The sequence below is a fragment of the Myxine glutinosa genome, chromosome 7 (genome assembly GCF_964187855.1).
Source record: "Myxine glutinosa chromosome 7, kmMyxGlut1.1, whole genome shotgun sequence".
NCBI classification, from domain to species: Eukaryota; Metazoa; Chordata; class Myxini; order Myxiniformes; family Myxinidae; genus Myxine; species Myxine glutinosa.
In genome coordinates this window covers 145,681,639-145,825,817 of record NC_136267.1, presented here as the reverse complement: position 1 = coordinate 145,825,817, position 144,179 = coordinate 145,681,639, and the positions used below count along the sequence as shown (strand labels likewise).

The following is a 144,179-nucleotide window of genomic DNA, read 5'->3' as shown; positions in this document are numbered from 1 at the left end:
ATCCAAATATATTAGACCGTGGTGAATATCTATCCGGTGTGGATCCAAATAGATCAGACCGTGGTGAATACTCATTGGACGTTTGTTTAAAAAAAATAATTAATAACTGTTTTGAATGAAATTCATTTTATCCCATTTGAAAACTGACATAATCACTGAGGAAATGTTTACTTTGTAGAAGCAAGACAACAGTGCCAATATCATGAAGTCAGCGGCAATTCACTCACTAGATTCAGAAGAGAGTAACTTCACTGCGGAACATTTTGCTTTGTCTGAAGAGCGAGACGAGCCCTCTACAAAAAAGGGTAAGCAATTCTTCCCATCACTTCACCCTCATTGATTCTCTGAAGCTCTTTTTTTGTCCCCCGTCGCACCGTGGAGCGAAAGGGGGACTATGGTTTTCCCCTCCGTCCGTGTGTCTGTGCGTGCGTGCGTCCGTGCGGGCGTGCGAACGTGTGTCCGTACATGTGTGCGTGCGTAAGCGAAGGACCGAATTCTAATTTGATGTGTGGGTGCAACCCACGTCAAAATCCAAGTTGGCCGCCGCCATGTATGTCTGATGCCATGTATGTCTGAACCTTGTGAGCATAATATCTTGAAAAATAAGCGAAGTACCAACTTCTAATCTGGTGTGTGGGTGTATCTGCGCATAAGGAAGAACGCTATTGAAAATTGGGTTGCCACATCAAAATCCAAGATGGCCGCCGCCATGTATGTCTGAACATTGTGAGCAGAATATCTTTTAAAATAAGCGAAGTACTAACTTCTAATCTGGTGTGTGGGTGTATCTAGGCATAAGGAAGAATGCTATTGAAAATTGGGTCGCCAGGTCAAAATCCAAGATGGCCGCCACCATATACATGTCTGAACCTTGTGAGCGAAATATCTTGAAAAATAAACGAACTACTTACTTCTAATCTGGTGCTTGGGTGTACCTACGCATGAGGAAGAACGCTATTGAAAATTGGGTCGCCACGTCAACATCCAAGATGGCCGCCTTGCGTCTTCCACTTTATCAACTCACATCACTTCACCGACGGGGGACCGAGGCGTGACACTTGTTTTTTCTTTTTGGATACAAGATCGAGGCTCGCGTAAGAGCTAACATTAATCACATTTAAAAAACGGACACACAAATCATAAGATAAAGGGAGCGGGAGACAAGATGGGGAGAGAGAGGTAAGAACACAAGTACAACAGCAGAGAACAGGGACATCGGGGGATCTGTGGGAGATGGGGGGCTTGGAGGGAGGAGGCATGGGAAGGGAGGGTGGGTCCATGAGCCTTGACTTTGTAGACAAAAATAAACGCCGAGTTTTTTGCAATTACTGTATGTCAGCATGTTAATTCCAGGTTGGTTTGACAAATAATTGGCCAATCGTGAGACAGCTTTAATTAACCGAGTAATTGCACACCACTACACCTTCACTGTTTTAAAAAATCTACCATGCTCTTGTATTTACAATTTATCTGTAGCCATTGCTGACTTGTGCATGGCAGCATTTTAAAACAATAAATAATCAGACTTTTGACCATTGTGCTTCTTTATTGCTTCATGTTCTTCTGCGGTTTTTCATTTGCCTTGTTCTTTTTCAGAGTCTGTGCTGCAACCTGTCCCAAAGGCCACAGACAAAAAAGAGGTTTGTCATACACATCTGCACACTGGACTGTTTTAACTTGTAATTAATAGTTACTACAGCTTTGTGTGGCTGCTCTCATTGGCTAAGTCACACATACTTGTTCTACCTCACACTTGAGGATATTGTTGATTTTTTCCCCCCACAAGCAACAGGAATGCTGTGCTAGGATGTAGTATGTGGCTGTCTATTTTGCATCATTGGAGTCGAGGCTTTCATATGCCTTCAGGTTAACATTCCCCAGGACATGTACGTAAGCAGTAAAGGGTATCATTGTTCAAATAATGAAGAACTAGTCTGGAAAATGGATGGTGTCAACATAACGTTGATCGAGGTATCCTAGCCGCCATTGGAAGCAAAGAGAACCTGACATTTTGTATGATAACTCTTCGTCGGAGCAAAAGGACCCAAAAGGGTTGTTGGAAAAATCACATGAGGATTGTATTGCTCCAACGAAGGGTTAATGCCCGAAGCATCAGCTTCTGATTGCTTCCCGTGATGGTGAGCATTCCTTGATCAACATTTTGTTGACTCTATCCATCATTCTTCGTCACCTTGTTCTTTCAAATCCTCCATTCCCCGAGGAGCTTTTCAACATGGATATCATTATTTGTCCCATTGTTCTTCACAACCCTCCAATCCCCAAAGAGATTTGCAACATGGATATCATTATTTGTCACCGTGTTCTTCACAACCCTCCAATCCCCAAGGAGCTTTTCAACACGGATATTATTATTTGTCCCATTGTTCTTCACAACCCTCCAATCCCCAAGGAGCTTTTCAACATGGATATCATTATTTGTCCCATTGTTCTTCACAACCCTCCAATCCCCAAGGAGGTTTTCAACACGGATATCAATATTTGTCCCATTGTTCTTCACAACCCTCCAATCCCCAAAGAGATTTGCAACATGGATATCATTATTTGTCACCGTGTTCTTCACAACCCTCCAATCCCCAAGGAGCTTTTCAACACGGATATTATTATTTGTCCCATTGTTCTTCACAACCCTCCAATCCCCAAGGAGGTTTTCAACACGGATATCCTTTGCACTTGGAAGGCAATCATCACCATACTGTGTGAATTTAAATGTACATAAATTTAAACAGGTTTCATGTTTTCGTTTACAAAACTTTCATAATTATTTGTTGTTCCTTCCCTCCATATTTTCTTCCTGCCAAAGCCACAAAATGCATGATTTTGGTTGAAAGAAAAGACATTCCATCAATCGGTAATCATTCATCCAAATATATTACTGTCGCTCATTTTTTAAAGCAAGAATTGTTTACATTCATCTCGAAAATGTGTTCAGCTGAAGTTGTCTTGATTGTCCGCTCATAAGCATGGCAGCGACATGAAAGCTTTTTTATAATCACAGGTCGCACTGGGAAAATAACCAGCAAGTTCAGTTTTAACAGTTCCTTTGGCTATACCAGCATTTAAATATTCCATGGGCATTTTTGATAATTCGGGGTGATTGTCACCAGCACTTTGGTCGCAATGCCAAAATTTGCCATAACTGGTCCAGAGAGTCCAAAGAAAACACCAACATGGCACCGCAAAGATTTTCATTGTCATGTGACAGATCAGATCAGACCGTGGTGAAAACTCATTGGACGTTTGTTAAAAATATAATTAACTGTTTTGAATGAAATTCATTTTATCCCATTTGAAAACTGACATAATCATTTGAGGAAATGTTTACTTTGTAGAAGCAAGACAACAGTGCCAATATCATGAAGTCAGCGTCAATTCACTCACTCGATTTAGAAGAGAGTAACTTCACTGCGGAACATTTTGCTTTGTCTGAAGAGCGAGACGAGCCCTCTACAAAAAAGGGTAAGCAATTCTTCCCATCACTTCACCCTCATTCATTCTCTCAAGCTTTTTTTTCTTTTTAACTCAACTGGACTATGTCCAGCTGAGTTTTTGTCGACACCCAGTGTCCGTCGTCCGTCGTCCGTCGTCCGTCTGTTGTCTGTCTGTCTGTTGTCTGTAAACAATTCGACGTCTATGCTCTAAAAGTCACAAATATTGATGAGATTTGATGAAACTTGTTATGCAGCATCTTTAAGACATAAACTAGTTTGGGATTGCATTTGGGCACGCCCAAAAATGGGCGCGGCAGGGCGGCCATATTGAAAAATAAATTTTTGTTAATCTGGTACTTCCTAATGTAGCTAGAAGGCTGAAACTTGGTGTGTAGACAGTATGTAACAAACCTCAACACATATATTACGGGTTTTGACGATGTCCGAAAAATGTCCTCGTCGTAACCTATGACATGACTTGACCCAGTTAAGTTCAGGTTCCCTGGAACCTCTAGTTAATTTTTGTATACAAGATCGAGGCTCATGTAAAAGCTAACAGAAATCACACAAAAAACGGACACACAAAACATAAGATAAAGGGAGCGGGAGACAAGATGGGGGAGAGAGAGAGGGAAGCACACAAGTACAACAGCAAAGAACATACACTGATTTCCTCTCTTCTCCGGATACTCAATTAACAAAACCTGGGATAAAATTCACTTCTGAGTTATATTTACGGGGGTAAATCTCACTTTCTTCCCACAACATTTCTTAGGGTTAGCAGGAATACCTCGTCGATACTCTGACTACCCAGATGCTTACTCAACACGAAATGTTTTATCTTCTATTGGGTCTATAATTTCATTTGCAGCAACAATTATTTTAATATTTATTATCTGAGAGGCTTTCTCTTCAAAACGAGAACCAAACACCTTGAGCTTACCTTTATACAACCCTGAATGAATATACGGAACACCTCCCACTTTCCATACATTTGAAAACCCATCATATCTTAAAATTATTTAAAAAGAAAGGAAGTGAACCTTCATCTGCTGGTTTCAAGCTAACCGCATAACCACTCTGTCACTTTTTTATCATAATAGTTGGACACTGCTAGTTAATACGAATAGTTTAATAGTTTAGTTGGACACTAATAGTTGAACACATGGATACTGCTAGGACTTCCAGAAAAGAAGTTGGTATTTCAAAAAAGTGGATCTGGGGTGAATTAACAGGGGAAAAGATCAGTGTTTTGGATGGGGGAAGATAAGAGATGGTGGTGAACAGCTGTTTTAAAGACCTGGAGGGAGGAGTGGGTTGCGGAGGATGCCCAGTCGGCGACTGGCTTTGGAGGCCAGCTTGGAAATGTGGTTTTCCCAGGAAAGATCATGGCAGATAATGAGACCCAAAAGCTTGAGTGACAGAACTTCTTGGAGAGGATTGTTGAGAAGGTAGATGGGAGGGTTGTCCAGTCGGTCTTTTCGGAGAGACATAGAAAATGTTTTTGATCATATTTTTTATTTGAAAAATAATTTTCCCAACACTGCATGGCATGAGTTTCTGTGGTTATTTCACTGTACAAAATTTGTTGTAACAATATTGTCAGGCGAAACCCTCGGTTAATACCGTAGGACCGTGGATGACTGAACGGCTTTACTTGATGCGACGATCAATTACGGATTCGACTATAAAAGCGCGGGCAGAAGAATGAAGAGGAAGAAGCGGCAAGCGCGTACCTGTAGCGATCCGATGGCAGCTCCAATCCTGGAGGAAATTAACTCAAAACGGACACAGGATTTTGGAATGAAAGAAAATAATGCAAGGGTTTATTTGCAATTATTAGTGGGGCAGGAAAATAACGCGCCGGTAAATAAATGTCCTAAATCGGGATGTCCCCATACCAGACTTGACAACAGGACAAAGGAGATGAATTAAATAAAAGAATCGTCGTGTATTTGTGTGAGATGTGGTGCGTCTTATCTGTCTGTATGGTGTGTCCGTCGTCCAACGCGGCTATGTCCGACTCCGATGCTGGCACGAAGAAGCCTCCGTCCGCCTCGCCCATGCTCTGCTCGGCCCCGAGCCACCCGCTCAGCGGCCTCGTCTGCTCGCCCCTCGTCGGTCGCACACGAGCTCCCGTTCGCTCACAGCACCGAGCCTCTCTCCGAGCACCAGCCTCGCTCCAAGCACCAAAAGCACCACGAAGAACCAAAAGCACCACAAAGGTTCAGGGAAGACGCCAACGACCAACAGGGAGGAACGCAGGGAAGAAGAACCAGTGAAGCCAATCCACCAACGCGTGAAGCACAAGCAAAGACACAGGACGAAGAGCCTCCAACGAAGAACAAAGAGCCTCCCACGAAGAACTCAGAACGAACAGACCAGCACGAACTGACTAAAATGCCCGCGAGCGTGACGTTTTGTCAACCCTGGTCTGACGTCAATTCTGGTGCGTTACCAATCCGTCCCTCTCATCTTTGTGATCTTTCCCGCCTTTTCACGTCACTCGCGCTTGTCCTCCAACTAGCGACCTGTTTCTAAATGGTCATTTGGCACCTTCTGCTCTGATTGGCCGAATGTTTGTGCCTTCCGCCTCAACCAATCACACGTTCCCTGGGCGTGGCTATAGCCTGCCCTGCCCAATGCTCGTAGCTCGGCCAGCTGGTGGTGTGGCTGGCTGCGGCCACATGCGGCGGTGCCCCGATCTGGCTTCCTGTATGTTTTCTTCCAAAGTCTTTTTGTAAGGGAGGGGATTTAATTAATGTGTGCACTAAGGGACCTATCTACAGTCACGTGAAAAAGTAAGTACACCCCATGTAAAGTTTTGACTTTTTCAATATATTTCAACATACATCTTTTTGATCTTCATTTCAACAATATTGATAGATAAAGGTGATATAATATAACAAATACCATGAAACATTTACATTTTGTAGTCCATTGTATAATTTCAATAAACATAAATGCAAATTTTGCATGTGGAAAAAGTAAGTACACCCTTGGCTCTAATCGGTGGTATTGCCCCCTTTGGCAGAAACAACCTCAAGTAGGCGTTTCTTATAACTGTCTACCAGTCTCTGACATCGACTGGGAGAAATTTTTGCCCATTCCTCCATGCAGAATTCTTTCAGCTGTGTGATGCTTGAGGGGTTTCGTGCATGCACAGGTCGTTTCAAATCCCCCCACAACATCTCGATGGGATTTAGATCCGGGCTTTGACTTGGCCATTCCAGAACCCTCCATTTCTTTCTTTTCAGCCATTCCTTGGTGGATTTCCTGGTATGTTTAGGGTCGTTTTCATGTTGCAAGGTCCACCTTTGGTTGAGCTTCAACATTCCGACAGATGGCCTCACATTATCCTCAAGCACCCTCTGGTACAATGAAGAATTCATAGTGGATTATATAAGGGTGACCCAAAAAAACCTCCCACATTTCGAAAGGCTGTAGCACTGGCAGTAGTGAGGTGGGAGGGGCGGGGCTAGGGTCTGTTGGTAGCCCAACCCCAACCGTCCTCAGTCGCCAACATGGTGTGGTCGGGAGTACACCGTGCGTTCGCTGTCGAAGCGTTCTTCACAAACAACCGTTCCGTGATCGCCGTGCAGAGGGCCTTTCGAAGACGTTTCAGTATTCCACGGAACCAAAACGTTCCAGATCGGAAAACCATCTTGCAGTGGGTTGGGAATTTCAGGGCAACAGGCTCAGCTTTAAAAAGAAAATCACCTGGTCGACCTAGGAGCGCTCGTACGCCTGAGAATATTGAAGCATTGAGGCGATCTGTTGTGCAGTCTCCGAGACGTTCTGCGTGAAAGCATGCTTTAGCTGTAGGGATATCCCGGGAAACTGCAAGGAGAATCTTACACAAAGACCTCCACTTCCAACCATACAAAATGACGGTTGTGAAAGAACTCAATGCGAGAGACTGGATAAGCCGCAGGGAGTTATGCGAGAACATTCTGCAACGTGTTCCGGAAGATGCTGTTCTCTTGTGCAGTGACGAAGCTCATTTTCATTTGAGTGGCTCTGTAAATAAACAAAATTTTAGCTATTGCTCTGAAGACAAGCCTCGCATGCTACACGAAAGACCGTTGCACTCCGATCGAGTGACTGTGTGGTGCGCTGTTGCTGATGTTGGCATCGTGGGTCCTTATTTCTTTGAAGAGGGTGGTGTAACTGTTACCATAACTTCTGACCGTTACATTGATATGCTCGAAAACTTTCTAAGGCCACAACTCGAACACCTTGACCTTGAAGAACTCGATGTGTGGTTTCAGCAAGATGGAGCTACGGCACACACAGCTCGAAGATCATTGCAAGTGCTGAGGGAAATGTTTCCGGATCAGGTGATGGATGTGGGAGGTTTTTTTGGGTCACCCTGTATGATGGTAAGCTGCCCAGGCCCTGATGCAGCAAAGCTGCCCCAAACCATAATATTTCCACCACCATGCTTTACAGTTGGTATCAGGTTCTTGTGGTCAAATGCTGTCTTTGGTTTTCGCCAAACATGTCTTTTGGTACTGTGGCCAAATAGCTCTACCTTTGACTCATCTGTCCAGAGCACATTGTTCCAGAAGTGCTGGTCTTTGCCTCGGTGTTCATTGGCAAACTTTAGTCTTGCCCTGATGTTCTTTCTGGAAAGGAAAGGTTTCCTCCTGGCACACCTCCCATGTAGATCAAATTTGTGCAGCCTCTTTCTAATGGTAGACTCGTGCACTTTGACATCAACAGTGGCAAGAGCTACCTGTAGGTCCCGTGATGACATTCTGGGGTTCTTAGAGACTTCTTTCAGCATCTTGCGGTTTGCTCTCAGGCTGAACTTGCTGGGGCAGCCTGGCCTGAACAAGTTGGCAATTCTTTGGAATCTTCTCCACTTGTAGATGATCTTCCCGACAGTCGAATGATTGATTTCAAATTGTTTGGACATCTTTTTAAATCCCTTCCCAGACTCGTAGGCATCTATAACCTTCTTTCTGAAGGCCTCAGAGACCTCTTTTGGTCGAGGCATGGTGATGCCGCACACTTCAACAACAAAGAGCAAACCAAACTAAATGTCTGAGGTTTAAATAAGACAGGTTCCTGCAAGATCCTCTCTAATGATGTTCTAATCATTTGCACCTGAGCTGGTGCACCTGATTCTAATTTTAGGTATTTGAAGTAGTGATACATGTGGGGGTGTACTTACTTTTTCCACATGCGAAATTTGCATTTATGTTTATTTAAATTATACAATGGACTACAAAATGTAAATGTTTCATGATATTTGTTATATTATATCACCTTTATCTGTCAATATTGTTGAAATGAAGATCAAATAGCTGTATGTTGAAATATGTTGAAAAAGTCAAAACTTTACACGGGGTGTACTTACTTTTTCACGTGACTGTAAGTGTCTATATGAGTGCTTTGCCATAATGGACACTGGATTGGCGACAGAGGGAATGACAAACAAAGGAATTTTATCCATAATCCCTGCACTACATTGCACACCCCACCCCCTCGTGAAGGGGACACAGATACGACTTTCACGGACATCCGGGCTGCACATAGAACTTATTTCAGGTAGATTCCCTATCACGACAATCGATCACCGACCTATTCGGACCTACCTGTCCCTAGATATTCCTCTATCCTCCACCTCCCCCCCCCCCCCCCCGACATAACAATATCATTTACAATTTATTTTGGAGCCTATCCTGGTCGTATCGTAATCTTCAAACTGCACCAGAATCGTGGCAATATCAATTTTATAAGATATTTCAGACAAGCCAAATCATTCTCTCACAAATTGTTGACTGCAGGCCGAGGAAGAGTGTTCCATCAGCTGAATTGGGAAAATAAAGCACTAACTGTCAGCAGAGGAAGACTAAACCACCTACAGTTCACAGATGACATTGTTTTAATATCGAAAATCCTTGTGGAAGAGTTAAATTTGGAGAATAGAAATAAAAATGGATACAGTGAAGACAAAAATAATGTTCACCCATTGTTCAAAAAAATAAACAAAAATAATTTAATCCCATCGTGGACTGCTAAGCCAGTCCATTTTCATGGGGGATATTTTCACACAAGCCTTAGTTTGAGTTTCTGGAGACCACTTTGGCCCACAGTACATAAATGGGCTGACCTCTAAGTTCCGAAGTTAAAAAAAATCTCAACTTCAGTTGGCCTTGGCACAGCTAATTGGCAAGCGAGCCAAACTAGTGCCTGTTGTTGTGAAAACTTGAGATCTGCCTTCAAGTCATTCCTTTTGCGAATGTTAGAGCGGGATTGAATCGGCAGCCATGTCAACAACAATATAAAACAGAAATCCTCGACACCCCTCAAGTACTTGCTCACTTGCTTTAGATCCCTATCCAAGCCTGACAACATATGGAGTCTCTTGAGGAACTTGCATCACTTTCGTCTGTCTTGGGCCCACTGACTGATTGCAGTCCAGGTGGTTTCTCGGTCCCTCAGCTCCTTCTCCACTGTATTCGATCAGGTCTGAGTACCGAACATCTGAGTATACCTACTCCCCCAAACCCTTCCTGTTACAATAAACATGGACCCTCGATTCATGATCTTGTCGACATCTCGTGTGCGCAAGTCATTGCACATGACATCATGATTGTTGTCTGCTGCAAGTAATCTCGCACTCCATGTTGTTCGTGTTGATTTTCAGTACGACTTGGAGGTAATACTCCTGGAGCCTATTTACTCTCTCTTGTGAACTTCCCTTGGTGACAGATAGCAAACAGACATCATTTGCAATGCTGAGTTCCTCCAGATGGTCACCCTGAGACCAGTCTGTGCCACATCTGGCATGTTCTGTAGTCCTCATTAATACCCAGTCCATTACAAGTTGAGACAGCATGCATCCCTGTCTGACTCCTGTACATCTTAGCACACTTAACAATTATTAACCCGTCCCCCCTCCCCCCACACAGCGGGAGACGAGGTTTGCAATTGTGTGTGTGTGTGTGTGTGTGTGTGTGTGTGGTGTGTGTGGTGTGTGTGGTGTGTGTGCGGTGTGTGTGGTGTGTGTGTGTCGAGGCCATAACCTTTTTTTACCATTTGAGTATTTGACATAATTTTTTTTAAACCTTTATTATGAGAATATGGAGAAAATAATAAAAATGATTTAAAAAATGGGTCAAAATGTCAAAGGGCAAGATGATCGTGACTATAAATAGCCTAATTAGCCCCGCCAGAGTGTGTCAAGTGTGAAATGCCCCATGTTTTTTTCATCGTTTGTGTTTCTTTATTTATTTACCATTGAGCATCAGTGAGACTGTGCAGGCCATAACCTTTTTTTAACCAATTGAGGTTTTGCCATCAAATCTTTCACAAAGCTTTATTATGAGAAGAGGAAGAACACAAATGAATAAAATGTACAAATTTTTTTCACTGTCGTTTTCATCAAGTTTAGTTTAAGTGCAAAGCGGAAACTTTAGGATGGCATTTTGAGATTATTTATAGTTCTGTATTTGCTGCTCCGTGCAAATGATGTGATACTGCACCTCACGTTATATTAGTGCCAGACAAGAGTTTGGTTCTGGGTTTGCTGGTTGGTAATTTTGATGAGTTGAACTTGGATGCATATTCATCCGCTTATCTCTTGCCAGTTGCGGGACACCCAGAAATGTTGCTTTTTTACAATTTTTTTCTCTTTCTTCGATGCAAAATCTAGTTTAATGCACACGATATTTCACTCTGCTTATGAGCAAGATCATGTGTCAAATCAATGAGTTTATGGTAAATTTATATTGTCTTCATTCACAGGTGAAAACGATATTCTGATTCATTGTGATGGCATTGATGGGGAAAAGCAGAAACTCCTCTTTGAGGGTATTTTGCATCATCGTGTTGAGTTGTTTACCCTCAAACGGAACACCATGCTACTGACTTGCCAGACTGCTGAAGGTAGGTGCTCCACCACAAATAGGTTTTTGGCAAATGTTTTCAAAAATGTTGTAAATTTTAATTTGTGTGCCCTATAAAATACTGCTCAAAAGAAAGCACCATTTCTTAATGATTTATATCTGAAACATTATTCTTTTTTGTATACCTAGTCGAGGCTCATGTAAGAGCTAACACATAGTAGTACCACCTTCAGAGGCCATTTTTCCCCGCAGAGCAGGGGGTTGGCCTTTTTCAGGCACCATGGTCCGCATTTTGAAGCAATGTTTTACAGCCGGATGCCCTTCCTGCCACCAACCCTGTTAGTCGCCTCTTGCGACACACAGGAATTACCAGTGAACTGGTACTCAATTTCCCGACATTGGAAGGATGACAGGCTGAGTCAACCCCCGTGGCATTAATTCAGCCGTAGACCGGGATTCGAACCCAGGATCCGAGGATCCCAAGCCAGCACCTTAACTGCTAAGCCAACACCAGCACCCGAACCGCACATAGAACATATAATAAAGAGTGCAGGAGACAAGAGGAGGAGAGAGGGGGTATTTGGTAGTTTTCCTGATTACACATTATTCACACCAAAGTTGCTCGGTACAGGCACGTCCGTTGTATTTTTCGTGTTAATTTTTTTGAAAATTTAAAATATTTTTTGTATAAGTTTAGCGTTGTACCTCATAAGTATATAATGTGCATAATATCTCCTGATAGCACTTTTGAAAACTTTTGCACATTCATTGTAAATGATAAAACATCAGCAAAACACGTGTGACTAATTTGTTTGTTGCATGCATGTTGAATCGTGAGTCAGTTAGCTACGAGTTTGCGCATATGTGCGCACACCATTCTCTCGTGTCCGCGGTTCTGCCACTGATGCCCTCTGGAGGTTAGTGCAGGAATTCCCATTTTAGCAATAACTCGTTCACAGACATCATGGGATATTTATTGTTCACCAACTGATCAGGTGGAATACCAACGAAGGATAGACAACTCAAAAGTATGTGCGCTACCTCTGCACCTTTTTGTCTTTACCCCCAATATGCAAATAAGACAATTTTAACATGTAATGAAAACTTCAGATGTGATCACTTGCTAAGCAAGCAGTTGTTATCGAGCATTATTTTGAAGGAACAGTTGTCCACAATTGGACAGTTATGGATGGATTCAGATGAAACTTGGTGGGTAGGTTGTGTGCGTGACAAGGACCAATTGGTTCCATGTTGGTGAGGATCCGGTTGCGAGATTTATATTTTCACGTGATTCTTCACCATTGATTGGGCCAAAAACGATAATATAGCACAGTATTTCAAATGTAGGTCAGTCCCATGGAGGCACGATAGTCCTTTGCTGAAGAGTCATGGCAGGTGAGAGAGGTGCCAACACCAAGCCAAGTGGCATGTTGACAATTGAAATCACCACATAGGAGGAAGAGATAGTTGGGATGAGTGGTTAAAAGTTTGTCCATGTCATTTGAGAGAGAGATAAAGATGGAGTCATCACTGTTGGAAGGACGTTGCAACACATAGACAAGCATGATTTGGGAAAAGAGGGGAAGTCGTAGCCAGAGGTACTCCTGGAATTTGGGAGGTGTAATAACAGTGCCCACGAGAGAACACGGGATAACAAGAGAGAACACGGGAGAACATGGGACACAAGAGAGAACATGAGAGAACACGAGAGAACAAGAGAGAACAAAAGACAACAAGTGAGAACAAGAGATAACACGTGAGAACAAGAGATAACAAGTGAGAACAAGCGAGAACAAGCTAAAACACGTGAGAACACGAGAGAATACATGCAACACCTTTGTTTTTTAATGTAACCTTTATTTGGGATCAAATGTTACAGTGGCTTGACGTTTACATCTAACATTGGTGAAGGCATATCTTTCAACGTGTCTGTGTCAAATTCTCTTTTCGAGTTAAAGTCTTTGGTATGACTCGTCCAGGATCGAAATCGAACCACCAACCTCACAGACTGAGTAAACCCTCTAACTACCACCTTTTTGCTGAAGGAAGCATGTGCTACTGCAAAATATCCTGAAGGTTAGGAGTATTCGCCTGGTGTTGGCTGAACAGTTAAGGTGGCTGGCTCAATATCATAAGGTCCTGAGTTCAAAACCACTATTGGAGTTCCTGATGAGTCATTAAACCTTTGATACATAAAAAGCTAGAACACTGTTCAATGTTCAAATAGTGTTGTATATTCTTCTTTTATTTCTCATTTTATTTTGCTTTGTTTCAGAAGTTAATACAATTCTAGCAACTGGCAAGTACAAGATTGATGGAAAGGAGCTTCACATTGAGGCTCGGAATGGGTCCAGCTTTGACATTGATGCTTATCATATGAAGCTGGAAGGTCTGGATGAAAACACACCATTAAAATTGGTTACATCGTTCATAGAACAGAGCAGTGGACGCAGTCACCTCGACTTTAATGTGGATTATGCGAAAAATGGGAAAGCAGCTATCATTACTTTTCTTCAACCTATTGGTGAGAAATATTGCACAGCACAACGCTTTGTATAAACTTTGCAGCAGACTTGGCATGTGATGTTTGTTTTGAAACGCTTTGCTGTTCTTTTTCCTGATTACTTGAAAATGTTTAAACTTCCACTTCCGGTTCCTCTGGTGAGGTCGTGTTCTTCCAAGCTCTCCACGTCATCGAAGTTAAATATTTTCCGTTTGTGTTTTTGCCAAATATCTACTGTTTATTTTTCTGTGTATGTGTCTCCTGTGTGTTTCTAGTTAGATCTCGGTTTGTAAATCGTGCATACCTGTGTGTAATAGTCGTTTTGTTAACGCCGCGTTTGGGGCCTGGTCCCTCGAAGCTTCCCTGTCTCCTCTGTGGTTTTTGTTGTTTATTTACGTTCATTCTTTCACTGTATTTCCTTTTTCTTTTCACCCCATACCTCCCCCCGAACATCTTAACCTTTGTTTAAAGTCTTAATACAAAAAAAAAAAAACTCAAAAAAAATCTTAATAATAATTTCCTTCTCTCCTCGTGGCTCCTCTGCCCAGACCGCGACCATTTGTTGTCTCACCTCGCCCATTTTCTCTCCTTCCTCCATATCTCAATCCTCTCCAGCCGATACCTTTCCAATTCTAGTTTTCACCATACTCCTTCAACCTATCTCATTCTTCCTCAAATCCACTTTCACCTAACCTTCAAAAAAAAAAATATATATATGTACAAAGAATTAAAAAAGTTGGCTCCTCCTCCCGTACTAATACAATTGCTTATACACCTCCCTATTCCTTCGTTCTCTGCTCACCTGGCTGTCAATCTTGTATTCTTCTGTTCCTCCTTCTGAACCTGTTCTGGAATCCTTCATCCACCTACGCCCTGACATCAGGGAATTTTCCCAGATAGTTTTCACGGTTTTGTTTAAAAATGTTTAAACTTTCCCCTGCAGTGTTGCATTCTGTTGCATATTATAACATGCTTTTCTTCTTCCTCTTTAAAAGGCTGTCTTCAATTTGCTCATCAAATCACTCCATTTCAAAAAAAATAATTCAATCTCTTACAGTTCTTCCTTTCTACATCTTACTATAATTCACCAAATGTCCGTCCGTCTGTCTGTCCATCCATCTGTCCGTCCGTTCGAAGGTACCGCATAAATGGCTGAACCGATCGCAACAATATTTTGTGTGGGTAATCCTGGGATCTCCAGGAGTAAAATAGGCTATATTGTTTTTCCAATTTCAGCTTTGCCTCCAGCATTTTCAGGTTTAGACTCCCGCATAACGTTATTTTCCTGGGTGCCGCATAAACGGCTGCACCAATCGCTGCACAGCTGCACCGGATCAGACTCCAACAACCGAATCGAATAGGATCGGATCAAATCGGACAAGGCAACAGATCGCTGTCTCCATCGATCTTGCCAAGGCCGTAACACCTATCGGCTCAAAATCCATTTAACTGTTGACTTGGTAGTTTTTACAATGAAGGATACACGCATCGGGAGTACATACGATATAGCGATTGTGAATGTGACAGCTCTGAGGCATCTTTCGCTTCGCATCGCAGTGACGGTGAGCACCAACATGGCGGCTGTAAGATTAAAATCTGGCTTCAAGCCCCCTCACCACCCAAAGCCTTCAACCAGACATACTAACATGCTCCTCCCCCTTCATTCCCGTTCTTCAAAGCAAAGCGGTAAAAATTGTTGTATCACCATTATATATAACGAGCAACGGTACCCGCCCTAAGGGCGGGGCTTCAATTGGGGGGCGCGATTTATAAAAACATCCGTTAAATATCACACGCAAATCATCAAAATCAAAACAGTATTTTTAGAATTTCAATTTTAAAAAAACCACATTGAAGTGTGGTGCTGCGCACACAACTTGCTTGCCAAAGAGGTAGGCCACAACGCGTTTGATAACCAAAATAGTCTTTATTAAGAAAGCTCAAACTGCAGCACTGGGCGGGCTCGAACTTGGAGCCCGCATATATGTGCCGAGGCCACGCCTAGTCCCCGGGCGTGGCCGATCGGTCGATAGGCGGGGTATGCCTTCCAGTTCCCCGCCTGGACGTTCGCGCCACCTGCTGGTGCGCTGAATTCGTGTCCCCTTGCTTGTGTCCGCCACACGCCCCCCCCCCCCCCCCCAGAATTCCCGCGCACCTGAAGGGTGAGTTTGCGGGGAAGCCGGATGACCCGGCCGAAACACCCCCTGGCGATGGGTGCTGGTCTGGGGGGTGGCGGGGCTGGGGGTCCGACCGCCGGGGGGCGGCCTCAACGCGGAGGCAGAGCCGCTGGCGGGGGGTGGTGCGGATCGAGGTGGGCCGGCTTGAGTCGGTCCACGGAAATGCGATCCGGGGCACCGCCGATGTAGACCGTGAAAAATTTGTCCCCGGTCTCTAACACCCTGAAGGGCCCGTCGTACGGGGGCCGTAGCGGTGCCCGGTGGGCGTCGTGCCGGATGAACACGTACTTTGCCGTGCGAAGCTCCGGGGCGACGTGGGAAGGCGGGCAACCGTGGTGTGCCATTGGCACCTGGCCGAACCTCCGGGCGGTCTCCTGAAGGGCGGAGCGCTGTTGTGCCGCGGACCAAGGAGCCGTGGAGTCGGGGATAAATTCACCCGGTACCCGCAGTGGTTGCCCAAAGACCAGCTCCGCCGCAGATGTCGCCGCCAATGGGACGGCCTTCAGCCACCGTGTGGTGTGGTCGACCATGGTGAGGAGGTGGGTGAACCCTCACGAGGGGGCAGAGGTCCCACCAAGTCGACGTGCACGTGGTCGAACCGCCGCTCGGGCACCGTGAACGGGGCCAACGGTGCCTGGGTGTGGCGGTGGACCTTTGCACGCTGGCACGCGAGGCACGTCCTGGCGCAGTCGCGGACGTCCTTCCGGAGGCCATGCCAGACTAACTTTGCCCCAACGAGTTTCTGGGATTCCCTCGCGCCAGGGTGGGACAGGTCGTGGATGGTGTCGAACACCGGGGGCTGCCAGCCAGCGGGCACGATGGGGCGAGGCCGGCCGAGGGAGACGTCGCATAGGAGGGCCGTGCCTTTTGGTGGAGAAAAAAATATAATGATGATGTCATTGGTCACGTGGTTAGGCCGCCATATTTGTTTTAACACAAAAGCCTTAAAAACCACTGAAGACATGTCCTGGCGAGGGTCTGCAATCTCCAATTGCTCTTTCTCGTTTATTGTATGTGTTATGGGTCCGTTCATGTTTTCGTGTGTAATGCGTTAGCTCTTACACGAGCCTCGACTCTGGATACAAAATATATATTAAAAAATTCGAAGATTTTTCAAGTGTATTGGATTTTTTCAAGTATTGTTTGCTTGTTTTTGTCTGTCTGTCAATCTGTCTGCTTGCTTGTTTGTCACTCACCACCAAGTCACAATTGTAAACCTATAATCATGAATAGCTACTAAGCTGTAGAGGTAGTCACAACTGAGAAGCTTACTGATTTTAGGTCAAAGGTCATCTTGAGATCAAATTTCTAAAATCGTTATTTTTCATCCGATGGACTTCAAAAATTTGAAACAGCATTTGCATATTGATTCACTGAATTGGGAAACCAATTATTTTTGAGGTCAAAAGGTCAAAGGTCAACTTATGGTTGAACTTCTAAAATCATACATTTTTGTCTGAAAAATTGTCAATTTTCATCCCTTTAACTTGAAATTAAACAGCAATTGCATAGTGCCTCACTGAATGGGGAAAGTAACTATTTTTGAGGCCAAAATGTCAAAGATCAATTCTCGGTCAAACGTCTAAAATCATCAATTTTCATCTGAAAAATTATTAATTTTCATACGGTTAAACCGAGCTTTGATTAAGATTGTCAACTTAAATCTTAATGAAATGGACACTTTGATGTATCCATGGCAACTTTGTTCAATGTCTGAGTATGACACTTAGTCCTCCTATCAAGTTTGGTTGAGATTGGATAAGTATCGACCGATTGTATCGCGGTCAAAAATCCTCAGAAAGACAGACTGAAAGACTGACGATTTTGACAATGTCTGACGATTTGGATTATGAAGACACCAAATTATGTATTTTGGTATTATTTACTATGAAGATGATTGGCAAACTGATAAGAATTGGTGTTGTGTTGATCCATGCCTGCACTTGTTTTCTCAGCATGGAAAGGTTTTCAAAAGGCCTGCTCAAGTAGAAAGCTCCATAATCGAGATATATTGGCGACTCCAATGCAAATGACAAAGTGGTTGTTTGTAGAAGGACTTCCAAGCAATATCACCATGGCAGCTCTACATCAATATTTCCAAAGAGAAGCAGAAATCTGTGGTGGAGATATTAACAACATCTTAATGACAAAGGACAATCAAATGGCATATCTGCAATTTGACAGCTCTGAAGGTAAATTTAAATCTCCAAATGTTATTAATATTTTGTTATGGGATGTTCAAATGTGAATTGAAACCTTCCACGAAACTCAATGAAAGAAACATTTTCCTTCCTCAATGAAGGAAACAAGTGTCGTGCTCTTAATTTTTCGAATCATCTTCTTGGCTTTATTCCTTTTGCTCTCAAGAACTGCAAGTTGCACACAAAAATCTTCCATACGAAACTTTTCCATTTCAGCTTTGTTTGTTTTTTCAGTTTATTACGACACTCATCATGCACTTCGTTTTAATTATTCAGAATCCCTTTCTACATGGAGCTGTAATTTTTATTTTTATGATAATTACCTCCACCACCGAAGGTTTACAGAGGTTATAAAAGGTGGACGAGGTTATATTTACCTTCTTACACCAAAGGTGGACAGAGGTTATGTTTTCACCTCTGTCTGTTTGTGTGTCTGTCTGTTTGCCTATGAGTAGGATATCTCAAAAGATTATGGATGGATTCAGACAAACTTTGGTGGACAGCTTGGTTAGCTGTGTGACAAGGACGAATTGGTTTGATGTTGGAGAAGATTCGGATCTGGATACGAGATCTGGATTCGGATCGGGAAGTGATTCTTCGCCATTGAAAGACACAAAAATGATATAATACTGTATAACACGATAGCTCAAGACATTATGGACAGATTCAGACGAAAATTGGTGGACACGTTGGGTGTCTGCCAATGACGAATTGATTCGATTTTGTTGAAGATCCGAATGCTATAATTTTTTAAGTGATTCTCGCCATTGAGAGCGAGGTCTAAAAACGATATAGAGCATGATATTTCAAAAAGTTATGGACGGATTCGGACAAAATGGACGAGTTGGTTAGGTGACAAGAACAAGTCGATAAGATTTTGGTTAAGGTCCGGATGCAGATCTCGCCGATTAGTGGGATACAAAACATCAACTGTTCAGCCCGTTGGGCAATACCTCTAGAACAGTGTTTGTCTGTCCGTATGTCCCCACAAGCGTACACCAATCAGAGCTGAGGATCTGGTCACATGATGGGGAAGCATTTTGTAACCATTACAGTTGCATATTTTACTAAAAGGAAATATAATAACCTTCTGTGGAACGTTTTGGGTTCCCAGCTGGTGTTGTAAAGTTGGTAGGAGGTTTCAGAAATTCCTCAATACAATTATGATTTTGAAATGCAATCGACACAGATCTTGCTCCAAAATCCGGAAGTGAACAGATTATGAAGGTTCGCTGGGTTTATAATATCTCAATGCAATCATGATTTAACATTGTATTTTGATATATTAATACTATCGTGCTAATTTGTGATTGGAATGATGAATGATGCTGTTTGGAATGAAAATATAGAGAACGTGCTGTCAATGCCTGACGTTCAACTGAAGGTGGCACAGGAACGTGGATTTTATCGGTTCATCGTTGGCCATTCACCCTTTTTTAACCGTCATTCACGAACCGGTTGTTGATGTCTGAAGTCAAAAAAACTCAAACTCCCCATACTGCTAACTGGTATACCCACCCAGGTCATCCTATCCTCTTGAACGAAAGTATGAAACAGACTCTGCTATGGACGGCATTGTTAGACTATCCATCCTGTTTTTAATGGATAACATTTAGAATCTATAATAAATAACATTTTAAAGCCATTTAGAATCTTAATCTTTCGCGGTTGCCGAAGACGATAAGAAGAGGCCATCACGTCGGGGTCACCAGTTTAGCTGTTGCCGAAGACGATAAGAAGAGGCCATTTCGTTGGGTACAAAAGGTTGTTTATTGCACAGAAATCTCCAGCAACTGCTAGCGAACGGAAGTCGTAACGGCTTATATAAAACCAAGAACCCTCTTCGGAGGGCGTGGCTCCAACAGCCGCGCGTGCGTCACGACGACACAATCAAACGCCCGTATGCGTGGGTTCGACCAAACCCATCGTAATGGTAACCGTCACATGCGGATAAGTTAACCGCGACAAGTGAATAAGGTAACCACTACATGCACCCCCCCCCCCCCCCCAGAAGGCACGCCACGAGCGTGTACGTAGTTCGCGGGTGGAACAGAGCCGGGCCGCGGGTGCTGAGCAGCGGTAGCCGTTGTAGTTGCAGCAGTAGGAATTGCGGGAGTGGCGAGCAGCAGTACGCGCGAAGGTAACGAAGCAGCCGTGCGTGCGCAAGAGATGAGCAGCGGTAGTAGCTGTAGTTGCAGGAGCATCAGCCTCGGGATCCGCCATAGGAGCAGTAGTAGGAGTGGCGAGCAGCAGTACTCGGCCTGTGTGCGCGGAGGCGACGAAGTAGCAGTACTCGGCCTGTGTGCGCGAAGGCGACGAGCAGCAGTACTCGGCCTGTGTGCGCGGAGGCGACGAGCAGCGGTGCTCGGCCTGTGTGCGCAAAGGCGACGAAGTAGCCGTGCCCGGCCTGTGTGTGCGGAGGTGACGAGCAGCAGTACTCGGCCTGTGTGCGCGAAGGCGACGAAGTAGCCGTGCCGCCAACGCCCCGTAACGGCGTTCCTTCGGAGGGTCCCGGAGCTGGTTCGCCCCTCTAGTCGTAGAGGAGGAACCGAGCGTGATGCGTGAACCACATGGCCGCTCGTCGTTGCTAAAACTCCGGCAGTTCGAGTTTAGGTGTTGTGGAAGAAATTGCGGTCGCAATCCTGCCGTGTTCATTTGGCCCCCGAATACGTTCGGGGGCAACGGGGTCACCAGTTTAGCGGTTGCCGAAGACGATAAGAAGAGGCCATCACGTCGGAGTCACCAGTTTAGCGGTTGCCGAAGACGATAAGAAGAGGCCATCACGTCGGAGTCACCAGTTTAGCGGTTGCCAAAGACGATAAGAAGAGGCCATTTCGTTGGGTACAAAAGGTTGTTTATTGTACAGAAATCTCCAGCAACTGCGAGCGAACGGAAGTCGTAACGGCTTATATAAAACCAAGAACCCTCTTCGGAGGGCGTGGCTCCAACAGCCGCGCGTGCGTCACGACGACACAACCAAACGCCTGTGTGCGTGGGTTAGACCAAACCCATTGTAATGGTAACCGTCACATGCGGATAAGTTAACCGTGACAAGTGAATAAGGTAACCACTACAAATCCATCATTGTTTCCTCATTTGAGTCTCATCCTTCCTATTTCATCGTCAGTCATCTGCAGTGATTATGCACTATAAAAGATCCAAATCATCCTGACAGCAAATTTGAAATTGACCAAGGGTTACATAATTAAGGTTGTAGTGCATTCATCAGCCCCCCTCCCCAAGGGGGTTTTCTTCCCCGAGCAGGTTTTCCCCGCCATTGCCGTCAATGGGTTGCGTGTTGAGGTGTATAGCCATATTAAGTTAGCTTTATCGTGACGTTTTTCCAAAGACGCTTTTAATAACAAAATTAATGATAATCGCATATTGTTAATGTTATTGCAAAACAATATGAATACTACTAATGTCCCACTTCCCTCAAGGCGTTTTCTGGTGAGTCAACATATATAAATAGCTTATTACGGCGTTTTCGTGGGAGCAATGGCCTCTACCAGAAGTAATGAACATTATTGAACAGTCATGAATATTATGAACCACAAACATGTATGATTAGCTTTTTAAACAGTCGCTAATGCTCTTTATAGCACTAAATAAAGAAATTTGGAGGAATCCTGACATGTGTGAGATCGTTCACTGAGTGAAGATCTCATGTACTCTGGGTACCCCATAAGTGTTGGGTTAATAACATGACCCTTCCTGGCGCTAACGTGGCGTTTTTCGTAGTGAACTTTTGAAACTTGCTCCTTCTGTTCAACACGGAACTGAAAGGGAGAAAGCTCGGGTTGTGCTCATTTACCAAGCAGCTAGCTTGTGCTTACCAAGCCAGCCGTTCCTTAACGGTTTTGAATGGAGTGCTTGCTCGAATGCTTAAACCACCTGGCGATCTCTCCACAAGGAACGTGGTCAATGGACACACACCCAAAGTTATTGAGACCCGACCATAGATCGTCTGTGAGCTATTTACCCCAAAGAGGAATGACCATTCCTGCCACTTCCATAGTGAGTGGTGTAAATGACAAAATTCATTTTAAAAGGCATTATAGCAAGTTCAATTTTTCTTCACAGTGTATGGAAATATGTCTATGGTGGTTTGACCTTGCAGTCTTTTACATGTTTGCATTAGTTATATCCCCCACCTGTGTGTATTGCAATATTTATCACTAACCCTGATTTGTATTTACCTTGCAGGTGCAAAGCAAGTTTTGGCGAAGAAACATTGCCTTGAGCAGACATCTCTACAGATGTATCGATACAACATAGAAGAAAATATTGTAGTTCGTGGATGTAGAACTGTAGATGTGGAGTTTCCAAAGAAAGTGACATGCCATATCGACCACAACATCTTGAAGTTGATGTTGAAGAACTCCGTCTTCACAGAATACATTGAAAGAAAATTTGGGAGCATTTCTGCACAATTGCTATTTTACCCGCCCACGTCAATTGATGTTATCCCAACATTTAATATTGGAACAATACCCTCTTTAAACCTTTCCCAGCACTGGAGGAGTGCTGTCCATAAAATACTTGAAGAAACTATGAGCAGATTTGGTGAAAAAACATTTGCTGTCAGTCATCCCGAGGTTTGGAGCAGAGCATGGGAAGAAATTGCACCATTAATGGATAATTCAAGAATCATCAGTTTCGATTTATCTTCACTGAATATACATTTGCATGGTGAAGTGAAGGATTTAAGGATTACTGGTGAGAAATTACAAAAGGCAGTTGAAAAAGCTCATCAAGATATTCAGCTTGATCCCAATTACATCGAAAGAATCCCACATCTGGAATTTTCAACACCAAATTTCAACACCAAAAAGAAAATCTCACGAAGTCGTAAAACAAAAGGTTTCATTTAAAAGTCTGAAATACAGCAAGCTACCAATGAGAGGTTCGAAGAGAATTCCATCACTGCATTCATCACTTGTTCAGATGAAGTTTTACTGCATTCAACATAAGATTGTTTGAAGATTGCAGAGACTTTCTTGGGAAAATTGCGATCTGTAAAGAATGTTAGAAAGTGCCTCATTCCAAATACGGAGAGAATATGCACATAGGAGCACACCTGGAGCAATATTCTCAAACTAGTGGGGTCACCCCACACACATATATACCGACACATACATGCATTCACACACATATATACATACACAGACACACACGTACAACCACACACATATATACATACACACACATACATACAACCACACACATATACACACACACACACACACACACACACACACACACACACACACACACACACACACGTACAACCACACGCATACACACACACACACACACACACACACACACACACACACACACACATACAACCACACACATATATACACACACACACACACACGTACAACCACACACATATATATACACAGACACACACACACAACCACACACATACACACACACACACACACACACACACACACACACACACACACACACACACACACACACAACCACACACACACACACACACACACAACCACACACATAAACACACACACACATATATATCCACACACACACACACACACACACACACACACACACACGTACACCCACACACATATAGACACACACACACACGTACACACATGTATACACACACACACACACACGTACACACGTACGCACACACATATATACACACACACACACACGTACAACCACACACATATACACACACACACACACACACAACCACACACATATACACACACACACACAACCACACACATATACACACACACACACACATACACACGTACACCCACACACATATAGACACACACACGTACACACATATATATACACACATACACACACACACATGTATACATACGCACACACACATATATACACACACATACATACACACACACCCACACGCATATATACACACTCACACATATATACACACGCACACATATATACACACACACACACACACACACACACCCACACACATATATACACACGCACACACATATATACACATAGGGCCGTCTTAAGAGCATTGTGGGCCCTGGGCGAAGCAATCCACTGGGGCCCCTTCCCACCCACCCACGGGAATAAAAATGTAAACGGTCAATAAAATGAAACCTATAGATTTATTGGTACTTTCAACAAAATCAATGTTTAAACATAAAAAAAACATGCAGTAAAGCGAGGATTAATCAACACAAACTTTTGAACAATATAACATAAGCCTTGAAAAAAAAAAACATTTCAACATAAAAATGATAATAATTGGTACACCGTACAGACGGAGATGGTACAGTACGAATTATTTATTATAATGCAAACGTTTACGAAATTTCTTTGCAGAGAATTGATTTATAATTGGCTTGGAGTCAATTGTCTTCAGGACGTCATTTTCCATGCACATGAGTGAAAGCCAGTTCAAACCGGCTGCCGCGTTGCGCTGCGAAGCTGATTCTTTGTAAGCTTCAATCTTGAAATTGAACGTTCCCCTGTACAGTTGGTCACCACCATGCACATGAACACTCTGAGTGCAATTTCAACATTGGGAAACACAGATTTCAAGTTGTCCGAAATTATTTTTCTGTACAACGCAGGGAGAGTCTCACAATTTTCATCAAGAACCATATAGTGCTTGAGTTGCTGGCATTCATTGAGAAGGTCACCATAATAAAGGTCTTTGTGATACACATTAGCCAAGTGTTCACACTTTTTGTTTAACTCATCAGAACCAATCGTTTTCAATTGACTGAAGAAGGAAAACAAGATTTCCAATCCATGTATAAGCATCTGCACCTTTTGTCAGGTCAGAGTTCAGAGAGTCCAGAACAGGAGGGAATGTTTCCACCATGAACTTTTCACTTTTGTTTAGAAGTATCTCTTCTTCTGATCCGTCATACATAGTAAGACGTACACTTAGCTTTCACACCCGTTTCTTCACATCGCTGTAATCCGAATCTGGACACCTACTCCTGGCCTTCAGTTCATATTCACTAAATTTGTCTCTAATTTCCTGAAGATTCGTTTTCAGAGACTCAAGAAGATTCATGGCAACAAGTAAGTCCACATCTTTTGACTGCAGGACCTTACTTGTTTTGCTCACTCTTTCGAGAATGTCGTTCCAAAGAATTGTCAGAAAAATCGTTTCCAGGTTCTCCATTTTCTCGCTCAATCTTTCTGCCTCTCGCCTTGTGTCCACTTCCTGGTCAGTGTCAGCTGATACCGAATCCAGTGCATGTTTAATTCTCTCAAAACCTCTATGCAGAGCATGGACAGCATCAAAATGTGACGACCATTTCGTGTCAGACAGACGCAAGACCCCAATATGATATTTTCCGAAAGATGATGCCAAAACAGCCGAGAAAAAGGAATACAGACGCTGAACAAAGTCAAATAATTTTACAATCTGTAGACAACACTCTGCCGCTTTTCGTCCCACTAAGTAGAGGCTGTGTCCAGCACAGGGGACGTAGATGGCGAACTCATTCAGTTGATGGATCCGTGCCTGCAATCCAGTATAGCGTCCAGACATATTTGAGGTATTGTCATACGACTGACCACGGCAGTTTGATAGCGGAATTTTGTTCCCATTCAGGAAATCCACAACAGTGTCTGCGAGATTCTTTGCTCCATGAGAAAAGATGGGGATGAACTTGATGAAACGCTCCACAGGCTCACATCCTCGAATGTACCGGACGGTAAATGTCAGTTGATCAATGTGTGAGATGTCTGGAGTGGAATCCACACTTATTGAATAATACTTTGACTCGTTTATTTCTTCCAGAATAGCACAAAGAACATGTTGACCCATTAATTCAATAAATTCCTCACAAATGTTTGCCGATAGATACGATGGGTTTCCCTTTCCAGCATTTCCATGCAGTTGGAGATGCTCTTCCAAAAAAGGGTCAAAATCACTCAACAGCTCTAGAATACCTAAAAAGTTTCCATTTTTGCTGACCCAATAGTTTGATTCTCTTCACGAAATGCCAAACCTCTGTAGGCAAGAAAGCGAATGACAGAAACCACACGTGTCAACACTTTATGCCAGTATTCCTGCTCTGAGCGCTGTTGTTTGATTAATAAAGAATCTACACATCCAGTTTCTTTATGCCGAATCAAATATGCCATCATGCACTTGCGATGTTCTTTTCCATTTTCATGTTCAACAATAAGATTACTGTGTTTCCAGTCATTTACACGTTTAAAACATGGGAATTCTTCCAGATTATTTGCGATAATTAGACTCTTAAACTCAACTTCAACAAGAAGTGCGTGACGTCATTCAACAAATGGCAATCGGGATGCACAGTGAAACTTGTTTCATATTTTACGCAGTGCATAAATGAGTGGAAATCTTAATGAAATAAGGTTAATGCATATTATACCATTTGCATATAAAATGAAATGTAATCTGCTACAGTCTTATTTCGTAACTTAATCCCAGGCCTTTCCAGCGAGAGGTCGAGTAATTATCCACTCTGCCAAGAGATCTCTCATGAACAATATGGTAGCATGGTGCCCCTAGAATCGTGGGGCCCCTGGGCAACTTGGGGCCCCTGGGCAACTGCCCTGTGTGCCCATGCCTTAAGACGGCCCTCTATACACACACATACATGAGAGCTAATGATGATGAAGAATTCTCAAAATGGTCACTGTCGGTTGGAAACGGGACTGCAGAAACAATTCCTGAATCAGATTTAATTCGACTGCCTGATCCGATCTGTGTGGAAGACAACATTTCTTCAGCAGAGGCTGTTTTCGGTAATTTTAACGAAATCCATTCAAACTATGATGCGCTGGCACAACGAGCCATGTTATGTCCAAATAATGAATCCACATTTGTGATCAACGATGAGATACTGGATGCATTTCCTGGGGAAGAAAAGACAAACTTCAGCGCTGATTCCATTGTCTGTGATGACCCTGAAGAGGCACTAAATTCTCCCATGGAATTCCTAAATCAATTGACTCCTTCTGGAATGCCATTGCACAAACTTCATCTCAAAGAAGGTGCTGTCATCATGTTAGTCCGTAACTTTGATCCGAAACAGGGACTGTGCAATGGTGCAAGATTGGTTGTTAAAAGATTTGTTGTCAAACATAATAGACGGAGAAATAATTGCTGGCAGTCACAAAGGAACACGCACATTTATACTCCAGGATTAGTATTGCACCTTCCGATACAACACCACCATTCGTACTCAAACGCCGTCAATTTCCAGTTCGTGTGGCATTCTCTTTCTCAATAAACAAGAGTCAAGGTCAAACATTACACAAAGTTGGGATTTACTAACCAGAGCCCGTCTTCAGCCAAGGCCAATTGTGCGTTGCATTGTCGCGAACTAAACGATTTGAGGATGTCAAGGTAAAGGTAGTCAGGAATGGCCAACATAACAGGGAAAAATTGATGATGGCCACAGTGGAATCTTCACCCGTAATGTTGTTCACCCGGAGGTCCTGCAGTGACACCATTCAGGCAACCAAAGGAGGGCACGAAGGAGAATAGTTAATTACTCCGACACATTTAGCTGCGGTGATTGAACAGACCATTGCTGCTGTTTTGATGGTTTCCACTGCTCTTTTGATGCTTTCCACTGCTGTTTTGATGCTTTTTACTGCTGTTTTGCCGTTTTATTTATATAAAATTCTCATTTCCCAAAATTGTTGTTGTTGTTGTTGTTGCATACAGGACCGAGGCTCGTGAAAGAGCTATCATTTATCACACAAAAAATCAAACAGACACACAAAACATATAATAAGGGTGGCGGGAGACAAGATGGGGAGCGAAGGGGAAGCACAAACACAACATTTGAGAGCAGGTACATCGGGAGATCTGTGGGAAGGAGATGGCTTGGGGGGAGGAGGCGTGGGAAGGGGGGGGGTGGGGGTGGGAAAATTATAAAACACAAGGACACTGCAAGGACTTCCAGGAAAGAAGAACTTAACATCCCTCTCCTCCAAATATGCCAGTAAATGGGACAGATGGCTTAACATCCCTCTCCTCCAAATATGCCAGTAAATGGGACAGCTGGCTTAACATCCCTCAACTCAAAATATGCGAGTAAATGGGACAGCTGGCTTAACATCCCTCAACTCAAAATATGCTAGTAAATGGGACAGCTAGCTTAACATCCCTCTCCTCCAAATATGCGAGTAAATGGGACGGCTGGCTTAACATCCCTCTCCTCCAAATATGCGAGTAAATGGGATGGCTGGCTTAACATCCCTCTCCTCCAAATATGCGAGTAAATGGGATGGCTGGCTTAACATCCCTCTCCTCCAAATATGCCAGTAAATGGGACGGCTGGCTTAACATCCCTCTCCTCCAAATATGCCAGTAAATGGGACAGCTGGCTTAACATCCCTCTCCTCCAAATATGCCAGTAAATGGGACAGCTGGCTGAACATCCCTCTCCTCCAAATATGCCAGTAAATGGTGCAGCTGGCTCAACATCCCTCTCCTCCAAATATGCCAGTAAATGGGACGGCTGGCTTAACATCCCTCTCCTCCAAATATGCGAGTAAATGGGACAGCTGGCTTAACATCCCTCTCCTCCAAATATGCCAGTAAATGGGACAGCTGGCTTAACATCCCTCTCCTCCAAATATGCCAGTAAATGGGACAGCTGGCTGAACATCCCTCTCCTCCAAATATGCCAGTAAATGGTGCAGCTGGCTCAACATCCCTCTCCTCCAAATATGCGAGTAAATGGGGCAGCTGGCTTAACATCCCCCTCCTCCAAATATGCCAGTAAATGGGACAGCTGGCTTAACATACCTCCACTCCCAATATTCGAGTAAATGGGACAGCTGGCTCAACATCCCTCTCCTCCAAATATGCGAGTAAATGGGACAGCTGGCTTAACATCCCTCTCCTCCAAATATGCGAGTAAATGGGACAGCTGGCTTAACATACCTCCACTCCCAATATTCGAGTAAATGGGACAGCTGGCTCAACATCCCTCTCCTCCAAATATGCGAGTAAATGGGACAGCTGGCTTAACATCCCTCTCCTCCAAATATGCCAGTAAATGGTGCAGCTGGCTCAACATCCCTCTCCTCCAAATATGCGAGTAAATGGGGCAGCTGGCTTAACATCCCCCTCCTCCAAATATGCCAGTAAATGGGACAGCTGGCTTAACATACCTCCACTCCCAATATTCGAGTAAATGGGACAGCTGGCTCAACATCCCTCTCCTCCAAATATGCGAGTAAATGGGACAGCTGGCTTAACATATGTACCTCCACTCCCAATATTCGAGTAAATGGGACAGCTGGCTCAACATCCCTCTCCTCCAAATATGCGAGTAAATGGGACAGCTGGCTTAACATCCCTCTCCTCCAATTATGCTTGGAAATGGGACAGCTGGCTTGACATCCCTCTCCTCCAATTATGCTTGGAAATGGGACAGCTGGCTTAACATCCCTCTCCTCCAAATATGCTTGTGAATGGGATAGCTGGCTTAACATCCTTCTCCTCCGAAAGGACGGTGTACACGGTGCAACGCCCCACATGCCAGCACAAGTTTGGAAATTGGTTTTGCAACACGAGCTCGAATGCAAATTGTGGTTTTCAACCCTAGCACAAGTGCGAAATGTGGTTTTGCAACACTAACACAAGTGCGAAGTGGTTTTCACCACTAACACAATTGCAGAAAGTTGTTTACAACAGTAACCAGAGTGCGGAAAGTGGTTTGCAACACGAACACAAGTGTGGAAAGTGGTTTTCAACATGAGCACATGTGCGATAAGTGGTTTTGCGACACTAGCTCAAGTGCGAAAAGTGGTTTTCAACACCAGCAGAAGTGCAAAAAGGTGTTTTCAATGCCAGCACACGTGTGGAAATTGGCTTTGCAAAACTAACACAAATGCGAGTTGTGGTTTTCAACACTAGCGCAAGTGCAAAAAGTGGTTTTGCTACACTAACACAAGTGCGAAAGTGGTTCTGCAACACTAGCTCAAGTGCGGAAAGTGGTATTCAAAGCCAGCACAAGTGTGGAAAGTGGTTTTGCACACTAACAGGAGCGCGAAAAGTGGTTTTGCAACACTAACACAAGTGCAACTAGAACGGGCACTCGGTAGAGCGCATACCTTCGCCGCAGCTACTGTTCTGTACTTGGCATGGGAGTGTAGGGAACAGAACAACAAAAATACGATTTTGACCTTTTCGTGACCTTGACCTTGACCTTTGACCCGATTGCTCCCAAAATCTAATCAAATGTGTCCCGTATAATAACCAATCATCCCACCAAATTTCATGCAATTCGGTTGAATACTTTTTGAGTTATGCGAATAACATACACACACACACACACACAGACATACAAATAAATACACAGCGATCAAAACATAACCTTCCGCTTTTGCGAAGGTAAAAAGTGGTTTTCAATGCCAGCACAAGTGTGAAAAGTGGTTCTGCAACACCAGCTCAAGTGCAGAAAGTGGTTTTCAATGCCAGCACAAGTGCAGAAAGTAGTTCTGCAACACTAGCTCAAGTGTGGAAAATGGTTTTGCAACAATAACACAAGTGGGAAAACTGGTTTTCAATGCCAGTACGAGTGTGGAAAGTGGTTTTTGCAAAAATAACAAGTGCGAAAAGTCGTTTTCAACACGAGCACAAGTGCGGTAAGTGGTTTCGCAACACAGGCACAAGTGTAGAACCTGGTTTTCAACATCATCGCAAGTGTGGAAAGTGGTTTTGCAACTCTAGCTCAAGTGCGGGGAGTGGTTTTGCAACACTAACACAAGTAAGACAAATGGTTTTGCAACACTAACACAAGTGTGATAAGTGGTTTTCAACGCCAGCATAAGTGCGATAAGTTGTTTTCAACACGAGAACGAGCGCGGAATGTGGTTTTTGCAACACTAACCCAATTTCGAAAAGTGGTTTTCAACATTAGCACGTTTGCGGAAAAGTGGTTTTCAACATTAGCACGTGTGCGGAAAGTAGTTTTTAATGCCAGCACAAGTGTGGAAATTGGTTTTGCAACACTAAGACAAGTGTGAAAAGTGGTTTTCAACACAAATACAATTGCAAAAAGTGGTTTTCGACACTAACCAAAGAGCGAAAAGTTGTTTTCAACGCCAGCACAAGTGCGATAAGTGGGTTTTCAACGCCAACCCATTTGCGAAAAGTCGTTTTCAACACAAGCACGAGTGTGGAAAGTGGTTTGCAACAATAACACAAGTGTGGAAAGTGGTTTTCAACACAAGCTCAAGTGCGATAAGTGGTTTTGCAACACCAACCCAATTGCGAAAAGTCGTTTTTAACACGAGCACGAGTGTGGAAAGTGTTTTTTGCAACAATAACACGAGTGCGAAAAGTGGTTTTGCAACAATAGCACAAGTGCGATAAGTGGAATTCAACACGAGCACGAGCGCGGAATGTGGTTTTTGCAACACTAACCCAATTGCGAAAAGTGGTTTTCAACATTAGCATGTGTGCGTAAAGTGGTTTTCAATGCCATCACAAGTGTGCAAATTGGTCTTGCAACACTAAGACAAGTGTGAAAAGTGGTTTTCAACACGAAAACAATTGCAAAAAGTGGTTTTCAACACGAACCAAAGTGCGAAAAATTGCTTTCAACACTAGCACAAGTGTGGAAAGTGGTTTTGCAACACAGGCACAAGTGCGGAGAGTGGTTTTCAACACCAGTGCAAGTGCGGAAAGTGGTTTGCAACACTAACACAAGGGTGGAAAGTGGTTGTCAACATGAGCACAAGTGCGATAAGTGGTTTTGCAACACTAACCCAATTGCGAAAAGTGGTTTTCAACACCAGCGCAAGTGCGGAAAGTGGTTTTCAACACCAGCGCATGTGCAAAAAGTGGTATTCAATACCAGCACAAGTGCGGAAAGTTGTTCTGCCTCACGAGCTCAAGTGCGGAAAGTGCTTTTCAACACAAGCACAAGTGCGAAAAGTGGTTTGGCAACACTAACACAAGTGTGGAAAGTCGTTTTCAACATGAACACAAGTGAAACAAATGGTTTTGCAACACTAACACAAGTGCAAAAAGTGGTTTTGAACACTAACAGGAGCGTGAAAAGTGGTTTTCAACACAAGCAGAAGTGCAAAAAGTTGTTTTCAACGCCAGCACAAGTGTCGGAAAGTGGTTTTTGCAATACTAGCACATGTTTGAAAAGTGGTTTTAAATGCCAGCATAAGTGTGGAAACTGGTTCTGCAACACTAGCTCAAGTGTGGAAAGTGGTTTTCAACACCAGCACAAGTGCGGAAAATGGTTTTGCAACACTAGCTCAAGTGGGGAAAGTGGTATTCAACGCCAGCACGAGTGAGGAACGTGGTTTTGCAACACTAACCCAATTGCTAAAAGTGGTTTTCAACACCAGGACAAGTGCGGAAAGTGGTTTTCAATGCCAGCACACATGTGGAAATTGGCTTTGCAAAACTAAGAGAAATGCGAGTTGTGGTTTTCAACACTAGCGCAAGTGCAAAAAGTGGTTTTGCTACACTAACACAAGTGCAAAAGTGGTTCTGCAACACTACCTCAAGTGCAGAAAGTAGTATTCAACGCCAGCACAAGTGTGGAAAGTGGTTTTGCAACACTAACACAAGTGCAAAAAGTGGTATTCAATACCAGCACAAGTGCGAAAGTGGTTCTGCAACACTAGCTCAAGTGCGGAAAGTGGTATTCAACGCCAGCACGAGTGCGGAACGTGGTTTTGCAACACTAATACAAGTGTGAAAAGTGGTTTTGCAACACTAACCCAATTGCTAAAAGTGGTTTTCAACACCAGCACAAGTGCGGAAAGTGGTTTTCAATGCCAGCACACATGTGGAAATTGGCTTTGCAAAACTAAGACAAATGCGAGTTGCGGTTTTCAACACTAGCGCAAGTGCAAAAAGTGGTTTTCCTACACTAACACAAGTGCGAAAGTGGTTCTGCAACACCAACACAAGTGCAAAAAGTGGTATTCAATACAAGCACAAGTGCGAAAGTGGTTCGGCAACACTAGCTCAAGTGTGGAAAGTGGTATTCAACGGCAGCACAAGTGTGGAAAGTGGTTTTGCAACACTAACACAAGTGCAAAAAGTGGTATTCAAAGCCAGCACAAGTGTGGAAAGTGGTTTTGCACACTAACAGGAGCACGAAAAGTGGTTTTCAACACCAGCAGAAGTGCAAAAAGTGGTTTTCAACGCCAGCACAAGTGCAGAAAATTGTTTTGCAATACGAGCAAATGTGGAAAAGTGGTTTTCAATACCAGCAGAAGTGTGGAGAGTTGTTTTGCAACACTAACACAAGTGCAAAAAGTGGTTTTCAATGCCAGCACAAGTGCAGAAAGTCGTTCTGCAACACTAGCTCAAGTGTGGAAAGTGGTTTTCAACACCAGCACAAGTGCGGAAAATGGTTTTGCAACAATAACGCAAGTGGGAAAAGTAGTTTTCAATGCCAGTACGAGTGTGGAAAGTGGTTTTTGCAAAAATAACAAGTGCGAAAAGTCGTTTTGCAACACCTACACAAGTTTGAAAAGTGGTTTTCAACACGAACCAAAGTGCAAAAAGTTGTTTTCAACACGAGCACAAGTGCGGTAAGTGGTTTCGTAACACAGGCACAAGTGTAGAACCTGGTTTTCAACATCATCGCAAGTGTGGAAAGTGGTTTTGCAACTCTAGCTCAAGTGCGGGGAGTGGTTTTGCAACACTAACACAAGTAAGACAAATGGTTTTGCAACACTAACACAAGTGTGATAAGTGGTTTTCAACGCCAGCATAAGTGCGATAAGTGGTTTTCAACACGAGAACGAGCGCGGAATGTGGTTTTTGCAACACTAACCCAATTTCGAAAAGTGGTTTTCAACATTAGCACGTGTGCGGAAAGTGGTTTTCAACATTAGCATGTGTGCGGAAAGTGGTTTTTAATGCCAGCACAAGTGTGGAAATTGGTTTTGCAACACTAAGACAAATGCGAATGGTGGTTTTCAACACAAGCGCAAGTGCGAAAAGTGGTTTTGCAAAACCAACACAAGTGTGAAAAGTGGTTTTCAACACAAATACAATTGCAAAAAGTGGTTTTCAACACTAACCAAAGAGCGAAAAGTTGTTTTCAACGCCAGCACAAGTGCGAAAAGTGGGTTTTCAACGCCAACCCAATAGCGAAAAGTCGTATTCAACACAAGCACGAGTGCGGAAAGTGGTTTGCAACAAAAACACAAGTGTGGAAAGTGGTTTTCAACACAAGCTCAAGTGCGATAAGTGGTTTTGCAACACCAACCCAATTGCGAAAAGTCATTTTTAATACGAGCACGAGTGTGGAAAGTGTTTTTTGCAACAATAACACGAGTGCGAAAAGTGGTTTTGCAACACCAACCCAATTGCGAAAAGTCGTTTTTAACATGAGCGCGAGTGTGGAAAGTGTTTTTTGCAACAATAACACGAGTGCGAAAAGTGTTTTTGCAACACTAACACAAGTGCGATAAGTGGTATTCAACACGAGCACGAGCGCGGAGTTTGTTCCAGAGGTGGGAGAAAAGAGGCATGAAAGAGTGAAGGTGAGCAGAGAGCCGAGATTTCGGCAGTTTAACCATCAGAGGGTGGCTGGCAGATCTTGTGCGACCTGTAGGAATATTTGAGGGACAGAGCACAGAGAGAGCTGGGGGAGCAAGGCCAGAGAGGAGTCGGTAGAAGACAGAAAGACCACCTACCTGCCTGCGGTGAGTGAGTGAAAGGCCCTCAGAGATAGCTTCATCGCGCGAGATTCCAATGATTCTGAAAGCTTTGGATTCAACAGCGTGAAGCCGAGCCAGGTGTGAGGCAGGAGCACCAGCCCATAGGGGAGAACAGTATTCCATTGAGCTGCGGATGAAAGCCTTGTATGTGGTGAGGAGCTCAGGTGTGCCTAGGAAGGACTTCGCACGACGGAGGATGCCCAGTCGGCGACTGGCTTTGAAGGCCAGCTTGGAAATGTGGTTTTCCCAAGAAAGATCATGGCAGATAGTTGTAAAGTACCTCGACAAACTGCGATCAATTGTCGTATGCGTTTATTCACTCTGCCGATCAAGGCCCGATTCACAGCAGCGCCATCCGAGGTCTGGCGTAGGGATACAACCCGGTCCCGGTGTAGGGATACAACGGTGAATATTTGCACTGCATACATGACATCCTCCCCTTTAAGTCCAAAATTACCACGAGCAATACGTGCTAGATTTCCAGAATTGACATTTCAAAAGCAACATTTCTAAAACATGTGAAAATATGTATGCAAACGGTTATGAGAATAATGAAAATACGTGAAAATAGAACATGTGTCAACGTGAAAAAAAAACATCTTCAAAGATTCAACTGGTCGGGTGCTTTTCTCTCACGCATTGAGCGTCGCGGTGTACCAGTGGATACAGAGTCCCAGGTGATTCCTTTGGGTCGCGGTGTACCAGTGGATACAGAGTCCGAGGTGATTCCTTTGGTCTCCACGAAGGGTGTAGCGTTTGCAGAGGTTTTCGGGGCATCCGAGCCGGCTGGAGCGGCCACGACGATCTCCGGCAGTGGCGGATCGAACTGTTTTCCTGACTGTGACGATGCTACAGGCTCCATCGACTCACAGTGACGGTAGGTTTTGTGGTCCTGATGTCGACGAATTTTGCGGCCGTCCTGCAGGCGAATCACACAGGACAGTGGACCTGGCTTCTCAATGATGTCCCCCGGTAGCCACGTCGCACCTGCACCAAAGTTTCCGGCAAACACTGGATCTCCAATGTTGATACATCGACTGTTGGACGTCTTATCATGCACCAACTTTTGATTAAGCTGGCTCTGATAAACATTTGATGATATGTCTGGTTTGAGATTGTCAAGTGTCGATCTCAAGTGTCGTTTCATCAATAACTCAGACGGAGCTGCACCGGTTGTTGATTGTGGCGTGATACGGTATTTGAACAGGAGACGAGACAGCTTTGTTTCCAGGGTTCCCTCCTGAAGTTTCTGCAATCCGGATTTGATGATTCCTACGGATCGTTCGGCCAAGCCATTTGAAGCCTGGTGATGTGGGCTGACAAACTTATGTTTGATGCCGTTCCGACGTGTGAACTTGGCAAACTCGGTACTGGAAAAACACGAACCGTTATCACTCACGATCATCCTGGGCAGACCATGAGTGGCGAAACAGCGTCTGAGTCTTTCGATGACAATGGCTGACGTAGTACCACGCGTCACATAGGCATCAATCCATTTTGTGTGCGCGTCCGTAATTATTAGAATCATGCTGCCGTTAATAGGCCCGGCATAATCGAGATGTAGGCGATGCCACGGTTCGCTGGGCCATTCCCAGGGATTCAGTGGCACTTTCGCAGGTGTATTCCGGGTGCTCTGGCAGGGGTAACAATGTCGAACATGATGTTCGATATCAGCATCAAGATTCGGCCACCACACATAGTTTCTGGCGAGTGACTTCATCTTCACAATCCCGGGGTGACAGTCATGGATTTCATCCATGACCCTGGAACGCAGATTTTTCAGGATCACGACACGACATCCCCAGAGTAGGCAACCATTTTCCACGCTGAGTTCGTTTTTATGTGCTTTAAAAGCCGCAAAATCTGGGTCACCCTCAGGTAGCAAATGCCATCCAAGCTGTACAGCCTGGACAGTTCTGGACAGAACGGGGTCTCGTCGAGTATGAGTGCGGATCTGGCCAGAATCGACAGCACAATCTTCCAGATGATCCATCAGTGCGATAATGGATCCTGGTGTAGGCGAATCATCAACGGATTCTGGAAGGGGTAACCGACTCATGGCATCTGCATTTGTGATAGACAAACCGGGCTTATAACATATGGTGTAGTCATAAGCAGCGAGAAACAGGGACCAGCGGATGATCCTGGGCGGTAGTGTGTCAGATGTCGCCTTAGTTGGACCAAACAGACTGATCAGCGGCTTGTGATCAGTGCGAATCGTGAAATGATGTCCAAGAAGGTACTGGCGAAATTTGCCAACGCCGAAAACGATTCCCAATCCTTCCTTGTCAAGTTGGGAATAGTTTTTCTCTGCCGGGGACAACGTTCTGGATGCAAATGCAACCGGTCTTTCCGTACCGTCAGGCATCACGTGTGATAATACACTCCCCACTCCATACCGACAGGCATCGCATGTCAGCACAAGATCCTTCTCTGGATCAAAATGAACGAGAACATTGGACGATTTGAGCAGATCCTTAGAGGTCTGGAATGCTGATTGTTCAGTAAACCCCCAGGTCCAGGAGACTCCTTTCCTCAAAAGCCGATAAAGGGGGCCCAAAACGTCGGTCACATTCGGGATGTAACGACCATAGAACTGAAGCAAACCGAGGTATGACTTCAATTCGGTCACATCTCGTGGAGCAGGAGCATCCTTGATAGCTCGGACTTTCTCATCTGTCGGGTGTAGACCCTCGGCATCAATCGTATGACCCAGGTACGTGACTGATGGCACCATAAACTTGCACTTGTCTCGACGCAAACGTAGGCCGGAGTCCGAAATCTTCTTCAGAACTCTCTCCAGGTTCTGTAGATGTTCCGCGTCCGTACGACCAGTAACCAGAATATCATCCTGGTAACAAACGACGTTGCGTTCGGCGGCAAACAAACTGTCCATGACACGCTGATAAATTCCAGGTGCAGATTTCACTCCAAAACTAAGTCGGTGGTACCTGTACAACCCACGATGCGTGTTGATGGTAAGATACTGTTTCGAATTCTCGTCCAAGCAGAGCTGTAGATAGGCGGATTTGAGATCGAGTTTCGTAAAAGTCTTGCCTCCCGTGAGACGAGCATAGAGGTCTTCGATCCTCAGGATTGGATATTTATCCAATGAAGAACACCTGTTCACGGTCATTTAATAATCTCCACATATGCGGATGGACTGGTCCGATTTTATGACCGGAACGATGGGCGCCGCCCATTCGGCATACTGGATTTGCTCGATGATCCCCAGATTTTCAAGATGGACCAGTTCCTTGTCAATCCGCTCACGCAGGGCGAAAGGGACTGGGCGAGCCCTGCAAAATATAGGATTGGCATCCCGGTCAACCCTGAGTTTAGCCGTATGTCCTTTCAAGGTTCCAAGCTCATCCTTGAAGACATCCGGGTACGTATCCAGCACATTTTTGAGTGTGTATGCTGCGGTAGGAGAAACGTTGGCTGCCCGGAGTTGATGAATGCTTTCCCACTTCAGTCGAATTATGCTCAACCAGTTCCTGCCGAGTAAGGAAGGGCCCTTTCCAGGAATGACGATCAGGGGTAGGTGAAACTCACGGTTATCATAGCCCACCATGACGTCACATGTACCACAGGGAACAATCTTCTCACCTGTATAGGTGGAGAGTCCATAGGTAGTAGGTTTCAGATGGGGTCGGTCAGCATCACTCCACAGGTTTGTGAAAACAGCATGGCTGATGAGCGAGACGGCCGCACCAGTGTCGACCTCCATTTGCAATGGTCGATTGTTGACGACAACATTGGCAAGAAGAGGGTCCCGCCTATGGTGAGAATCAATATGAAGCAGGTCATACGATTCTGAGTTGTCGGAAACAGAGCTCACCTGGTCAAGCTCGGGTTCCTCCGAACCGATAAACTGATGAATCTTGTCAGCAGCTTTTCCTTTTCCCGATTTGCGAGTGATGCAAGCTGGAGCAATATGGCCAGTTTTCGAACAGAAATGGCAGGTGGCATCTTTGAACCGACACGTCTCCGGAGGGTGCTTTCCGTTGCACCGAAAACAGTTGTTGTGGGTTTGAGACCACTGGCTTCTGACGAGGAGCCTTGTTCCAACGTTTTGGCTGAACATTATCCAACCGATTCACAGCAGGGCTGGTACCAGACGAGCGAGTGGCACCGATGCTTGTAGCGTTGCGTTCAGCACTTTCCATGGAAATGGCAGTGTCTCTGGCATTTTGGAACGTCAGTCTTCTCTCAGCAAGCAGGCGTCTACGAGTGCGGTCATCGGACATGCCAACCACCAGCAAATCACGAAGCATGTCATCGATCGTGTCCCCAAACTCACACAGATGTGACAGTTTTTTGAGGTGTGCAATGAAGTCTGCGATCGACTGACCTTGCTGCTGTCTGCACATGTAAAAATTAAACCGACACAGGATGACTGAAGGAGATGGGTTGCAATGTTCCTTCAAAGCGGCCTTGAGCTCTGCATACGTGAGCTCCTGGATTGTCCGAGGCCGAATCAGGTTTTTAACAAGTGTGAACGTCTCACCTCCTCAAACGGACAGGAAGACGGCCTTCATCCGGCCTTCGGTCGCGATGCCGTTCGCCTCGAAGTAGAAAGACAACCGCTCAGAATACGTGTCAAAATCCCCCTCATGAGGGTCGAATTCATCGATATGGCCGAAAGAAGTCATGGTCTAGATGTTTATCCTCGTCGCCATGTAAAGTATCTCGACAAACTGCGATCAATTGTCGTACGCGTTTATTCACTCTGCCGATCAAGGCCCGATTCACAGCAACGCCATCCGAGGTCTGGCGTAGGGATACAACCCGGTCCCGGTGTAGGGATACAACGGTGAATATTTGCACTGCATACATGACAATAGTGAGACCCAAAAGCTTGAGCGACAGAACTTCTTGGAGAGGATTGTTGAGAAAGTAGATGGGAGGGTTGTCCAGTCGATCTTTTCGGAGAGACATAGTAAGAGTGTGAGATTTGTCAGGATTGAAAGACATGTTCCACTTGTTTGACCAGTCTGTGATTTTGTCCAGGTCTTCAGAGAGTGAGGAGGCTGCAGACTGCCAATCTGAGGGAAGAGGCATGGAGCGGCAGAGAGTGGAGTCATCAGCAAAGAGATAGAGAGGATTTTCCAGAGAGTCGGAGAGATCATTGATAAAGACCAGAAAAAGCACAGGGCCCAGCACACTGCCTTGGGGAACTCCAGCCTGAACAGGAAGGGGAGATGAGAGAAATCCATTCAGGGCCACACGTTGACTATGACCAGAGAGGAAGTCCGCAAGCCATGCATGGAGATTTCCATGGATACCATAGGAGGAGAGTTTGGTGAGCAGAGCTGGGTGCCAGACCGTATCGAAGGCACGTGATATGTCAAGGGAGACAGCTCTGATTTCCTGTTTGGCATTGAGGACCTCCATCCATTGTTGAGACAGCAGAAGCAGCATGTCCAGAGTAGAGTGACCTGGTCTGAAACCAAATTGATGATCAGAGATCAAGCCATTGGAGAAGAGGAAAGATTTCATATCCGAAGCAATGATGGATTCCATGACTTTGCTGATAATTGGGAGCAGGCTGATTGGTCTGTCGTTGCAAGGATCTGTTTTTGCACCTTTTTTGTGTAAAGCGGTAATGTTTGCTGATTTCCAGGATGCTGGCAGATGACCTTAAGCAAAAGATAGGGTGAAAAGAACAGAGAGAGGGTGAGATAGAGCGGCAGAGCAGGATTTTAGGACCCGTGGGCTGATGCCGTCTGGTCCAGTTGCAGAATCAGAATCGAGGTTTGACAAAAACTCCTCCACCTTGTCAGGAGAGAAGGACACAGAGTCCAGGAGCAGTTGGGTTCGACTGGGAAGGGTGGGAACAGAGAGAGATGGGTTTGGGACTAAGGATTTTGAGGCAAACACAGAGTTGAGGCATTCGGCTTTGTCACGTGCGATGTCAACTGTGTGGCCATTTGAGGTAAGGGAGGGGATGGAGGGGGAACAAACACCAGAAACGGATTTGACCAGACGCCACCAGGATTTGGAGGAAGGAGACAGGTTTGAGAGTTCATTCTTGAGTGAGGAGAGATAGTGCTTCCTGGCACTCCTGAGGGTAGACACACACTTTTCTGAGCTTGGTGGAAGGAACTGAGATTGCCTTCAGTTGGATTAGCCTTCCAAGAGGCAAAGGCAAGTTGTTTCAGGGCAACTGCCTCACCACAAGATTCAGTGTACCATGGACGGGAGGAAGGGTAAGACAACTGAAGGTGAGATGGGATAAATCTGTGCATGAGAGAGATCAGTTTGCTTTGGAAGAATTCCCAGGAAGAATTGATGTCAGAGGCAGTGGAGATGGGAGACCAATCCAGACGATTGATGGCTGCTTGAAGACCGTCCCAGTCGGCCTGAATGAAGTGCCAGACTCGTCGATGCTGAGGAGGCTCTCTGAGAATGGCTAGAGAGATGTCCACTTTGACAAGCACATGATCAGAAGAACCGATTGGAGCAGAAGAAGAGCAGCAGACATTAGCAGGGAATTTGTCATAACCAAGTCTAGAAGAGAAGATACTCCATTGGCTGAGATCCGGGTCGGGAAATTGACAGATTGTGTCAATCCCAGTGAGTCACAGAAGTCCTTTGCTGAGGTGCCATGACTGGTGAGAGAGGAACCCACACCCAACCAGGTGGCATGATGACAGTTGAAGTCACCACATATGAGGAAGAGAGAGTTGGGATGAGTGGATAGAAGTTGGTCCATGTTGTCAGACAGTGAAATGTAGATGGAGTCATCACTGTTTGGGGGACGGTACAGAACACATTTGAACAAAAGGTGGGAGCAGAGAGGAAGCCGTAGCCAGAGGTACTCCTGGGGGTGAGGAGGAGAGAGGGCAGTGCAAGGAGAGTGAGGAAGAGAGTTTTTGATAAAGATAGCCACCCCACCACCAGGCCGAGGCTCAGGTCTATCATACCGGAGGAGGGAGTAACCAGGAAGAGATATTAAGGAATCAGAGACATCTTGAAGGAAGAAAGTCTCTGTTGAGCAGATCAAGTCTGGATTGTCAGAAGCAACCTGTATGGAGAGATCAGTCAGGTTTGAGCGAAGGCCCCGGATGTTTGAGGTCCATACCGTTAATGAAGAGAGAGGGGGAGCATCGGGTACAGGACAGGGGAGGGGAGGAGTAGGGTAAGATGAAGGATGAGAGGGGGAGGTAGGGAGAGCAGTTGATAGTGTGTCAGAGATTGCAGAAGAGTTCCAAGAAAGGGAAGGATGAGGAGGATGAAAGGTTTGATGGTGAAGGGAAGAGGCACAGTGAGGGGTTGTTTGAGGGGGGGGGGCAGAGGAAAGTAGAAGGTTGGGGGGGTGGAGGTATGAGATAGAAGGGAGACGAAGTGGGGAGGAGGCAGCTTTGAGGAGGAGGGGGGAGGAGGGAGAATTGGAGAGGAATGGTATGGGGGGAGATTTGAATGGGAGGGGTTGGGGGGGAGTTTTGAAGGGGAGGAGTGAGGGGGGAGTTTAGGAGGGGAGGGGAAAGGGGGGAGTTTAGGAGGGAAGGGGCAAGGGGGAAGTTTAGAAGTGGAGGGGCAAGGGGGGAGTTTAGGAGTGTAGGGGTGAGGGGGGGGGATTTGGAGGGGAGGGGCAAGGGGGGAGTTTAGGAGGGGAAGGGCAAGGGGGGAGTTCAGGAGTGGAGGGGCAAGGGGGGAGTTTAAGAGTGGAGGGGCAAGGGGGGAGTTTAGGAGTGTAGGTGCAAGGGGGGGGATTTGGATGGGAGGGGCAAGAGGGGAGTTTAGAAAGTGGATGATTAATGAAAGACGAACATTGAAAACAAATTGGGTTTGTTGTGATTTTCAAGTTAGCAATCCGATTCAGAACGATGGAGGAGGGATTGAATGAATGTGAATTTAGACCATTTAGACCATATTGAATTTCTTTTTTTTGAAGTGGAATGAGTTGGAGAGGAAAATGAGAAAAGCCTTTTAAATAGGAAGAAAAACAGAGTGTTGTAAAATACCACTGAGTAAAACACTGAAGGGGAAAGGTTAAACATATTTAAATAATATTTAAACAGAACCGTGAACAATCTTATATGCACAAAATACCAACGGGGGGAGAGCCGAGAGAGACCACCACGAGTCACGTGAACAGGGCAAACGGTGGATGGCATAAAACAATTAACAATAGACATGCAACAGTTTATCATAGCTTCCCTTTCTTACTCTCGAAGAACTTTAGGTTACATCATCACATGATCTCGTGTCCAGACTGTTGGTCTGCGAACTCTGGTATCCCGGCCGACCGGCACAGATTCTAAAGTGTCTTGAGCTGGTGGTGAGGTGATGTCAGGAAGGAGTGGTTGCTCGGCATCGTCTCTTTCATTCACTTGACAGGCAGATGCTAAATGAGAAGCATTCAGATCCGTCCATCGGACAGTTTGTACGTGTGAGATCCTCTTCGTTCCATAACTTGGAGAGGCGCTGAAAATGTAGATTGTCCCTTTCGGAGGATGCCAGGTTTCTTCAATCGGACGAAGGAGCCACATTCAAAGTTCACATCCTTTGCCCCCCTCCGTTTGTCGGTGTACGCATTTTGCTTGTTCTGCTTCTCTTGTACTGCGAGTGCTGTGGTTTTGCGTGACGGTGTGTGTTGGCCTTTGGCATCTGTAATCCAGATACATGAAGCTTGGTGTGCATCTCTCTCCCATGAAGCAGTTCAGCAGGTGATCGCTGTGTTGTGGCACGTTGGGTTGCCTGGTATGTTTGAAGAAAGTCCGTTGTAAATGTTTTCCAGTCTTTCCCCTCGATGTTAGCAGTGAGCAAGCTTTCTTTTAATCTTCGATTGAATCGTTCTATTTCTCCATTCGCTTGCAGGTAGTCGACTGCTGACTTTCTGTGTGTAATGTCTCTGTCTTTCAGAAAGGTTTCAAATTCCCGAGAGGTGAATTGTGAACCATTGTCGCAGATCAACTCTTTTGGGTCACCTTCTCTGCTGGACAGATGACAGGAACTTGATCACTGTAGTGGAAGTGACCTGGGAGGTGAAGGCAATTTCTGGCCATTTGCTGAAGTAATCGATGAGTGTGATAGCGAAACGACAGTCCAGTAGTGCAAAATCGAAGGGCCCCACTATATTGATTGCCAGTTTCTCCCAAGCTGCATCAGGATAAGGAACCAGTTGCAGTGGTGATGCGTGTGTTACAGTTGTCTTGTCGTGCTGCTGACAAGTAATGCAAGCTTTGTTTGCGGACTGTACCTGCGCGTCCATTCCCGGCCACAAGTACAGATCCCTTAAACGCTGCTTTGTCCTCACTATGCCCTGGTGAGTGTCGTGCGCTAATTTGATGAAATGTGGTTGTAGTGCATCCGGGACAAGAAGGCGGTGAGTACCTCTCATCACGCAGTCCTCTTGTAATGACAGTTCATTTTGCAATCTGAAGTAAGGAAGGGGATAAGGATCATGGCCTTTGGACGTTTTCGGCCAGCACTTTGTAAGCATTTCCCGCAGCTTTGCTTGAACAGGGCAGGAAATACAGGCAGTTTTGAATTCTTCAGCTGTCACAGCAGTGAGGGTCGATGTGAGCGCGACAACCTCAACATCATCCTCCAGGCTTGTCTCTGAAGCAGGCAGTGGCAGGCGAGACAAGCAATCAGCTGTTACATTTTCAGAGCCAGGCTTGTACTGAATGTCATAATTAAATGACAGAAGTCGAGCGGACCATCTGGCTACGCGCATTCCAGCTCTTCCCAATCCTTTTGTGGAAAGCAGTGTAGTGAGAGGACTGTGGTCAGTGCATAATGTGAAATGTCTGCCTCAGAGATAAGTCCTCCACTTCTCTGTCACCCACACGCATCCAAGTTCTTCCCTTTCCCCCGTGGAATATTTTCTTTCCTATTCAGTCAGCGTTCGGGATGAAAATGCGATGGTTTTCTCTGTTTTGTCAGCATGGATTTGCATCAGGACCGCTCCAAGACCATAATCAGAGGCATCAGTTGTCACTGTGGTGTATCGCTCAGGATCAAAAAGAGTGAGAGCTTGACTACTGATAATCAGTTCTTTCACTGAGTCAAAACTTTGCTGTGCCTTGACTGACCAGGAGAAGGTGTATGGTCCCCATAGTAACTCTCTCAGAGATTCCACAACTGATGCATAGTTAGGGATGAATTTTGCATACCATGACATGAGTCCGAGACAAGAGCGCAAACTCTGCACGTCTTTCGGTGTGGGTGCTTGTGACACTGCAACAACATGAGCAGGGTCAGGTTTCAGTCCCGCATGTGACACCACATGTCCTATAAATGACAACTCCATCTATCTGAAGTGGCATTTTGAAAGGTTCAGTTTCAGCCCAGCTGCATCGATACGTTGTGGGACCTCTCTGAGGTTTTTATCATGTGCTTCGGGAGTCCGTCCAAAAACTATTAAATTGTCGAGGTAACACCGAGCTCCGGACTGGTTTTTTTTTAAATGGCCGACATCATCCTCTGGAAACAACGGGGTGCTGAAGCGAGCCCGTAAGGGATTCATTTGTGGTGAAACAGTCCCTCGTGCGTAACGAAGGCAGTGAGGTTCCTGCTGTGCTCATGCAATACAACCTGGTGGTACGCACTTTGCAGATCCAGTGTGGAGAAAAGTGTGCTGCCTCGGCAAACATCTCCTCCATATGCGGAAGAGGATATCCTTCAATCACCACCGATTTATTTGGTTCTCTTAAATCCACACACAGGCGAATCCCTCCGTTTTTCATTGTCACTACAATTGGTGAAACCCACTCTGAAGATTCAATTGGCTCAATTACATCCAATTTAACGAGCTTTTTCATCTCCTGAGAAACAGCATCTCTCACAGAAAAAGGCAAGCGGCGCAGCTTTTGCTGGACTGGAGTCACATTGGGCCGTATTTTAACGGGATGAATAAACCCCTTTGCACAGCCCAGGGTGTCCTCCTTGCTGTCACCTGTAGCATTTGTGACTGTTGTTCGATTTGCCCTGTTTTGGGTGGTAGAAGCGATGCGACCATTCAGCAATTGCATGTCAAGTGCAGCAACCAGGTCTCTGCCCAGAATGGCAGTGCCGCTTTGCATTATGTAGAATTCAGCAGGTGCACAGTGATTCTCGAAAGTCACATCGGCATGCAGGCAACCCCGCACAGGAATCGGGTTTCTCAGGGAGCTAACCAGGTGTAGTTTTGGCTCAGTCAGTGACACATTATTGAAACATTGCATGTAGACAGATTCAGGAAGTATCGACACTGCCGAGCCTGTATCTAGCATTAGTTCAATGTCCACCGGCTCTCCCCCGGCAGCAGTAACATGTACATTGCACATTATCTTATCAGCATCTCGAATCCTATTGTCTACACTCGACACATTCACGACAGGCACAGTCACTTCGTGAACGTATTTTGAGCTCCGGCATACTTCAGCAATATGTCCTCTCTTTTTGCAGCTGTTGCACTGTGTGTGCGTCCTTTGCTGGGCATCCATAGTAATTAGCTGTGTGTTTTACAGAACAGCATCTATAACACATCTTCCCTTGAGCCGGTTGGGATCGCTGATCTGAAATACCTCTCCCAGCGAGTCTAAACGGTCTTTTGCTGCTCTGCGAATCCTGTGTCTGCACAGCGTGTATGGCCTGTATGGCGCTAGCAGTCCCTTGACCGATGATCTTGGCCTCCGCCATTGCCGACTCAGTCTGTCGAGCGATGGTTTTAGCTTTCTGTAATGTCAGTCCCGTTTCTAGCAGTAACGGCTCTCTAATCCGAGGTGAATTTGTTTTATCGACCAGCTGGTCCCGGATCATTTCGTCTGCCAGCTCTCCAAACTCACATGTGACGACCATCTCCCTTAATGAAGCAATGTGTTAAAGTTGCGGTGAACTTCTTCTTGAAGACATTTCTCAAGACGAGGATCAAGGAGGCGTCACCGCAGTTTCCACTCAGATTTATTCAAACATCGTATGGAGAGAAACCTAAATCTACACACTATACATTTAGATTTCCACGCACAGAAAGCACAGAACGCACAGAACGACGTGTCTTCACAGGCGATAGGGATTCTCTCCTCAAGCTTTGCACGATGTTCGTTATATAAGCCCCATCCCCGTTGATCTTATTCAGTTGGAATTTCGGGGTCACTTATGAAAGCTTGGCCGGGTCAATATTCTGGCGCCGGAGTCCATCTGGATTCTATCATGAAGCAACTCAGAAGTTTGCCCAAGATGACTATCACATGGGATGGAGAAAAAACCCATTGTTCTATCCGTTAAAGGTCAATCCTTTTGACCTGTTCACCCTCACTAATTGACTGCTGCATACCAACCCCGGGCTAAGTCAACTCTCTGTCTTTTACACATCCACAAAGGTCACAAGGTGATTCCAAACATGGGAATGTCTATTCTGTGCCACATACAATCTTCCCTTGCTCAGACTGCACACTTTCAGAACACATTTTAATTCTTAAATCCAAGAATGCAATTTGTGATGTTTGCGATATTCCGATAATTCGCCTACTCTTGCCTGGAGAAATCTTTATAACCCTACAAATGTATTGTGACGTAGACTCGCCGCCATTTTCCTGACCACTTTGCCGAAATTTATATCGTTCTGCCACGATATTAACTCTTGGGACAAAAAACTTCCTCAAGGCCGCAAGTGCAGTCTCATAGCTATTATCAGCTAATGTATAGAAGAGTTAATGTATAGAAGAGTCTCTGACCATCGGTGCAAAAGCAATGTATCAAAAGTGTGCGCTTTCTCGCATCAGTAAGTGTAGTCTCCTGTATCGCCAGCACGTAGTTTTCAAAGACACGAATCCAGGCCGTAAAAGGCATTGAAGGCATTGAAGGCTCACCCGGGTTCTGCAGAAAGGGTGTCGGTGGATTCAAGTTAAGTCCCATTCTCGTCGCCAGTTTGTTGTGTCGTAAAGTTCAGAAAGAAGAATTCAGTAAGGTCCAACTGTTTTATTCAATCCAACAACGAACGCACGTCCCGTTCCAATCCTCTCCACGCTCCGTCCTTTTTCCGGAACTCCTCCTCCTCTTGGCCACGCCCCCTCTAGCGTACCTTCTCTGCACAACACCACATGGGCTGATTGAGAAACACTTTCAATGCGCTATTCAAAGGTTACATCGACACCCCACTGTGCATTCTGATTGGCTTGATTAAACAATTAAACCTCACTGTTATTAACTGACATATGATTAATTTTTCAGGGTCCCTTATCGTCAATAACACTCGACCCAAACAAAGTCAATGTAAATCTGGCACAACAAACCCGGGCAGGGTATAATCAGCAGAGGTCTACAGGCCTAATGTGTTAGCTAGGCCCACCAGAAAACCAAGATGGTGGCCATATAATTTTGTCTTGGTGCTATGGTGGGTGGAGTCAAGTGAACAGATGTGGGTGTGGTCCGGCAGCTATCCGACCAATGCATGCACATTTCAAAAATTAACCCCCAACAAGAACCCCAACAACAAAAACAGCAACAACAACAACAATAACAACGGCAATGCAAAGCTTTTGCAGACCTGCCAAATGTCGAAGGTAAATAAAGACATCCACAACGTCATTTAACTCCTTTCCTGCCCATATTTGTTACTATTGCATGGACTATGTGCTTGTGTAGAATAGTTAATATTTACCTGTAACAAGGACTACTTTTTGTTCGGTTAAGTCGTCCTGTTTTTGTGTGAGGCTGACAGGTTAATATTGTGGCGGACACGAAAGCTCACTGGCGTGAGGGCATCATTCCACGCACCAAGTGGGCGGCGACCACGCCCGAGGGGTAAACGTGGCCGCGGGATATACACCGGGCGCGCAGCCCGGAGCGCTCCAGTGCGGATGAGTGAGCAATGAATAAAGAGCTCAATGATAACCAAAGCGTTGTGGCCTACCTTTGTTCAACGTGTGTGCTCCCGCACCACATTGGTGACCTCCGACTGGTTCAACCATAGTTGAACCCCCGAACGCGCAATGGCCATCAACGCGATCAAGCTGCCGGAGTTCTGGGAAGCGCAGGCCGACACCTGGTTTCTTCAAGCCGAGGCCCAATTCCAGCTCCGGGACGTCACGGCGGACGACACGAGGTACGTCTACGTGGTCGCTGCCCTTGGCTCCGGCACGGCCGCGCGCGTCGTGTCCTTCCTCCGGCACCCGCCGGACGAGGGCAAGTACACGGCGTTCAAGCAGCTGCTCCTCGATACGTTTGGCCTCCCAGAGGCCGACCGCGCCAACCGTCTTTTGCACCTTCCCGCCCTCGGCGACACACGCCCGTCCGCCCACATGGATTACATGCTAGCCCTGCTCGGCGACGACCGCGCGGATTTCCTGTTCCGTGCTCTCTTCCTCCGCGCGCTGCCTGTACAGGTGCGGCTCGCGTTGGCCGGGTCGACCATTACGGAACCGCAAGCCCTGGCCAGGGAGGCGGACAAGTACTTCGCAGCCCACGACGCGCGGCCGGCATATAGCATGGCCGTCGGCCGTCGTGGGTCCCGGCACCGCGCACGGCGCGGGTGGTTCGGCTCCTTCCGAGCACGGCGTAGGTTTTGCGGATCGCCATGTGGCATGGCGTTCGGATCCTCCCGAATACGGCGTAGGTTTGGCGGATCGCCGCGTGGCATGGCGTTCGGTTCCTTCTGAGCGCGGCGTAGGTTTGGCAGATCCGTGCGTGGCTGCCACCACGCCCCGCCCACCACCGTCGTCGCAACCTGTGCGGCGACCACCACCGGGCCAGACCTGGTGCCATTTCCATGCCAGGTTCGGCCACAAGGTCTGGTCCTGTCGCCCGCCTTGTACTTTTGGCAGGTCGGGAAACGACCAGGCCGGCGCTCGGTTCCTGCCATGAGCGTCGGCCATACTGGCAGCCTGTTGTTCATCACGGATACCTTATCCGGGCGCCGTTACCTGTGCGACACGGGAGCGCAGGTGAGTGTCATTCCCGCCGGTACGTCCGACAAGCAGTCCGCGGGCCGGGGCCCTGCGCTGCTTGCCGCAAACGGTACGTCCATTCGCACGTACGGAAAACGCTGCCTTTCTCTGCGGTTCAGAGGGCAGGTTTTCCGATGGTCGTTCGTCACTGCCGACGTGCCTATGGCACTGCTCGGCGCGGACTTCCTGTGTGCCAATGGTCTACTGGTGGACGTCAAGCACAGAAGGCTTGTCCAGGCTGAGACGTTCAGCTCGCTCGCTTGCGCGCTGCCCGCCTCGTTGAGCAGCTCCCGGAGCGGCTCATTGAGCGGCTCGCCGAGCGGCTTGCTGAGCGGGTCGGTAGGGGTAGGCATGGCCGCGGGAGCGAGGGGTAGGCGTGGTCGCGGGATATACACCGGGCGCGCAGCCCGGAGCGCTCCAGTGCGGATGAGTGAGCAATGAATAAAGAGCTCGATGATAACCAAAGCGTTGTGGCCTTCCTTTGTTCAACGTGTGTGCTCCCGCACCACAATATTCTGTGTCATAGACAGGTTAGCTTGGCGAATGGTGTCATGTGATCAGTCCATCTTGTCTGAACCTGCGAGTGCTAAACAATCAAGGTAAGGTGAAGGCCTCCACAATATGGTAATTCATATGAAGTCACCCCTGCATGGCACACCATTAAGTTCCCTCCCTTCTCTCCCCTCCCTCTGACGTCAGTGCGGGTCTGTGGATGTGACATGCTACCCCTGGGGCGTGGCCACCAGGAGGACCCTCTTGGTGCTGCAACTAAGCATGTGATATGGACCGGAGCCACTGACTAAGTGAAATGCCGCAATCGACTGGAGCCCAGGGCTGTGTCCTGATTGTTGGCTTTAGCAGCTGAGATGACACCCTTGCATGTGGCATCCTCACTACCCAGCTACTCACATGCTCCATTGCTCCATTACCTAATTAAAGAGTATTTGCCGAATATCTTGTTCCTACTGTCGTAGTATAACAAGAATGTTACCATGCGAAAGCCAATCATCGATTTAATGGGTTGCAAAGCTAATAATCGACTTAGTTGGAACAACTAGAACAATGCAATTGTGTCTCCAATATGCCTCCATATAGTCCCACAACAGGTAGATGCCCGCGTTCACTGTCCTAAAAATAAACAAGTTTGATTTAAATCCCTTCAGCTGTTTTCAAGTATCACATTTTCACCAGCCAGGACAGGTTTCACATCGATCGGTGAAGCAGTTTCAGATAAGGGATTTATTTTTTTAATATCGCCTTTCAAGCTAATATGGCTGCCACACCACATGACATATGACCTTAAAAATGTACACTCTGCATATGCATGAGTAAGGGATCATGTTTGTGAAGTTTTGGGTTGATCGGATAATTGCTTCATGTTTCTATCCAAGATGGCTGCCAAACCACGTGACCTACGACATAATTTTCAAACTATATGCAACAGTGGTGTTAGATTATACAAGAGAGATACCCGTGCTATGCACGGGTGGGAGGCCAGAAGCAAACAGACAAGGCAGATATGGCAAATGCTGAAGCATGAAACCAATAAATTCCACATTCCTGTAGCACCTTCAGTCGCACGTCAGACAAGGACAGCAAGTTCGTGAAAGACTTCCATGAAAAACGTACCCGTTCGCAAGCAAACGGGTACGTTCACGTATCGAAACATCGTTTGTGCGACCGTGGCGAATCTGCATATGGCGATGGCAAAATATCATAAATTGAAGGTTTTTCTTATTTTAAACGATTCATATAAACATCCGTTGAATCATATCACACGCAAATCATCAAAATCTAAACAGTATCTTGAGAATTTCAATAAAAGCTGCATCACTGTTCATATCGGTAAATATTATTCCATCGTGTTTCAAATCGTGATCGATACACTATGATCGTGATGATAGTGATCGAGAATCGTGATCGATAATCGTGTTCACAATCGCGATGTCGTATGTACTCCCGATACGTGTCCCAAATTCCCGATACATGTAACTGTACCAAATCAACAGTTAAAAGGATTTTGAGCCGATAGCTGTTACGGCCTTGGCAAGATTGATTTTGCGCATGCGCAAGATTGGAGGTCACGTTTTTCGAAGCTGTTCCATGCGCTCACGCTTTCGAAGCGAAGTAATTTTTTCACAATTGTGTTTTTGTCGAGACTGTATCTATCTTTCGGTGTGTGTACCCATAGCGTGTCTTTAGGAAGATTTTCGGTGTTAATTTTTCATACATGTATCCACAATCGTCGGTTGATTCGTGTCGCGTATTCTGAGGCCTAGTACGAGTACTAGTAGGCTTAGGCTACCGTCTCCGGCCTTGTGGTTTTGTTTTCTCTCAGCGGTTCATCGAATGCGCTGCAATTACTTTCGTTCTCTGTTTCGTCCCAGTCGTTCACCCCATACTTCCTTGTTTAATATCTCAACTCAAAAAAAAAACCCCAAAAAATATTTCCTTCTTAGTTCTTATTCGTTTATTTGTTGTTCTTATTTGTTCGTTCGTTCTTCATTCACGTTGTTCATGATCACACGATCACATGGTTAGAAAGGTTTAATCTTTCCCCTGAAGAACTGTCTTCTGTCAAATATTATAACACCTTTTTATTCTTCTCCTGTAAAAGGATGCTTTCGTCTTGCTCAACAAATCTATTCATTCCAAAAAAAATACCATCTCTTACAGTTCCTCTTTTCTACATTCCCGAAACTCTCCAGCACTCCATCCCTCCTTCAGCGTCCTCAAACGTATTTTTGACTCGAAGGTCTCAAACTCATTTTGCAAAAAATGTTCGTTTCCCATGAATCGTACACTTTTCAAAATCCAATCTCACCCCTCCCCTCCAAATCTTCCCCATCCCCCCTTCCCTCCAAAACTTCCCAATTACCCATCCCCTCCAAAACTTCCCTATCACCCCTCCCCTCCAAATCTACCCCCTTACCCCTCCCCTCCAAATCTTCCCCATCACCCATCTCTTTCAAATATTCCCCCTTGCCCCTCCCCTCCAAATCTTCCCCATCACCCCTTCCCTCCAAAACTTCCCCATCACCCCTCCCCTCCAAAACTTCCCCATCACCCCTCCCCTCCAAATTTACCCCCTTGCCCCTCCCCTCCAAATCTTCCCCATCACCCATCTCTTTCAAATCTTCCCCCTTGCCCCTCCCCTCCAAATCTTCCCCATCACCCATCCCTTTCAAATCTCCCCCCTTGCCCCTTCCCTCCCCTCCCTCCTAAACTCCCCCCACACCCCTCCCCTCCGAGACTCTCCCTCGCTCCTCCCCTCCTGGACTCCCCTCTCACCCCTCCTCCTCAAAGCGTCCTCCCTGCTTCTTCCCCCTTCCAACTTTCACCTTCATCTCCCCCAACCTTCTGCCTCGCTCTTCCCCCTTCTCAAATAACACCTCACTGTGCCTCACCCAATCTCCATCAAACCTTTTGTCCGCCCCATTCTTCCCTTTCTCCAAGCTATTCTGAAATCTCTGAAATCTCTGAAATCTCTGACACGCCTTCAACAGCTCTCCCTACCTCTTCCTCCTCTTCCACATCTTACCCTACCCCTCCCCCCCCCCCTGTTCTGTATCCTATGCTCCCCCTTCCTCTTCATTAACGGTATGGACCTCAAACATCCGAGGCCTTCGCTCAAACTTGACTGATCTCTCCATACAGGTTGCTTCTGACAAACCAGATGTGATCTGCTTAACAGAAACTTTCCTCCTTCATGATGTCTCTGATTCCTTGGTATCTCTCCCAGGTTACTCCCTCCTCCGGTATGATAGACCTGAGCCTCGTCCCAGAGGTGGGGTTGCTATCTTTATAAAAAAACTCTCTTCCTCACTCGCCCTCCACTGCCCTCTCTCCACCTCACCCCCAGGAATACCTTTGGCTACGGCTTCCCCTTCGCTCCCACCTTTTGTTCATATGTGTGTTGTACCGTCCACCAAACAGTGATGACTCCATCTACATCTCGCTGTCTGATAATATGGACCAACTTCTATCTACCTATCCCAACTCTCTCTTCCTCATATGTGGTGATTTCAGTTGTCACCATGCCAGTTGGCTGGGTGTGTGTACCGCTCTCACCAGCCATGGCTCTTCAGCAAAGGACTTCTGCGACTCACTGGGACTGACACAATCTGTCAATTTCCCGACCCGGATCTCAGTCAACGGAGCATCTTCTCTTCTGGACTTGGTTGTGACTAACTTCCCTGAAAATGTCTGCTGCTCTTCTTCTGCTCCAATCGGCTCATCTGATCATGTGCTTGTTAAAGTGAACATCTCTCTGACCATTCTCAGAGAGCCACCTCAGCGTCGACGAGTCTGGCATTTCACTCAGGCCAACTGGCACGGTCTTCAAGCAGCCATCAATCATCTGGACTGGTCTCCCATCTCTACCGCCTCTGACATCAACTCATCCTGGGAATTCTTCCAAAGTAAATTGCTCTCAGTTGTCATACCCTTCCTCCCGTCCATGGTACACGGAATCTTGTGGTGAGGCTGTTGCCCTGAAACAACTTGCTTTCGTCTCCTGGAAAGCAAATCCAACGGAAGGAAATCTCATTTCCTTTCACAAAGCCCGAAACAAGTGTGTGTCCACCCTCAGGAGAGCCAGGAAACAATATCTCTCCGTTCTGAAGACTGAACTCTCTTATCTGTCTCCCTCTTCCAAATCCTGGTCGCTTCTGGTCAAATCTGTTTCTGGTGTTTGTCCCCCCTCCATCCACTCCCTCACCTCAAACGGCTACACGGCTGATTCCGCACGTGAAAAAGCTGAATGTCTCAACTCTGTGTTTGCCTCTAAATCTGGTGTCCCAAACCCATCCCTCTCTGTACCCACCGTACCCAGTCATACCCAGCTGCTCCTGGACTCTGCATCCTTTCCTCCTGACAAGGTGGAAAAGTTTCTGTCAACCCTCGACTCTGATTCTGCAACTGGTCCTGATGGCATCAACCCACAGGTCCTAAAATCATGTTCTTCTGCTCTTTCACTCCCTCTCTCTGTTCTCTTCACCCTCTCTTTTGCTCATGGTCATCTGCCATCTGCTTAGAAATCAGCCAACATCACCGCTTTGCACAAAAAAGGTGCAAAAACAGATCCTAGCAACTACAGACCAATCAGCCTTCTCCCAATTATCAGCAAAGTCATGGAATCCATCATTGCTTAAGATATGAAATCTTTCCTCTTCTCCAATGGCTTGATCTCTGACCATCAGTTTGGTTTCAGACCTGGTCACTCTACTCTGGGCATGCTGCTTCTGCTTTCAAACAATGGATGGAGGTCCTCAACACCAAACAGGAAATTAGAGCTGTCTCCCTTGACATTTCACGTGCCTTCGACACGGTCTGGCACCCCGCTCTGCTTACCAAACCCTCCTCCTTTGGTATCCATGGAAATCTCCACGCATGGCTGGCGGACTTCCTCTCTCGTCATAGTCAACGTGTGGCCCTGAATGGGTTTCTCTCATCTCCTCTTCCTGTTCAGGCTGGAGTTCCCAAAGGCAGTGTTCTGGGCCCTGTGCTTTTTCTGGTCTTCATCATTGATCTCTCTGACTCTCTTGAAAATCATCTCTATCTCTTTGCTGACGACTCTACTCTCTGTCGCTCCATTCCTCATCCCTTAGATCGGCAGTCTGCAGCCTCCTCACTCTCTGCAGACCTGGACAAAATCACAGACTGGGCAAACAAGTGGAACATGTCTTTCAATCCTGACAAATCTCACACTCTTACGATGTCTCTCCGAAAAGACCGACTGGACAACCCTCCCATCCACTTTCTGAATAATCCTCTCCAAGAAGTTCTGTCACTCAAGCTTTTGGGTCTCACTATCTGCCATGATCTTTCCTGGGAAAACCACATTTCAAATCTGGCCTCCAAAGCCAGTCGCCGACTGGGCATCCTCCGTCGTGCGAAGTCCTTCCTTGGCACACCTGAGCTCCTCACCACATACAAGGCTTTCATCCGCAGCTCTATGGAATACTGCTCTCCCCTCTGGGCTGGTGCTCCTGCCTCACATCTTTCTTCGTCTTCATGCTGTTGAAACCAAAGCGTTCAGAATCATTGGAATCTCCCGCGATGAAGCTAAATCCAAGGGCCTCTCACTCACTCACCGCAGGCAGGTTGGTCGTCTTTCTGTCTTCTACCGACTCCTCTCTGGCCTTGCCCCCCCCCCCCCCAGCTCTCTCTGGGCTCTGTCCCGCAAATATTCCTACAGGTCGCACAAGATCTGCCTGCAACCCTCTTATGGTTAAACTGCCAAAATCAAGACTCTCTGCTCACCTTCACTCCTTCATTCTCTTTTCTCCCACCTCTGGAACAAACTCCCTCACTCTCTTCAATCCCACTCCACCCTCCAGGTCTTTAAAACAGCTGTTCACCACCATCTCTTATCTTCCCCCATCCAAAACCTTGATCTTTTCTACCCCCGCTAATTATACCCCAATTCCACTTTTTTGAAATACCAACTTCTGTCCTGGAAGTCCTTGGTGTCCTTGTGTTTCATACTTCTCCCACTCCCCACCCCTTCCCACGCCCCCTCCCCCCAAGCCCTCTCCCTCCCACACATCTTCCTGCTCTCAAATGTTGTGTTTGTGTGCTTCCCCTTCTCTCCCCATCTTGTCTTCCGCTCCCTCTTTTTATATATTTTGTTTGTCTGGTTGATTTGTGTGTGAAGTAAATGTCAGCTCTTTCACGAGCCTCGATTCAATATACAAATAATAATAATAATAATAGGGAATTCGATTAAAACATTTTTGGCTGGTATACCACTTCACCTATGATGTCATCATTGCCATGCTTTTGTTCCCCATTTGGTGTACTTGACAATGTGTTTCAAATTTTTCCATTCAGTGGTTTCTGAGAAATAATTTTTATTATTATTTGCGTATATTCCAAGATGGCTGCCATACCACGGGACCTATGACGTCATAATTATCACAAAAACATTGTGCATGGGTGCGACTCCTACCCTGAAAGTTTAGTCTCAATCGGACATTTGGTTTTTGCTGAGAAAAACGAGGTTTAGCCCATACGGACGGACGGACGGAGAGACGGACAACCCGAAAACATAATGCCTCCGGCCCCCTTCGGGGTGGAGGCATTAAAATTCGTGTCTCTTTAATCATAACGAATGGGGGGGGGGGGGGGGGGGGGTGGTGCCCATTGGTATATTGGACCAAATTTTACAGGTCTTCACTACCTTGCAGCGTACTTGCCTGCCGGATTTGGGGGTCTTTTGCATCCTTGAAGTCTTTTGGGTCTTTTGGGTCTTCTGGTTATTTTGGGTCCTCTGGGTCTTTTGGGTCTTCTGGTTCTTTTATGGCTTTTCAGTCTTCTGAGTCTTTTGGGTCCTCAGGGACTTTTGGGTCGTCTGCGTCTTTTGGGTCTTTGGGGTGTTTAGGGGTTTTTGGGGTATTGAGGATCTTAGGAATCTCAGAGTCTTCAAAGGTGGAAAGGGTCTCAGCAGTCTGAAGAGTTAAAAGGTATACATTTCAATAGTAGGTCATACGTAATTAATGAATAGACGTACGTAATTAATAAACACAAAAAGTAAGCCTCACACGCACGAACACACAACTCATCCATTTTATCGTCGAAGATGTCGATTTAAAAAGCACGTCTCTCCAGCTTTGAAGAAGAAGAAGCAGGAATGTTAGCATCATACAGCGTCACGTTCCCAGAAGGTAGGGGTATCAGGTATGTACCGGTAAACATAAATACGAGTTCCCTTATGTTGTGCAACAAGTGCCAGTGGCAAGTTCGTTGAATGGTCCCTGAACCTGTCGACTGTTCTAACCTTGGCCGAGTCAAACTACCACGGACAAACAATTGAACCATAGGTTGGGAATAACAGCGCAGGTTTTGATGGGCGTAATGTTTGTGACGTCACAATGTCGTTCTATTCATTTTGACGTCATTGGAAAGGGATTTGCTCAGGCTGTGTCCCGTTTTTGTGGCGTGGAAGGTTATTTTCGTGCTGCTGTGTACATTCCCCCGTGCTGTTTGAACGAAAGAGTACGAAGAGTACGAGCTACGAGGACCGTCGAGGAATCAAGAAACAAGATATTAACACGAGGTGAGGCCGAGAAGTAGCAGAGATGTACACAAAGTGTTAAACCACAAGGTGTTATCGGGGGTTAGTGATCGAGCCTGGTCACACAGATTTCTCAACACCATGAACTTCTAGGAAGTTGGAGTGAATTCATACTCGAGTTTCTCAAAGCAAAACAGTGTTTCGGCCAAGTAAAAAAAAAAAAATGTTTCTCGTCCCCGCCCGCTTCCGTTTTAGTCGCCGCCTACTTTTATTTCCTATTTAATACTTTTTTTTAAAATATATATTTGTTTAAAAAAAAATCGTTTTGCGAAGAAAGTCGGTGTAAAACTCGCCGTTTCTGGGCGTTTGCTGATCGTATCTTGTGCATTGATGATCTGAACTATGATGGATCGCGCCCTCTAACGGAACTTCCTGGTTAATACATGCTCGGCTTAACGCAGACTCGCAGACACTTTGTGCTGAAGACGGTCAATTCTCGCAGCGGCTGTGCACTGGGCAAGTGCAATTAACGTGTAAGAATCTTGCATTTCATACTTTTAATGGTACAAATTTGAGTGGGGAATATGACGATATTCGTGTGTGTAAGCATACGTTCGTCGCCAAAAGTTTTGAAGTCTTGGTTCGCGAGATCAGTTGTAGATGAGAAGCGAACGTTGAACGAGCTCTTCGCTAAATTTGCCAGTGGAGAATTTGACGATGGAGATGACATTGGTGATGGATACCAAACAACGAAAGTAAGTTGGCGTCGTGATATAGCGTAAATATTTAAGCCATATCAAGACATACATTTTCTGGTGTACTTGTTTTTAAATACTTGGTGCATTAAAAAATCCATATGTAGCTGTAACGCTATACTTGGATGGCCTAGTACTAGTTGTAGTTTCGTGTATTCTGAAGTGTGAATACTGTCAGGCCATAGTCCTACCCTATGATGTAGGTTTAATGGTGGGAGGTCGGAGTACAACACGGGTCTCTGGCCCTGTTGTAGTTAATAAAGTAGGCCTAGATTAGGCCTACTATATAAAGTAGGCCTGAAATTACAGGCCTTTCTCTAACAATCAACACTGGCATGTTTCACATTACATTGGACAAACTATAGAGTCTTTAAGTCAGCCACAGTGGTCATTCAATTCATGGCAGCCATCTTGGAAAAAAATAGCAAAAAAAAAGAAAATAGTAAATAGTAAGGGCCTCCCTCCTCCTTTTTCAAAAAAGTCCGGACGAGAAACATTTTTATTTTTTTACTTGGCCTTATCAAAAACCAAATAATAATAATAACATGAATTATCTTACAAGGAACGTCGACGCTGGAGCAGCCATTAAGACAATCAGTTTGCGCTATTGTTAACGACCTATAGTTGATGCTTATTACCAACATACCTGCTCGCCCCATTACCATTATCGAGTTTATGAACGTCTTCTCCATTTGAGCATACAGTGTTCTTCCGTCCTTCTGAACGTACGTCTGTCCGGCCGTCCGTACAGGCTAAACCTTGTTTTTTATCAGCAACTACATGTCCGATTGAGACGAAACTTTCAGGGTAGGAGCGACACCCATGCAGAATGTTTTTATGATAATTGTGATGTCATAGGTCAGGTGGTGTGGTAGCTATCTTGGATTAAACGCAAATAATTGAAAAATTATTTCTCGGAAACCGCTCAATGGAAAAATTTGAAACTTGGCACATTGTCAAGTACTCCAAATGGGGAACAAAAGCATCGTAATGATGATATCATCAGTGAAATGGTGTACCAGCCAAAAATATTTTAATCAAATTCCTTGTCCTAAAAATCTGAAATTGCATGCATGTGATTTATGACCCCATTGTATTGAAATATTAAATTGATGACATCATAGGTCACATGGTTTGGCAGCCATATTGGATTTAACCTAAAACTTCAAAAAAACATCTCCAAAACCACCAAATCGATTGACTCAAAACTTTACGTGTGTCATTGACTTGGCATGGCAATTAAAAGATTATCACAAAAACATCATTCGTCACATGGTGTGGCAGCCATATTGGATTGAAGGAAAATATTAAATAATCACATCATTGAAACGGTTACCCTATCGATGCGAAATTTTACAAATGTCATCGAACACCATTGTTGCATACAGTTTGAAAATGATGACACCGTCGGTCATGTGGTTTGGCAGCCATCTTGGATAGAAAAACGAACCTTATCCGATCAACACGAAACTTCACATACGTGATCCCCGAGCCATACATATGCAGAGTGTACATTTTAAGGTCATATGTCACGTGGTGTGGCAGCCATATTCGCTTGAAAGCATGAACGAGGGCGTATACCCATTGTGGGACAATACAGAGGCATATTGGTGGCACAGTTGCATTGCTCCAGTTTTTAACAAACAAGAAACAGCCACTCCCTTCAGGAACATTGGGTAGGGAGTGGGGAGAGGGGGGGGGGGGGGTATTTTTGTGCCCATGGCCTGACCCTGGGTACAACCAACAAGGATGCAAATTTGGTGGAGATTGGCCAAGCCCTGTTTTTTTTCTATGATTTTCAGATGTACATACATGCACACGTACATACATACATACATACACACACATAGGCACACATACATACATACCTAATACACACATACATACATACTTAATACACATATATACATACATACATACTCGATACATACATACATACATACATACATACATACATACATACATACGTACATACCACATACATACTGTTATGAGGCACCAGGGTTCGGGGGTGACCACAATGGTGTTCCTCGGATTTGCTCCCTGTCCTCCGGACCTGAGGCCACAAGGCCACGGATCGCTCTGTGGCCCAATGGGTTGTTAAGCAACTGGAGACGGACGTCAGTTAGGATAATCAGGTACAACAGTGTCCTCTCACCCTGTTGTCGTGTTGACCTTGGTGATCTGATGACCTCAGCTAAGGACGTGCCTTCAGCATTCACCCATCTTTCACAACTAATATTACCACGATGGCTGAGTGAACTGTCAGTGAATGCACAGGGTGATGTCTGGCAATCGAGGGGGTCAGCGCATATTGGGCGAACCTTGACCCATCCACCAGTCATGAAAAGTCTTGTTGAGCCATTTGTGGACCTGGAGACTCCCAGTGAGCAGGTGCGATTTCTTCTTGTGGGGCTTTCGTAAAGGCAAGGTTTACGCAACTCAACCAGTGAATATTCAAGATCTGCAAGAGTGGATTAAAGCAGCTTTTGGAGAAATTATTTGTCAGAATGCGACAGAAAATGGTCTTGGAGTATTGCAAAAGGATACACCCACTGCTTGAAAAATATGGAAATAACGTCGAAATTCATCACTAATTTTGTACACTTCTGAATTCAACAAAACAATATTTACCACAAAAACTTGAAATATGTACATATATCCTGTAAATATTTTGTTTGATTTTGTTTCTTAGCAACATATTTACAGGGGTTCAAAATTGGGAATAGATAAATGGCCCATCCTGTACAGCATGAGAGGGTGTGGCATGTGAGAGGGTATCAAATAAAGCCTCCAAACTCCAAAAGTGCAACCTAACGTCGTCTTATTACAGTGTATAAGGGGATGTATAAAACTAAACTCCCATCATTTTTTGACTCTCTTTAAAATCATTATTTTATTAAAATTGAAATGCAGTCGGACCCCAACATCTGCGTTTCAAACATGCGTGGGACGCCGTGTATTCACAGTTGATAAAATAAGACATGCTTCTTCATACGCAGCCCTGTTCCCCACGTATTCACGGTTTTTCATGGCGCAAAAAAACCCATCTCCCACCAGCTGCGCATATGACACTTCTAAAAGCATCTTCTGTGCCTCACGCATAAAACAACTTCCAGCTATACATAAACCATTTCCCACCAGCTGCACACGTCACAGTTCTAAAAGCATCTTCCATGCGTCACGTATAAAGCCACTGTGCATGCGTAACCACACGGTTTGACATTCTTTTCGTGGGTGTTTTGCGGGTTTTTTGCGAGTGTATTCACGATTTTTCTGATCTGCTCTGACATTCACAGCCCTGTGCTTCGTGTATTCTTGTTTTTTTTGTGGGCATATTCACGGTTTTTCTGACATGCTCTGACATCCACAGCCCTGTGCCTCACGTATTCTTGTTTTTTTGTGGGTGGGTGTATTCTCGGTTTTTCACGGGATTTTTGATTTTCCCTTATTTGTCACGAACTGCCAAGAACCTATTTATCCCCCATTTTCCCATTGAAACAGTGTCTCCACATTCACGGATTTGACATTTGCGGTATTTTCCAGGAACATATCCTCCACAAAACTGTATCGACCAGAACACTGCATGGGGTATCGTGTTCTATGAATTCTCTAGTTAATGCATGGAATGGTTTCCCTAGAAAGGTAGTGTCAGCAGAAAGAGTAGATAAGTTTAAATTTTGAGTAGATAGGTATCTGTATGCATTGGAGTACATGGATATTTGCAGGTTGTATGTGGATGGGTGTTGGCATCTGATGTTGGTGTAGCCCAGGAATGTTGGCCAAATGACCTCCTGTGCCAAAGTTCCTTGTCTGTCCTTGTATATTCCTATATATACCATCAGCACTGCACCATTTGGCATGTTATTATCCCAGTATAACATAAAAGATCCAATCCAAAGCACATGACCTTGTTGCGTTTGTGCCTCACCACATTGGAGTGGAAAGTAGAATTCTTATGTTGTTTGAGATGGTGTTTTCATTTGCCATGCACATTGGCAGGGTCTGTTAGAAGTTCCAGGGACGATGTCTTCTCCTGAACACGAGCTTCAACTCCAGTGGCCGAAAAATATCGGATATGGAGCTGGACTTGGTCAGGCGATGAAGGAGGCAAACAACAGCTACATCAGCGCTGTTCTTCAGTGTTTATTCCACACTCCATCTCTTGCAGTTTACTTCTTATCTCGTGAACATTCCAAAAACTGTGAGTGCCATCACTATTTCCAGACTTGTTTTGATTGTTTTAAACTGTCTGCAGCAGTAATTTAAAGTTTTGAAATCATCACAAGATTTCCACAGTCCATCCTTGATCCAAAATCACATGCATGACTTCAGAGATGGCCAAACAGCCAACTGAGGATAACATGGTAATGAGAAATAACTTTTTTCACTTCCTGCTTCATTGTGCATCTTTTTCATACATATATGCAAAGTGAAAGGTTTGACGATAAGACGGAATCATTCTTGGTTTTTGAAATATGGGCTTTCTCCTTTAAATGAGATTTAAGCAAATTAATGATGAAATCAATCAAGTCGTTTTCTTTCAAAGCACTTTTCATCTATCATATAAAACACAATGTCAGTTTGTGTTTGTACATATGTCCGTCCCCTTTCATAAGGATAGGTTTTATAGACCAATCTTTTAACATGAATGTGTGCTCACTACGGTCTATTTTTTGAGGATAAAAAAACTCGAAAAACAATTTCCATGAAAGAGCAATTATGTCTCTTCTATTGGAAATGTAGACGGTGGCTTGCAAACCGAGCATCAAGGGCGGTGTACAGAAGCGTTTTTTAAATAACAATAAATACAAGGCGCAGGGAGGTGAAATTCGCTGCACGTGATGTGCAACATGCGCAGAGTAAAACAAGTGTTCATTTAGATCTGTAGAAAGTCGAATAAAGAAAAAAGATAAAATGAACAGATGTTTGGAACTACAGAACTTTAAAATGCAATAAAACAAGCACGACATAATAAGAATATCCAAAGCTTTTGGTGCTGTATTCTTCAAGGTAAATCACAATAAGTTAAAGAAGGAAGTGAAAGAGTGTCCATATATGAACATGTCTATGTGAGATCGACACTGATTGGTTGTCCAGTCATGACTTAATTATTATCCGTACACCCATTGGTTGACTCAGGCACCACTATCTCTGGCTCAGATTGGCTGGAGCAGAGTTGAGAGTGGATGACTCACCATTTGTCATCGCTCATCTGGTGTGTTGAAGAATCATTGTATTGTATTAGGGCAAAAAACGATATATAGCACGACATCTCAAAAAGTTGTGGACGGATTCGGACAAAACTTGGTGGGCAGGTTGGGCGTGTGACATAGTCAGGGCCCTTAGGGATATTTTGGTTCAAATTCTTCCAAAAGCATCAAATTTGGCGCAGGTGTTGCCCATGCCATACTCTTTCGATTTTTGAATGGCGCCAAGGGCGGTATGATCCGGGGACCATACCGGTCCATCCCACCATGTCACCTGACCTATGACGTCATAATTAGGATATGCATCCAATCACATGGCGTACTATAAGTGGTCAAAGTTCAAAATGAATCGATCGAAAAATGAAGGCAGGGATCCATTTTTAAGGTTTTCATAAAATCCAATATGGCCGCCAGGTCACATGACCTATGACGTTATATTTATGACATGTATACAATCATGTATACATGAACCCGGATCATGTCGCACAAAAATTAAACACAAGGATATGGCATACAGTTCAAAACATCAAAATCCGTACCTTTGTAATTAGACTGATGAACTGCATATGCCTGAAAATTAGGAAACAGACATGTAAATATTTCCTCTAATTGTCAAAAATAAGGTCAGAGTTCGATTACCCAACCCAGAAACATAAAATGGTGAACCTCGTGTAAATCTTGACAAAAAACGCAAAAACCGACGTGTTTGACTCAAAAATGACCTTTAAGATGACCTTGAGAGTTGACCTTGACCTCGAATCATCAAAATAACATCATAATTGGATTCCTCGACCTCGAAAACCCCTGAAAAGTGGTATCATACATGATTCCAACCCTTTTGGTTATTTAACTGATTTTCCTCTAATCCGGGTGGCGGCCATTTAGTATTTCGCCAATATGGGGCCCCCGGAGGGGGGGGGGGGGGCGCCCGTCTTGGCGCCCGTCAAAAATCGAAAGAGTATGGCATGGGCAATATCTGGGCCAAATTTGATGCTTTTGGAAGAATTTGAACCAAACGGCCCCAAAATATCCCTAAGGGCCCTGACTAACAAGGATGTATTGATTCGATTTGGGTGAAGATTCGAATCCGGATCCAGACACGAGAATTCTTTTATTTTCTAAGTGATTCTTCACCATTGGGGTGGGGGGGCCGAAAACGATATAAAGCATGATATTTCAAAGGGTTCTGGATGCATTTTGACTAAACTTGGTGGATGAGTTGGTTAGACGACAAAAACAAGCCGATTAGATTTTGGTTCAGGTCCGAATCCAGATCTGGCATATCAGTGGTATACAAAACCTAAACTGGTCAGCCTGGCGGAGGTGTGCTCTTTACCGAGTGCGTCATAGTTTTCTTATGTTGTGCACTTATCAATATTCGGAATTGTGTTACTTTAAGAGCCTTCAACATCCACAAGGAAATGCTAGCATATGTGAAAGCCATGTTTACCTTCATCCCAAGCACAGTGCACTGTTTGAGCCAACAGCCTGTCCGTAAATCACCAGGTTGCCAGTTTAGAGTCAAGGCAAGAAATAAGTCAACACTAAGTTAAGGTGATTTTGCTTCCTCTGAGCTTTCCTGTCACTTCTCCAAATGGCACCTGTTGGAACATCTCTCTTGAAAGATGGCACTCCGTCATGGAAGGAAGACGTTTGGGTGATCCCACACTTGCCAGCCTGACAATTACTTTTGTGTTACTTGCATTTTCCTGATGGAACAAGGCCATCACAAACTTGATTATCCACATATAAATTGTCATACAGTGGTGGTGGAGAGGAAATAAGGGAGACATTCACGGTGTTTGGCAGGAAGTTAGAGGAGGCTTTCTGAGAGTTGTGAAATTTGAGTGAAAAGCTCAGAATAAACGTCATGTTCAAATGATCCATTTTGTATAACATCTTCTTTTGTCCTTTTTCAGGTGAACAAGGTGATTTGTGCACGATGAATTGCATGGAGGAGCTTGTTTGCAACATGTATAAAATCGGTTGCCGGGTCGTCTGTCCTTCATGGTTGATCAGAAAAATGTTTCGTAAGTTCAACTTTTTATCGTTGGCAATGGGCACCCTGCATATATAGGTTAAAACACATCAGTACGTAAAGTTTTCTGGGTACCTTGAAAACGAAAACACATAAGATAATAATGTGCATGTGTGTGAATAATTTGTTTAAAAAAATTAATAAAGTTTCTACTATGTATCAACCAACTGCACACATGCTGGGTGTGATGTATTCTTCAGGACAAGCATTGGACAAGCACGATGTGTGTACACATTATAGGCAACAAATGATATTATTAATTATATTATTATTATTAATTGTTATGAATTCTTATAATCAATTATATTATTTATTAATTATTATAGGCATTGTAGGCACTTTCTGCAACTGGATTGCAAATTTTTTCATGCAGCTGGATGAATCAAGTGGTCCCTTTGAAACCAAGAGACGTTAACTGCATTGAAAATACATTACTTCTTCATGCAGCTGCAGGAATCAAATTGCCCCCCCCTTTATATGAACTTTTCTAGAGCATTACTTGGTTCCTCCTCAGAACACAAGGGTAGTCCAGCATGCACATGAGATTTTTTGAATGTCCCTTATTTTCTATCGTTTGGTATTTTCCACAAGCTATGGAATGTCCCTTCTTTTCTATAGTTTGGTATTTTCGACAAGCTATGGAATGTCCCTTCTTTTCGAAAGTTTGGTATTTTCCACAAGCCTTGCAATGTCCCTTCTTTTCTATGGTTTGGTATTTTCCACAAGTATATGGAATGTCCCTTCTTTTCTATAGTTTGGTATTTTCCACAAGCTATGGAATGTCCCTTCTTTTCTATGGTTTGGTATTTTCCACAAGCGATGGAATGTCCCTTCTTTTCTATAGTTTGGTATTTTCCACAAGCTATGGAATGTCCTTTCTTTTCTATAGTTTGGTATTTTCCACAAGCTATGCAATGTGCCTTCTTTTCTGTAGTTTGGTATTTTCCACAAGCCATGGAATGTCCCTTCTTTTCTATAGTTTGGTATTTTCCACAAGCTATGGAATGTCCCTTCTTTTCTACAGTTTGGTATTTTCCACGAGCTATGGAATGTCCCTTATTTTCTATAGTTTGGTATTTTCCACGAGCCATGGAATGTCCCTTCTTTTCTATAGTTTGGTATTTTCCACAAGCTATGGAATGTCCCTTCTTTTCTACAGTTTGGTATTTTCCACGAGCTATGGAATGTCCCTTATTTTCTATAGTTTGGTATTTTCCACAAGCCATGGAATGTCCCTTTTCTCTCGTTTGGTATTTTCCACAAGCTATGGAATGTCCCTTCTTTTCTGTAGTTTGGTATTTTCCACAAGCTATGGAATGTCCCTTCTTTTCTCTCGTTTGGTATTTTCCACAAGCCATGGAATGTCCCTTCTTTTCTATAGTTTGGTATTTTCCACAAGCTATGGAATGTCCCTTATTTTCTATAGTTTGGTATTTTCCACAAGCTATGGAATGTCCCTTCTTTTCTGTAGTTTGGTATTTTCCACAAGCTATGGAATGTCCCTTCTTTTCTCTCGTTTGGTATTTTCCACAAGCCATGGAATGTCCCTTCTTTTCTATAGTTTGGTATTTTCCACAAGCTATGGAATGTCCCTTCTTTTCTACAGTTTGGTATTTTCCACAAGCTATGGAATGTCCCTTATTTTCTATAGTTTGGTATTTTCCACAAGCTATGGAATGTCCCTTCTTTTCTATAGTTTGGTATTTTCCACAAGCTATGGAATGTCCTTTCTTTTCTACAGTTTGGTATTTTCCACAAGCTATGGAATGTCCCTTCTTTTCTACAGTTTGGTATTTTCCACAAGCTATGGAATGTCCCTTATTTTCTATAGTTTGGTATTTTCCACAAGCTATGGAATGTCCCTTATTTTCTATAGTTTGGTATTTACCACAAGCTATGGAATGTCCCTTCTTTTCTGTAGTTTGGTATTTTCCACAAGCTATGGAATGTCCCTTATTTTCTACAGTTTGGTATTTTCCAGAAGCTATGGAATGTCCCTTCTTTTCTATAGTTTGGTATTTTCCACAAGCTATGGAATGTCCCTTCTTTTCTATGGTTTGGTATTTTCCACAAGCTATGGAATGTCCCTTATTTTCTACAGTTTGGTATTTTCCACAAGCTATGGAATGTCCCTTATTTTCTGTAGTTTGGTATTTTCCACAAGCTATGGAATGTCCCTTCTTTTCTATGGTTTTGGTATTTTCCACAAGCCATGGAATGTCCCTTCTTTTCTATAGTTTGGGATTTTCCACAAGCTATGGAATGTCCCTTCTTTTCTATAGTTTGGTATTTTCCACAAGCTATGGAATGTCCCTTCTTTTCTCTCGTTTGGTATTTTCCACAAGCTATGGAATGTCCCTTTTCTCTCGTTTGGTATTTTCCACAAGCTATGGAATGTCCCTTCTTTTCTGTAGTTTGGTATTTTCCACAAGCTATGGAATGTCCCTTCTTTTCTCTCGTTTGGTATTTTCCACAAGCTATGGAATGTCCCTTCTTTTCTCTCGTTTGGTATTTTCCACAAGCTATGGAATGTCCCTTCTTTTCTATGGTTTGGTATTTTCCACAAGCTATGGAATGTCCCTTCTTTTCTATGGTTTGGTATTTTCCACAAGCTATGGAATGTCCCTTCTTTTCTATAGTTTGGTATTTTCCACAAGCTATGGAATGTCCCTTCTTTTCTATGGTTTGGTATTTTCCACAAGCTATGGAATGTCCCTTCTTTTCTATGGTTTGGTATTTTCCACAAGCTATGGAATGTCCCTTCTTTTCTGTAGTTTGGTATTTTCCACCTGCTATGGAATGTCCCTTCTTTTCTATGGTTTGGTATTTTCCACAAGCTATGGAATGTCCCTTATTTTCTACAGTTTGGTATTTTCCACAAGCTATGGAATGTCCCTTCTTTTCTATAGTTTGGTATTTTCCACAAGGTATGGAATGTCCCTTATTTTCTGTAGTTTGGTATTTTCCACAAGCTATGGAATGTCCCTTCTTTTCTATGGTTTGGTATTTTCCACAAGCTATGGAATGTCCCTTCTTTTCTATAGTTTGGTATTTTCCACAAGCTATGGAATGTCCCTTCTTTTCTATGGTTTGGTATTTTCCACAAGCTATGGAATGTCCCTTATTTTCTACAGTTTGGTATTTTCCACAAGCTATGGAATGTCCCTTATTTTCTGTAGTTTGGTATTTTCCACAAGCTATGGAATGTCCCTTCTTTTCTATGGTTTGGTATTTTCCACAAGCTATGGAATGTCCCTTCTTTTCTATAGTTTGGTATTTTCCACAAGCCATGGAATGTCCCTTCTTTTCTATGGTTTGGTATTTTCCACAAGCTATGGAATGTCCCTTCTTTTCTCTCGTTTGGTATTTTCCACAAGCCATGGAATGTCCCTTCTTTTCTACAGTTTGGTATTTTCCACAAGCTATGGAATGTCCCTTCTTTTCTATGGTTTGGTATTTTCCACAAGCTATGGAATGTCCCTTCTTTTCTATAGTTTGGTATTTTCCACAAGCCATGGAATGTCCCTTCTTTTCTATGGTTTGGTATTTTCCACAAGCTATGGAATGTCCCTTCTTTTCTCTCGTTTGGTATTTTCCACAAGCTATGGAATGTCCCTTCTTTTCTATAGTTTGGTATTTTCCACAAGCCATGGAATGTCCCTTCTTTTCTATGGTTTGGTATTTTCCACAAGCTATGGAATGTCCCTTCTTTTCTCTCGTTTGGTATTTTCCACAAGCTATGGAATGTCCCTTCTTTTCTATGGTTTGGTATTTTCCACAAGCTATGGAATGTCCCTTCTTTTCTATAGTTTGGTATTTTCCACAAGCCATGGAATGTCCCTTCTTTTCTCTCGTTTGGTATTTTCCACAAGCTATGGAATGTCCCTTCTTTTCTCTCGTTTGGTATTTTCCACAAGCTATGGAATGTCCCTTCTTTTCTATAGCTTGGTATTTTCCACAAGCTATGGAATGTCCCTTCTTTTCTATGGTTTGGTATTTTCCACAAGCTCTGGAATGTCCCTTCTTTTCTCTCGTTTGGTATTTTCCACAAGCTATGGAATGTCCCTTCTTTTCTATAGTTTGGTATTTTCGACAAGCTATGGAATGTCCCTTCTTTTCGAAAGTTTGGTATTTTCCACAAGCCTTGCAATGTCCCTTCTTTTCTATGGTTTGGTATTTTCCACAAGTATATGGAATGTCCCTTCTTTTCTATAGTTTGGTATTTTCCACAAGCTATGGAATGTCCCTTCTTTTCTATGGTTTGGTATTTTCCACAAGCGATGGAATGTCCCTTCTTTTCTACAGTTTGGTATTTTCCACAAGCTATGGAATGTCCCTTCTTTTCTATGGTTTGGTATTTTCCACAAGCTATGGAATGTCCTTTCTTTTCTATAGTTTGGTATTTTCCACAAGCCATGGAATGTCCCTTCTTTTCTATAGCTTGGTATTTTCCACAAGCTATGCAATGTGCCTTCTTTTCTGTAGTTTGGTATTTTCCACAAGCCATGGAATGTCCCTTCTTTTCTATAGTTTGGTATTTTCCACAAGCTATGGAATGTCCCTTCTTTTCTACAGTTTGGTATTTTCCACGAGCTATGGAATGTCCCTTATTTTCTATAGTTTGGTATTTTCCACAAGCTATGGAATGTCCCTTCTTTTCTATAGTTTGGTATTTTCCACAAGCTATGGAATGTCCCTTCTTTTCTCTCATTTGGTATTTTCCACAAGCTATGGAATGTCCCTTTTCTCTCGTTTGGTATTTTCCACAAGCTATGGAATGTCCCTTCTTTTCTGTAGTTTGGTATTTTCCACAAGCTATGGAATGTCCCTTCTTTTCTCTCGTTTGGTATTTTCCACAAGCCATGGAATGTCCCTTCTTTTCTATAGTTTGGTATTTTCCACAAGCTATGGAATGTCCCTTCTTTTCTACAGTTTGGTATTTTCCACAAGCTATGGAATGTCCCTTATTTTCTATAGTTTGGTATTTTCCACAAGCTATGGAATGTCCCTTCTTTTCTACAGTTTGGTATTTTCCACAAGCTATGGAATGTCCCTTATTTTCTATAGTTTGGTATTTTCCACAAGCTATGGAATGTCCCTTATTTTCTATAGTTTGGTATTTACCACAAGCTATGGAATGTCCCTTATTTTCTGTAGTTTGGTATTTTCCACAAGCTATGGAATGTCCCTTCTTTTCTGTAGTTTGGTATTTTCCACAAGCTATGGAATGTCCCTTCTTTTCTATGGTTTGGTATTTTCCACAAGCTATGGAATGTCCCTTCTTTTCTGTAGTTTGGTATTTTCCACCTGCTATGGAATGTCCCTTCTTTTCTATGGTTTGGTATTTTCCACAAGCTATGAAATGTCCCTTATTTTCTACAGTTTGGTATTTTCCACAAGCTATGGAATGTGTCCCTTCTTTTCTATAGTTTGGTATTTTCCACAAGCTATGGAATGTCCCTTCTTTTCTATGGTTTGGTATTTTCCACCTGCTATGGAATGTCCCTTCTTTTCTATGGTTTGGTATTTTCCACAAGCTATGGAATGTTCCTTATTTTCTGTAGTTTGGTATTTTCCACAAGCTATGGAATGTCCCTTCTTTTCTACAGTTTGGTATTTTCCACAAGCTATGGAATGTCCCTTATTTTCTGTAGTTTGGTATTTTCCACAAGCTATGGAATGTCCCTTCTTTTCTATGGTTTGGTATTTTCCACAAGCCATGGAATGTCCCTTCTTTTCTATAGTTTGGGATTTTCCACAAGCTATGGAATGTCCCTTCTTTTCTATAGTTTGGTATTTTCCACAAGCTATGGAATGTCCCTTCTTTTCTCTCGTTTGGTATTTTCCACAAGCTATGGAATGTCCCTTTTCTCTCGTTTGGTATTTTCCACAAGCTATGGAATGTCCCTTCTTTTCTGTAGTTTGGTATTTTCCACAAGCTATGGAATGTCCCTTCTTTTCTCTCGTTTGGTATTTTCCACAAGCTATGGAATGTCCCTTCTTTTCTCTCGTTTGGTATTTTCCACAAGCTATGGAATGTCCCTTCTTTTCTATGGTTTGGTATTTTCCACAAGCTATGGAATGTCCCTTCTTTTCTATAGTTTGGTATTTTCCACAAGCTATGGAATGTCCCTTCTTTTCTATGGTTTGGTATTTTCCACAAGCTATGGAATGTCCCTTCTTTTCTATGGTTTGGTATTTTCCACAAGCTATGGAATGTCCTTTCTTTTCTATGGTTTGGTATTTTCCACAAGCTATGGAATGTCCCTTCTTTTCTGTAGTTTGGTATTTTCCACCTGCTATGGAATGTCCCTTCTTTTCTATGGTTTGGTATTTTCCACAAGCTATGGAATGTCCCTTATTCTCTGTAGTTTGGTATTTTCCACAAGCTATGGAATGTCCCTTCTTTTCTATGGTTTGGTATTTTCCACAAGCTATGGAATGTCCCTTCTTTTCTATAGTTTGGTATTTTCCACAAGCCATGGAATGTCCCTTCTTTTCTATGGTTTGGTATTTTCCACAAGCTATGGAATGTCCCTTCTTTTCTCTCGTTTGGTATTTTCCACAAGCCATGGAATGTCCCTTCTTTTCTCTCGTTTGGTATTTTCCACAAGCTATGGAATGTCCCTTCTTTTCTATAGTTTGGTATTTTCCACAAGCCATGGAATGTCCCTTCTTTTCTATGGTTTGGTATTTTCCACAAGCTATGGAATGTCCCTTCTTTTCTCTCGTTTGGTATTTTCCACAAGCTATGGAATGTCCCTTCTTTTCTATGGTTTGGTATTTTCCACAAGCTATGGAATGTCCCTTCTTTTCTATAGTTTGGTATTTTCCACAAGCCATGGAATGTCCCTTCTTTTCTATAGCTTGGTATTTTCCACAAGCTATGGAATGTCCCTTCTTTTCTCTCGTTTGGTATTTTCCACAAGCTATGGAATGTCCCTTCTTTTCTCTCGTTTGGTATTTTCCACAAGCTATGGAATGTCCCTTCTTTTCTGTAGTTTGGTATTTTCCACAAGCTATGGAATGTCCCTTCTTTTCTATGGTTTGGTATTTTCCACAAGCTATGGAATGTCCCTTCTTTTCTGTAGTTTGGTATTTTCCACAAGCTATGGAATGTCCCTTCTTTTCTATGGTTTGGTATTTTCCACAAGCTATGGAATGTCCCTTCTTTTCTATAGTTTGGTATTTTCCACAAGCCATGGAATGTCCCTTCTTTTCTCTCGTTTGGTATTTTCCACAAGCTATGGAATGTCCCTTATTTTCTGTAGTTTGGTATTTTCCACAAGCTATGGAATGTCCCTTCTTTTCTATAGTTTGGTATTTTCCACAAGCTATGGAATGTCCCTTATTTTCTACAGTTTGGTATTTTCCACAAGCTATGGAATGTCCCTTCTTTTCTGTAGTTTGGTATTTTCCACAAGCTATGGAATGTCCCTTCTTTTCTACAGTTTGGTATTTTCCACAAGCTATGGAATGTCCCTTCTTTTCTGTAGTTTGGTATTTTCCACAAGCTATGGAATGTCCCTTATTTTCTACAGTTTGGTATTTTCCACAAGCTATGGAATGTCCCTTCTTTTCTGTAGTTTGGTATTTTCCACAAGCCATGGAATGTCCCTTCTTTTCTATAGTTTGGTATTTTCCACAAGCTATGGAATGTCCCTTATTTTCTACAGTTTGGAATTTTCCACAAGCTATGGAATGTCCCTTCTTTTCTGTAGTTTGGTATTTTCCACAAGCTATGGAATGTCCCTTATTTTCTGTAGTTTGGTATTTTCCACAAGCTATGGAATCTCCCTTCTTTTCTATGGTTTGGTATTTTCCACAAGCTATGGAATGTCCCTTCTTTTCTATAGTTTGGTATTTTCCACAAGCAATAGAATGTCCCTTCTTTTCTCTCGTTTGGTATTTTCCACAAGCTATGGAATGTCCCTTATTTTCTCTAGTTTGGTATTTTCCACAAGCTATGGAATGTCCCTTCTTTTCTGTAGTTTGGTATTTTCCACAAGCTATGGAATGTCCCTTATTTTCTACAGTTTGGTATTTTCCACAAGCTATGGAATGTCCCTTCTTTTCTATAGTTTGGTATTTTCCACAAGCTATGGAATGTCCCTTATTTTCTGTAGTTTGGTATTTTCCACAAGCTATGGAATGTCCCTTCTTTTCTATGGTTTGGTATTTTCCACAAGCCATGGAATGTCCCTTCTTTTCTATAGTTTGGGATTTTCCACAAGCTATGGAATGTCCCTTCTTTTCTATAGTTTGGTATTTTCCACAAGCTATGGAATGTCCCTTCTTTTCTCTCGTTTGGTATTTTCCACAAGCTATGGAATGTCCCTTTTCTGTAGTTTGGTATTTTCCACAAGCTATGGAATGTCCCTTCTTTTCTCTCGTTTGGTATTTTCCACAAGCTATGGAATGTCCCTTCTTTTCTGTAGTTTGGTATTTTCCACAAGCTATGGAATGTCCCTTCTTTTCTATAGTTTGGTATTTTCCACAAGCTATGGAATGTCCCTTCTTTTCTATAGTTTGGTATTTTCCACAAGCCATGGAATGTCCCTTCTTTTCTATAGCTTGGTATTTTCCACAAGCTATGCAATGTGCCTTCTTTTCTGTAGTTTGGTATTTTCCACAAGCCATGGAATGTCCCTTCTTTTCTATGGTTTGGTATTTTCCACAAGCTATGGAATGTCCCTTATTTTCTACAGTTTGGTATTTTCCACAAGCTATGGAATGTCCCTTATTTTCTATAGTTTGGTATTTTCCACAAGCTATGGAATGTCCCTTATTTTCTATAGTTTGGTATTTTCCACAAGCTATGGAATGTCCCTTATTTTCTCTAGTTTGGTATTTTCCACAAGCTATAGAATGTCCGTTCTTTTCTACAGTTTGGTATTTTCCACAAGCTATGGAATGTCCCTTATTTTCTATAGTTTGGTATTTTCCACAAGCTATGGAATGTCCCTTATTTTCTCTAGTTTGGTATTTTCCACAAGCTATGGAATGTCCCTTATTTTCTATAGTTTGGTATTTTCCACAAGCTATGGAATGTCCCTTCTTTTCTCTCGTTTGGTATTTTCCACAAGCTATGGAATGTCCCTTCTTTTCTGTAGTTTGGTATTTTCCACAAGCTATGGAATGTCCCTTCTTTTCTATAGTTTGGTATTTTCCACAAGCCATGGAATGTCCCTTCTTTTCTATGGTTTGGTATTTTCCACAAGCTATGGAATGTCCCTTCTTTTCTATAGTTTGGTATTTTCCACAAGCCATGGAATGTCCCTTCTTTTCTATAGCTTGGTATTTTCCACAAGCTATGCAATGTGCCTTCTTTTCTGTAGTTTGGTATTTTCCACAAGCCATGGAATGTCCCTTCTTTTCTATAGTTTGGTATTTTCCACAAGCTATGGAATGTCCCTTCTTTTCTACAGTTTGGTATTTTCCACAAGCTATGGAATGTCCCTTATTTTCTATAGTTTGGTATTTTCCACAAGCTATGGAATGTCCCTTATTTTCTCTAGTTTGGTATTTTCCACAAGCTATGGAATGTCCCTTCTTTTCTACAGTTTGGTATTTTCCACAAGCTATGGAATGTCCCTTATTTTCTATAGTTTGGTATTTTCCACAAGCCATGGAATGTCCCTTCTTTTCTATAGTTTGGTATTTACCACAAGCTATGGAATGTCCCTTATTTTCTGTAGTTTGGTATTTTCCACAAGCTATGGAATGTCCCTTCTTTTCTATGGTTTGGTATTTTCCACAAGCCATGGAATGTCCCTTCTTTTCTATAGTTTGGTATTTTCCACAAGCAATAGAATGTCCCTTCTTTTCTCTCGTTTGGTATTTTCCACAAGCTATGGAATGTCCCTTATTTTCTATAGTTTGGTATTTTCCACAAGCCATGGAATGTCCCTTCTTTTCTATAGTTTGTTATTTACCACAAGCTATGGAATGTCCCTTATTTTCTGTAGTTTGGTATTTTCCACAAGCTTGGAATGTCCCTTCTTTTCTATGGTTTGGTATTTTCCACAAGCTATGGAATGTCCCTTATTTTCTGTAGTTTGGTATTTTCCACAAGCTATGGAATGTCCCTTATTTTCTATAGTTTGGTATTTTCCACAAGCCATGGAATGTCACTTCTTTTCTATGGTTTGGTATTTTCCACAAGCTATGGAATGTCCCTTATTTTCTGTAGTTTGGTATTTTCCACAAGCTATGGAATGTCCCTTCTTTTCTATGGTTTGGTATTTTCCACAAGCTATGGAATGTCCCTTATTTTCTGTAGTTTGGTATTTTCCACAAGCTATGGAATGTCCCTTCTTTTCTGTAGTTTGGTATTTTCCACAAGCTATGGAATGTCCCTTCTTTTCTGTAGTTTGGTATTTTCCACAAGCTATGGAATGTCCCTTCTTTTCTATGGTTTGGTATTTTCCACAAGCTATGGAATGTCCCTTATTTTCTGTAGTTTGGTATTTTCCACAAGCTATGGAATGTCCCTTCTTTTCTATGGTTTGGTATTTTCCACAAGCTATGGAATGTCCCTTATTTTCTGTAGTTTGGTATTTTCCACAAGCTATGGAATGTCCCTTCTTTTCTCTCGTTTGGTATTTTCCACAAGCTATGGAATGTCCCTTCTTTTCTATGGTTTGGTATTTTCCACAAGCTATGGAATGTCCCTTCTTTTCTATGGTTTGGTATTTTCCACAAGCCATGGAATGTCCCTTCTTTTCTATGGTTTGGTATTTTCCACAAGCTATGGAATGTCCCTTCTTTTCTATGGTTTGGTATTTTCCACAAGCTATGGAATGTCCCTTCTTTTCTATGGTTTGGTATTTTCCACAAGCCATGGAATGTCCCTTCTTTTCTATGGTTTGGTATTTTCCACAAGCTATGGAATGTCCCTTCTTTTCTATGGTTTGGTATTTTCCACAAGCTATGGAATGTCCCTTCTTTTCTCTCGTTTGGTATTTTCCACAAGCTATGGAATGTCCCTTCTTTTCTATGGTTTGGTATTTTCCACAAGCTATGGAATGTCCCTTCTTTTCTGTAGTTTGGTATTTTCCACAAGCTATGGAATGTCCCTTCTTTTCTATGGTTTAGTATTTTCCACAAGCTATGGAATGTCCCTTATTTTCTCTAGTTTGGTATTTTCCACAAGCTATGGAATGTCCCTTATTTTCTCTAGTTTGGTATTTTCCACAAGCTATGGAATGTCCCTTCTTTTCTGTAGTTTGGTATTTTCCACAAGCTATGGAATGTCCCTTCTTTTCTGTAGTTTGGTATTTTCCACAAGCTATGGAATGTCCCTTCTTTTCTCTCGTTTGGTATTTTCCACAAGCTATGGAATGTCCCTTCTTTTCTCTCGTTTGGTATTTTCCACAAGCTATGGAATGTCCCTTCTTTTCTGTAGTTTGGTATTTTCCACAAGCTATGGAATGTCCCTTCTTTTCTATGGTTTAGTATTTTCCACAAGCTATGGAATGTCCCTTATTTTCTCTAGTTTGGTATTTTCCACAAGCTATGGAATGTCCCTTATTTTCTCTAGTTTGGTATTTTCCACAAGCTATGGAATGTCCCTTCTTTTCTATACTTTGGTATTTTCCACAAGCTATGGAATGTCCCTTCTTTTCTATACTTTGGTATTTTCCACAAGCTATGGAATGTCCCTTCTTTTCTATACTTTGGTATTTTCCACAAGCTATGGAATGTCCCTTCTTTTCTGTAGTTTGGTATTTTCCACAAGCTATGGAATGTCCCTTCTTTTCTATAGTTTGGTATTTTCCACAAGCTATGGAATGTCCCTTCTTTTCTCTCGTTTTGTATTTTCCACAAGCTATGGAATGTCCCTTCTTTTCTGTAGTTTGGTATTTTCCACAAGCTATGGAATGTCCCTTATTTTCTATGGTTTAGTATTTTCCACAAGCTATGGAATGTCCCTTCTTTTCTATAGTTTAGTATTTTCCACAAGCTATGGAATGTCCCTTATTTTCTATGGTTTGGTATTTTCCACAAGCTATGGAATGTCCCTTATTTTCTCTAGTTTAGTATTTTCCACAAGCTATGGAATGTCCCTTATTTTCTCGAGTTTGCTATTTTCCACAAGCCATGGAATGTCCCTTCTTTTCTATGGTTTGGTATTTTCCACAAGCTATGGAATGTCCCTTATTTTCTCTAGTTTAGTATTTTCCACAAGCTATGGAATGTCCCTTATTTTCTCTAGTTTGGTATTTTCCACAAGCTATGGAATGTCCCTTCTTTTCTATGGTTTGGTATTTTCCACAAGCTATGGAATGTCCCTTCTTTTCTATGGTTTAGTATTTTCCACAAGCTATGGAATGTCACTTCTTTTCTCTCGTTTTGTATTTTCCACAAGCTATGGAATGTCCCTTCTTTTCTATAGTTTGGTATTTTCCACAAGCTATAGAATGTCCCTTCTTTTCTATAGTTTGGTATTTTCCACAAGCTATAGAATGTCCCTTCTTTTCTATAGTTTGGTATTTTCCACAAGCTATGGAATGTCCTTTCTTTTCTATAGTTTGCCACATGGCACATACCATATAACGGTTTTGCACTCCAAACAAGTTTATTAACCATCGAGGACCAAGCAATACTTTTACCATGAATTGAATGGAATTCAACATCCACATGCCTTTTTAGAGGAATTAACATCTGATCCGATGTGCCATACACTGTTACAGAGTATTGGTTCTGCCGAAGCAATTTCTTGATCTGGGGTCAAGCTGGGTGGTTTGCCAACCCTCTACCAGCAGTAGTTAGGGTAATAATTTGGAATCTTTATATTTCTCAATACACATTCAGGTGGGACTGCTGGCTTTACACAACCTCTCCCCCCCAACCATTCCCCCCCCCCCCCCATCGTTTACATTCCCCAAGGGCAGCCTGCTATGAGCTGCAGAGCCCACCTGCTGGCACAACATCAGAATGGCAATTTTAGTTGGATTAATCTCCACAGAGGGCATACATTCATGACCAGACATTTCGGAGGTGAACATAACTCCAACTAAGCAAAATAATCTTGTCCCTCGGTCTATATACCTGGTTTTCCAAAGAGCTTTCACGTTCAAGTACAAATTTCGCTCGACTCAGTTTATCTTCTTGAGATCTGACAGCAAATTGGAAACATTCAACCCAACATAATAGGCCAATTCTATTTTAATTCTATAAAAATCTTGCCACATTTCTGTCCTTTTTTTTGTTTACAAGATCGAGGCTCGTGTAAGAGCTAACATTAATCACATAAAAACAAACTGACACATAAAACATATGATAAAGGGAGCGGGAAACAAGATGGGGGGAGAGAGGGAAGCACACAAGTACAACATTTGAGAGCAGGGACATCGAGAGATCTGTGGGAGGGAGAGAGCTTGGGGGAGTAGGCATGTGAAAGGGGGGCGGAGGTGGGAGAGGTATAAAACACATGGACACATGCAGGCAGATGTCTGTCTTCCTCTCTAGACTTTCAACATATTTTTTCACTTTCAACAACAAAAACTTTTTTGACATCCAACATTCTTACCTCCTCACATAAAACCCACTTTTGTCACAAGCCGACACTTGACAGACTATATTATGATTGCTGGCTGCTAAATCTTTATTTTCTTTCACTTTCGGTCTGTGTTTGTTTTTATGCAGAAGTCCAAAGGAATTTCACCTTATTTCAGGAACGAGATCCCTTCAATTTACTGCAATGCGTTTTGAAGGAACTTCATCGAGATTGCTTTCATGGAGACAAGTAAGGCCTTTGGGTGTGTGGGGGGAGGTGTGATGTAGTTGGTGTTTCAAAAAGGTTTGATTGCCTGTTTGGTCGGATCGAAGGGAGGGAGGAAATTTGACTTATGATCATGTTGGCTGCTTTACATGTTGGAGTGATCTTTTTTTTCTCTCTCTACAAGAGAGAGGCTCATTGAGGGAGCTAGGTTAAATTGACAGTGGGGTAGTGGGGAAGTGGGGCAACAATTGGCCACTACGGACAAATAAATAGCAAACAGGAAAGGAAGAGAGGGAGAAGGGATGAGGGTGAACCTTGATCTTTTCTACCCCCGCTAATTTCACCCCAAATCCACTTTTTGAGGTGCCGACTTCTTTCCTGGAAGTCCTTGGTGTCCTTGCGTTTTAGACCTATCCTGCCCCCCCCCCCCCAGGCCCTCTCCCTCCCACACATCTCCCAATGTCCCTGCTCTCAAATGTTGTGTTTGTGTGCTCCCTCCCCTTCTCTCCCCATCTTGTCGACCGCTACCCTTTTTATATATTTTGTTTGCTTGATAAATGTTAGCTCTTTCACGAGCCTCGACTCTATACAAAAAAAAAACCAAAAAAAAAAACTGCAAATAAGAGGGTCAATGGGGCTAGGAAGGGTTAAAGGGAGTAATAAAGATCATGGAGCAGGATGGGGGATGGCATGAGGTGGTGTTGCAGTGCCTCCTTGAACCCTTTTTACTGCAGGCTATGCAGTCACGTGAAAAAGTAAGTACACCCCATGCAAAGTTTTGACTTTTTCAACATATTTCAACATACAGCTATTTGATCTTCATTTCAACAATATTGAGAGATAAAGGTGATATAATATAACAAATATCATTGAACATTTCCATTTTGTAGTCCATTGTATCATTTAAATAAACATAAATGCAAATTTCGCATGTGGAAAAAGTAAGTACACCCTTGGCTCCAATAGGTGGTATTGCCCCCTTTGGCAGAAACAACCTCAAGTAGGTGTTTCTTACCAGTCTCTGACATTGACTGGGAGATATTTTTGCCCACTCCTCTGTGCAGAATTCTTTCAGCTGTGCGATATTTGAGGGGTTTCTTGCATGCACAGCTCATTTCAAATCCCCCCACAACATATTGATGGGGTTTTGTTCCGGGCTTTGCCTTGGCCATTCCAGAACCCTCCATTTCTTTCTTTTCAGCCATTCCTTGGTGGTTTACTGGTATGTTTAGGGTCATTGTCATGTTGCAAGGTCTAACTTCGGTTGAGCTTCAACTTTCCGACAGATAGCCTCACATTATCCTCAAGCACCCTCTGGTCAATGAAGAATTCATAGTGGATTCTATAATGGTCATCTGCCCAGGCTCTGATGCAGCAAAGCTGCCCCAAACCATAATATTTCCACCACCATGCTTTACAGTTGGGATCAGGTTCTTGTGGTCAAATGCTGCCTTTGGTTTTCGCCAAACATGTCTTCTGGTACTGTGGCCAAATAGCTCTACCTTTGATCATCTGTCCAGAGCACATTGTTCCAGAAGTGCTGGTCTTTGCCAAGGTGTTCATTGGCAAACTTTAGTCTTGCCTTGATGTTCTTTCTGGAGAGCAAAGGTTTCCTTCTGGCACACCTCCCATGTAGATCTAATTTGTGCAGCCTCTTTCTAATGGTAGACTCATGCACTTTGACATCAACAGTGGCAAGAGCTACCTGTAGGTCCTGTGATGACATTCTGGGGTTCTTCGAGACTTCTTTCAGCATCTTGCGGTCTGCTCTCGGGCTGAACTTGCTGAGGCGGCCTGGCCTGAACAAGTTGGTAGTTGTTTGGAATCTTCTCCACTTGTAGATTATCTTCCGGACAGTCGAATGATTGATTTCAAATTGTTTGGAGATCTTTTAAAATCCCTTCCCAGACTCGTAGGCATCTATAACCTTCTTTCTGAAGGCCTCAGACAGCTCTTTTGATCTCGGCATGGTGACACTGCACACTTCAACAACAAAGAGCAAACCAAACTAAATGTCTGAGGTTTAAATAAGACAGGTTCCTCCAAGATCCTCTCCAACGATGTTCTCATCATTTGCACCTGAGCTGGTGCACCTGATTCTAATTTTAGGTATTTGAAGTAGTGATAAATGTCGGGGTGTACTTACTTTTTCCACATGCGAAATTTGCATTTATGTTTATTTAAATTATACAATGGACTACAAAATGGAAATGTTCAATGATATTTGTTATATTATATCACCTTTATCTATCAATATTGTTGAAATGAAGATCAAATAGCTGTATGTTGAAATATGTTGAAAAAGTCAAAACTTTACATGGGGTGTACTCACTTTTTCACATGACTGAATATAATATATATATATATATATATATATATATATATATATATATATATATATATGCAGACTTGGCATTTAATATGGAATATTTTTTTGTGGGGGTGAACTTACTTTTCAAGATGTCTTCGAACCAAAAGTTAATTGGAATTATGTTGAAATTATTCGAGATTTTGTTAATTTGACCTTTAAAAGAAACAAAAACCACATTTGACATTTCGAAACAAATAAATTGATCCTTGAAAGTGACGCAAAGTGATATCGAACTCAATTCATGGACAAAAAAAATAAAAATGAATGAATGATCGTTTTAAGGCCATTTTCCCCGCTAGAGCGGGGGTTAGCCTTGTGGGCCCCATGATAATCATGGTTCCCTGTTTCATGGACAGTACTGTGTTAAACTTCTGTATGTTTTCCAGAAGTATCTCTTTATTTTGCACATTAGCCAAATTTTTTTTAAAACAAAAACCAAAGTTAAATTACGACTGGGATTACGGACAGTAAAATTACAGTTCAGTACTTCGTGTAACCCCCACGAGCATTCAGTAGAGCACGTACACGTTGAGGCATGCTGTTCACGAGATTTGCCAAGGTTTGGACAGGAATCGCTTGCCATGCAGTGACAATAGCCTGCTGCAATTCACGCACAGAGGTCGGCTGCTGGTCCAAGTGGTCGATTTGACGCGTTAATTCTGCCCACAAGTTCTCTATCGGATTCATATCCGGGGACATTGGAGGCCACTCCATATGCTCTACACCACGGTCAGAAAGAAAGTGTTGGATCATGCGAGCATGATGAGGCCGTGCATTGTCATCTTGGAAGACAAAGTTTCCTCGAAAGGCTGCACAAACAAATGGAAGCAATGTTTCTCCCAGAATGGCCCTGTGCTTGAACTGGTTCAGGTTTCCATTCAGAACAACCAGGTCAGTTTTGCCCCCTGCATGAAAAGCAGCCCAAACGGTCACCCCACCACCTCCAGCTTGGACTCTTGGCACTATACAATCTTTGTTGTAGGCTTCATGCACTTGCCTGCACACTCGGACGTGACCATCTTGACGATAGACCAGAAATCTAGACTCGTCACTGAAGATCACGTGATTCCAGTGTCCTGGCTGCCATTGACGGTGCTCTCTGGCCCACTGCAATCGGCGCTGGCGGTGTTGTCTGGTCAGGCGTGGCTTTCTCAGGGGACGCCTGGCACGATAGCCTGCTTGAACCAGTCATTGGTTGACTAGCCTTCTGGATACAGGCACATTTGTCAGTTGCTGCCACTCAGCCCTAAGCCGATTAGCTGACTTGGTGCGGCCATTGCGGACCAACCGGTGCAGCTGGCGATCATCCCTCCTTGTGGTTCTGCGGGGATGTCCTGGCCTCGGAATTGGAGTAGGGACACCCATCTGAGCATTTCGTTTCAGGATCTTTGACACCTGACCTTGAGTAATGCCATACTGCCGAGCAATAGCACGCTGTTTCATGCCGTAATTTCGTAAAGCCACCACTCCATGACAAACAGCATTGGCGAGTTGACGGACCATCTCCAGAGGAAGCGGCAATAACTTTTGGAGACGTGCAGCAGTTGTTTTCCACGAATACAGAACGCAACAACCCTTGTATACCCAACTGTGAAGCGAATCATCAAATGCACCTGTCCGTACATTTTGCCACGCCACCTGTGATATAATCCTGTTGTTGACTTCTTGCTGCGACAGACAATCAGTGACATGGTTCTTTTAACAAATAAATCACCAAAGTGTAAAAGAAACTCACTAGATTAATATACTGAGTTTAGAAAGTAAACCCGTTAAGAAAAAAAATAATTCCATATTAAATGCCATGTATGTATGTATGTATATATATATAGTATATATATATATATATATATATATATATATATATATATATATATATATATATATATATATATATATATATATATATATATATATATATATATATATATATATATATATATATATATATATATATTTGTATATATTATATATATATTATATATATATTTGTATGTATATATATATATATATATATATACATATATATATATATATATATATATATATATATATATATATATATATATATATACAAATATATATATATAATATAGATACAAATATATATATAATATATATATAATATATATATATATTTATAATATTGCAAGTTGGTGGGTCAGGTTCTACACGTGCCATGAGCAATGTCAAAATACTGTGGGGAAACACCGAGGCTGTGGCTATCTTAGGTGCAGAAGGGGAGTGAGATCTGAGGGTCCGAGCTTCATTCGGGATGTGGGAGCCAGAGTCAACAAGTAAAAGATGTGCATGGGGTCCGTCCATTATCCCATCTATTTATTTGTTTATCACCTCATCTTCGTCGCCGATCATTCATCCCATCATTCTTTGCCAATCATCAATCTGTCCATTCCAGATTGGATGCATGATGCTGGAATATGGATTGTAGTATGTTAAGTCATTGTAGATAAGGATCCGAGGGTGGGATTGCGGGAATGTTTGCGTCGGAGATAAGGGGAATTTATGAATGCTGTAATTATTGTCCATACAGTATGTGCCATTTCATTGTCCCATCTGCCTGTAAATACCTGCTTGGCCTGCTGTTGTAAATACTTACCTTTTTTGTTATGGGCAATAAATGCCATTTCTTTAAGAAACCCTGTCTTGACTTATTCTGTCCATTTTGTTGGAAACATAAGACTGCTGAGGTGTTTAGCCAGCTTTTATTTGTTATCTAAGTTTGATCTCAGGTGCAGTGTTGGTTTTGCACGACTGACTGACTAGGTACTGTCAGTAACTGCTATGTCAGTCCCTATTTGCCTCACTTAACTCACCAGCACGGCAAACCGATGTTGGGGGGGAGGATCCGGTCAGAGTTGATCGTGGCATGCGGTGTCCGGGACCTCATAGACACGCCGTCTGGGGGTAACCTGATGTAGGTTACAGATTTTATGCTGCAGTTTGATTTCATGAAACATATTTGCTGAAAAAAAGACAAATTTAATAGAAATTAATGCCAGACAGAAAATGTTACCAATTTTGATAATCTGCTGTACCACATCTATAATTTTGAATATTTGGTGTAATGCCAGTAAGTACTAAATGCAGTAAACATGGTAAGCTGCCTTTTGCTTTTACTTCCATGCTGCATGAGCTTATTTTAGATTTAAAAGTTTGTGTATAAACATCTATTTTCCTTGATAGCTAATGTCTTGATGCAGTTATCTCTTCACAACTATTCAATGCTTCATACTGATTTGATGTTATTTTGTCACATATCCTTCAGGCATCATGAACACAGTGTGAAATCAACGCTGATAAGCCAGACATTTGGTGGAAACCTGAACTCACAATGTAAGTTTATTGGGGATTTCCATCGTTTGTGTTTTTCTTTTCCACTAATGGTCTCACTGCCAATGAGGTTAAGTGATCCCCACACAGTCTTATTGTCATTGTCACTAGATGCTCACCAGCATGGCTCTCTGCCTGGGTTGGACACCAAGACTGGTATTGAGACCATAAAGATGATGGCTATTAAGTTGCTGACTGGATAAAGGCTGTTTGGAAAGCAATTCCATTTACATTCTTGGAAGTGTTCGAGGTGCTGTGATATTGAAGATCCTTCCGAGATATTTTGCTCCAAAAAGAGCTCATCAGCCTTCAGTCTAGTTTTAATTTTCCAAGGGAATTTCCAGTTCACTTCTGGCATCCAGTTGCTCGCTTTGTCAGCCTTTTCTCTTGCCTCTGATTGACCTCTTTCCAAAATTTCCCAACACAGCTGCTGAACAGTTTATTACAATCACTTCTGTGTGTCTGCCCGGACCGCAACTTTTTTTTTACGATTTGAGCTTTTGTCATGAAATTTTCAACAAAACTTTATGATGAGAATATGGAGAAGACAAATTAATAATTTTGTCAAAAGGTCTAAAGATCAAAAGTAAGCATCACCTAAAATCATAAATTTTCCTGCCTTCTCGCATTCCTGCTTTCTTATTTCTACATCGATTTCTTATTCTCCAAAAATGAATAAATGTGGGGGTGTACTTACTTTTTCCACATGCGAAATTTGCATTTATGTTTATTTAAATTATACAATGGCCTACAAAATGTAAATGTTTCATGATATTTGTTATATTATATCACCTTTATCTATCAATATTGTTGAAATGAAGATCAAATAGCTGAATGTTGAAATATGTTGAAAAAGTCAAAACTTTACATGGGGTGTACTTACTTTTTCACATGACTATATATATATATATATATATATGTATATTTATAATATTGCAAGTTGGTGGGTCAGGTCGATTGATCAACTTCGAATACCCTGCCCCTTAAATATTTACCCATATTGAGTTGTTCAAAACAGTATCGATTCTTAAAACAGGGGCAATACCGCTGACACTCACTTTTTTTTTTTTTTTTTTTTTTTTTTTTTGTATACAAGATCGAGGCTCGTGAAAGAGCAAACATTAATCACACAGAAAGATAAACAGACACATAAAACAAATAACATCGGGAGCGATAGACAAGATGGGGAGAGAGGGGGAAGGACACAAACACAACATTTGAGAGCAGGGACCGAGAGACATGGAGACATCGAGAGAACTGTGGGATGGAGAGGGCTTTGGGGTCTTTCGGTGTCTTTTTTTTTTTTTTTTTTTTTGTATACAAGATCGAGGCTCGTGAAAGAGCGAACATTAATCACACAGAAAGACAAACAGACACACAAAACAAATAACATCGGGAGCGGTAGACAAGATGGGGAGAGAGAGGGAAGGACACAAACAACATTTGAGAGCAGGGACCGAGAGACATGGAGACATCGAGAGAACTGTGGGAGGGAGAGGGCTTTGGGGGGGAGGCATGGGAAGGGGGGGGGGGGGTCGGAGAGGTATAAAACATATGGACACTGCCAAGACTTCCAGGAAATAAGTTGGAATTTCAAACAAGGTGGATCTGGGGTGAATTAGTGGGGGTAGAAAAGATCAAGGTTTTGGATGGGGGAAGATAAGAGATGGTGGTGAACAGCTGTTTTGAAGACCTGGAGGGAGGAGTGTGATTGAAGTGAGTGTGGGAGTTTGTTCCAGAGGCGGGAGAAAAGAGGAATGAAAGAGTGAAGGTGAGCAGAGAGCCGAGATTTCGGCAGTTTAACCATCAGCGGGTGGCTGGCAGATCTTGTGCGACCTGTAGGAATATTTGGGGGACAGAGCACAGAGAGAGCTGGGGGAGCAAGGCCTGAGAGGAGTCGGTAGAAGACAGAAAGACCACCTACCTGCCTGCGGTGAGTGAGTGAAAGGCCCTCAGAGATAGCTTCATCGCGGGAGATTCCAATGATTCTGAAAGCTTTGGATTCAACAGCGTGAAGCCGAGCCAGGTGTGAGGCAGGAGCACCAGCCCATAGGGGAGAACAGTATTCCATTGAGCTGCGGATGAAAGCCTTGTATGTGGTGAGGAGCTCAGGTGTGCCTAGGAAGGACTTCGCACGACGGAGGATGCCCAGTCGGCGACTGGCTCTGGAGGCCAGCTTGGAAATGTGGTTTTCCCAAGAAAGATCATGGCAGATGGTGAGACCCAAAAGCTTGAGCGACAGAACTTCTTGGAGAGGATTGTTGAGAAAGTAGATAGGAGGGTTGTCCAGTCGATCTTTTCGGAGAGACCAAGTAAGAGTGTGAGATTTGTCAGGATTGAAAGACATGTTCCACATGTTTGACCAGTCTGTGATTTTGTCCAGGTCTTCAGAGAGTGAGGAGGCTGCAGACTGCCGATCTGAGGGAAGAGAAATGGAGCGGCAGAGAGTGGAGTCATCAGCAAAGAGATACAGAGGATTTTCCAGAGAGTCGGAGAGATCATTGATAAAGACCAGAAAAAGCACAGGGCCCAGCACACTGCCTTGGGGAACTCCAGCCTGAACGGGAAGGGGAGATGAGAGAAATCCATTCAGGGCCACACGTTGACTACGACCAGAGAGGAGGTCCGCAAGCCATGCATGGAGATTTCCATGGATACCATAGGAGGAGAGTTTGGTGAGCAGAGCTGGGTGCCAGACCGTATCGAAGGCACGTGATATGTCAAGGGAGACAGCTCTGATTTCCTGTTTGGCATTGAGGACCTCCATCCATTGTTGAGACAGCAGAAGCAGTATGTCCAGAGTAGAGTGACCTGGTCTGAAACCAAATTGATGATCAGAGATCAAGCCATTGGAGAAGAGGAAAGATTTCATATCCGAAGCAATGATGGATTCCATGACTTTGCTGATAATTGGGAGCAGACTGATTGGTCTGTAGTTGCAAGGATCTGTTTTTGCACCTTTGTTGTGTAAAGCGGTAATGTTTGCTGATTTCCAGGATGCTGGCAGATGACCTTGAGCAAAAGATAGGGTGAAAAGAACAGAGAGAGGGTGAGATAGAGCGGCAGAGCAGGATTTTAGGACCCGTGGGCTGATGCCATCTGGTCCAGTTGCAGAATCAGAGTCGAGGTTTGACCTGGTAGAATAAACAGTATACGGCACTGACTAAAGGTATTTTAAACCAATTTCAATGCTTGCTCGAAGACAGGGCGGCATGTAGAATCGTACTAACATAATCATGACACTTTAAACAATCAAATAAAAAAATATCTATTTTGGGGGGCAACCATACTCCTCCCCTCCCACCCTGTTATTCCTCCTCAGACCCCAATTTTTCCAATACCTTCAACAAACATTGGTATGTCACGGATGATGAAGGTTGTGGTGAAGTTTCATCAAAATTGTGTGTGTAGGTTCTGAGCAAAATGCAAATACCTATTTTGGGGGGCAAGCCCCCCATAGCCCACCTTAGACCCCGATTTTTTAAATGCCAGGAACAAACTTTGGGAGAACATGGGTGATTAAGGCTGTGGTGAAGTTTCATCAGAATTGCATATGTAGTTTCTGAGAATAAAGCAAATACCTACCTGGATCAATAAATACCTGGATCCACTTTGACCCCCGGTATACTGTCTTAGACCCTGATGCCGTGAACAAACTTTAGTCACAACACAACAAATATAATTTGTGCCAAATTTGGTCGCAATCCCATCAGCGATTTGAGATTAAGTTTCAAGTGTTTACAGATGGACTGACGGACTGACGGATGGACGGACTGACGGATGGATGGACTGACGGATGGACAGACTGACGGATGGACGGACTGACAGATGGACGGACTGACGGATGGACGGACTGACTGACTGACGGATGGACGGACTGACGGACTGACGGACGGACGGACTGACGGACGGACTGACAGACTGACAGACTGACTGACGGACTGACTGACGACGCACCATCGTATAAGCTCCCCTGAACTTCGTTCCAGGTGAGCTAAACACGTTTTAGAACATTGTGAGACTATTTCACGAGGCAATTCATTCCACATGTTTACCACACAATTTGAAAATATATACTTGCATATGTCAACATTAAAATGTTTAACAAATAAATTCATGGTATGACCACAAGTTTACCGGAAAAGTGAAGAATTGTGAAAAAATTCCAATCGGAAAAACTATTTTATATTTTACATACCATCAGCAAATCTCACAATTGTCGTTCTTCTGAAGACTATATTTAAAGTAAAATGATACGATTTAATATTTGTATGGAACATTTTGAACACCAGGTAAGCAACGAGGGAACAGTCGTTGAAACCGTTGAAAACGTTGAAATCAGTTAAATATGTCTTTTAAACAATGTTTTCCAAACCAAACAATGTGTACATGTGCAACAAAATATTTTTTTCTGTTTTACCGGCCACCGCAAGCTTTTGTTTTTATTTATTTATTTATTTTTAATGGTCTAATGCTCATAATGGAGCTCATTTTATACATGATTTAACGCTGATTTTCTCTTGTTTACAAATATATGAAGAGCAACTTCCTGAGCAATTAGCAGCTCGTTATATTACACCTTATCTTCAGTCTGTCACCGCTGATTGGTCAGGAAGTGTGGGGGAGGTTTTTTGTCCGCCGTCGCACCGCGGAGCGAAAGGGGGACTATGGTTTTCCCCTCCGTCTGTGTGTCCGTTCGTCCGTGCGTGCGTGTGGGCGTGCGTGCGTGCGTGCGTGTGGGCGTGCGTACGTGTGCAAGAAAAGGAATGAATTCTAATTTGGTTTGTGGGCGCAACGCACGTAAAAATCCAAGATGGCTGCCGCCATGTATGTCTGACGCCATGTATGTCTGAACCTTGTGAGCGGAATATCTTGAAAAATATGCGAAGTACCAACTTCTAATCAGGTGTGTGGGTGTATCTAGGCATAAGGAAGAACGCTATTGAAAATTGGATCGCCACGTCAAAATCCAAGATGGCCGCCACCATATATATTTGTGAACATTGTGAGCGAAATATCTTGAAAAATAAACGAACTACTAACTTCTAATCTGGTGTGTGGGTGTACCTATGCATAAGGGAGAACGCTGTTGAAGATTGGGTCGCCACGTCAAAATCCAAGATGGCCACCTTGCGTCTTACACTTTGTCAACTCACATCACTTCACCGACGGGGGACCTAGGCGTAACGCTTGCTTTGGATAATTATTGTGTATCAGAAAGCCGGACAACTGGGTTGACTATGTGATCGATTGACTAGGTTTGGGTTGACTGACACCACAAAATAGAATATTGGCGAAAAACTCAGAAAACAAGAAAGTAAGATAGTCTATGATTCAAAATATCATTAGTTTGTAATTACCAGGCGAGAACTAGAATGGCACTCAGTAGAGAGCACACCTTCGCCAGGTGAACAGTTTACGTTTTGTATCCCAGAGTAGAGCAGAAAATCACAATACAGAATCACATTTAATCAAAATCATCCGTCCACAACTTTTTGAGATATCCTGCGGTATGCATATCATTTTTGGACCTATCACTCAATGGTGAAGTATCACTTAAAAACTTCTACCAGCCGGATCCGGATCTTCACCAAACTTGAATCGATTCTTCCTTGTCACACACAAAACCTGTGCACCAAGTTTCATCCAAATCCGTCCATAACCTTTTGAGATATCCTGCTATATGTTGGTTTTAGCCCCATCACTCAATGGTGAAGAATCACATAAAAATTAAATAATTGTCATATCCAAATGCGTATTCAGATTTTCACAAAAATCGAACTGAATAGTCCTTGTCGTACACCCAACCTGTGCACCAAGTTTCGTCCAAATCCGTCCACAACTTTTTGAGATATCCTGCTATGTATCGTTTTTGGCCCCATCTCCCAATGGTGAAGAATCCCTTTTAAAATTCTAGTAGCCGGATTCGAATCCGCATCTCCACCAAAATCTAATCATTTCGTCGATGTCACATACACGACATCTCTGCCAAATTTGGTTCGAATCCATCCACAACGTTTTGAGATATCTTGTTCACAAACAGACAGACAGACAATAAGAAAGTATGACAGACAGACATGGATGAAAACATAACCTCCATCTATCTTTGGGGGCGGAGGTAAAAACATTTTTACAGGTAGAAAAATGAAATAAAACAAATTTCAACTTTTCAGTGATTTTTGGTTTCAACTTCAGATTTCAACTTTGAGTTTGTCTTCTCCAAAGACTTTCAATAGTCATTTTCAAGACTGGAATTCCTGCCAGAGTTGTTTGAAACTTTGGCAAACCATCAACTTTCATTGCTTGTAACTTGCACATTGCCAAAGCTAAATATCAGACAGAATGAAGTCCTGTGATTGAGTGTAAATATCTGGAAACGAGCATATAAAATAAATCCTTATTGTGCGAAATGGCAGTGAAGAGTCTGTATTTATATGACCGAGCCATCATGTGACGTGCATTATAAAATGGTTGTGTACTTTACATATATGTTATTGTCCAACTGTTTCAGTAAAATGCGTGCATTGTTCTTTGCTTGAGTTACGTTTCAACCTTGGAATCTTTTTTTTCTTGCCAATTTTACAGTGAAATGCAAGTTTTGTTCAAAGGTGTCGCATCTCCATGAATATGTCGAACATATCGTGTTGGACATAAAGGTATGTAAAAACTTCATTAAAAATCAGATCTGCAACCCCAAAGACCGTTTAAAAAAATTACTTTACATGTATCAACATGTACTGTATTTTTTTTTACATACATATCTATCTTCTATCTTCTATCAAAATATATGAAAGAAAAGTTTTTGTTTGTTTGTTTGTTTGTCTGCGCAAGCTAATCTCCTGAACGGTGAAATATAGGAGGAAACCTCCAATACAAAAAATGTCGGGACGGGCCCCGGGAAGGTTATCGGCTCGATGGCGAGGCCGGTCGAGGCCGCTTCGGCCGGGCTGGGCCCATTTCACAATTAAAAGCTGAGCTAAATTATATAGTAGTCAATCTTCCACGGCCGCGAGTAAAAGGTGAATTATAGTAGTAAATGCATTCAAAAAGAACCCGGGGAACGCCGGGTGATTTTGGCTGGTCTTATTAAATCTCCTCTGACTTCACATGACAGACCTGTGACGAGGAGCTATCTTTTGAACTCACATGTTCAAATACGCCAGAAATTCTGACCCCAACTCACTCTCTGAAATACACATTGGAATTTCGTTTTGACGATTTAACAAGGACAATAAGACATAAAATGTCATGGCCCCCATGGTTTTAGTAATTTTGCTTTACAGAGCTAAACGGCCGCCAGTCGGCCATTTTTGGTGGGATTCCAAAACAAAACATTTTGCATATGTAAGCCCTCATTCCTTATGTGTGCGGCAAGTTTGAATAAGATCAATAAATGCATGTCCGAGAAATGGTTGAGGACGTGTTTAACATTGGGGTTTTTTTGCATCTAAAATGACCGCCAGTCGGCCATCTTTGATCGCATCGCGAAACAAAATGATGTGCATATGTATACAATCATGTGTTGTCTTTGTGTCAAGTATGAACAAAATTCGTCCATACATCTCCGAGATATGGTTGAGGAAGTGTTCCACATCAGGTTTTTTGCATCTAAAATGGCCGCCAGTCGGTCATCGTTGATCGCATCGCGAAACAAAATGATGTGCATATGTATACAATCATGTGTTGTCTTTGTGTCTACTATGAGCAAAATCGGTCCAAACATGTACGATATATGGTTGTGGATACACGCATGCACAGACAGACGGACGGACGAGCGAGACCCAATCCATACGCCCCGTTTCTGACTCTGTCCATCGTAAATGCATCGTATATGCAGTGACATGCAATCTGTCGAGGCACTACCACCCTGCACATGTGGGAAGAGGGTGGGGCTGTGCCTCCTCACCTAACCCAAATGACAAGAAGATCCATTTTTTCCAAATTTGGTCAAAAGGTAATATATTGAGAGCTGCATTGTTCTGGAATTGAATAACAGGAAAAAGACACAAACATTGATTTGTAACTCAACACATGTTTATTGCGTTTCCATCACTAAAGCGGCCATTCATTTTTCTTCAGTATCTTGAGTCAGATTACCCATATTTTAGTTCAATTTCTGCTGTCGAGTTTCTCTGCAGAGTTGTTCGATGTTTGGACAGAATGGAGTCGTTTTCATTTTCAAGCAAGACTCTGAACTCGCCTTGTTCAATTAGTTTCTCAGTGTGATTTTTTATGAAATTCATACTTGAAAACACCTGCTCGCATCGGAAAGTATATCCGAAGGTGGACAGAATGCCAAGTGCATATCTCTCCATGTTACTGTCGGTATCCGGTAAAGAATTCCAAACTTCAAACACAATTGGCTTGTTTTTTTGAAATCATCGAATTCAGGACATCTGTGTTGAAATGGCAGGGTAGATCTGTACCAGGTTAGATCTGTACCAGGTTAGATCTGTACCAGGGTAAATCTGTACCAGGTTAGATCTCTACCAGGATAGACCTGTACAAGGGTAGACCTGTACAAGGGTAGACCTGTACAAGGGTAGACCTGTGCCAGGGTAGACCTGTGCCAGTGTAGATCTGTACCAGGTTAGATCTGTACCAGGTTAGATCTGTGCCAGGGTGGACCTGTGCCAGCGTAGATCTGTACCAGGGTAGACCTGTACCAGGTTAGATCTGTACCAGGGTGGACCTGTGCCAGGGTAGATCTGTACCAGGATAGAACTGTACAAGGGTAGACCTGTGCCAGGGTAGACCTGTACCAGGGTACATCTGTACCAGGTTAGATCTGTACCAGGGTGGACCTGTGCCAGGGTAGATCTGTACCAGGATAGAACTGTACAAGGGTAGACCTGTGCCAGGGTAGATCTGTACCAGGATAGACCTCTACAAGGGTAGACCTGTACCAGGGTAGATCTGTACCAGGTTAGCTCTGTACCAGGGTAGATCTGTACCAGGTTAGATCTGTACCAGGGTAGATCTGTACCAGGGTAGATCTGTGCCAGTGTAGATCTGTGCCACGGTAGACCTGTACAAGGGTAGACCTGTGCCAGGGTAGATCTGTGCCAGGGTAGATCTGTACCAGAATAGACCTGTACAAGGGTAGACCTGTGCCAGGGTAGATCTGTACCAGAATAGACCTGTACAAGGGTAGACCTGTACAAGGGTAGACCTGTGCCAGGGTAGATCTGTGCCAGGGTAGATCTGTGCCAAGGTATATCTGTACCAGAATAGACCTGTACAAGGGTAGATCTGTGCCAGGGTAGATCTGTAACAGGGTAGACCTGTACAAGGGTGGACCTGTGCCAGGGTAGATCTGTGCCAGGGTAGATCTGTGCCAGGGTAGACCTGTGCCAGGGTAGATCTGTGCCAGGGTAGATCTGTACCAGGGTAGATCTGTACCAGGGTAGATCTGTACCAGGGAAGATCTGTGCCAGGGTAGATCTGTGCCAGGGTAGATCTGTGCCAGGGTAGATCTGTGCCAGGGTAGATCTGTGCCAGGGTAGATCTGTGCCAGGGTAGACCTGTGCCAGGGTAGATCTGTGCCAGGGTAGATCTGTGCCAGGGTAGATCTGTGCCAGGGTAGACCTGTGCCAGGGTAGATCTGTGCCAGGGTAGATCTGTACCAGGGTAGATCTGTACCAGGGAAGATCTGTGCCAGGGTAGATCTGTGCCAGGGTAGATCTGTGCCAGGGTAGACCTGTGCCAGGGTAGATCTGTGCCAGGGTAGATCTGTACCAGGGTAGATCTGTAACAGGGTAGATCTGTGCCTTTCTCGACTTTCGAGTTTGGTCACGAAGCCTCTGAATTTCGAACTCCACATGTCCTTGTCCTTCCTGCAAACCAGCCAGTTCAAGTTCGAGTTCTGCTGGGTCTACTCCTGTCAATCCTGAAAAGTTGAGGGCAGATATATTTACTTCAAGGGAGTTTCAGACGGTCAAAACATGGATGCAGTATCAGTATCCATCAATACAGTTCAGATATCCAACAACAACTTACACACACACACAAATACACACACACACACACACACACACACACACACACACACACACACACACACACACACACACACACGCAAACACACACGCAAACACACACTCACACACACACACACACACACACACACACACACACACACACACTCTCTCTCTCACACAAATACACATATTGACACACACACTCACACACACACAAATACACATATTGATACACACACACACACACACATACATACACATATTGATACACACACACACACACACACACACACACACGTTTGCCGTTTCTTGGACTAATGTGAGAATCTCATTCCGAATCCAACTTGAACGCGTCCCTCATAACTCGCAAGTCTCCATATTGTTGTGCTGTCGGTAGTCTATGACACGGTAACCAATCCTCCATCGGTACAATTGTCACAACAAAATAATGCGCAAAGCTTCACCATTTTAACTCCTCTTTTAACTGATGTAAACACAAAGATGCAGCCCACATGTAGATTCCTTTTGTTTGCTTGTACACCAAGATGGCGGACAACCAATGTGGTGACGTCACATGCACATCCATCCTCCACTGAAGGGGGAGTTATCAAAACATGTTATTTGTTTCCCAGACAAAAACTGTTATCCTGGTGTTTCACAGGCACGATGATTCATCCATATGTTTCGTTTAATACAATTTATTTTATATCCCTCAAATGTGGATATCAAATGGCCAGTATTTGAAGCACTTGCCGCCACGATTCATGTCCGATTGTTATTTTGGAATTTATTTTTTCACACCTCATTGTTGTGCTCTTTACCCACAGCACGTGACCAATGTGACGTCGGCCTTGAAGCGCCACTTCTCCCAGAGGATTGAGTCGGACGTGGATTGCGAGAGGTGGGAAGTTTCACATTTTACCTTCAGAAATCCCCGGGGAAGGAATAAAATTGAGTTATCGCATGTAAATCTTTATCTATCGACATAGCGCAATGCAGGGGTGTGGTGGGAGCCTGGAGGGAGTTAGTGCAGTGGGTGCGCACCCTCTTCGGGTTTCCGGTGGTAAATGATATGCTATGATATTGGATGTAGTCCAGTGGTGGGGCCCACCGTTCAACTTACTCTTCAAGTGAGTCAATCATGCATGTGTTTACAGGATACACACATGATGAGAGGTGTCAAGTTCATCTTTTAATAGCACATTAAATGTGTGTTTCTTAGTTGAAGAAAAACAACTGGGAGAAAAATAGTTTTTAAAGAGTGAGTTTTGGAACAAAACAAATTAGGAAAAAAATAGAATATATTTTAAATAGCCACTTTTGGAACAAAAACGTAGTGAAAAAATAACAACGAAATTGGTGTAAAAAAAACAAAATTCAGGGAAATAGTGAAAAAAAATCAACTAATTTGGTGTAAAAAAAACCAAAAATCCAGGAAAATAGTGAAAAAGATCAACTAATTTGGTGTAAAAAAAACAAAAATCCAGGAAAATAGTGAAAAAATATCAACTAATTTGGTGTAAAAAAAAATCCAGGAAAATAGTGAAAAAATAGCAACTAATTTGGTGTAAAAAAAACAAAATTCAGGGAAATAGTGAAAAAATATCAACTAATTTGGTGTAAAAAAAACAACAAAATCCAGGAAAATGGTGAAAAATAGCAACTAATTTGGTGTAAAAAAAACAAAATTCATGGAAATAGTGAAAAAAATCAACTAATTTGGTGTAAAAAAACAACAAAATCCAGGAAAATAGTGAAAGATATCAACTAATTTGGTGAAAAAAACAAAACCCAGCAAAATAGTGAAAAAATAGCAACTAATTTGGTGTAAAAAAGCCCAAAAATCCAGGAAAATAGTGAAAAAATATCAACTAATTTGGTGTAAAAAAAACAAAAATCCAGTAAAATAGTGAAAAAAGATCAACTAATTTGGTGTAAAAAAAAAAAAATTCAGGGTAATAGTGAAAAAAATAGCAACTAATTTGGTGTAAAAAAACAACAAAATCTAGGAAAATAGTGAAAAATAGCAACTAATTTGGTGAAAAAAACAACAAAACCCAGCAAAATAGTGAAAAAATAGCAACTAATTTGGTGTAAAAAAACAACAACAAAATCCAGGAAAATAGTGAAAAAATATCAACTAATTTGGTGTAAAAAAAACAAAAATCCAGGAAAATAGTGAAAAAATAGCAACTAATTTGGTGTAAAAAACAAACAAAAATCCAGGAAAATAGTGAAAAAATAGCAACTAATTTGGTGTAAAAAAACAAAATTCAGGGAAATAGTGAAAAAAATTGCAACTAATTTGGTGAAAAAAAATCCAGGAAAATAGTGAAAAAATAACAACTAATTTGATTTAAAAAAATTCAGGGAAATAGTGAAAAAAATAGCAACTAATTTGGTGTAAAAAAAACAACAAAATCCAGGCAAATAGTGAAAAATAGCAACTAATTTGGTGTAAAAAAACAACAAATCCAGCAAAATAGTGAAAAAATAGCAACTAATTTGGTGTAAAAAAACCAACAAAATCCAGGAAAATAGTGAAAAAATAGCGACATCAGCCCATTCATTATGCATCGGCATGATTCAAAAATAATTAATTGTCCTCTCAGAACCAAGGTAACAAATACACGTTATTCATCAAATAATGCTCACTGACACACCTGCTCACCACAGTGAGCAATTTCAGCACACTAAATGATGATTAAACCAAAGAACAAAATGGTCGCTAAGTACTTTCACGATATCGCCGCAATAAGGCGTAACTAGTCCCACACGGGCGCGGCCGCATGCTGCGGCTAGGCCTGAAACCAAAAGGACTAATTAAATCAAACGGAACGTCAAAATAAAATACTAAAATGAACCAACTCGGTTAAGATAACCAAAACAAAACAACAATACAAACAAAAACGGAGGAGGATGAGGAGGAAATGTCGAAAATTAGCACACCTCGAGGAGCAGCAAAATGGTGTGGCGTAGTAGTGAGAGTAGTAGTAGTTGTAGTAGTAGTAGTAGTAGTAGTAGTTGTAGTAGTAGTTGTTGTTGTAGTAGTCCTGTTATTGGTGTACATGTTATGCACTTTAACACTGTAATTGATGCTTAATGCTGTGAGGAAACCTGGATGGGCACTGAAATGACACCTTATCAGAAAAGTTTGTTTTTTAGTTGCACTTTTGGTGTTCCTGCCAACATTTGATTTGATTTTGCTTTTGGTTTTAATAGTTTGTTTCAATGCATTCATCATGACAATGAACTTCAATTCCTGTGATTGATATTGATGTCATCTTTTTCTTGGTGACGACTTTTGCTATTTTTCTTTTGCAGTTGCGATGCAAAGTATGATTATCACGCTCACTCCATCCACGATCCGCCGAACGTTCTGACCTTGGTGCTCAAGCGTTTTGACGAGTCCGTCAACGGGAAGATTGACAAGGTTAATTATATGTTGGCCACAATGGAAGTAGTGAAAATTAGGCACAATGGAATACATCGAGACTTTGTTTACAAAATCTCAGATGCATATCTCATGAAACCTCATGAGAATCTGATGAGGATATTATTAGATCCCATGAGAAATCACAGGAGATTTGGATTATAAGCTTCTGGAAGTTTGATGAGAGTTACACTCTCAACAATGGGTTGTCAATAAAAACCCAGCTGACTCATTTTTCACTTTGAGAGGAGGTCATTTTACTTCTGCTTCTTGTCTGGTGTACATATTGTACCAGGCCTCACTATGTTTTGTCTTCTAATTCCCTCCAGGCAACTGGGATGGGCGCTGAAGGGCAAGCTATGGAAAGGCAGCACTATGCAAAATTCTCCTCTGTTTGGAAATAGTTCATATAGTAGAAACAGTATGTTTTCAGTACATAGTTTGAGTTCCAGGATACAGGAGACAGTTATACTTTTGCCTTTTTTCAAAGCAGGAGATTCAGTTTATTATTGGAAGGCAAATGCATACATACCAGGGTGGCATGACACAACATTTCCTAAAGTGTTCCTGTTTTTCCTTCCCTTTCAGAATGTTAAGTTCTCCAAAGAGTTGGACCTGCGCCCATACGTAACACACCCCTGCAAGGCCAAACTGATGTACAAGCTTTACGCCGCCATTGTTCACACTGGCGAAGACTGCACATCGGGCAGTTATCTCTCATATGTCAAGGTATAGCTGTCATAGATGTTTACGTTGATGGGAAGATAACATGCTTCTGTCCCCTTATTATTATTATTTTGTACACAAAGGCCTGGCTCATAGAAGAACGAGATGGCACATAAATGTGCAATATAAATATGTCCACTTGCATCCATTATAATCACTAGCTGAAGGGCCCGTCTATGATGGCCACTTAAGTACTGTCCTTCTCAACAGCTCGTATAACCATGTTCTGTGATAGTTTAATTATTTAATTCGTTTCAAATTAAACTATTTTGTGTGCACCTGTATCTTTACAATTAATATATATATATATATATATATATACTGTACATATTTGCACTACATGGCCAAAAGTATGCAGACACCCATTATAATTAGTGGATTTGGCTGTTTCAGCCACACCCATTGCTGACAGGTATATATTATCAAGCACACAGCCATGCATTCTCCATCGACAAACATTTTGAAGTCGATTGGGCCGAGCTTAAGAGCTCAGTGACTTTCAACGTGGCACCATCATTGGATGCCACCTTTCCAACAAGTCAGTTCGTCAAGTTTTTGCCCTGTAAGAGCTGCCCCGGTCAATTGTAAGTGCTGTTATTGTGAAGTGGAAACGTCTCGAAGCAACATCAGCTCAGCCACAAAGTGGTAGGCCACACAAGCTCACAGAACGGGACCACGGAGTGCTGAAGCGCGTAAAAATCGTCTGTCCTCGGTGCAACACTCACTACTGAGTTCCAATCTGCCTCTGAAAGCAACGTCAGCACAACAACTGGTCGTCAGGAGCTTCATGAAATGGGTTTCCGTGTCCGAGCAGCCGCGCAAAAGCCTAAGATAACCATGCGCAATGCCAAGCATGGCTGCAGTGGTGTAAAGCTTGCCGCCATTGGACTCTGGAGCAGTGGAAACGCGTTCTCGGGAGTGATGAATCACACTTCACCATCTGGCACTCCGCGGGATGAATCTGAGTTTGGTGGATGCCAGGAGAACGCCACCTGCCCAAATGTATAGTGCCACCTTTAAAGTTTGGTGGAGGAGAAATAATGGTCTGGGGCTGTTTTTCATGGTTCGGGCTGGGCCCCTTAGTTCCAGTGAAGGGGAATCTTAACGCTACAGTATACAATGACATTCTAGACAATTGTGTGCTTCCAAATTTGTAGCAACAGTTTTGGGGAAGGCTCTTTCCTGTTTCAGCATGACAATGCCCCAGTGCACAAAGCGAAGTCCATACAGAAATCGTTTGTCGAGATCCGTGTGGAAGAACTTGACTGGCCTGCACAGAGCCCTGACCTCGACCCCATCAAACACCTTTGGGATGAATTGGAATGCCGACTGTGAGCCAGGCCTAATCGCCCAATATCAGTGCCCGACCTCACTAACGCTCTTGTGGCTGAATGGAAGCAAATCCCCGCAGCAATGTTCCAACATATAGTCGAAAGTCTTCCCAGAAGACTGGAGGCTGTTATAGCAGCAAAGGGGGGACCAACCCATGATTTTGTAATTAGGTGTTCGACTAGCACAAACAGGCGTGATGCTTGGGTGTAAACATACTTTTGACCATGTAGTGTATAGATATATATATATATATATATATATATATATATATATATATATATATATATATATACTGAATCGAACTTTTTTTTTCAAAATTATCAAATTTATTTTTGCCTAAAACACTCCACGACATTCACTGATGAACCTCTGAAAGTTTGATGGAAGATCCGTTCAGCCATCTCTGAGAAAGGTTACACACACACACACGCCAATGACGCTATAAACTGTCATCCTGGTGTTTCGCAGGCAGGGTGATTCATCAGTGTCAGTGTGTGTGCGCCGTCCCTCAGATCAGTGTTGAACTTGGCCTCCCATCTGCCGGAATTAGTTTGTGGGTGTGTGTAGTGCCGTGCAATCAATCAATATTGAAACACTCTTGGAATTTTCTGCTTTCTGATCCAGATAATCTCATAGACAGCTTCATGCTAACTCACCAAAGATATCAATATTTGTCAAACCTTTTTGACATAGTTTTAATTTTGTTAAATGCTGATTGCTCTTTTTCTGTTTCCTTTGTACTCATTAGTATTGCAATAATTGCTCTTGCAGGGAAGTAATCGAGCCTGGTATATGAAGAAGAATGAAGATGTAAAGGAAGTAAAAATCACGACTGTACTGAAACAAAAGGCCTACATGCTGTTTTATGTCAGGTATGCTGTATTTGTCGAAACATTTACATTGCCCAAAGATAGAATCTTTTGATTTGATTTATCCTGCACTCAGGAAGTGAAAAGCGGGGTTAAGCGATCATTTGCTTGTGTCGTACGTATGCCATGGGTACTTACATATGTCGTTCGTGTCTGCATGTTTTAAATTCCCATCTGCCGGAATTAGTTTGTGGGTGTGTGTAGTGCCGTGCAATCAATCAATATTGAAACACTCTTGGAATTTTCTGCTTTCTGATCCAGATAATCTCATTGACACGAAATTTTGCATCATAGGAGCTCCACCGCCTGCAGAACTTTTTTTTAGCGATAATTATGACGTCATATGTCACGTGGTATGGCCGCCATCTTGGAAAATCATTGCATGGGAAATAATTAAACATTGCTCATTGTCAAGTACTCCCCATGGGGAATAGGATATGTTAATGATGATGTCTTCGATGCCTTCATTATGACGTCATAATTCGACAAGTACAATGCTTTATCCAATCAGTATGATTTTTTTTTTCTCTGCAACTGTTGGTCCGATGGACACGGAATTTTCACCATAGTCCGATCATTTTGAAATTTCCTGAGCATGATCTACGGAACAATTATATTAGACAATGTAAATTTATGATGTCATCGGTCACGTGGTCTGGCAACCATATTGGGTTATTGTACAACACAAATGGAGTCATTTGCAAAGAGGCAGAGAGTGTTTCCAAGAGCATCAGAGTGGTCATTTATGAAGTGGAGGAACACGCCTGGGCCCAACACACACCTTGGGGACCTCAAGCCTCCACTGGGAGAGGAGAGAGAAGGAGAGCGTTCCATTTATAACATCACATTGACTGTGCAAGTGGAGGAAGTAAGAAAGCAAAGGTAGGAAGGTAACTTTGTATGCCACCAGAAGTGAGCTTGACAAACAGTGCAGGATGCCAGACTCATTGCTTGAGTGACCAGAATTTAATCCAAATTGATAGTCAGAGATCAGGCGTTTTGAAAAGCGGAAAGACTTGACATCAGTAGAAACAATGGATTTCATCATTTTGCTTGGATTGGAAATAAGCTCACTGGACCTTTGGTTGATACGATCTGTTTTTACATTGACTATTGTAATTAATGGCTGTATTTCTGCTAAGGTGGTGCAAATATATGACAATTGTCCAGTGAGTGAGTATATGAAAGGTTTGGTGGGAAGATGAAAATTCCTAAATTTAACATTTATTTTTCAACAATGTAAATGTATTCCAATTGTTGTTTATTGAAACGATGTTTTGTTGCGATGTTTCATTCCTGATATTATTGTCAAATCCTGCCTCAAGTTGTGCTCCTTGCTCATAGATCTCTTTATGAAGTTGAATTAAAGCATGGCGTAAAATCATGTGTGTGTGCGTGTGTGTTCTCAAAGGTGTGACAAATCTCCAATTAAGAAATCTCACAAGGTAAGTGTTTTCATTCCAATACTATGACTTTCTTTGCACCTTTTCCACCACACTGTTGTGATGCTATATGGTTTCTAAATTCACAATTCATTGCATCCCAAAGTCAAATCACCAAGCCGTTGAGCTTAAAATAAAAACACGAATAACAACAGAGTAGCCGACCAAAGCAGAGAGGGATTCCATATACCTTGAGATGAGACTTTAGCATAACAAGTGGGCCGACTGGTAGATTGGACCAAATCTTCATTGGTCTTCACCGCGTTGTAGCATACCTGTCTGCCAGACTCTGACTCTTTTGGGTCATTGGAGTCTTTAGGGTGCTCGAGGACTTTTGGGTCTTCAGTGTCGTTTGGGTCTGGGAGTTTTTAGTCCTCTTGTTCTATTGGGTCCTCTGGATCTTTTGGGTTGTCAGGGACGTTTGGGTCTTTTGGGTCTTTTGGGTCTTTTTGGTCTTTGGGATATTCGGGATAATCGGGGTATTTTGGGTACTTTTGGGTCATCTCGGTATTTTGGGTCCTTGGGGACTTTTGGGTCCTTGGGGACTTTTGGGTATTTTGGGTCCTTGAGGACCTTTGGATCATTTGAGTCTTTGGGGTCTTCAGGGTATTTTGGGTCCTTGGGTACTTTTGGGTCATCTGGGCCTTTTTGGTTTCGGTGCTTTTGGGTCATCTGGGCCTTTTTGGTTTCGGTGCTTTTGGGTCATCTGGGTCTTTTGGGTCCTCAGGAACTTTTGGCTCTTCTGGGTCTTTTGGGCCCTCAGGATCTTTTGTGTCTTCTGGGTCTTTTAGGTCCTCAGGAATGTTTGGGCCTTCTGGGTCTTTTGGGTCCTCGAGAATTTTTGGGCCTTCTGGGTATTTTGGGTCCTTCAAGACTTTTGGGTCCTCCATGACTTTTGGGTCTTCTGGGTGCTTTGGATCCTCGAGGACTTTTGGATCCCCTGTGTTTTAGGGGTCTTTGGGGTCTTAAAGTTCTGAGGGGTCTTAAAGGGTATTCAAACGTGAAAGGGGTCTCAGCAGTCTAAATAGTTAAAAGGTACATTACAATTGTATGTAATACATAATTAATTAATAGATGTATGTAATTAATACACACAAAAAGTATGCCTCAAACACACACACACAAACTCATCCATTTGTTGTAAAAAAAATAGATAAAGACAAATGTGAGATTCCTCATCAACCTGAACGGTTGGTGGGATGTATAAACTGGAATTGCCACTTGACTTAAAGAATGTTAGGACAGCTAATTATTGAAGATTATTTTGTCAATAGAGTCGAGGCACTACAGCATTAGGTCATCTGACTGATTGTTATATGTTGGGTCCAGGCTGCTTCTTCTTCTTCTTCTTTCTTTTCTTCTCATATATACGGCAGCTGGCTGCAGGTTTGCGTCAATGTAGTTGTTGCTGCGAGTACGGATGTGCTACTGTTGCAGTTTTTTTTTTTCTGTCTGTTCTCGCAGAACTTTGTAATTTGTTCAGGGTGCCGACGATAACTCGACTAACCTTCGTGAAGGACACCATGGGATATTTAATGTCCACCAACTAATGCCAGGCTCATCTACTCGTGTCTGTTATTTTTTGACAGCATATTCCTTTTATCAATGTTGGCTTGCTGATCTTGTTCACTTCCACCTTTTTGGCTTGCTGATCGTCTTGGATTGCATGTTGGCTTCCACCTTCTTGGATTGCATGTTGGCTTCCACCTTCTTGGATTGCATGTTGGCTTCTATCTTCTTGGATTGCATGTTGGCTTGTTAACCTTGTTGGCTTCCACCTTCTTGGCTTGTATGTTGGCTTCCACCTTCTTGGCTTGCATGTTGGCTTGTTAACCTTGTTGGCTTCCACCTTCTTGGCTTGCATGTTGGCTTGTTAACCTTGTTGGCTTCCACCTCCTTTGCTTGCATGTTGGCTTGTTAACCTTGTTGGCTTCCACCTTCTTGGCTTGCATGTTGGCTTGTTAACCTTGTTGGCTTCCACCTTCTTGGCTTGCATGTTGGCTTCCAACTTCTTGGCTTGCATGTTGGCTTGTTAACCTTGTTGGCTTCCACCTTCTTGGCTTGTTAACCTTGTTGGCTTCCACCTTCTTGGCTTGCATGTTGGCTTGTTAACCTTGTTGGCTTCCACCTTCTTGGCTTGTATGTTGGCTTCCACCTTCTTGGCTTGCATGTTGGCTTGTTTACTTTGTTGGCTTCCACCTCCTTGGCTTGCATGTTGGCTTGTTAACCTTGTTGGCTTCCACCTTCTTGGCTTGTATGTTGGCTTCCACCTTCTTGGCTTGTATGTTGGCTTGTTAACCTTGTTGGCTTCCACCTTCTTGGCTTGTATGTTGGCTTCCACCTTCTTGGCTTGCATGTTGGCTTGTTTACTTTGTTGGCTTCCACCTCCTTGGCTTGTATGTTGGCTTGTTAACCTTGTTGGCTTCCACCTTCTTGGCTTGTATGTTGGCTTCCACCTTCTTGGCTTGCATGTTGGCTTGTTTACTTTGTTGGCTTCCACCTCCTTGGCTTGCATGTTGGCTTGTTAACCTTGTTGGCTTCCACCTTCTTGGTTTGTATGTTGGCTTCCACCTTCTTGGCTTGTATGTTGGTTTGTTAACCTTGTTGGCTTCCACGTTCTTGGCTTGTATGTTGGCTTCCACCTTCTTGGCTTGCATGTTGGCTTGTTAACCTTGTTGGCTTCCACCTTCTTTGCTTGCATGTTGGCTTGTTTACTTTGTTGGCTTCCACCTCCTTGGCTTGTATGTTGGCTTCCACCTCCTTGGCTTGTATGTTGGCTTCCACCTCCTTGGCTTGTATGTTGGCTTCCACCTCCTTGGCTTGTATGTTGGCTTCCACCTTCTTGGCTTGCATGTTGGCTTCCACCTTCTTGGCTTGCATGTTGGCTTGTTAACCTTGTTGGCTTCCACCTTCTTGGCTTGTATGTTGGCTTGTTAACCTTGTTGGCTTCCACCTTCTTGGCTTGTATGTTGGCTTCCACCTTCTTGGCTTGTATGTTGGCTTGTTAACCTTGTTGGCTTCCACCTTCTTGGCTTGTATGTTGGCTTCCACCTTCTTGGCTTGCATGTTGGCTTGTTTACTTTGTTGGCTTCCACCTCCTTGGCTTGTATGTTGGCTTCCACCTTCTTGGCTTGCATGTTGGCTTGTTAACCTTGTTGGCTTCCACCTTCTTTGCTTGCATGTTGGCTTGTTAACCTTGTTGGCTTCCACCTTCTTGGCTTGTATGTTGGCTTCCACCTTCTTGGCTTGCATGTTGGCTTGTTTACTTTGTTGGCTTCCACCTCCTTGGCTTGCATGTTGGCTTGTTAACCTTGTTGGCTTCCACCTTCTTGGTTTGTATGTTGGCTTCCACCTTCTTGGCTTGTATGTTGGTTTGTTAACCTTGTTGGCTTCCACCTTCTTGGCTTGTATGTTGGCTTCCACCTTCTTGGCTTGCATGTTGGCTTGTTAACCTTGTTGGCTTCCACCTTCTTTGCTTGCATGTTGGCTTGTTTACTTTGTTGGCTTCCACCTCCTTGGCTTGTATGTTGGCTTCCACCTCCTTGGCTTGTATGTTGGCTTCCACCTCCTTGGCTTGTATGTTGGCTTCCACCTCCTTGGCTTGTATGTTGGCTTCCACCTTCTTGGCTTGCATGTTGGCTTCCACCTTCTTGGCTTGCATGTTGGCTTGTTAACCTTGTTGGCTTCCACCTTCTTGGCTTGTATGTTGGCTTGTTAACCTTGTTGGCTTCCACCTTCTTGGCTTGTATGTTGGCTTCCACCTTCTTGGCTTGTATGTTGGCTTGTTAACCTTGTTGGCTTCCACCTTCTTGGCTTGTATGTTGGCTTCCACCTTCTTGGCTTGCATGTTGGCTTGTTTACTTTGTTGGCTTCCACCTCCTTGGCTTGTATGTTGGCTTCCACCTTCTTGGCTTGCATGTTGGCTTGTTAACCTTGTTGGCTTCCACCTTCTTTGCTTGCATGTTGGCTTGTTAACCTTGTTGGCTTCCACCTTCTTGGCTTGTATGTTGGCTTCCACCTTCTTGGCTTGCATGTTGGCTTGTTTACTTTGTTGGCTTCCACCTCCTTGGCTTGTATGTTGGCTTCCACCTCCTTGGCTTGTATGTTGGCTTCCACCTCCTTGGCTTGTATGTTGGCTTCCACCTTCTTGGCTTGCATGTTGGCTTGTTAACCTTGTTGGCTTCCACCTTCTTGGCTTGTATGTTGGCTTCCACCTTCTTGGCTTGCATGTTGGCTTGTTAACCTTGTTGGCTTCCACCTTCTTGGCTTGAATGTTGGCTTGTTAACCTTGTTGGCTTCCACCTTCTTGGCTTGCATGTTGGCTTGTTAACCTTGTTGGCTTCCACCTCCTTTGCTTGCATGTTGGCTTGCTGACCGCGGTGGTTTGTTGGCTTCCACCTTCTTGGCTTGCATGTTGGCTTCCACCTTCTTGGCTTGCATGTTGGCTTGTTAACCTTGTTGGCTTCCACCTTCTTGGCTTGCATGTTAGCTTCCACCTTCTTGGCTTGCATGTTGGCTTGTTAACCTTGTTGGCTTCCACCTTCTTGGCTTGCATGTTGGCTTGTTAACCTTGTTGGCTTCCACCTCCTTTGCTTGCATGTTGGCTTGTTAACCTTGTTGGCTTCCACCTTCTTGGCTTGCATGTTGGCTTGTTAACCTTGTTGGCTTCCACCTTCTTGGCTTGCATGTTGGCTTCCAACTTCTTGGCTTGCATGTTGGCTTGTTAACCTTGTTGGCTTCCACCTTCTTGGCTTGCATGTTGGCTTGTTAACCTTGTTGGCTTCCACCTTCTTGGCTTGCATGTTGGCTTGTTAACCTTGTTGGCTTCGAACTTCTTGGCTTGCATGTTGGCTTGTTAACCTTGTTGGCTTCCACCTTCTTGGCTTGCATGTTGGCTTGTTAACCTTGTTGGCTTCCACCTTCTTGGCTTGCATGTTGGCTTGTTAACCTTGTTGGCTTCCACCTTCTTGGCTTGTATGTTGGCTTGTTTACCTTGTTGGCTTCCACCTTCTTGGCTTGCATGTTGGCTTGTTTACCTTGTTGGCTTCCACCTTCTTGGCTTGCATGTTGGCTTGTTAACCTTGTTGGCTTCCACCTTCTTGGCTTGCATGTTGGCTTGTTTACCTTGTTGGCTTCCACCTTCTTGGCTTGCATGTTGGCTTGTTTACCTTGTTGGCTTCCACCTTCTTGGCTTGCATGTTGGCTTGTTTACCTTGTTGGCTTCCACCTTCTTGGCTTGCATGTTGGCTTGTTAACCTTGTTGGCTTCCACCTTCTTGGCTTGCATGTTGGCTTGTTTACCTTGTTGGCTTCCACCTTCTTGGCTTGCATGTTGGCTTGTTTACCTTGTTGGCTTCCACCTTCTTGGCTTGTATGTTGGTTTCCACCTTCTTGGCTTGCATGTTGGCTTGTTAACCTTGTTGGCTTCCACCTTCTTGGCTTGCATGTTGGCTTGTTTACCTTGTTGGCTTCCACCTTCTTGGCTTGCATGTTGGCTTGTTTACCTTGTTGGCTTCCACCTTCTTGGCTTGCATGTTGGCTTGTTTACCTTGTTGGCTTCCACCTTCTTGGCTTGCATGTTGGCTTGTTAACGTTGTTGGCTTCCACCTTCTTGGCTTGCATGTTGGCTTGCTGACCGCGGTGGTTTGTTGGCTTCCACCTTCTTGGCTTGCATGTTGGCTTGTTTACCTTGTTGGCTTCCACCTTCTTGGCTTGCATGTTGGCTTGTTAACCTTGTTGGCTTCTACCTTCTTGGCTTGCATGTTGGCTTGTTTACCTTGTTGGCTTCCACCTTCTTGGCTTGCATGTTGGCTTGTTTACCTTGTTGGCTTCCACCTTCTTGGCTTGTATGTTGGCTTCCACCTTCTTGGCTTGCATGTTGGCTTGTTAACCTTGTTGGCTTCCACCTTCTTGGCTTGCATGTTGGCTTGTTTACCTTGTTGGCTTCCACCTTCTTGGCTTGCATGTTGGCTTGTTTACCTTGTTGGCTTCCACCTTCTTGGCTTGCATGTTGGCTTGTTAACCTTGTTGGCTTCCACCTTCTTGGCTTGCATGTTGGCTTGTTTACCTTGTTGGCTTCCACCTTCTTGGCTTGCATGTTGGCTTGTTTACCTTGTTGGCTTCCACCTTCTTGGCTTGCATGTTGGCTTGTTAACCTTGTTGGCTTCCACCTTCTTGGCTTGCATGTTGGCTTGCTGACCGCGGTGGTTTGTTGGCTTCCACCTTCTTGGCTTCCTGCCCTTTTTGTCATCAAATACATGTATGAACATCGACCTCTGCATTAAAAATAGATTGAGCAGATTATGTGTGATGTCATGAATGCTTTTCCTTTTTTTCCATCGATCAGGCAATTCAATCTTGTTCCCCAAACCACCATCAATATCTTTGCTGCTTGGATAAAGGACATAGAGGCTTCGGCTTCACCTTGTGCACAAACAAAGACAAACTGGAACATTATGTAAAGAAGGTGAAGGGGCGAGCTGAAAAGGCTGGCCTGTGGAATGGAGCTTACATAATCAAGGTGAAACGCTCACTACAGCATGATTTACTTTTATATTGTGACATTCTGTCGTGCACTGAAACTGTTGTCAATGAAGCCGAGTGATCTTTTTTTGAATACCTATCCAGGATTCCCTGGCACTGTGATGGTGGCTCCACATAGTTTGTTCATTAGGATGACAACTTGATCCTTTCAGTGTTCTTCATGAAGGTCACCTTGGGATCTTTAATGCCCACCAAGAAAACATGGCATGTCATTTGCCTGAAGTTTTATTGTGAACTTATCTTTGTCTAATAATGCAATGATGGGCCACCTGGTTTTGAGCCATAAATCAGGAGATTTTGAGTCACCTTTGCCCCACTCTTTCCTTGTTGTTTCATGTAATATTTTGACCTGCAATAATTGCAAAGCACAACCTTACATTATCTACTGTGACTGTGCTCCCCTCTGGGCTGGTGCTCCTGCCTCACACCTAGCTCGGCTGCACGCTGTTGAAACCAAAGCCAGATCTCGATCCGGAGCTGAACCAAAATTGAATGGGCTTGTTCTTGTTGTCGAACGAACTCATCCACCTAGTTTTGTCACAACTCATCCACAACTTTTTGAAATACCATGCAGTACAGTGTATAATGTTTTTGGCCCTCTCACTTAATGGTGAAGAATCACTTCAAAGTTAAAACAATTCTTGTATCCAAATCCGGACCTTCACCAAAATCGAATTGATTCGTTCTTGTCACACACCAAATTTCGGCTGAGTCTGTCCACAACTTTTTGAGATATCCTGTTCACAGACAAACAGACAAACAGACAAACAGACAGACAAACAAACAGACAGACAGACAGACAAACAGACAGACAGACAGACAAACAGACAGACAGACAGGGGTGAAAACATAACCTCCATCCACTTTCAGTGTCAGAGGTAAAAAGAGCGCTGTGAGGACAAGTAGCAAAGCAGGATGTGAGAACATGGACACAAATGTCTCGACGATACAAAAAAATTACATGCCTGACAGCTCGCTCCTTATATTGCATTTTACTTACAAATTAGTCTTTGAACTTCTTTCGCACTTTTATTTTCCTGCTGCCTTTCAGATCAATGGAATAAATGTTGAGGGAAAGCGCCCTGAAGATGTGGCACATATGATCTCCACTTTGGAGACGATCAATCTGCTCGTGGTAACTGAGGAGACCTACCATTGCCATAAGATATGCAAAATTCCCCTAACTACCCTGCACTGGAAAGGTGAATCTCATTTACGAGTGGGTGTTCAAGAACTCTCGTTCATATTGCTTATAGGATTCTGTGTAGTTTCTAACTTATTGCTTTATCATTTTGGTGCCTCTATTGGTGAAGGCAAGAAAATCAATAGTATGAAGAATGTGTTTATGATTTGAACATGCCATTTTATGCATGACAACTTTATGGGAGATCTTCCTTTGAATGCTATTTACATTCTTGGGGAAAATGTCAGGGGCATAGAAAAGGTCCCTTTATATGGTGTGTGCTGTGTGGCAAACTCTAGAAAACAAGGGACATTCCATTCCATAGCTTGTAGAAAATGCCAAATAATAGAAAAGAAGGGACATTCAAAAAGCCTTGTGTGCATGCTGGTCTACCCTTGTGTTCTTAAGAGGAACCAAGTAATGCTCTAGAAAAGTTCATATAAAGGGGCGCCAATTTGATTCTTACAGTTCAAAAAACTTTACTTACTGGTGGGTTAGACATATATATGTAATGCACCCCCTGTAGACTCCCTTAATGAGCGCAGATTTTGAACGTGTTTCAAAAGCCATTCGATAGACCTATTGGCTGATGTATATTCCAAGTTTCAGCTCGTTTCAATGTATCGTCAGGTTCACTATGTTTTTTTCTTTCAAAATTTTTGGAGATTAGCAAAACTATACATTTTTGGAATATTCAGAGCATGAGGAAACCAAAAATTAAGGTTCGCATTTGCGTAGACACCTTTGCGAAAATGACACTCAGGACAGTGATGAAGATCTGTAAAAGCATATGCCTGTATGGTATAGACCTAGTAGATCCTGTGTATAGAACTTATAGTTCAATCTGATACTAACAAGGCTGCTTTCCTGCTTTATAAACCCATACCTATAACTTCAAAGGACTTGCAATATCATGTATTATGTAATGCCGTTATATCACAAATATAAAGACAATATTGTTTTCAATTCTCTTTGTTTGTTGCTTTTCTATAATCCTGAGCACTATTTTGAGGCCTTTATTGGATTCCTTGACCCAGAAAACATAGGATTAGCATATTTAAATAAGTTTCGAGGTTAACTAGAAGCCGAGATAGCGCAAAATATGTATTTTATGGCGGCCATTTTGAAAATCCAAAATGGCGGCCATGCAGGTGTCTGTGCAAATGCCAACATTAATTTTTGTTTTCCCAATGCTTTGAGTATTCCAAAAATGTATAGTTTTGCTAATCTCCCAAAATTTTGACGAAATTATATTTGTTAACATAGTGAACCTGCCTAGTATCGCCTTTGAGATATGAGCGCCAACGCATTTTGGGCGGGGAAACGGATGGACGGACGGACAGACGCCAACGTGAATTCGACGGTTTTCTTAATAAAACTCAAGAATGCGGAAACGAACGTTGGTGAAATTTGGAACATATTACCTCGATGTGCAAAGCATTTACTTCTGAAATTTGCAGCCGATTTCGTCCAGTTGAAGCCGAGAAACGAGTTTTCAGTCCCCATGTTGAAGCTGCATCTGGGGAAACTGTCCCATTTATAAGGGAGTGGCGCTTTGCGCCTCCCTTGATACAAGTTTTGGGCCTTGCACCAATTGTGCTCAGCAAATATACCAATTGTTAAATGTGCTTTAAAATGCATTAAATGTGCTTTGTGCTTCACAGTATTAGGAAAGGTTTTTCACTTTAAAACTCCCAATTGATTGTGACTACCAAGGAAGTCGCAAAAAAAATTGTGACTTCCCCTCTGCTCCATCTTGTTTCCTGTGTGTTGTAACTTGTACCATCCTCCAAACGGTGACGACTCCAACAACAACGCTATCTCTCACGTGACACGGACCACCTTTAACCACTGATCACAACTCTCTCATCCTCACACGAGGTGATTTCAATTGCCAACATGCCAATTTACTGGGTGCTGGTACCTCTCTCATAAGATGTGGAATTTCAGCAAAGGCCAAAGGACTCTGTGGGACTGAATTAATCTGTAAACTTTCCAACCCGCATTTCTGTCAATGGCAAATCCTTCCTTCTGGATTTGGTTATGACGAACTTTCCCATCAATGTCTCCTGCTCCTCCTCTGCTCCCATTGGTTCATCTGAGCATGTGCTTGTGAAGGTCAACATCTATCTGGCCATTCTCAGAGAACAGTCTCAGTGCCGGCGAGTCTGGAAGTTCACTCAGGCAAATCGACAGTGACTGCAAGCAGCCATTGCACTTCAGGCCTGTTCTCCTATATCTACCGTCCCTGATATTAACTCATCCTGGGAATTCTTACACAGAAACCTGCTCTCCCTTATGCACAGATTCATCCCATCTTGTCTTTAGTTATCATACCCTTCCTCCCAACAATGTACACTGAATCCTGCTGTGAGGCAGTTGCCTTGAACAACATGCTTTCTCTTCCTGGAAGGCAAATCCAACCGAAGGCAACCTCAGCTCATTCCACAAAGCCCACACGTGTGTATCCACTCTTGGGAGAGCCAGAAAACGACATCTGTCCAACCTCAAAACTAAACTTACAAACTTGTCTCCCACCTCTAAAATCTGGTGGTCCCTTGTTAAGTCTCTCTGGTGTATGTTCCCCCTCCAATCCTCTCCTTACCTTAAATACCACCACAGTCAATTCTGCTCGTGAGATGACTGAATTCTTCATTTCTGTGTTTTACTTCCAAAATATTGTATCCTGAACCCCTCACTCTTTGTACTCACCCTACCCAGTTGCATCCAACCGGTCCAGGACTCTGAGACTTTTGCACCTAAAGTTTTTTGCAATTACTGTATGTCAGCATGTTAATTCCAGGTTGGTTTGACAAATAATTGGCCAATAGTGAGACAGCTTTAATTCACCGAGTAATTTCACACCACTACACCTTCACTGTTTTAAAAAATCTACCATGCTCTTGTATTTATAATTTATCTGAAGCCATTGCTGACTTGTGCATGTTTGTGCATGGCAGCATTTTAAAACAATAAATAATTATCAGACTTTTGACCATTGTGCTTCTTTATTGCTTCATGTTCTTCTGCGGTTTTTCATTTGCCTTGTTCTTTTTCAGAGTCTGTGCTGCAACCTGCCCCAAAGGCCGCAGATAAAAAAGAGGTTTGTCATACACATCTGCACACTGGACTGTTTTAACTTGTAATTAATAGTTACGACAGCTTTGTGTGGCTGCTCTCATTGGCTAAGTCACACATACTTGTTCTTTTTTTCTTTTTCTTTTTTTCTTTTTTTGTATGCTGAATCGAGGCTCGTGAAAGATCTAACATTTATTTCACAAACAAATCAACCAGACAAACAAAATATATAAAAAGAGGGAGTGGAAGACAAGATGGGGAGAGAAGGGGAAGCACACAAACATAACATTCGAGAGCATGGAGAAGTGTGGGAGGGAGAGGGCTTGGGGGGAGGAGGCGTGGGAAGGGGAAGGAGGGTGGGACAAGTATAAAACACAAGGACACCAAGCGCTTCCAGGACAGAAGTTGGTATTTCAAAAAAGTGGATTTGGGGTGAAATTAGCGGGGGTAGAAAAGATCAAGGTTTTGGATGGGGGAAGATAAGAGATGGTGGTGAACAGCTGTTTTAAAGACCTGGAGGGTGGAGTGGGATTGAAGAGAGTGAGGGAGTTTGTTCCAGAGGCGGGAGAAAAGAGGAATGAAGGAGTGAAGGTGAGCAGAGAGTCTTGATTTTGGCAGTTTAACCATAAGAGGGTTGCAGGCAGATCTTGTGTGACCTGTTGGAATATTTGGGGGACAGAGCCCAGGGAGAGCTCGGGGGGGGGGGGGGCAAGGCCAGAGAGGAGTCGGTAGAAGACGGAAAGACCACCAACCTTCCTGCGGTGAGTGAGTGAAAGGCCCTTGGAGTTAGCTTCATCGCGGGAGATTCCAATGATTCTGAACGCTTTGGTTTCAACAGCGTGAAGACGAGCTAGGTGTGAGGCAGGAGCACCAGCCCAGAGGGGAGAGCAGTATTCCATTGAGCTGTAGATGAAAGCCTTGTATGTGGTGAGTAGCTCAGCTGTGCCAAGGAAGGACTTCACACGACGGAGGATGCCCAGTCGGCGACTGGCTTTGGAGGCCAGATTTGAAATGTGGTTTTCCCAGGAAATATCATGGCAGATAGTGAGACCCAAAAGCTTGAGTGACAGAACTTCTTGGAGAGGATTATTCAGAAAGTGGATGGGAGGGTTGTCCAGTCGGTCTTTTCGGAGAGACATCGTAAGAGTGTGAGATTTGTCAGGATTGAAAGACATGTTCCATTTGTTTGCCCAGTCTGTGATTTTGTCCAGGTCTGCAGAGAGTGATGAGGCTGCAGACTGCCGATCTGAGGGATGAGGAATGGAGCGACAGAGAGTAGAGTCATCAGCAAAGAGATAGAGAGGATTTTCAAGAGAGTCAGAGAGATCATTGATGAAGACCAGAAAAAGCACAGGGCCCAGAACACTGCCTTGGGGAACTCCAGCCTGAACAGGAAGAGATGAGAGAAACCCATTCAGGGCCACACGTTGACTACGACTAGAGAGGGAGTCCGCCAGCCATGCGTGGAGATTTCCATGGATACCAAAGGAGGAGAGTTTGGTGAGCAGAGCGGGGTGCCAGACCGTATCGAAGGCACGTGATATGTCAAGGGAGACAGCTCTAATTTCCTGTTTGGCATTGAGGACCTCCATCCATTATTGAGAAAGCAGAAGCAGCATGTCCAGAGTAGAGTGGCCAGGTCTGAAACCAAATTGATGAGCAGAGATCAAGCCAATGGAGAAGAGGAAAGATTTCATATCTGAAGCAATGATGGATTCCAGGACTTTGCTGATAATTGGGAGAAGGCTGATTGGTCTGTAGTTGCTAGGATCTGTTTTTGCACCTTTTGTGCAAAGCGGTGATGTTGGCTGATTTCCAAGCAGATGGCAGATGACCTTGAGCAAAAGAAAGGGTGAAGAGAACAGAGAGAGGGAGTGAAAGAGCAGCAGAGCAGGATTTTCGGACCCATGGGCTGATGCTTTCAGGTCCAGTTGCAGAATCAGAGTTGAGGGTTGACAGAAACTTTTCCACCTTGTCAGGAGGAAAGGACACAGAGTCCAGGAGCAGCTGGGTATGACTGGGTACGGTGGGTACAGAGAGGGATGGGTTTGCGACACAAGATTTAGAGGCAAACACAGAGTTGAGGCACCTATCTCACACTCACAGGCACCTCACAGGCATTCTACCTCACACATGAGGATATTGTTGATTTTTTCCGCCCACAAGCAACAGGAATGCTGTACTAGGATTTAGTATGTGGCTGTCTATTTTGCATCATTGGAGTCGAGGCTTTCATATGCCTTCAGGTTAACATTTCCCAGGACATGTACGTAAGCAGTAAAGGGTATCATTGTTCAAATAATGAAGAACTAGTCTTGCTTGCGGAGGCTAGTGTTTGCTAGTGGTGTGTCAGTGAACACGGAGGAAAATGGATGGTGTCAACATAACGTTGATCGAGGTATCCTAGCCGACATTGGAAGCAAAGAGAAGCTGATATTTTGTATGATAACTCTTTGTCGGAGCAAAAGGACCCAAAAGGGTTGTTGGAAAAATCACATGAGGATTGTATTGCTCCAACGAAGGGTTAATGCCCGAAGCATCAGCTTCTGATTGCTTTCCGTGATGGTGACCACCCCTTGATCAACATTTTGTTGACTCTATCCATCATTCTTTGTCACCTTGTTCTTCAAAATCCTCTAATCTCCAAGGAGCTTATCAACATGGATATCAATATTTGTCACCTTGTTCTTCAAAATCCTCCATTCCCCGAGGAGATTTTCAACATGGATATTATTATTTGTCACCTTGTTCTTCAAAATCCCCCATTCCCCGAGGAGATTTTCAACATGGATATTATTATTTGTCACCTTTTTCTTCAAAATCCTCCAATCTCCAAGGAGCTTTTCAACATGGATATCATTCTTTGTCACCTTGTTCTTCAAAATCCTCCAATCTACAAGAAGATTTTCAACACGGATATCATTATTTGTCACCTTCTGCTTCAAAATCCTCCAATCTACAAGGAGATTTTCAACACGGATATCATTATTTGTCACCTTCTGCTTCAAAATCCTCCAATCTACAAGGAGATTTTTCAACATGGAGATCATTATTTGTCACCTTCTTCTTCAAAATCCTCCAATCCCCAAAAGTTTTTCAACATGAACATCATTATTTGTCACCTTGTTCTTGAAAATCCTCCAATTAACAGGGAGCTTTTCAACACGGATATCCTTTGCACTTGGAAGGCAATCATCACCATCCTGTGTAAATTTAAATGTACATAAATTTAAACAGGTTTCATGTTTTCGTTTACAAAACTTTCATAATTATTTGTTGTTCCTACCCTCCATATTTTCTTTCTGCGAAAGCCACAAAATGCATGATTTTGGTTGCAAGAAAAGACATTCCATCAATCGGTAATCATTCATCCAAATATATTAGACCGTGGTGAATATCTATCCGGTGTGGATCCAAATAGATCAGACCGTGGTGAATACTCATTGGACGTTTGTTTTAAAAAAAAAATTAATAACTGATATGAATGAAATTCATTTTATCCCATTTGAAAACTGACATAATCACTGAGGAAATGTTTACTTTGTAGAAGCAAGACAACAGTGCCAATATCATGAAGTCAGCGGCAATTCACTCACTAGATTCAGAAGAGAGTAACTTCACTGCGGAACATTTTGCTTTGCCTGAAGAGCGAGACGAGCCCTCTACAAAAAAGGGTAAGCAATTCTTCCCATCACTTCACCCTCATTGATTCTCTGAAGCTCTTTTTTTGTCCCCCGTCGCACCGTGGAGCGAAAGGGGGACTATGGTTTTCCCCTCCGTCCGTGTGTCTGTGCGTGCGTGCGTCCGTGCGGGCGTGCGAACGTGCGTGCGTGTGTCCGTACATGTGTGCGTGCGTAAGCGAAGGACCGAATTCTAATTTGATGTGTGGGTGCAACCCACGTCAAAATCCAAGATGGCCGCCGCCATGTATGTCTGATGCCATGTATGTCTGAACCTTGTGAGCATAATATCTTGAAAAATAAGCGAAGTACCAACTTCTAATCTGGTGTGTGGGTGTATCTGCGCATAAGGAAGAACGCTATTGAAAATTGGGTCGCCACATCAAAATCCAAGATGGCCGCCGCCATGTATGTCTGAACATTGTGAGCAGAATATCTTTAAAAATAAGCGAAGTACTAACTTCTAATCTGGTGTGTGGGTGTATCTAGGCATAAGGAAGAACGCTATTGAAAATTGGGTCGCCAGGTCAAAATCCAAGATGGCCGCCACCATATACATGTCTGAACCTTGTGAGCGAAATATCTTGAAAAATAAACGAACTACTTACTTCTAATCTGGTGCTTGGGTGTACCTACGCATGAGGAAGAACGCTGTTGAAAATTGGGTCGCCACGTCAAAATCCAAGATGGCCGCCTTGCGTCTTCCACTTTATCAACTCACATCACTTCACCGACGGGGGACCGAGGCGTGACACTTGTTTTTTCTTTTTTCTTTTTGGATACAAGATCGAGGCTCGCGTAAGAGCTAACATTAATCACATTTAAAAAACGGACACACAAATCATAAGATAAAGGGAGCGGGAGACAAGATGGGGAGAGAGAGGTAAGAACACAAGTACAACAGCAGAGAACAGGGACATCGGGGGATCTGTGGGAGATGGGGGGCTTGGAGGGAGGAGGCATGGGAAGGGAGGGTGGGTCCATGAGCCTTGACTTTGTAGACAAAAATAAACGCCGAGTTTTTTGCAATTACTGTATGTCAGCATGTTAATTCCAGGTTGGTTTGACAAATAATTGGCCAATCGTGAGACAGCTTTAATTAACCGAGTAATTGCACACCACTACACCTTCACTGTTTTAAAAAATCTACCATGCTCTTGTATTTACAATTTATCTGTAGCCATTGCTGACTTGTGCATGGCAGCATTTTAAAACAATAAATAATCAGACTTTTGACCATTGTGCTTCTTTATTGCTTCATGTTCTTCTGCGGTTTTTCATTTGCCTTGTTCTTTTTCAGAGTCTGTGCTGCAACCTGTCCCAAAGGCCACAGACAAAAAAGAGGTTTGTCATACACATCTACACACTGGACTGTTTTAACTTGTAATTAATAGTTACTACAGCTTTGTGTGGCTGCTCTCATTGGCTAAGTCACACATACTTGTTCTACCTCACACTTGAGGATATTGTTGATTTTTTCCCCCAACAAGCAACAGGAATGCTGTGCTAGGATGTAGTATGTGGCTGTCTATTTTGCATCATTGGAGTCGAGGTTTTCATATGCCTTCAGGTTAACATTCCCCAGGACATGTACGTAAGCAGTAAAGGGTATCATTGTTCAAATAATGAAGAACTAGTCTGGAAAATGGATGGTGTCAACATAACGTTGATCGAGGTATCCTAGCCGCCATTGGAAGCAAAGAGAACCTGACATTTTGTATGATAACTCTTCGTCGGAGCAAAAGGACCCAAAAGGGTTGTTGGAAAAATCACATGAGGATTGTATTGCTCCAACGAAGGGTTAATGCCCGAAGCATCAGCTTCTGATTGCTTCCCGTGATGGTGAGCATTCCTTGATCAACATTTTGTTGACTCTATCCATCATTCTTCGTCACCTTGTTCTTTCAAATCCTCCATTCCCCGAGGAGCTTTTCAACATGGATATCATTATTTGTCACCGTGTTCTTCAAAATCCTCCATTCCCTGAGGAGCTTTTCAACACGGATATCATTATTTGTCACCGTGTTCTTCACAACCCTCCAATCCCCAAGGAGCTTTTCAACATGGATATCATTATTTGTCCCATTGTTCTTCACAATCCTCCAATCCCCAAGGAGCTTTTCAACATGGATATTATTATTTGTCCCATTGTTCTTCACAATCCTCCAATCCCCAAGGAGCTTTTCAACAAGGATATCATTATTTGTCCCATTGTTCTTCACAATCCTCCAATCCCCAAGGAGCTTTTCAACATGGATATTATTATTTGTCCCATTGTTCTTCACAACCCTCCAATCCCCAAGGAGCTTTTCAACACGGATATCATTATTTGTCCCATTGTTCTTCACAATCCTCCAATCCCCAAGGAGCTTTTCAACACGGATATCATTATTTGTCACCGTGTTCTTCACAACCCTCCAATCCCCAAGGAGCTTTTCAACATGGATATCATTATTTGTCCCATTGTTCTTCACAATCCTCCAATCCCCAAGGAGATTTGCAACATGGATATCATTATTTGAGCACCGTGTTCTTCACAACCCTCCAATCCCCAAGGAGCTTTTCAACACGGATATTATTATTTGTCCCATTGTTCTTCACAACCCTCCAATCCCCAAGAGCTTTTCAACACGGATATCCTTTGCACTTGGAAGGCAATCATCACCATACTGTGTGAATTTAAATGTACATAAATTTAAACAGGTTTCATGTTTTCGTTTACAAAACTTTCATAATTATTTGTTGTTCCTTCCCTCCATATTTTCTTCTTGCCAAAGCCACAAAATGCATGATTTTGGTTGAAAGAAAAGACATTCCATCAATCGGTAATCATCTATCTATAATTCCAGTAATCTCTGTTTGTACGTTTGTACGTTTGTACGTTTGTTTGTCTGTGACCGCTGTTTCTCGACAACCACGGGTCCGATATACTTTTAACTTGCCAGGTATATTGCTGGGGACCCGAGGATGTGCCTTTTCAAGGTTTCATATTAATCGGACAATTACTTACCGAGCTATGTCCAAAAAACGATTCAACCAATCAGAGAGCAGCGAACTATCGCGTGTGCCGAACGTGGCGGACACACTCTGCCTCGGATGGCACATTTGAGAGCGTATTCATTTATTTCACGTTTGCAAACTATGTTGGCGTTAAACTATGTTTTAAAACTAATAAAAACGAATTTGCGATTCATTCGCTTTCCTGCGCGTTTGTGCACGCGATGGCGATTTCTTTACCAAACTCCGGAAGCCGTTCGCTTTGGACCAAACCATTTCATGTAAATAGAGGGGGGGGGATATAATTTTAGATATAGATATAGTACGGGCAATGCCCTAGTTCATCCAAATATATTACTGTCGCTCATTTTTTAAAGCAAGAATTGTTTACATTCATCTCGAAAATGTGTTCAGCTGAAGTTGTCTTGATTGTCCGCTCATAAGCATGGCAGCGACATGAAAGCTTTTTTATAATCACAGGTCGCACTGGGAAAATAACCAGCAAGTTCAGTTTTAACAGTTCCTTTGGCTATACCAGCATTTAAATATTCCATGGGCATTTTTGATAATTCGGGGTGATTGTCACCAGCACTTTGGTCGCAATGCCAAAATTTGCCATAACTGGTCCAGAGAGTCCAAAGAAAACACCAACATGGCACCGCAAAGATTTTCATTGTCATGTGACAGATCAGATCAGACCGTGGTGAAGACTCATTGGACGTTTGTTAAAAATATAATTGACTGTTTTGAATGAAATTCATTTTATCCCATTTGAAAACTGACATAATCATTTGAGGAAATGTTTACTTTGTAGAAGCAAGACAACAGTGCCAATATCATGAAGTCAGCGTCAATTCACTCACTCGATTTAGAAGAGAGTAACTTCACTGCGGAACATTTTGCTTTGTCTGAAGAGCGAGACGAGCCCTCTACAAAAAAGGGTAAGCAATTCTTCCCATCACTTCACCCTCATTCATTCTCTCAAGCTTTTTTTTCTTTTTAACTCAACTGGACTATGTCCAGCTGAGTTTTTGTCGACACCCAGTGTCCGTCGTCCGTCGTCCGTCTGTTGTCTGTCTGTCTGTCTGTCGTCTGTAAACAATTCGACGTCTATGCTCTAAAAGTCACAAATATTGATGAGATTTGATGAAACTTGTTATGCAGCATCTTTAAGACACAAACTAGTTTGGGATTGCATTTGGGCACGCCCATAAATGGGCGCGGCAGGGCGGCCATATTGAAAAATAAATTTTTGTTAATCTGGTACTTCCTAATGTAGCTAGAAGGCTGAAACTTGGTGTGTAGACAGTATGTAACAAACCTCAACACATATATTACGGGTTTTGACGATGTCCGAAAAATGTCCTCGTCGTAACCTATGACATGACTTGACCCAGTTAAGTTCAGGTTCCCTGGAACCTCTAGTTAATTTTTGTATACAAGATCGAGGCTCATGTAAAAGCTAACAGAAATCACACAAAAAACGGACACACAAAACATAAGATAAAGGGAGCGGGAGACAAGATGGGGGAGAGAGAGAGGGAAGCACACAAGTACAACAGCAAAGAACATACACTGATTTCCTCTCTTCTCCGGATACTCAATTAACAAAACCTGGGATAAAATTCACTTCTGAGTTATATTTACGGGGGTAAATCTCACTTTCTTCCCACAACATTTCTTAGGGTTAGCAGGAATACCTCGTCGATACTCTGACTACCCAGATGCTTACTCAACACGAAATGTTTTATCTTCTATTGGGTCTATAATTTCATTTGCAGCAACAATTATTTTAATATTTATTATCTGAGAGGCTTTCTCTTCAAAACGAGAACCAAACACCTTGAGCTTACCTTTATACAACCCTGAATGAATATACGGAACACCTCCCACTTTCCATACATTTGAAAACCCATCATATCTTAAAATTATTTTAAAAGAAAGGAAGTGAACCTTCATCTATCTGCTGGTTTCAAGCTAACCGCATAACCACTCTGTCACTTTTTTATCATAATAGTTGGACACTGCTAGTTAATACGAATAGTTTAATAGTTTAGTTGGACACTAATAGTTGAACACATGGATACTGCTAGGACTTCCAGAAAAGAAGTTGGTATTTCAAAAAAGTGGATCTGGGGTGAATTAACAGGGGAAAAGATCAGTGTTTTGGATGGGGGAAGATAAGAGATGGTGGTGAACAGCTGTTTTAAAGACCTGGAGGGAGGAGTGGGTTGCGGAAGATGCCCAGTCGGCGACTGGCTTTGGAGGCCAGCTTGGAAATGTGGTTTTCCCAGGAAAGATCATGGCAGATAATGAGACCCAAAAGCTTGAGTGACAGAACTTCTTGGAGAGGATTGTTGAGAAGGTAGATGGGAGATGTCCAGTCGGTCTTTTCGGAAAGACATAGAAAATGTTTTTGATCATATTTTTGATTTGAAAAATAATTTTCCCAACACTGCATGGCATGAGTTTCTGTGGTTATTTCACTGTACAAAATTTGTTGTAACAATATTGTCAGGCGAAACCCTCGGTTAATACCGTAGGACCGTGGATGACTGAACGGCTTTACTTGATGCGACGATCAATTACGGATTCGACTATAAAAGCGCGGGCAGAAGAATGAAGAGGAAGAAGCGGCAAGCGCGTACCTGTAGCGATCCGATGGCAGCTCCGATCCTGGAGGAAATTAACTCAAAACGGACACAGGATTTTGGAATGAAAGAAAATAATGCAAGGGTTTATTTGCAATTATTAGTGGGGCAGGAAAATAACGCGCCGGTAAATAAATGTCCTAAATCGGGATGTCCCCATACCAGACTTGACAACAGGACAAAGGAGATGAATTAAATAAAAGAATCGTCGTGTATTTGTGTGAGATGTGGTGCGTCTTATCTGTCTGTATGGTGTGTCCGTCGTCCAACGCGGCTATGTCCGACTCCGATGCTGGCACGAAGAAGCCTCCGTCCGCCTCGCCCATGCTCTGCTCGGCCCCGAGCCACCCGCTCAGCGGCCTCGTCTGCTCGCCCCTCGTCGGTCGCACACGAGCTCCTGTTCGCTCACAGCACCGAGCCTCTCTCCGAGCACCAGCCTCGCTCCAAGCACCAAAGCACCAAAAGCACCACGAAGAACCAAAAGCACCACAAAGGTTCAGGGAAGGCGCCAACGACCAACAGGGAGGAACGCAGGGAAGAAGAACCAGTGAAGCCAATCCACCAACGCATGAAGCACAAGCAAAGACACAGGACGAAGAGCCTCCAACGAAGAACAAAGAGCCTCCCACGAAGAACTCAGAACGAACAGACCAGCACGAACTGACTAAAATGCCCGCGAGCGTGACGTTTTGTCAACCCTGGTCTGACGTCAATTCTGGCGCGTTACCAATCCGTCCCTCTCATCTTTGTGATCTTTCCCGCCTTTTCACGTCACTCGCGCTTGTCCTCCAACTAGCGACCTGTTTCTAAATGGTCATTTGGCGCCTTCTGCTCTGATTGGCCGAATGTTTGTGCCTTCCGCCTCAACCAATCACACGTTCCCTGGGCGTGGCTATAGCCTGCCCTGCCCAATGCTCGTAGCTCGGCCAGCTGGTGGTGTGGCTGGCTGCGGCCACATGCGGCGGTGCCCCGATCTGGCTTCCTGTATGTTTTCTTCCAAAGTCTTTTTGTAAGGGAGGGGATTTAATTAATGTGTGCACTAAGGGACCTATCTACAGTCACGTGAAAAAGTAAGTACACCCCATGTAAAGTTTTGACTTTTTCAACATATTTCAACATACATCTTTTTGATCTTCATTTCAACAATATTGATAGATAAAGGTGATATAATATAACAAATACCATGAAACATTTACATTTTGTAGTCCATTGTATAATTTCAATAAACATAAATGCAAATTTTGCATGTGGAAAAAGTAAGTACACCCTTGGCTCTAATCGGTGGTATTGCCCCCTTTGGCAGAAACAACCTCAAGTAGGCGTTTCTTATAACTGTCTACCAGTCTCTGACATCGACTGGGAGAAATTTTTGCCCATTCCTCCATGCAGAATTCTTTCAGCTGTGTGATGCTTGAGGGGTTTCGTGCATGCACAGGTCGTTTCAAATCCCCCCACAACATCTCGATGGGATTTAGATCCGGGCTTTGACTTGGCCATTCCAGAACCCTCCATTTCTTTCTTTTCAGCCATTCCTTGGTGGATTTCCTGGTATGTTTAGGGTCGTTTTCATGTTGCAAGGTCCACCTTTGGTTGAGCTTCAACATTCCGACAGATGGCCTCACATTATCCTCAAGCACCCTCTGGTACAATGAAGAATTCATAGTGGATTATATAAGGGTGACCCAAAAAAACCTCCCACATTTCGAAAGGCTGTAGCACTGGCAGTAGTGAGGTGGGAGGGGCGGGGCTAGGGTCTGTTGGTAGCCCAACCCCAACCGTCCTCAGTCGCCAACATGGCATGGTCGGGAGTACACCGTGCGTTCGCTGTCGAAGCGTTCTTCACAAACAACCGTTCCGTGATCGCCGTGCAGAGGGCCTTTCGAAGACGTTTCAGTATTCCACGGAACCAAAACGTTCCAGATCGGAAAACCATCTTGCAGTGGGTTGGGAATTTCAGGGCAACAGGCTCAGCTTTAAAAAGAAAATCACCTGGTCGACCTAGGAGCGCTCGTACGCCTGAGAATATTGAAGCATTGAGGCGATATGTTGTGCAGTCTCCGAGACGTTCTGCGTGAAAGCATGCTTTAGCTGTAGGGATATCCCGGGAAACTGCAAGGAGAATCTTACACAAAGACCTCCACTTCCAACCATACAAAATGACGGTTGTGAAAGAACTCGATGCGAGAGACTGGATAAGCCGCAGGGAGTTATGCGAGAACATTCTGCAACGTGTTCCGGAAGATGCTGTTCTCTTGTGCAGTGACGAAGCTCATTTTCATTTGAGTGGCTCTGTAAATAAACAAAATTTTAGCTATTGCTCTGAAGACAAGCCTCGCATGCTACACGAAAGACCGTTGCACTCCGATCGAGTGACTGTGTGGTGCGCTGTTGCTGATGTTGGCATCGTGGGTCCTTATTTCTTTGAAGAGGGTGGTGTAACTGTTACCATAACTTCTGACCGTTACATTGATATGCTCGAAAACTTTCTAAGGCCACAACTCGAACACCTTGACCTTGAAGAACTCGATGTGTGGTTTCAGCAAGATGGAGCTACGGCACACACAGCTCGAAGATCATTGCAAGTGCTGAGGGAAATGTTTCCGGATCAGGTGATGTGGGAGGTTTTTTTGGGTCACCCTGTATGATGGTGAGCTGCCCAGGCCCTGATGCAGCAAAGCTGCCCCAAACCATAATATTTCCACCACCATGCTTTACAGTTGGTATCAGGTTCTTGTGGTCAAATGCTGTCTTTGGTTTTCGCCAAACATGTCTTTTGGTACTGTGGCCAAATAGCTCTACCTTTGACTCATCTGTCCAGAGCACATTGTTCCAGAAGTGCTGGTCTTTGCCTCGGTGTTCATTGGCAAACTTTAGTCTTGCCCTGATGTTCTTTCTGGAAAGGAAAGGTTTCCTCCTGGCACACCTCCCATGTAGATCAAATTTGTGCAGCCTCTTTCTAATGGTAGACTCGTGCACTTTGACATCAACAGTGGCAAGAGCTACCTGTAGGTCCCGTGATGACATTCTGGGGTTCTTAGAGACTTCTTTCAGCATCTTGCGGTCTGCTCTCAGGCTGAACTTGCTGGGGCGGCCTGGCCTGAACAAGTTGGCAATTCTTTGGAATCTTCTCCACTTGTAGATGATCTTCCCGACAGTCGAATGATTGATTTCAAATTGTTTGGACATCTTTTTAAATCCCTTCCCAGACTCGTAGGCATCTATAACCTTCTTTCTGAAGGCCTCAGAGACCTCTTTTGGTCGAGGCATGGTGATGCCGCACACTTCAACAACAAAGAGCAAACCAAACTAAATGTCTGAGGTTTAAATAAGACAGGTTCCTGCAAGATCCTCTCTAATGATGTTCTAATCATTTGCACCTGAGCTGGTGCACCTGATTCTAATTTTAGGTATTTGAAGTAGTGATACATGTGGGGGTGTACTTACTTTTTCCACATGCGAAATTTGCATTTATGTTTATTTAAATTATACAATGGACTACAAAATGTAAATGTTTCATGATATTTGTTATATTATATCACCTTTATCTGTCAATATTGTTGAAATGAAGATCAAATAGCTGTATGTTGAAATATGTTGAAAAAGTCAAAACTTTACACGGGGTGTACTTACTTTTTCACGTGACTGTAAGTGTCTATATGAGTGCTTTGCCATAATGGACACTGGATTGGCGACAGAGGGAATGACAAACAAAGGAATTTTATCCATAATCCCTGCACTACATTGCACGCCCCACCCCCTCGTGAAGGGGACACAGATACGACTTTCACGGACATCCGGGCTGCACATAGAACTTATTTCAGGTAGATTCCCTATCACGACAATCGCTCAATGACCTATTCGGACCTACCTGTCCCTAGATATTCCTCTATCCTCCACCTCCCCCCCCCCCCCCGACATAACAATATCATTTACAATTTATTTTGGAGCCTATCCTGGTCGTATCGTAATCTTCAAACTGCACCAGAATCGTGGCAATATCAATTTTATAAGATATTTCAGACAAGCCAAATCATTCTCTCACAAATTGTTGACTGCAGGCCGAGGAAGAGTGTTCCATCAGCTGAATTGGGAAAATAAAGCACTAACTGTCAGCAGAGGAAGACTAAACCACCTACAGTTCACAGATGACATTGTTTTAATATCGAAAATCCTTGTGGAAGAGTTAAATTTGGAGAATAGAAATAAAAATGGATACAGTGAAGACAAAAATAATGTTCACCCATTGTTCAAAAAAATAAACAAAAATAAGTTAATCCCATCGTGGACTGCTAAGCCAGTCCATTTTCATGGGGGATATTTTCACACAAGCCTTAGTTTGAGTTTCTGGAGACCACTTTGGCCCACAGTACATAAATGGGCTGACCTCTAAGTTCCGAAGTTAAAAAAAATCTCAACTTCAGTTGGCCTTGGCACAGCTAATTGGCAAGCGAGCCAAACTAGTGCCTGTTGTTGTGAAAACTTGAGATCTGCCTTCAAGTCATTCCTTTTGCGAATGTTAGAGCGGGATTGAATCGGCAGCCATGTCAACAACAATATAAAACAGAAATCCTCGACACCCCTCAAGTACTTGCTCACTTGCTTTAGATCCCTATCCAAGCCTGACAACATATGGAGTCTCTTGAGGAACTTGCATCACTTTCGTCTGTCTTGGGCCCACTGACTGATTGCAGTCCAGGTGGTTTCTCGGTCCCTCAGCTCCTTCTCCACTGTATTCGATCAGGTCTGAGTACCGAACATCTGAGTATACCTACTCCCCCAAACCCTTCCTGTTACAATAAACATGGACCCTCGATTCATGATCTTGTCGACATCTCGTGTGCGCAAGTCATTGCACATGACATCATGATTGTTGTCTGCTGCAAGTAATCTCGCACTCCATGTTGTTCGTGTTGATTTTCAGTACGACTTGGAGGTAATACTCCTGGAGCCTATTTACTCTCTCTTGTGAACTTCCCTTGGTGACAGATAGCAAACAGACATCATTTGCAATGCTGAGTTCCTCCAGATGGTCACCCTGAGACCAGTCTGTGCCACATCTGGCATGTTCTGTAGTCCTCATTAATACCCAGTCCATTACAAGTTGAGACAGCATGCATCCCTGTCTGACTCCTGTACATCTTAGCACACTTAACAATTATTAACCCGTCCCCCCTCCCCCCACACAGCGGGAGACGAGGTTTGCAATTGTGTGTGTGTGTGTGTGTGTGTGTGGTGTGTGTGGTGTGTGTGGTGTGTGTGGTGTGTGTGGTGTGTGTGGTGTGTGTGGTGTGTGTGGTGTGTGTGGTGTGTGTGGTGTGTGTGGTGTGTGTGGTGTGTGTGGTGTGTGTGCGGTGTGTGTGGTGTGTGTGTGTCGAGGCCATAACCTTTTTTTACCATTTGAGCTTTTGTCATAATTTTTTTAAAACCTTTATTATGAGAATATGGAGAAAATAATAAAAATGATGAAAAAAATGGGTCAAAATGTCAAAGGGCAAGATGATCGTGACTATAAATAGCCTAATTAGCCCCGCCAGAGTGTGTCAAGTGTGAAATGCCCCATGTTTTTTTCATCGTTTGTGTTTCTTTATTTATTTACCATTGAGCATCAGTGAGACTGTGCAGGCCATAACCTTTTTTTAACCAATTGAGGTTTTGCCATCAAATCTTTCACAAAGCTTTATTATGAGAAGAGGAAGAACACAAATGAATAAAATGTACAAATTTTTTTCACTGTCGTTTTCATCAAGTTTAGTTTAAGTGCAAAGCGGAAACTTTAGGATGGCATTTTGAGATTATTTATAGTTCTGTATTTGCTGCTCCGTGCAAATGATGTGATACTGCACCTCACGTTATATTAGTGCCAGACAAGAGTTTGGTTCTGGGTTTGCTGGTTGGTAATTTTGATGAGTTGAACTTGGATGCATATTCATCCGCTTATCTCTTGCCAGTTGCGGGACACCCAGAAATGTTGCTTTTTTACAATTTTTTTCTCTTTCTTCGATGCAAAATCTAGTTTAATGCACACGATATTTCACTCTGCTTATGAGCAAGATCATGTGTCAAATCAATGAGTTTATGGTAAATTTATATTGTCTTCATTCACAGGTGAAAACGATATTCTGATTCATTGTGATGGCATTGATGGGGAAAAGCAGAAACTCCTCTTTGAGGGTATTTTGCATCATCGTGTTGAGTTGTTTACCCTCAAACGGAACACCATGCTACTGACTTGCCAGACTGCTGAAGGTAGGTGCTCCACCACAAATAGGTTTTTGGCAAATGTTTTCAAAAATGTTGTAAATTTTAATTTGTGTGCCCTATAAAATACTGCTCAAAAGAAAGCACCATTTCTTAATGATTTATATCTGAAACATTATTCTTTTTTGTATACCTAGTCGAGGCTCATGTAAGAGCTAACACATAGTAGTACCACCTTCAGAGGCCATTTTTCCCCGCAGAGCAGGGGGTTGGCCTTTTTCAGGCACCATGGTCCGCATTTTGAAGCAATGTTTTACAGCCGGATGTCCTTCCTGCCACCAACCCTGTTAGTCGCCTCTTGCGACACACAGGGAATTACCAGTGAACTGGTACTCAATTTGCCGACATTGGAAGGATGACAGGCTGAGTCAACCCCCGTGGCATTAATTCAGCCGTAGACCGGGATTCGAACCCAGGATCCGAGGATCCCAAGCCAGCACCTTAACTGCTAAGCCAACACCAGCACCCGAACCGCACATAGAACATATAATAAAGAGTGCAGGAGACAAGAGGAGGAGAGAGGGGGTATTTGGTAGTTTTCCTGATTACACATTATTCACACCAAAGTTGCTCGGTACAGGCACGTCCGTTGTATTTTTCGTGTTAATTTTTTTGAAAATTTAAAATATTTTTTGTATAAGTTTAGCGTTGTACCTCATAAGTATATAATGTGCATAATATCTCCTGATAGCACTTTTGAAAACTTTTGCACATTCATTGTAAATGATAAAACATCAGCAAAACACGTGTGACTAATTTGTTTGTTGCATGCATGTTGAATCGTGAGTCAGTTAGCTACGAGTTTGCGCATATGTGCGCACACCATTCTCTCGTGTCCGCGGTTCTGCCACTGATGCCCTCTGGAGGTTAGTGCAGGAATTCCCATTTTAGCAATAACTCGTTCACAGACATCATGGGATATTTATTGTTCACCAACTGATCAGGTGGAATACCAACGAAGGATAGACAACTCAAAAGTATGTGCGCTACCTCTGCACCTTTTTGTCTTTACCCCCAATATGCAAATAAGACAATTTTAACATGTAATGAAAACTTCAGATGTGATCACTTGCTAAGCAAGCAGTTGTTATCGAGCATTATTTTGAAGGAACAGTTGTCCACAATTGGACAGTTATGGATGGATTCAGATGAAACTTGGTGGGTAGGTTGTGTGCGTGACAAGGACCAATTGGTTCCATGTTGGTGAGGATCCGGTTGCGAGATTTATATTTTCACGTGATTCTTCACCATTGATTGGGCCAAAAACGATAATATAGCACAGTATTTCAAATGTAGGTCAGTCCCATGGAGGCACGATAGTCCTTTGCTGAAGAGTCATGGCAGGTGAGAGAGGTGCCAACACCAAGCCAAGTGGCATGTTGACAATTGAAATCACCACATAGGAGGAAGAGATAGTTGGGATGAGTGGTTAAAAGTTTGTCCATGTCATTTGAGAGAGAGATAAAGATGGAGTCATCACTGTTGGAAGGACGTTGCAACACATAGACAAGCATGATTTGGGAAAAGAGGGGAAGTCGTAGCCAGAGGTACTCCTGGAATTTGGGAGGTGTAATAACAGTGCCCACGAGAGAACACGGGATAACAAAAGACAACAAGTGAGAACAAGAGATAACACGTGAGAACAAGAGATAACAAGTGAGAACAAGCGAGAACAAGCGAGAACAAGCTAAAACACGTGAGAACACGAGAGAATACATGCAACACCTTTGTTTTTTAATGTAACCTTTATTTGGGATCAAATGTTACAGTGGCTTGACGTTTACATCTAACATTGGTGAAGGCATATCTTTCAACGTGTCTGTGTCAAATTCTCTTTTCGAGTTAAAGTCTTTGGTATGACTCGTCCAGGATCGAAATCGAACCACCAACCTCACAGACTGAGTAAACCCTCTAACTACCACCTTTTTGCTGAAGGAAGCATGTGCTACTGCAAAATATCCTGAAGGTTAGGAGTATTCGCCTGGTGTTGGCTGAACAGTTAAGGTGGCTGGCTCAATATTATAAGGTCCTGAGTTCAAAACCACTATTGGAGTTCCTGATGAGTCATTAAACCTTTGATACATAAAAAGCTAGAACACTGTTCAATGTTCAAATAGTGTTGTATATTCTTCTTTTATTTCTCATTTTATTTTGCTTTGTTTCAGAAGTTAATACAATTCTAGCAACTGGCAAGTACAAGATTGATGGAAAGGAGCTTCACATTGAGGCTCGGAATGGGTCCAGCTTTGACATTGATGCTTATCATATGAAGCTGGAAGGTCTGGATGAAAACACACCATTAAAATTGGTTACATCGTTCATAGAACAGAGCAGTGGACGCAGTCACCTCGACTTTAATGTGGATTATGCGAAAAATGGGAAAGCAGCTATCATTACTTTTCTTCAACCTATTGGTGAGAAATATTGCACAGCACAACGCTTTGTATAAACTTTGCAGCAGACTTGGCATGTGATGTTTGTTTTGAAACGCTTTGCTGTTCTTTTTCCTGATTACTTGAAAATGTTTAAACTTCCACTTCCGGTTCCTCTGGTGAGGTCGTGTTCTTCCAAGCTCTCCACATCATCGAAGTTAAATATTTTCCGTTTGTGTTTTTGCCAAATATCTACTGTTTATTTTTCTGTGTATGTGTCTCCTGTGTGTTTCTAGTTAGATCTCGGTTTGTAAATCGTGCATACCTGTGTGTAATAGTCGTTTTGTTAACGCCGCGTTTGGGGCCTGGTCCCTCGAAGCTTCCCTGTCTCCTCTGTGGTTTTTGTTGTTTATTTACGTTCATTCTTTCACTGTATTTCCTTTTTCTTTTCACCCCATACCTCCCCCCGAACATCTTAACCTTTGTTTAAAGTCTTAATACAAAAAAAAAAAAACTCAAAAAAAATCTTAATAATAATTTCCTTCTCTCCTCGTGGCTCCTCTGCCCAGACCGCGACCATTTGTTGTCTCACCTCGCCCATTTTCTCTCCTTCCTCCATATCTCAATCCTCTCCAGCCGATACCTTTCCAATTCTAGTTTTCACCATACTCCTTCAACCTATCTCATTCTTCCTCAAATCCACTTTCACCTAACCTTCAAAAAAATATATATATATATATGTCCAAAGAATTTAAAAAGTTGGCTCCTCCTCCCGTACTAATACAATTGCTTATACACCTCCCTATTCCTTCGTTCTCTGCTCACCTGGCTGTCAATCTTGTATTCTTCTGTTCCTCCTTCTGAACCTGTTCTGGAATCCTTCATCCACCTACGCCCTGACGTCAGGGAATTTTCCCAGATAGTTTTCACGGTTTTGTTTAAAAATGTTTAAACTTTCCCCTGCAGTGTTGCATTCTGTTGCATATTATAACATGCTTTTCTTCTTCCTCTTTAAAAGGCTGTCTTCAATTTGCTCATCAAATCACTCCATTTCAAAAAAAAAAATTCAATCTCTTACAATTCTTCCTTTCTACATCTTACTATAATTCACCAAATGTCCGTCCGTCTGTCTGTCCATCCATCTGTCCGTCCGTTCGAAGGTACCGCATAAATGGCTGAACCGATCGCAACAATATTTTGTGTGGGTAATCCTGGGATCTCCAGGAGTAAAATAGGCTATATTGTTTTTCCAATTTCAGCTTTGCCTCCAGCATTTTCAGGTTTAGACTCCCGCATAACGTTATTTTCCCGGGTGCCGCATAAACGGCTGCACCAATCGCTGCACAGCTGCACCGGATCAGACTCCAACAACCGAATCGAATAGGATCGGATCGAATCGGACAAGGCAACAGATCGCTGTCTCCATCGATCTTGCCAAGGCCGTAACACCTATCGGCTCAAAATCCATTTAACTGTTGACTTGGTAGTTTTTACAATGAAGGATACACGCATCGGGAGTACATACGATATAGCGATTGTGAATGTGACAGCTCTGAGGCATCTTTCGCTTCGCATCGCAGTGACGGTGAGCACCAACATGGCGGCTGTAAGATTAAAATCTGGCTTCAAGCCCCCTCACCACCCAAAGCCTTCAACCAGACATACTAACATGCTCCTCCCCCTTCATTCCCGTTCTTCAAAGCAAAGCGGTAAAAATTGTTGTATCACCATTATATATAACGAGCAACGGTACCCGCCCTAAGGGCGGGGCTTCAATTGGGGGGCGCGATTTATAAAAACATCCGTTAAATATCACACGCAAATCATCAAAATCAAAACAGTATTTTTAGAATTTCAATTTTTAAAAAACCACATTGAAGTGTGGTGCTGCGCACACAACTTGCTTGCCAAAGAGGTAGGCCACAACGCGTTTGATAACCAAAATAGTCTTTATTAAGAAAGCTCAAACTGCAGCACTGGGCGGGCTCGAACTTGGAGCCCGCATATATGTGCCGAGGCCACGCCTAGTCCCCGGGCGTGGCCGATCGGTCGATAGGCGGGGTATGCCTTCCAGTTCCCCGCCTGGACGTTCGCGCCACCTGCTGGTGCGCTGAATTCGTGTCCCCTTGCTTGTGTCCGCCCCACGCGCCCCCCCCCCCCAGAATTCCCGCGCACCTGAAGGGTGAGTTTGCGGGGAAGCCGGATGACCCGGCCGAAACACCCCCTGGCGATGGGTGCTGGTCTGGGGGGTGGCGGGGCTGGGGGTCCGACCGCCGGGGGGCGGCCTCAACGCGGAGGCAGAGCCGCTGGCGGGGGGTGGTGCGGATCGAGGTGGGCCGGCTTGAGTCGGTCCACGGAAATGCGATCCGGGGCACCGCCGATGTCGACCGTGAAAAATTTGTCCCCGGTCTCTAACACCCTGAAGGGCCCGTCGTACGGGGGCCGTAGCGGTGCCCGGTGGGCATCGTGCCGGATGAACACGTACTTTGCCGTGCGAAGCTCCGGGGCGACGTGGGAAGGCGGGCAACCGTGGTGTGCCATTGGCACCTGGCCGAACCTCCGGGCGGTCTCCTGAAGGGCGGAGCGCTGTTGTGCCGCGGACCAAGGAGCCGTGGAGTCGGGGATAAATTCACCCGGTACCCGCAGTGGTTGCCCAAAGACCAGCTCCGCCGCAGATGTCGCCGCCAATGGGACGGCCTTCGGCCACCGTGTGGTGTGGTCGACCATGGTGAGGAGGTGGGTGAACCCTCACGAGGGGGCAGAGGTCCCACCAAGTCGACGTGCACGTGGTCGAACCGCCGCTCGGGCACCGTGAACGGGGCCAACGGTGCCTGGGTGTGGCGGTGCACCTTTGCACGCTGGCACGCGAGGCACGTCCTGGCGCAGTCGCGGACGTCCTTCCGGAGGCCATGCCAGACTAACTTTGCCCCAACGAGTTTCTGGGATTCCCTCGCGCCAGGGTGGGACAGGTCGTGGATGGTGTCGAACACCGGGGGCTGCCAGCCAGCGGGCACGATGGGGCGAGGCCGGCCGAGGGAGACGTCGCATAGGAGGGCCGTGCCTTTTGGTGGAGAAAAAAATATAATGATGATGTCATTGGTCACGTGGTTAGGCCGCCATATTTGTTTTAACACAAAAGCCTTAAAAACCACTGAAGACATGTCCTGGCGAGGGTCTGCAATCTCCAATTGCTCTTTCTCGTTTATTGTATGTGTTATGGGTCCGTTCATGTTTTCGTGTGTAATGCGTTAGCTCTTACACGAGCCTCGACTCTGGATACAAAATATATATTAAAAAATTCGAAGATTTTTCAAGTGTATTGGATTTTTTCAAGTATTGTTTGCTTGTTTTTGTCTGTCTGTCAATCTGTCTGCTTGCTTGTTTGTCACTCACCACCAAGTCACAATTGTAAACCTATAATCATGAATAGCTACTAAGCTGTAGAGGTAGTCACAACTGAGAAGCCTACTGATTTTAGGTCAAAGGTCATCTTGAGATCAAATTTCTAAAATCGTTATTTTTCATCCGATGGACTTCAAAAATTTGAAACAGCATTTGCATATTGATTCACTGAATTGGGAAACCAATTATTTTTGAGGTCAAAAGGTCAAAGGTCAACTTATGGTTGAACTTCTAAAATCATACATTTTTGTCTGAAAAATTGTCAATTTTCATCCCTTTAACTTGAAATTAAACAGCAATTGCATAGTGCCTCACTGAATGGGGAAAGTAACTATTTTTGAGGCCAAAATGTCAAAGATCAATTCTCGGTCAAACGTCTAAAATCATCAATTTTCATCTGAAAAATTATTAATTTTCATACGGTTAAACCGAGCTTTGATTAAGATTGTCAACTTAAATCTTAATGAAATGGACACTTTGATGTATCCATGGCAACTTTGTTCAATGTCTGAGTATGACACTTAGTCCTCCTATCAAGTTTGGTTGAGATTGGATAAGTATCGACCGATTGTATCGCGGTCAAAAATCCTCAGAAAGACAGACTGAAAGACTGACGATTTTGACAATGTCTGACGATTTGGATTATGAAGACACCAAATTATGTATTTTGGTATTATTTACTATGAAGATGATTGGCAAACTGATAAGAATTGGTGTTGTGTTGATCCATGCCTGCACTTGTTTTCTCAGCATGGAAAGGTTTTCAAAAGGCCTGCTCAAGTAGAAAGCTCCATAATCGAGATATATTGGCGACTCCAATGCAAATGACAAAGTGGTTGTTTGTAGAAGGACTTCCAAGCAATATCACCATGGCAGCTCTACATCAATATTTCCAAAGAGAAGCAGAAATCTGTGGTGGAGATATTAACAACATCTTAATGACAAAGGACAATCAAATGGCATATCTGCAATTTGACAGCTCTGAAGGTAAATTTAAATCTCCAAATGTTATTAATATTTAGTTATGGGATGTTCAAATGTGAATTGAAACCTTCCACGAAACTCAATGAAAGAAACATTTTCCTTCCTCAATGAAGGAAACAAGTGTCGTGCTCTTAATTTTTCGAATCATCTTCTTGGCTTTATTCCTTTTGCTCTCAAGAACTGCAAGTTGCACACAAAAATCTTCCATACGAAACTTTTCCATTTCAGCTTTGTTTGTTTTTTCAGTTTATTACGACACTCATCATGCACTTCGTTTTAATTATTCAAAATCCCTTTCTACATGGAGCTGTAATTTTTATTTTTATGATAATTACCTCCACCACCGAAGGTTTACAGAGGTTATAAAAGGTGGACGAGGTTATATTTACCTTCTTACACCAAAGGTGGACAGAGGTTATGTTTTCACCTCTGTCTGTTTGTGTGTCTGTCTGTTTGCCTATGAGTAGGATATCTCAAAAGATTATGGATGGATTCAGACAAACTTTGGTGGACAGCTTGGTTAGCTGTGTGACAAGGACGAATTGGTTTGATGTTGGAGAAGATTCGGATCTGGATACGAGATCTGGATTCGGATCGGGAAGTGATTCTTCGCCATTGAAAGACACAAAAATGATATAATACTGTATAACACGATAGCTCAAGACATTATGGACAGATTCAGACGAAAATTGGTGGACACGTTGGGTGTCTGCCAATGACGAATTGATTCGATTTTGTTGAAGATCCGAATGCTATAATTTTTTAAGTGATTCTCGCCATTGAGAGCGAGGTCTAAAAACGATATAGAGCATGATATTTCAAAAAGTTATGGACGGATTCGGACAAAATGGACGAGTTGGTTAGGTGACAAGAACAAGTCGATAAGATTTTGGTTAAGGTCCGGATGCAGATCTCGCCGATTAGTGGGATACAAAACATCAACTGTTCAGCCCGTTGGGCAATACCTCTAGAACAGTGTTTGTCTGTCCGTATGTCCCCACAAGCGTACACCAATCAGAGCTGAGGATCTGGTCACATGATGGGGAAGCATTTTGTAACCATTACAGTTGCATATTTTACTAAAAGGAAATATAATAACCTTCTGTGGAACGTTTTGGGTTCCCAGCTGGTGTTGTAAAGTTGGTAGGAGGTTTCAGAAATTCCTCAATACAATTATGATTTTGAAATGCAATCGACACAGATCTTGCTCCAAAATCCGGAAGTGAACAGATTATGAAGGTTCGCTGGGTTTATAATATCTCAATGCAATCATGATTTAACATTGTATTTTGATATATTAATACTATCGTGCTAATTTGTGATTGGAATGATGAATGATGCTGTTTGGAATGAAAATATAGAGAACGTGCTGTCAATGCCTGACGTTCAACTGAAGGTGGCACAGGAACGTGGATTTTATCGGTTCATCGTTGGCCATTCACCCTTTTTTAACCGTCATTCACGAACCGGTTGTTGATGTCTGAAGTCAAAAAAACTCAAACTCCCCATACTGCTAACTGGTATACCCACCCAGGTCATCCTATCCTCTTGAACGAAAGTATGAAACAGACTCTGCTATGGACGGCATTGTTAGACTATCCATCCTGTTTTTAATGGATAACATTTAGAATCTATAATAAATAACATTTTAAAGCCATTTAGAATCTTAATCTTTCGCGGTTGCCGAAGACGATAAGAAGAGGCCATCATGTTGGGGTCACCAGTTTAGCTGTTGCCGAAGACGATAAGAAGAGGCCATTTCGTTGGGTACAAAAGGTTGTTTATTGCACAGAAATCTCCAGCAACTGCTAGCGAACGGAAGTCGTAACGGCTTATATAAAACCAAGAACCCTCTTCGGAGGGCGTGGCTCCAACAGCCGCGCGTGCGTCACGACGACACAATCAAACGCCCGTATGCGTGGGTTCGACCAAACCCATCGTAATGGTAACCGTCACATGCGGATAAGTTAACCGCGACAAGTGAATAAGGTAACCACTACATGCACCCCCCCCCCTCCCCCCAGAAGGCACGCCACAGGCGTGTACATAGTTCGCGGGTGGAACAGAGCCGGGCCGCGGGTGCTGAGCAGCGGTAGCCGTTGTAGTTGCAGCAGTAGGAATTGCGGGAGTGGCGAGCAGCAGTGCGTGCGAAGGTAACGAAGCAGCCGTGCGTGCGCAAGAGATGAGCAGCGGTAGCAGTTGTAGTTGCAGCAGTAGGAATTGCGGGAGTGGCGAGCAGCAGTACGCGCGAAGGTAACGAAGCAGCCGTGCGTGCGCAAGAGATGAGCAGCGGTAGTAGCTGTAGTTGCAGGAGCATCAGCCTCGGGATCCGCCATAGGAGCAGTAGTAGGAGTGGCGAGCAGCAGTACTCGGCCTGTGTGCGCGGAGGCGACGAAGTAGCAGTACTCGGCCTGTGTGCGCGAAGGCGACGAGCAGCAGTACTCGGCCTGTGTGCGCGGAGGCGACGAGCAGCGGTGCTCGGCCTGTGTGCACAAAGGCGACGAAGTAGCCGTGCCCGGCCTGTGTGCGCGGAGGCGACGAGCAGCAGTACTCGGCCTGTGTGCGCGAAGGCGACGAAGTAGCCGTGCCACCAATGCCCCGTAACGGCGTTCCTTCGGAGGGTCCCGGAGCTGGTTCGCCCCTCTAGTCGTAGAGGAGGAACCGAGCGTGATGCGCGAACCACATGGCCGCTCGTCGTTGCTAAAACTCCGGCAGTTCGAGTTTAGGTGTTGTGGAAGAAATTGCGGTCGCAATCCTGCCGTGTTCATTTGGCCCCCGAATACGTTCGGGGGCAACGGGGTCACCAGTTTAGCGGTTGCCGAAGACGATAAGAAGAGGCCATCACGTCGGAGTCACCAGTTTAGCGGTTGCCGAAGACGATAAGAAGAGGCCATCACGTCGGGGTCACCAGTTTAGCGGTTGCCAAAGACGATAAGAAGAGGCCATTTCGTTGGGTACAAAAGGTTGTTTATTGTACAGAAATCTCCAGCAACTGCGAGCGAACGGAAGTCGTAACGGCTTATATAAAACCAAGAACCCTCTTCGGAGGGCGTGCCTCCAACAGCCGCGCGTGCGTCACGACGACACAACCAAATGCCTGTGTGCGTGGGTTAGACCAAACCCATCGTAATGGTAACCGTCACATGCGGATAAGTTAACCGTGACAAGTGAATAAGGTAACCACTACAAATCCATCATTGTTTCCTCATTTGAGTCTCATCCTTCCTATTTCATCGTCAGTCATCTGCAGTGATTATGCACTATAAAAGATCCAAATCATCCTGACAGCAAATTTGAAATTGACCAAGGGTTACATAATTACGGTTGTAGCGCATTCATCAGCCCCCCTCCCCAAGGGGGTTTTCTTCCCCGAGCAGGTTTTCCCCGCCATTGCCGTCAATGGGTTGCGTGTTGAGGTGTATAGCCATATTAAGTTAGCTTTATCGTGATGTTTTTCCAAAGACGCTTTTAATAACAAAATTAATGATAATCGCATATTGTTAATGTTATTGCAAAACAATATGAATACTACTAATGTCCCACTTCCCTCAAGGCGTTTTCTGGTGAGTCAACGTATATAAATAGCTTATTACGGCGTTTTCGTGGGAGCAATGGCCTCTACCAGAAGTAATGAACATTATTGAACAGTCATGAATATTATGAACCACAAACATGTATGATTAGCTTTTTAAACAGTCGCTAATGCTCTTTATAGCACTAAATAAAGAAATTTGGAGGAATCCTGACATGTGTGAGATCGTTCACTGAGTGAAGATCTCATGTACTCTGGGTACCCCATAAGTGTTGGGTTAATAACATGACCCTTCCTGGCGCTAATGTGGCGTTTTTCGTAGTGAACTTTTGAAACTTGCTCCTTCTGTTCAACACGGAACTGAAAGGGAGAAAGCTCGGGTTGTGCTCATTTACCAAGCAGCTAGCTTGTGCTTACCAAGCCAGCCGTTCCTTAACGGTTTTGAATGGAGTGCTTGCTCGAATGCTTAAACCACCTGGCGATCTCTCCACAAGGAACATGGTCAATGGACACACACCCAAAGTTATTGAGACCCGACCATAGATCGTCTGTGAGCTATTTACCCCAAAGAGGAATGACCATTCCTGCCACTTCCATCGTGAGTGGGTGTGCGAGTGGTGTAAATGACAAAATTCATTTTAAAAGGCATTATAGCAAGTTCAATTTTTCTTCACAGTGTATGGAAATATGTCTATGGTGGTTTGACCTTGCAGTCTTTTACATGTTTGCATTAGTTATATCCCCCACCTGTGTGTATTGCAATATTTATCACTAACCCTGATTTGTATTTACCTTGCAGGTGCAAAGCAAGTTTTGGCGAAGAAACATTGCCTTGAGCAGACATCTCTACAGATGTATCGATACAACATAGAAGAAAATATTGTAGTTCGTGGATGTAGAACTGTAGATGTGGAGTTTCCAAAGAAAGTGACATGCCATATCGACCACAACATCTTGAAGTTGATGTTGAAGAACTCCGTCTTCACAGAATACATTGAAAGAAAATTTGGGAGCATTTCTGCACAATTGCTATTTTACCCGCCCACGTCAATTGATGTTATCCCAACATTTAATATTGGAACAATACCCTCTTTAAACCTTTCCCAGCACTGGAGGAGTGCTGTCCATAAAATACTTGAAGAAACTATGAGCAGATTTGGTGAAAAAACATTTGCTGTCAGTCATCCCGAGGTTTGGAGCAGAGCATGGGAAGAAATTGCACCATTAATGGATAATTCAAGAATCATCAGTTTCGATTTATCTTCACTGAATATACATTTGCATGGTGAAGTGAAGGATTTAAGGATTACTGGTGAGAAATTACAAAAGGCAGTTGAAAAAGCTCATCAAGATATTCAGCTTGATCCCAATTACATCGAAAGAATCCCACATCTGGAATTTTCAACACCAAATTTCAACACCAAAAAGAAAATCTCACGAAGTCGTAAAACAAAAGGTTTCATTTAAAAGTCTGAAATACAGCAAGCTACCAATGAGAGGTTCGAAGAGAATTCAATCACTGCGTTCATCACTTGTTCAGATGAAGTTTTACTGCATTCAACATAAGATTGTTTGAAGATTGCAGAGACTTTCTTGGGAAAATTGCGATCTGTAAAGAATGTTAGAAAGTGCCTCATTCCAAATACGGAGAGAATATGCACATAGGAGCACACCTGGAGCAATATTCTCAAACTAGTGGGGTCACCCCACACACATATATACCGACACATACATGCATTCACACACATATATACATACACAGACACACACGTACAACCACACATATATACATACACACACATACATACAACCACACACATATACACACACACACACACACACACACGCACACACGTACAACCACACGCATATACACACACACACACACACACACACACACACACACACACACACACACACACACACACACACACACACACACACACACACACACACGTACAACCACACACATATATACACACACACACACACATACAACCACACACATATATACACACACACACACACACGTACAACCACACACATATATATACACAGACACACACACACAACCACACACATATACACACACACACACACACACACAACCACACACATAAACACACACACACACACACATATATCCACACACACACACACACGTACACCCACACACATATAGACACACACACACACACGTACACACATATATACACACACATGTATACACACACACACGTACACACGTACGCACACACATATATATACACACACACACACACACACACACGCACAACCTCACCCATATACACACACACACACAACCACACACATATACACACACACACACATACACACACACAACCACACACATATACATCCACACACACACACGTACACCCACACACATATAGACACACACACGTACACACATATATACACACATATACACACACACACATGTATACATACGCACACACACATATATACACACACATACATACACACACACACACACGCATATATACACACTCACACATATATACACACGCACACATATATACACACGCACACATATATACACACACACACACACACACACACACACACACACACACACATATATATACACACGCACACACATATATACACATAGGGCCGTCTTAAGAGCATTGTGGGCCCTGGGCGAAGCAATCCACTGGGGCCCCTTCCCACCCACCCACGGGAATAAAAATGTAAACGGTCAATAAAATGAAACCTATAGATTTATTGGTACTTTCAACAAAATCAATGTTTAAACATAAAAAAAACATGCAGTAAAGCGAGGATTAATCAACACAAACTTTTGAACAATATAACATAAGCCTTGAAAAAAAAAAACATTTCAACATAAAAATGATAATAATTGGTACACCGTACAGACGGAGATGGTACAGTACGAATTATTTATTATAATGCAAACGTTTACGAAATTTCTTTGCAGAGAATTGATTTATAATTGGCTTGGAGTCAATGGTCTTCAGGACGTCATTTTCCATGCACATGAGTGAAAGCCAGTTCAAACCGGCTGCCGCGTTGCGCTGTGAAGCTGATTCTTTGTAAGCTTCAATCTTGAAATTGAACGTTCCCCTGTACAGTTGGTCACCACCATGCACATGAACACTCTGAGTGCAATTTCAACATTGGGAAACACAGATTTCAAGTTGTCCGAAATTATTTTTCTGTACAACGCAGGGAGAGTCTCACAATTTTCATCAAGAACCATATAGTGCTTGAGTTGCTGGCATTCATTGAGAAGGTCACCATAATCAAGGTCTTTGTGATACACATTAGCCAAGTGTTCACACTTTTTGTTTAACTCATCAGAACCAATCGTTTTCAATTGACTGAAGAAGTAAAACAAGATTTCCAATCCATGTATAAGCATCTGCACCTTTTGTCAGGTCAGAGTTCAGAGAGTCCAGAACAGGAGGGAATGTTTCCACCATGAACTTTTCACTTTTGTTTAGAAGTATCTCTTCTTCTGATCCGTCATACATAGTAAGACGTACACTTCGCTTTCACACCCGTTTCTTCACATCGCTGTAATCCGAATCTGGACACCTACTCCTGGCCTTCAGTTCATATTCACTAAATTTGTCTCTAATTTCCTGAAGATTCGTTTTCAGAGACTCAAGAAGATTCATGGCAACAAGTAAGTCCACATCTTTTGACTGCAGGACCTTACTTGTTTTGCTCACTCTTTCGAGAATGTCGTTCCAAAGAATTGTCAGAAAAATCGTTTCCAGGTTCTCCATTTTCTCGCTCAATCTTTCTGCCTCTCGCCTTGTGTCCACTTCCTGGTCAGTGTCAGCTGATACCGAATCCAGTGCATGTTTAATTCTCTCAAAACCTCTATGCAGAGCATGGACAGCATCAAAATGTGACGACCATTTCGTGTCAGACAGACGCAAGACCCCAATATGATATTTTCCGAAAGATGATGCCAAAGCATTCCATCGATGTGTAGAAGCCGAGAAAAAGGAATACAGACGCTGAACAAAGTCAAATAATTTTACAATCTGTAGACAACACTCTGCCGCTTTTCGTCCCACTAAGTAGAGGCTGTGTCCAGCACAGGGGACATAGATGGCGAACTCATTCAGTTGATGGATCCGTGCCTGCAATCCAGTATAGCGTCCAGACATATTTGAGGTATTGTCATACGACTGACCACGGCAGTTTGATAGCGGAATTTTGTTCCCATTCAGGAAATCCACAACAGTGTCTGCGAGATTCTTTGCTCCATGAGAAAAGATGGGGATGAACTTGATGAAACGCTCCACAGGCTCACATCCTCGAATGTACCGGACGGTAAATGTCAGTTGATCAATGTGTGAGATGTCTGGAGTGGAATCCACACTTATTGAATAATACTTTGACTCTTTTATTTCTTCCAGAATAGCACAAAGAACATGTTGACCCATTAATTCAATAAA

The 144,179-nt window shown here is 43.4% G+C and overlaps 3 protein-coding genes across 3 annotated transcripts in view; all 3 read left to right on the top strand.

Annotated features, from left to right (window-relative positions):
* LOC137430866 (uncharacterized) overlaps positions 1-23,728 on the top strand; it is a 45,144-nt gene extending 21,416 nt beyond the window's left edge. Inside the window, exons 9-15 of the mRNA XM_078782748.1 lie at positions 179-305; positions 1,597-1,640; positions 3,351-3,477; positions 11,208-11,348; positions 13,584-13,832; positions 17,944-18,180; positions 22,396-23,728. Of these exons, the coding sequence (XP_078638874.1) occupies positions 179-305; positions 1,597-1,640; positions 3,351-3,477; positions 11,208-11,348; positions 13,584-13,832; positions 17,944-18,180; positions 22,396-23,063 (1,593 nt within the window). The 3' untranslated portion in view covers positions 23,064-23,728. The remainder of the gene's footprint in view (positions 1-178; positions 306-1,596; positions 1,641-3,350; positions 3,478-11,207; positions 11,349-13,583; positions 13,833-17,943; positions 18,181-22,395) is intronic.
* Positions 23,729-58,376: 34,648 nt separating this feature from the next.
* Positions 58,377-98,818, top strand: LOC137430797 (ubiquitin carboxyl-terminal hydrolase 36-like). Its single transcript, XM_078782747.1, has 8 exons — positions 58,377-58,547; positions 62,550-62,751; positions 65,677-65,787; positions 79,446-79,545; positions 85,176-85,243; positions 91,826-91,896; positions 96,048-96,121; positions 98,545-98,818. Exons 1-8 carry the CDS (start codon positions 58,377-58,379, stop codon positions 98,816-98,818), a joined length of 1,071 nt encoding a protein of 356 aa, XP_078638873.1.
* A 36-nt stretch (positions 98,819-98,854) lies between these two features.
* On the top strand, positions 98,855-141,614 carry LOC137430588 (uncharacterized). The gene is made up of 15 exons (XM_078782746.1): positions 98,855-98,858; positions 98,949-99,085; positions 99,242-99,382; positions 101,483-101,583; positions 102,992-103,025; positions 109,368-109,541; positions 110,616-110,766; positions 113,807-113,850; positions 117,373-117,499; positions 118,806-118,849; positions 121,317-121,443; positions 129,259-129,399; positions 131,577-131,825; positions 135,936-136,172; positions 140,501-141,614. The coding sequence occupies exons 1-15, from the start codon at positions 98,855-98,857 to the stop codon at positions 141,166-141,168; spliced, it is 2,379 nt and encodes a 792-aa protein (XP_078638872.1). The 3' UTR covers positions 141,169-141,614.
* Positions 141,615-144,179: the final 2,565 nt, after the last annotated feature.

What these genes read in the sequence shown, in the direction of transcription:
- LOC137430797 (XM_078782747.1), top strand. Translation starts at nt 58,377, where the DNA reads ATGACGATATTCGTGTGTGTAAGCATACGTTCGTCGCCAAAAGTTTTG. An exon ending in GTTGATCAGAAAAATGTTTC is followed by an intron (nt 65,788 to 79,445) that starts GTAAGTTCAACT and finishes GTTTTTATGCAG; the next exon opens with AAGTCCAAAGGAATTTCACC. An exon ending in GATTGCTTTCATGGAGACAA is followed by an intron (nt 79,546 to 85,175) that starts GTAAGGCCTTTG and finishes CATATCCTTCAG; the next exon opens with GCATCATGAACACAGTGTGA.
- LOC137430588 (XM_078782746.1), top strand. An exon ending in CGAGCCCTCTACAAAAAAGG is followed by an intron (nt 121,444 to 129,258) that starts GTAAGCAATTCT and finishes CTTCATTCACAG; the next exon opens with GTGAAAACGATATTCTGATT. An exon ending in TACTTTTCTTCAACCTATTG is followed by an intron (nt 131,826 to 135,935) that starts GTGAGAAATATT and finishes TTGTTTTCTCAG; the next exon opens with CATGGAAAGGTTTTCAAAAG.